Raw genomic sequence first — 144,179 nt, 5'->3', positions numbered from 1 at the left:
TTGTTTATGGCTGGGGTCCACCAGACTGGACGCTTGCCTTTGGTACTAAGAGTCTTTGTTTTGTTTGGGATTGCCTTATCCATGCAGTCCTGCAGGTGCTGGTAGAAGGTGTTTGTAAGTGATTCAGCAGCTTGAGTACTGTTTTCCGCCGGCTCGGGGCCTTAAAGGAGACCACACTAGTCTTTAGAAGTGTGAAGTCGGCTTTTGAGAAGTTCTTTACTGTGGTCTTTTTTATTTCAGGTGGGGTGGGATGAGGACCTCCAGCGAGATTAGTTTGTGATCTGATCTCACCAGTGAGGGGTATACTTCCGGTGTTGAACATTGTGCTCCCATGTTCGTGATGATGAGATCAAGTATGTTATCTCCTCTTGTGGGGATGGTGACTAGTTGTTCCATGGCATTTGAGTTTATGAATTCCAGGAACTTTTGGGCTAGGGTGTTTGGGCTTGAGTAGTGTTCCCAGTCTATATTAGGGTAATTGAAGTCACCTAGTATGATGGTGTTTGGTGATACATTTATCCCTCTAGTGTTTTCAGGAAGGCCATGTGAGGTTCCTGAGTTTGTGAGGGTGGCCTGTAACATGCTACAATTTGCAGAGCAGTCTTGCCTATGGTTAATTGCACCTGGATGGTCTCCGATGCATCGTGCGTTGCCACCAGTCTTGAGGTGTGGGTGTCCTTGATGAATATGGATACCCCCCCTCCTTTCTTGGTATTGTCCGGATTTTGGGGCCGGAACGCATGATATGAGGTAAAACCTGATAGCGCTGGGGTGCTCTCAGGAGCCTTGAACCAGGTTTCTGTCACAGCACAGACATCGATGTTCTCCATACTGAGAAGGGCCTCGAGTGCGTGCATTTTGAGATTGAGACTTCTGGCATTGAGCAGCATTACCCTTAGTTTTTTTCCTATTTTTGTAAGTATTACAAGAGCAAAGAACGTGTAATGGGGTTTGCAACTTGGAGGACTACTTTATGTTTTACAATTTGCAGTTCCCATTAAAACAACAATCTTTTTTGCTGTTTGTGCACTTCCTTAACTACTTTATGTTGGCAAAAGTGACTACACAGAATTTCCTGGGCAATGCGCGCATGTGCGTGTGTGCGTGTATGTGTGTGTGTGTGTGTGTGTGTGTGTGTGTGTGTGTGTGTGTGTGTGTGTGTGTGTGTGTGTGTGTGTGTGTGCATGCACTTCTGCTTGTATGCTTGCTGTGTGTGTTCAAGCTTGTGCTTTGTGTGTGTGTGTGTGTGTGTGTGTGTGTGTGTGCATGTGTGTGTGTGTGTGTGTGTGTGTGTGTGTGTGTGTGTGTGTGTGTGTGTGTGTGTGTGTGTGTGTGTGTGTGTGTGTGTGTGTGTGTGTGTATGTGTGTGAGCATGTACACATGTGAGTATGCATGCGTGTGGATGTCCATGCAAACCCCCATGTGTGTATCTATAGCTTCAGGTAAAGGATCAGGCTACCTGATCCATGCCACGCTGAGTAGTATAAGTAGAGTATCAAGAATTAATGAAATAGATGGTCACAGTATTTTGGTTCATTTTTTGGTAGCTGGAATTAGTGAAATTATACAATAACAATACATATAGTGAGGACAATACATATAGTGAGGTGTTGATATATAATGCCATTTCTGAAGGCAAATGTTTTGTCAGTCCTGGTGACACAGAAGAAAAAACTGCTGACTATAACCCTGCTGACCCAAATTCATTAAACAGCTCAGATGTTTGATGGATCTTACAGAGGAGGATGAGCATGCTAATCTGGGGACAGATGGTGAGGGATACATGACATATGAATTTGAAGACATGACAGATGCATGGCTTGGGGGTGGCTTTTGACTCATCAAGCTGCTTTTCAGTGACAGCATTCTTTCCAAGTGCAGAGAAGTGTGCACCCACATGGGGAAAGCAGTGTCACCCCTTTATCCAGAGGTAAGGTTGGGTCCAAAATAAACACCCTCATAGCAAGAATGCCAGTGAGGACACAAAACCCTCATGGCTGATGACCCCACTAGGCAGTCATCAGACATATTCTTCAGTCAGACTCCCATTACATGGGAACAAATGTGCTATAGTCCAGTAGTGAGAAACTTGATGATTGTCTGGCATGAAGGCAAAATGCATGCAGAAAAAAATTATGGAGGCTAAATGAATGATGGTCCTGTGTCAGTATACTACATGTGTAACAGATGAAATAGTTGTAACTCATGGCAAAACAATAACTGAAGTGCAGATTACTTTTTATATTGCTTTATTAAACTTTTAACAAAGCATGCATGGCAGTGTTTACAATAAAACTTGTAATTTTAATAAAACAGAGATTATATTATGGAACAATAAGTACTGGATACAGTATAGCTTCAGGGGCAAAATGGTATAATGAAATAATACCTGAATATTACATTGTACATGGAGAAAATGTATTGCCATCTGATCAGGTCTTAAAAACTAAATGATGAAATTAATTAGCATTAAAGGAAACAGTGGAATGGCATGACATATAACATTTATGGTTTGAAATCATTCCAGTAAAGGCTTTAATGAGGCATAAAATATTTAAATAGATATTGTGTTAATCTAAGCATGTTATTCTGAGGAAACAGTACAGAGCATCTGTTTTTAAGAATTCATAGTTTAACAACTTATGGTAAAATACTGCACATTAATTTATTTTACTGAATCCTTCCCAGTTTCTGTGAATATACATGAAAGTCAAAATACATTTTGTTGTCATTTGAGACTACACAAGTGCAGCCTAAATGAAATTCTGAGTCAACTCACCAGAGAGTAGAAAGGAAGCAAGGATAACAGGAACAACAGTATAAGATTTCGATTTAAAAAAGATATTGAATACAAGACCCACAGAAGGATAAATAAATCAATAATAATAGCAAAAACACACAAGCCCCCCCCCGACAGTCTTAAGAGGAATACTGTACATAGTCGCATGACAGAGTTGGTTTGCACATGTTAAAATTGTCCTCCTTTGTTCATCTGCATCAGATAAACAGCAGGCAATTGCACATGAATAAGAAAATATATTGCTACATCAAAGAATAAAAAAAGATATATTGCACACTTTTCAGCTGAGCTACATATTATGAATGATTACTGAATAAATAATTGGTGGCTGGTATCAGAGTTTATAAGTCTCAACACTGTTGGGTAGAAGCTGTTTAAGTATCTGGTGGTCCTGCAGCGGATATTTCAATATCTCGTGCCCGAGGATAGTTGTGTAAACTAGCTGTGTCCAGGGTGAGAGGGGTCATGAATTATTTTGGATGCACATGTAATGCTTCTTGCTGCAAAGAAATCCTGGATTGATGTTAAGTTGGTACCCATAATTATTTCAGCAACTCACACCACTCTCTGTAGCTTCTTTCTTTCTGCTATTGTATTGTCCCCAAACCAAACTGTGAAGCTACTAGTGAGAATGCTCTCAACTGCTCCTCTGTAGAATGTAGGTGGGAGCAGGGGTGTAGCTAGGATTTTCAAATTTGAACTCACAGCTCTCTAACTGTTACCCCCTTCCCCAGCCAAGCTACGGCCATTCTCGTAATTCATGATTCTCTCTTTTAGTGTCGATGGAAGAGGCATTCGCTGTAATGCCTCTTCAGTATTATAATATAAATTCACTCAAACTCAGTTCCTTGAATTGAAAATTAACCTGAAGTGTCAGTTCTTTGAAAAATGCAGCATGGTAGTTGGGGTAGAGAATTTATGCTTTTGTTTTCTGTAACTAAGGTACAGGTTTTGAGCTTGAGTAAATTACTAACCACCTGCTACCCCTAACTAGGATGTTTCATTCACACACACACACCCCTACCTACCTCTTAGTGCAAGACATATGGACAAAGCCTAAAATAAACAGGGACAGATATTAAATAATGCTCGTGTGAACTTAGAAAGTTGCTAGAATAACAGGATTTGTGCTAGTATGAATTTTTCTAAAGGACATGAAGTCTGAAACTCAAATGTCTGTCATTATTTAGCAACTTCAGCCTTCAATGATTTTCTAGAAAAATCACAAAATTTATGAGGAACAGACAAAAAATATGGGGCAAAAATCTGGACATTCTGCAACATTTGGACAGTTGAGAGGTATGCTATCTACCACACACACACACACACCTCTCAACCTCTTAGAGCAACAAACTCATAAATAAAACTGAGGCAAAGGCCCAAAAATAAGGACATTTTTTTAAATATTGCTCTTATAAACTTAGAAAGATAATAGAATAGTAGTAGGTCTTGCATTAGTACAAATTTTCTGAAAGGTATAAAATCTGAAACTCAAATGTCTGCTATTATTTTCTAACTTCAGTCTTTAACAATTTGCCAATAATTTGCCAGAAAACCGCAATTTTATGAAAAACAGACCAAATATGTGATGCAAAAATATAAAATTGCCAGACAATACAGCTGGGAACCTGTCAAAGAAGGGACACCATTTTAATATGAGCACAGTTAACTTAGAGCAGCTGACAAAATTAGAGAATTTACATGCATTTCTGAAGTTTGGATATTCCTAATTCTATAAAGCGATTTATTTGCACATACTTCTCAACCTCTTAATGCAGGAAATCTGGATAAGGCCAAATATATTGGGGGAACATACAAACAGTACTAAAAACTGATCTTGTATAAACTTAAGACAGTTGCTAGAATATCAGTTCTTGCTTTAGCATGCATTTTTCTGAAGATTATGACGTCTGAAACTTAACATCGGTCATTATTTAGTGACTTCATTCCTAAATGATTTGCCAGAAAAAGTTTTAATTTTGCATTTTACAGCACGAACACCAATAAATATCTGCTAAACAAAGAAATGCAGTCTCACAATGAAACTAGACTTAGCATTAAAACTTCTCTGCCCTTGAAACTCACATTCATTGAAACAGCATTGAAACCCACATTCAAAGAAAATACATTTTGCCAGTGGCAGATAAAGATTAACTTTGGGCTGTTTTGAAATCATAGGCCCCTGGCACATGAAACATACACGTGCTCTTTGATACACCTTCCATCATAAAAGTCTGCTCAAACTTCTACAGTCCACCAGTATCAGTAAATATGCACACTCTCTGAACTAGTAAAAGCCATCTACATAATTCCACATTAGAGAAATCTGTAACTAATGAAGAGGCTGCTGCTAGCAACCAACTTTATATTTCATGCTTTCATCTAGAAATAATGTGCCTGTTGCCCTTGAGGAATAAATTACCTATGTTGCATTAAAAACAATGATACGCTAGTAATATTGCAATGGGGAATGGATGGCAAACTGATAACAGGTTCATAGTTACTACTAGATATCTGCGCCAAAACAGACTACAGCATCCACCCCCCTTTACAACACAGTACAGTATCAGCAATGCATCTACTTACTGTGGGAGAAGAACCCACAGCCTTCTGCATCAAAAGCAAGTACACTACCTGTTGTGCTATTAACAGTCGAGCAGACTTTGCCTAAGCACTAAACTTAAGTTCCCCTGCAGCTCTCAGCTCCTTGTAAAATGTTGACACTCAGCTGTATCTCTGAACTTTGCAGCACAAGAAATCTGGAAAAAGCCAACATTTATTGGAGGGGGGGGGGCAAAAGCCCAAAAAACAGGGACACATTTTAAACATTGCTTGTATAATTTTGAAAAGTTGCTAGAATAAAATGTTGTGTTATCACCATGCATGTCTTGAACCCAGAACCATATGCACTATAGTCAGTGCAACATACCACTATGCTAAATCAGCAGTTTGAAAAAATAGGAAGACAAACTTAATGGCTATCATTTACACATCTCTCAACCTCTTAGCACAAAAAACCTGGACAAACAAAGCCAATAATGAGGAAATACAAATTCAGTTCTCACTTCACACCTTAGCACAAAAAACCTGGACAAACATCAAAAACAATAATGGGAGAATGCAACTTCAGTTCTCACCATAGCTCACAACCATTAGAAAAGCAAATCTGAACAAAGTTCAGAAATGGTGGTGGTTAGGGACTTTAGGCTGTTTTTACCCTGAAGCAATGGTACAGGGTTTGAGCCTGAACACTTATAGCCAGCAGGTGTAGTATGTGGGGGCATTTACACATGCACACTGCATGTCTCTTTAAATTTTAACTTGGGTTTTAATTTATTTTATTAATTTCAATTAATGTTAATTGTAAAGAATTTTAATGACTGAAAACCTGTGGTATAAAATGTGCCTTAAGGTAGTTACCGACATTTTGAGTAAATCCCCCGAGTGAGATAAAAGTGCTTAATCTTGGTTTTGTGGAGTTTTATTTATTAATAAAATATATATATTTTGGAACTCTTGTTCTTCCATGCCATTTGGTTGTTATTGACTTCCTTCACCATAAACATCATCTCCTCATCTCCGACCTTTCTTCTTTATCCTCAAATTTTTACCAACCACCTCCTCCACACTGCACACATTTTCCATCTTCCTTCCTACTTCTCTGAGCCACCACTATGCTCGTACCAGAAGCAGGATGTCTAACAACAAGGATAGTCCCTGCTTGCTAATGAGTAGGGGAAGTTCCCCAATGTTTTGGCCAAATTTCCCCTGGTAATAGAAATACTGCCTCAGGTATGCCCTGAAAAGAGGCTACTAACCTCGTGGAACTAACCTTGTCAACCCAGGTTAAATAAATAAAAATGTTTTTTCCCTCCCTCTGTGAATATTAAAGAAAATAGGTAGGAAGGGCTTGCAACCAGTCACAAATATTTTATTTTTGCTTTGTTTGTCATGTGAGTTGATGTGTTTAGATGTTTTATATCATCAAGCTGAAATTTTTGTGAAGTTGAGTTGCGGCTAAAAAAAGTGAAGTCAAGCTGACTAGCTCTGGGTTTTAAGATCTAACATGTATTTATACACACACACACACTTACTTCAAAAACGTTGTCTTCCCTGCCCTTGTCTTCCGATAACATTCCGAATGCCCTTGCATCCACTTGCCTTCCGATAATCCTTGCCTTCTAGTTTCCCGCTCACGAATCCATTGCTTGCCTTCCAAGTTCCAACTCAGATTGTTTCCCGCCAGCCGAACATGATGTGAGCTCACTTCCGACTGGCTGGTATGCTCCTTAAAGGAGCCAACACCCTTTAACGTTTTTTTTTTTTTTCAAAAAAGCTACCCCCTTCTACAAAAGTTGTACTGAATTCAGTACAGTGCGTATGCCTCCCGACGTCCCTGGGTGGGAGCTTTGTTTTTTTGAGCCTTCCGAGAAAGTAGAGATGTTAGTGTGCTTTCTTGACTAACTGTTCAGTGTTCACAGTCCAAGAGAGATCCTATGGAAAGTGTACCTCTAAAAACTTTGTAGATTTGACCCTTTCCACTTCTTCACCATTTACCCTGAGTGGTGAGTTTGTTGTTGACCTTTTCCTGAAGTCTTTATTGATTTCTTTTGTTTTATTGACATTCAGGTCAAGGTTGTTCTTATCACACTAGTCAGTCAACGAGTAGACCTCATCTCTGTAAGCTCTTTTGTCCTCGCCTTTGATGAGGCCCACAACCATAGTATCATCTGAAAACTGAATGATGTGTTTGGTGTTGTATTTTGCAGAACAGTCATGGGTAAGGATGGTGAACAACAGAGGACTTAGCACACAACCCTGAGGAACACTGGTGTTGAGTATTATGCATCCTGAGGTGTTATTGCCTGCACATGTTTTCTGCGGTCTGTTCTACAAGAAGTCGAGATCCAGTTGCACATGAGCTTGCTAACTCCAAGATGTTAAAAAGCAAACACAATCCTGGCTATTGGAATAAAAAAAGAGTCGTATATAATGTTAAGCACTTTTCATTTACTACATTAGTAAACTTCATCAACTCCAAGATGTACAAGCTTGTCAATAAGATGCATTATTGTACTGAATGTGAAGCTGAAGTCAATAAATAACAGCCTCCAGATGATCGAGTGTGAGGTGGACTGCTATTGAAATAGCATCTGCAGTGAATCTGTTAGCCTGATAAGTGAACTGTAGAGGGGTCAAAGGTAGATGGACGATTTACCAACAAATGCCTTTTAACTAGCCTCTCAAAGCATTTCATGACATTTGAAATTATAGTAACTGCTCTGTAATCATTCACGCAGACTGGATTACCTTTTTTGGGGAGAGGGATAATATTCATCACCTTGAAGCAAGAGGGAACTTTACCAAATATAAGGGCGGTGTTGAAAATATCAGTTAGAACTGAGCATAGTTGGTCTGCACAGCCTTTAAGCCCAGAATTTTATCAGGACCAACAGCCTTCCTGGGGTTCACCTTCTTAAGCTGAGATCTTACTTCATTTGAGCTAAAGCTGAGCACTATACAATTATTGAAAATCTTGTAATAGAAAAATGTCTTTGCTTTAGGAAAATTGTTACTTTACCATTTTCAATGATATGGAGAGAGATGTTAGGAAGTAAATTCACATTTTAAGTCTATGGACTCAGACATGGGAAGTAGTATATGACAAAATCTAGAGTCTCTTACATTAAAAATCAGATTAAGCACCAGGTGAAAATGTAGTATAAACTGAGCTTAATAATTTTATCGGGTTTTGGCTTCTCTCCTTCAAATTGCTTTGTAAAACATTGTATATTGTCATTATTTCTGCATGTCATGATTATAGTTTTTTTTATTTTATTCATTTATCAATCAGATAAAACCATTAGGCAGAAATCTATTTTCAGGAATGATCTGAATGCATTTAATGTTATGTACATTGCTCAGAGTCCCACAGTAGAAAAACAGAGACTGGTGGATCAAATCCTGGACTAGAGGATAAAGTCTGAGCTTATATTTTTAATTCGAAATTTAATAAAATCACAATACTCTTTTTGATAAGTGTCATGGGATCTTTAATATTCATCTAAACTACCACATACTCAGTCAGAGGGGATCACAGGTTAACCTCTCACTCAAAGGACAGCATCTCAGTAGTGCACTACCAAACTGTCAATATTAGTACCTGAATCTAAGGATGGAAACCATAACCTTGTGAGCTCTTCAGTATGAAATGCAAGTGTACTTTTAAAGAGTATGTGCAAATAAGTTCCTAACTATGATGACTACATCAGACATTTGAGTTGCATCTAACTTAATATGATTCATAACATACAGTGGAAATGGAGTCCATTATTTAGGATAGATGCATGACTGTAGATATGTGTAGTAGTGAAGTTTGTAATCCAGTGTACAGAACACCATTAATTATATATCATATGTAAGAGGCAGGTATTAGAAGTTCACAAACAGCATCTTACCTAATATTCATTAATTACAAGTATGTATACTATTTGGGTGGGACATTCTAGTTTGAATGAGGACAGCAGGTGTCATCAGGAGTTTTTGAGGGCTGAGTGGTTGACCAGCCGGGGTCGCGGTTGCCAGCCCACCACCAGCACCTGGTGTGCCCCCTCCACGGGCTCTGGCCCCTCCTCTCCACCCACCCGCTGAGGTGCTCCTATCTGGTTGATCCTGCCAGTAGCATATGCTTGTCTCAAAGATTAAGCCATGCAAGTCTCAGTGCACACAGATGAGTGCTATCACATTATAAACCTCTTGTCACGTGAACAGCCTCATTAAAAGTGCAGGCAAATTGAGGGCACATTTGTTGAGAGTATTCATAGACATGAACAATCACTAAAGGCTGGATTTTGGAGTATTTCAGCATCCCAAGCTGTTCTTGAGACAGATTAAGTGTGATTTCATTGTTGATCATAGGCACTGCTTAGATAAGTAATGAGAATGCATTCAGACTCACACACATGAAAGTCCAGGGACCACTTGACTTCCAGATATTTCTCTGCACATGTTCTACACAGCCAGTCACATACACAAACAACTTGTAACCAGGGCAACCACCCCATTCACACCCTAGATACAGTTTTGTGCCAGGTTTTGAATGGTGTGTCTATGTTTGATAGGCAAAGTGTGGATGTGTGTCCTAGCATGAGTGTGGAGTGAGTGTATAGGGTAGGTGTCAATGAGTGTGTTTTTATTTCTCAATTAGGTGGTCTGTGACTCTGTGTTAATACCAGTATATTAGATAAGTGACATGCGTGTGTGCATGTTTGTGTGTGTACGTGTTTGTGTGTGTGTGTGTGTGTGTGTGTGTGTGTGTGTGTGTGTGTGTGTGTGTGTGTGTGTGTGTGTGTTTGTGTGAGATGGTGTAAAAATTGACTCCAGGTGATTCAGTCATGTATACCAATATTGCCAAAAATGGGCATGAGTATTTGATGGTGATAAGTGGGTCAAGGGCCCAGCATGCTCTGACCTACGCTAATGGTTGAGGAGATGTATGTGCCCTACTGGCAAGGGTGTGTTCATCATAAAGTTCAGCAGTCCTAAGTCAAAAGCAACTATCCAGTGGTGTCCAGTTGTCCAAATTGGGTTTCCCAGTTCAGCTCTTTTGAGTGAAAGCTGGAGGTAAAACCAACCTGCCAAACATGAAATAAGGATTGCTACACTCAATATAGGTTCACTGACAGGATGGAGCTTGGTAGTGGATAACATGAAGGTAAGGAGAAGGCTAGATATCCTCTGTATCCAGGATACAAGATGGAAGGGCAGTGCAACAAAGCCACATGACTTGGGATGGAGAGTCTGCTACTCGGGGGGGGGGGGGGCAGACTAGAAAAGGTGTAGGAATTGCAGTGAGGGAGTTACTTCATAAAACAGTGAGGAATGTCATCAGAGTTAGTGATAGATTTATGGCAATTAGACTCCGGTATAAAGACAGGACACTATTCATAATTTCAGCCTATGCCCCACAAGAGGTTTGTGATAGTATGTAGAAGAGTGCATTCAGACAGCGTTTGCATGACCTGTTAGATAAAGCAGGACATCATGATATTGGGTGACCTGAATGCACATTTTGGGACAGAAAGTACAGGATATGAGGACTGAATGGGTCCACATGGGTTGGGCAACAGGAATAAAGGACAGGCCATTTTAGACTTCTGTCTGGCAAATGGCTTCATGGTGGCCAACACATGGTTCAGCAAGAAAAACAATCATAAGATCATACACATACAAGACTGGCCAATATGCAATTCAGGTAGACTTCCTGTTAGTAAGGAAAGGTCATTGTAAAGCCATCCCCAGTAAAACAGTCAGCCTACAACATAAACCACTAGTTGCCACAATTATCTCCAAGCAGTTGTCAGAGAAGGCTCTAAAGTCAACAGAGAGTAGGCTGAAGATCTGGAAGTTGACTGGAAAGAACACTGAAACATGGTTCTGCTTGACTAATATCTTCTAGAGTATATTGCTGCCTCCAAACTTTTCTGCAGTTACTTCCTACCGGCACTTCAAGGCATCAACTATTTATTGTTCATAATTATATGAAATATTTTAAAACCATACTACATGGAAGGCATTAGAATATTTCATCTTAAAGCTTACATGATTACTGACACAATTGTATTGATATTTGACCTCTATCTAGTGTAGCTAAACAGATATTGAATATCATCCACATATTACTATAAAGTTGCATTGCAATATTTTTTATATTTCTCTAAATATAAACAGTTCATCATACATATTATGCAAGGAATGACTCTGTTTTGTGTTTCAGTTCTGGGGAAAATTGTTTCTATCTTAGAACTGGTAAGTTATGGAATGACTTAGCCACTGCTATTAGAAAGGCACTCATCCTTAATAGTTTCAAAACAAGTTTGGATAAATGGCATGGTGACAGGGTTTATGAGGCTAGTTTATTGGTAGTAAACTCTTATAAGGTCACACTGGGGCCATTCATTTAAGTTATCCTGAACACTGAAATATCTCAGCAATCAAGTAACACAAACTGAACTGCTTAGCCTCCTACACAAGTCTGCAGTTGTATAAAGAAAATGGTGGTGGCAGTATATGTGTTGCTTGAATGGTGTTTGAGACATCATAAGCTGTTTATACAAAACTGCAGAAATTATTTATTGTATTTATTGTGGCTTATAAACCCCAGTTTAAGATCTCTAATTAAATTAATCCAACCACTGAAAGATTACTTTGTGGCAAGTAGTTTGCCATTTATAGTTTTCTAGTAGCATTTATGGTTCAAGACATGACCATTTGTTTGAACTGTGAGGCAATATGTTTTTTAAAGGTTTATGCCACACTAATTGGAAATTAGGATACAAACTCAAAAGAGCTCCACATGAGGGAGAACATTGCATTTTTCCAGCAAAAGCTCAATTACTGCTTCTCTGAGAAAAGAGAGAAAAGAGAAAGCATTTTGTTTCATTCTTATCACAATGAGCCCCTACTCTCCATTTTAATGTGACCATTGAAATTCCGAATGCCACTGCAATTCTCTAAGAATCGATAATTTCACTGAGTAGATGAATATATAGTAGTACTGACAAGACTGAGGTATCTTGGAGTATCCCATGTACTCAGTGATACAGCAATCTCAGAGTTGATGTATGAAAGTTGCAGGTAGGGGGAGGCACAACCCCAGTGTTAGCATGCACTCCCCTGGAGAAATGTTTTAAATGTATAACAACATGTTTCAGGAATTTTATGTTTTTTTGTCAGAACTGGAACTTAAATTTTGAAGTGTCAGGACCCACAATATTAGTTTGCACATTTTAGATAGGGAACGCAATCACTTCAGACTTTTTTGTTGAGATGGTACATATAACTTCTGGAAGGGGAATAATACTTCAGTACTATATCATAACACCAAAAGGATCATGTAAATTTACCTTCTGAAATTAAGTGAATGGCCACTGTATTTCTCTTTTTTTAATTTCTAGAGCTCTACAGATTTTTTTATGTTAGATCTTGTTAACCTAATAACACACTTGAGTAATTTAACTGTGTGGCACTTGAGAGCAGTCATCTTCCAGTCCATGTTGGAGGTTGTAGAGATGAGTAGGAAAACATTACATTATTTAACAGATTCAGATCAACATTTATTTCATCTAACAAAATTAGTATTTGAACATAGAGAGTTTTGGTCTGTAATGCACTTATATTATTCCTATTTTTGGACAGCTTGCATCTAAACTGAAAAACACCACTTATTGAAGATAGCTAATCATTAGTATTGACTGAAAGGAGCATATCTTGATAAATTCCCTGCTTTCCGTCCTTAATTTCTGACTTAAAGCAATTATTAAATCACTTATGGACTATCATAGTATTATTATTCCAGTAATATTACTGTTTATCAAAACGAGCAGTGCATATCGGTCCAAGAAAGGTGAAACAGTAACTGATTCTTGAACGCTGTGACATGAAAATGCAATAGCACTTAAATGAAATCACTTATACCCCCTATCATATTATACATACAAACTGGCTCCCCTTAGCTCTAACTGTTGCATCTGCAACTCACTGATGTAGCTGCTCTGGTCCATTGTGTGTCATCTTACAGTAGCAATTCGCAATGCTGTCATTACTATCTGGCATGTCTCATGCAAGTCACATTTTTTAATCTATATTCAAAGTAAGTCATATTTCCACTATTACATTTTAATCTTTAGTTACCCTGCACCTTTTATTCTATTATTACACCTATGTGATTCCTTTATCTTATCAGCGGACTTTAGCTCTCTTTAATTGAAACACTTAAAGATTATTTCAAATATGCTGTGTAAATTAGAAAAGAAACATTTAATCATCTCTATGCTTATGACAGGGTCCAGAAGAAGTGCTAAACAGCTCAGTAATAGTTTCTTCAAGTTACCCAGGCTGCTCTCAGTCCTAGGCTTCAGAGTTACCATAAGTAATTAAGCAAAGAGCTCAGTATGCATTTTCCTGTGTTCACTGCAGCTAAGTGTTCTGCAACCTCTAACAACCTAAGATTGTTATTTTGTCAAAATGGAGGTACAGCCACAATAAAAGCTCATCATATGACTTTATTAACTTTTATTTCTAAATAAAGGAAACACTGAAAACAACTTATTTAATTTCACTGAATAACTATTTAAAGTTATACAGCATCATCCCCACTTCATTCTTTGGGTACTTGGTACACAAATGTTATGCCTTTTAGACAGGGCCAGATCCAGCATATGGCAACCAAGACAATTAACTAGGACCCAGTGGTAGCAGGGAAATCTACCCACACCAAGGGCCAAATTAATGTGAGTGCAGCTGGAGTTACAGAGTCATATCCTGAAATAAGACCCCTTCTTCAACTTTTTTTTTCAGGTTAAAACAAAAATAAGGTAGGTTCAGGTATAACAGAACTGCAAAAACACAAATAAAACTATGGAACCATTTAGTGAAAATGTATTAAAATTTATTATATGGAAATCCACATCCCTGTCACTCCCCACAAAGGTAACCACCATGAAAAACTTCTCCAAAGCTCACTTTGAACTACTAAAAACAGAGGTGGCTAACTTCACAGCATCCATGCAAATGGAGAATAGTTGCATGACCACCGAATCATACACCAATGCACTGTACGAACAAGTGCACAAATGCATTGATCTCGCCATACCCAATAGAGCCAAGACGCTCTCTTCAAAAAAAGGTAAGCAATCTGGTGGTCCCCTGCCATAAACAAACTGTACAACAGAAGGAGAAAACTGATGCAGAATAAGGTGACATCCTATGACTGGAAAAACTCCCATATCAGCCTCAACAAGAGGTTGACATCCCTCAACAAATCCTCTAAAGCTAGCTATGAAAACAGAATTGCAGCAGATAGTAAAGACAACCACAAGGTCTTCTATAGTTATGTTAACAATCTCCACGGCAATACCCAGATTTGCTCTGAGCTACTGAACAATGGTACCTCCTATATCAGGCCAGCAGATATTGCCAATATACTGGCTGACAGATTCAGTGCTAACTTTACCCCTTTCCACCCTGAAAGGACCAATCACAATACCAGTAGATTGCCAGGCATCCAGTATTACTGTTGCACAGGTTAAAACAGCACTGTCCAAGAATACAGCTTCTATGGGATCTGACAATATCCCTAGTTGTGTTCTACATGAACTACATAGTGAATTGGCACCTCACCTGTGCGCTCTGTTCAATCACAGCCTCACCTCAGGCTTTGTCCCTACCGAATGGCACACTGCTACAGTCATCCCTCTGCACAAAGAAGGAGTGACTACAGACCTCGGGAACTATCACCCATTTTCTAGTTTCAGTACTCAAATCTGTTTCTTTGAGCTCAGCACTTGTTCAGAACTCATTGTAAGCACTAAATAAGCTACAAATTACTACAACACTCAACTTTCCTCACTTGTCTAGAGGAAAACAGTTTTTAGTACTTAACAAATAAGCACCTATGCAGGCATGTTTAAGGTTCAGCTCCCGGTGTTTTCTCCAGTTTACCTGATGAATCTGGGCATCTTGGGGCAATGCAGCAATTGCCTCATGTACACAGACAACCCTCTCTCCTACCACCCAGCACTACAACCTTTGAGAGATGCACTTATATAACCAAACTGGAAGCAAAGCTCTCTTCACCCAAGGCTGGACTAGACAATCAAGAGGAGAAGGTAAACACTTGCACCACACCACACTCATCACATAGTCCCTCAAAACCTACACCACCAAAACACACACATAGAAACACAAAACACACACCTACATTTGTGGAGGCTCTCAAAAAAAATCTACCCAAGCAACAGAGACCTCCAAAGCAGAAACGCAAGCAACCTCCACCCCCCAACACAACCCAAATGACACATAGCCCACAAACTCAGTGTGCCACTCAACCACAGCCCATAAGGCATAACAACGTACCCAACACTCTAGTCATAGGTGACTCTATAGTCAGGCACACTGATGTTCCACTCACCAGACTAAACAAGGAGAAAGTTACTGTCAGGTGCCAGGATCTACCACATAATGCATGCACTCAGGTCACTCCACAGCAAGTACAAATATGATTCTGTCATTGTCCATGTTGGTGTGAATGACCTGAGACATACCTCCCTGGACTACATGAAAAGAGGCATGGAGGAGCTTTCTGATCATGTAGCCCAGGCAGGTATGACCCTAGCCCTAAGAAGCATCCTGCCATCACCCAGAATGATACCACAGTTTGTTTGTGTCTTTTGGCTTTTCCCGGTTAGGGGTTGCCACAGCAGAACTCCGGTCCGCTAATGATTGTCAGTAGATTTTTACGTGCTGACTTACCAGGCCTAACTCACAACCTTCAATGAAGGAACGCACATTCACGCATGTCGCCACACAGAAGACGCTCTAACTGAGAATCGAACGGGCAACATCTAACTGTGAGGCGACAACGCTACCGCAGCACCACCACCGCAAGGACAAATTGATTGACTTCAACAATTTACTAAGCTTCTGATGTCATTCTAAGGGGATCCAGTATCTGTCTGCCTGGGATGACATGATCGACAAACCACGATGCTTTGCCAGAGATGACCTGCACCTGTCGCCCTTGGGATTCCCGATACTGGCTAAGGCTCTTGCCACCCCTATAGTGCCTTTTTTAGGCAAGATTCAAATGACAAATTTACCACTTTAACAGGTACAAGCAAGCAAAATCTGAGGGTAATGCTACTTAATGCTAGAAGTCTAAACCTCAAAATGCACTCACTCGAGGCACTCCTTAAAATGGAAAACATCGACATCTGTGCAGTGACAGTGACCTGGTTCAAGGCTCCAGAGAGCACCCCTGCATTACCAGGCTATAGTTCATACCACACCTTTCTGCCACCTAACCTGGACCGAAGCACTAAAGGGGGAGATGTGTCCATATTCATTAAGGATATCCACACCTCCAGGCTAGTTGCTCAGCATAATGCATCTGAGATTATCCAAGTGCAACTAACTCTGGGCAAGACCGCAATGCAAATTGTAGCTTGCTGCAGATCCCCCGCCATGCCCCAGGATTCCCATTCCTCATTTCTTGATACACTGGAAAATATTAGGGCACAAGCTAACACCCTAATCATGAGCGATTTCAACTACTCCACCATTAACTGGGAAAACTACTCATGTACCATCTCTTGTGCTCAACGTTTTCTGGAATTCATAAATTCCAATGCCTTGGATCAACTTATCCACACCCCCACCAGGGGCAGCAATATCCTAGATCTGGTCATTACCATCATAGGCAACTGGTGTTCCACACCAGAGGTCAATTCCTCGTTGGTCAGATCCGACCACAAGCAAATCACCCTGGACATCCACATCCAACCCCCTATTAGGGAAACCATCGTAAAAAATTTCTCCAAAGCCAACTTTACACTTCTTAAGACAGAAGTGGCAAACTTCACAACACCCATGCTGACGGACAATAGAGATACAACTGCTGAATCCTATACAATTGCACTTTATAAGCACTTACACAAGTGCATGGATCGTGCAATCCCTAACAGAACCAAGATGCTATCCTCCAAAAAAAGGAAGCCAATCTGGTGGTCCCCTGCTATAAACAAACTCTACAACAGAAGAAATAAACTGTTGCAAAAAGAGTAAAATCCCATGATTGGAGGAACTCCATGGTCAGCCTCAGTAAGAAGCTGAGATCTGTCATAAAATCTTCCAAAGCTAGTTACAAAAACAAAATCGCCACTGATTCTAAAGACAACCACAAAGCATTCTATAGCTATGTCAAGAATCTCAATGGCAACACTCAGATCTGTTCTGGATTACAGCACAATGGCACTAAATATACAGAAACAACTGATATTGCCAACATCCTGGCAGATAGGTTCAGTGCTAACTTTACCCCTCTCTCATCCCCTAAAGGGCCCATCTCTATACTGGAAGAATGCAAAGTACCTGTAATCACAGTTGCACAGGTAAAAAACACACTCTCCAAAGCCAAGAACACAGCATCCATGGGACCTGACAACCTCCCAGGCTGCGTTCTACATGAACTACAGAAAGAACTGACACCCCACCTAAGTACCATGTTCAATCATAGCCTCACCTCAGGCTTTGTGCCCACTGAATGGCACACAGCAACAGTTATCCCACTCCACAATGGGGGAGCCACCATGGACCCCGGGAACTACCACCCCATTAGCCTGATGAGCCGGGTCTGCAAGGGTATGGAGCGTATCATTATGGAACTTATAAACAATGACATTGGTAATCTCCAAACTCTGGACCCTACCCAGTTCGGGTTTGTAAAAGGCAGATCATGTCTCCTAAACCTGATAGATGTCTTTGAAGAAGTCACCAAAGCCGTAGATGAGGGTAAGGTGGTTCACACAGCCTATTTAGAATTCGCCAAGGCTTTCAACACCAACCCCCCACTCTGGAATTATAGACAAACTCACTAAACTAGGTATAAATCCCTATGTCACAAGATGGGTTGCCAACTGGCTCACTGACGGAACCCACACTATGAAAGTAGCAGACTCTAAATCCAACTTCAGACCAGTGGCAAGTGGAGTACCAGAGGGTTCAGTCCTAGGTCCTCTCCTGTTTGGTATCTACTTCTCTGAAGTACAGGATAACACAGAATGTCTTTGGCTAAAAAAGTTTGCAGATGTCTGTAAACTAGGAGCCATAATCAAAACTCCTAACGATGTGGACATCTTACAAAAGGGCCTCACTGAGACAGATGCCTGATGTCAAAGCCATGGCTTCAAGCTCAATGTCAAAAAGTGCATTGTCATCCCTTTTGGTAAAGACTCTGTACCCATGAACTACTACATAGGCGGTAGTCTACTTAACACCAAAAGTGTGATAAGAGACCTTGGGACACAGGTGGACAGTAGTCTCTCCTTTGATAATCACATCACCACAGTAGTCAGGAAATCCTTCTACATGGCACACCTCATCACAAAAGGTTTCTCATCCAGGAAAAAAGAGGTAATTGTTCCCCTCTACTCATCACTCATTAAACCCATTATAGAGTACAATGCCCCTTTTGGTATGTACCTCACAAGACATCTACAAAAACTGGAAAGGCCACAGAAATACCTTACAAAGAGGATTACCAGCCTCAAACAGATGCCCTACGTAGACCATCTAAAAAAACTCCAGCTTTACTCTGTCGCATATCGCCTACTCAGAGGTGATCTCTGCCTAACATGCAAAGCTATGTCAAACCCAGAGCTGCTGGACATGCTCCACGTAAAGAAATCCCAATCCCTCCAAGCTACACACTCTAGGGACCTAAACCTTGTCACCACAATGAATAGAACATGCTGGAGGGATAGATTCCTGTCCCAGAGACTTCCCATACTCTGGAACAAACTACCTATCTATATCAAACAAAGCTCCTCATTAGCACTCTTCAAGAAAAATCTTGATGATTGGATGGGAGATAGGAAATTCACTCCGGGGATCACTTCTGTGGCTCTGCTTGACAGGGGCACAGGGAAATAATTTTCTTGGTTGGCAAAAGCCAGGGTACTATTTGGCTAGGCTTATATAGGCCCTAAGGCCAATAGCTTAGTACCTACCTATGAACCTATGAACCTATTAGCCTGATGAGTCTGATATGCAAAGCTATGGAATGCATCATCATGGACCTAATAAACAAGTATATAGAGAATCTCCAAACTCTGGATCCTACACAGTTTGGTTTTGTGAAGGGTAGATCATGCCTGTTCAACTTGGTTGGCTTCTTCGAGTCAGTCACCAGAGCTGTGGATGAAGGCAAGATGGTTCATACAGCCTACCTTGATCTGGCCAAGGCCTTTGGTACCATTCCCCACTCAGAAATCATAAGAAAACTCACTAAGCTAGGCATCAACACCTATATCACTAAGTGGGTTACAAACTGGTTCACAGATAAAACCCACAGTATGAAAGTAGCTGACTCTATGTCAGACTGCTGACCAGTCACAAGTGGAGTCCCACAGGGTTTGGTTCTGGTCCTCTCCTGTTTGTTATCTACTTCTCTGAAGTCCAGGCCAACATGATGGGACTCTGGCTGACAAAGTTCGCAGATGATTACAAATTGGGAGCTATTATTAACTTCCCAAGTGATGTTGACATCCTACAGAAAGGCCTTAATGACACCAACGACTAGTGTCAGAACCATGGCCTTAAGCTCAATGCCAAAAATGTGTTGTCATCCCCCTTGGGAAAAACCCAGTTCCCTTGAATTACCACATTGATGGTTGTCTACTGAACACAGAAGGCATTATAAGAGATCTGGGAACACAGGTTGACAGCAACCTCTCTTTTGACCACCACATTGCCACTGTGGTCAGAAAGTACTTCTATGTAGCACATCTCATTACTAAGAGTTTTGCATCCAGGAAGAAAGAGGTCATTGTCTCCCTCTACTCTACCTCATTAGGCCATTCATCGAGAACAATGCCCCATTTAATATGTACCTCACTAGACACATGCAACAACTGGAGAGGCTGCAAAAAGTACCTCACAAAGAGGATCCTAGGCCTTAAGCACTTATCCTATATGGACAGACTCAAAAAACTCCAACTATTCTCTGTCTCATATCGCCTACTTAGAGACTTACAAAGCCATGTCTGACCCAGCTCTGTTAGAAATGCTACAGCTAAAGAAATCCCAATCCCTGCACACCACATGCTTCAGAGACCTCAACCTCATTACAACAATCAACAGAACATGCTGGAGGGACAGGTTTATAACCCAGAGACTGCCCATGCTATGGAATAGACTTCCCATGTCAAGCAGAGCACCTCACTGGCCCCCTTCAAGAGAAATCTTGATGAGTGGATGGGAAATAGAAAATTCACCCCAAGAAGCACTCCAATGGCTCTACTTGACAGAGGCACTAGGAGCTAAAGTCAGGTGGCATGATGCCAGGGTAAACTATGGGCTAGGCTTGTAAAGGCTCCAGGGCCATTAGCCTAGTACACACCTATGAACCTGTATTAAGGTTCCATTAAATGGGTCCGAGATATAATTTCTGATTTTTTTTTTCAATTACTTCCTGCCAATCTAACAGAATATTCTAGTGATTGTTCTACTTCTTGCCTCTTAGTTTCTGGATAACTACACTGATGTCTGATGTCACAGAGCTGTAACCAGTCAGTAGCAAGCATTTGTGTTATTGCTTGTGGGTTTAATTTCACTTACATGAGTGCATGCATGCATGCACAGATGTGGGGATTTTGAGTGAAAGAATAATTCAATACTGGATTTCTTTATGCTGTATCAGACAGGAAGTTATTGTATTTCTTGGTCGATCATAACTAATGCAGTCTGGTAGACTGGACATGTTAACTGAGTTTGTTTTAGAAAAAGAACAGGGCTGTTATACCCATCTGATGTCCATTATCATTACCTTCCCACTCATTGCTTTAGTTTGTTATTTGGGATATTTTTGAGTGACCCTAATGATAATGGACGTCAGCTGGGTATAACAGCCCTGTGTTTCTAATGCTTAGTCAAACACTCTGCTTGTGCTGTGCTGATGAGGTCATAAGAAGGCCGAAATATGCATATCCACAGCTAGTGGGGTTTGGTTTTATTGGCCTGAAATTGTTTGTTAAAATGACGAAACAAGTCATAGGCATTCAGAATCACCAATTAGCTGAAACACCTAATGTTTATAAGGATCATTTGCATATATATCCTGTGTGCCTCTGATATAAGAGGTTTGGGAGGTCACTCAGTGGAAGTTCTAGCTTTGCTGGAGTTTTTATTTTGTTTTTACTTATTTATTTTTCAGTGACCTTCCCACTCATTGTTTTACTTTGCTGTTTGGGATATTTTTGCAGTGAACCTAATGATAATGGACATCAGATGGGTATAACAGCCCTGTGCTTCTAATGCTTAGTCAAACACTCTGCTTGTGCTATGCTGATGAGGTCATAACAAGGCAGAACTATGCATATCCACAGCTAGTGGGGTTTGGCTTTATTGGCCTGAAATTGTCCATTAAAATGACAAAATAAGTCATGGACATTCAGAATTGCCAATTAGCTGAAACACCTGATGTTTATAAAAAGAAGTTATATCTTACCATAATGTTCCATCTGTGTTGTAGATCTTTGTTCATTCACTACAAATGGGACCTTGGTTCTGTCCTCGGAACGCATATGTCTATTTCTAAGCTCACGCCAGCCAAAAACTCTCAGCTAAGACCTACCCATAATGCCCCTCTCCTAGTTACTTCAGATAGAGTTTGCCCAACCTTAGATAATAGATGTAGTAGTAGAAAAATTAGTAGGAGGCTCTGTCTGAGCAAATACCCTAACCAGGAGTTCCTAAAGTCCACTAGGAGTCCAGGCAGGGGGAAGGAGGGTGGGATGTAATGAATGAACAAAGATCTACAACACAGATGGAACGTTATTATAAGACATAACTTCTTTATCTGATGTTGTAAATCTTTGTTCATTCATTACAAATAGGACCGAGTCCCCAGATACTTGAGTCCTGGGTGGCCCTAAGGAAGGATATTCCTGAGCACCATAGAACCAAAATGTGCTCGTCCCCTGGAGGCCAAATCCAATTTGTAATGAGATATAAAAGTATGAGGTTTTGCCCAAGTGGCTGCTGCGCAGATATCATCCATACAGGCTCTGGAATGAAATGCTATAGAAGTAGCCATAGATCTGGTAGAATTAGTCTTTATTCTGGAAGGTAAGGATAGCTTATTCTGTTGGTAGATAAAGATAATGACGTTTCTAAGCCAGGAGGATAAAGTCACTTTGGAAACAAGTTTACCCAATCTGGGTCCTGCAAAGGCCACAAACAATTGATCTGTTTCCTGAAAGATTTAGTCCTGTCCAAATAACAACGAAGCTGCCGATGCACATCAAGGGTGTGCAAAAGGTACTCCCCTCTGTTAGAATGCTGAGGGAAGAAAACCGGCAGGTCAATAGATTGGTTAATGGAAAAGCCAGAAATGACTTGGGCAAGAAAGAAGGGTCAGTACGAAGGGACACCCTATCTGTGTGGAAGATCAGGTAAGGACTCTTGACACTCAAAGCCTGCAGCTCAGATACTCTTCCCGCTGAGGTAAGTGCTACTAGAAGTAAGGTTTTCCATGACAAAAATTGCAAATCACGTGAATCAAAAGGCTCAAAAGGAGAACCTGCGAGAGACTGAAGTACCAAAGTCAAGTCCCAGGGTTCTAAGGAAGGCTTGACAGGAGGTTTAACATGTTATACTCCTTTCAAAAAGGTCTTGCATAGGCGGTGTGACATAAATGAAGAATTATCAAGATCATTATGAAAATTGGCGATAGCTGCTAAATGTACAGTGATCGTCAAAGCTGAGGCTCCTACATGCAAAACAGTAGTCAGGTATTGTAGGATCGTTTGAATAGGCAGAGAGAAAGAGTCTAAGTTCTGATCTTTCACCCAAATAGAGAACCTAGTCCATTTACTAGAATAAACTTTCCTAGTGGAAGGTTTGTGTGAAGCCAGAAGAATTTCACGAACAGGAGATGGAATGTCAGGCAGCCTGGCAATCATTGGAAGTGAAGGACCCAAGCTGTGAGCTTGAGACTGTGCAGGTTTGGATGAATCAGTCCATGAGGATGAAATAACAGGTCTAGGGAAGGATCCAGGATCCACAGACTGTGAATCAGATGAGGCCATAGAGAAGACCCAGTAGCCAATCGTGCATTAGAGCATCTCTCTGTGGTTCCCCCTTGGGGGGATCAGAGCAAAGTAGCTTCTGCATTTGTAGTTTAGGGGGGGAAGCAAACAGGTCACAGCAAGGCTTGCCCCAGTGTTGGAAGATCCGATCAACTGTTACAGGGCTGAGGGACCACTCATGAGGCATCAGGATGTTCCTGCTCAGATTGTCCACAATAAGGTTGGAACTTCCGGGAATGTGTGTTGCTATAAAGAAGTGGTTGAAAGCTATTGCCCAGTGACATAATAAGGCAAGAAGGCTATGCTATAGAAAAAAAACAAAATAAGGGAGAGAATACCAGAGATGGTATTTAAAAAATACCACAAGTGGTAAGGAAGGGCCTGCCAAAGGCAGAAGAGAGGGACCGTACCAAAAATGGTAAAATTTAAATTACCAAGGAAAAGAGTAGGGAATAGAACTAGGTTATAGGCAACAGTGAGAAAGGGCTAATTTGACTAAAAAGTAAACAATTTTGAAGAAAAACTGTCTTAAAAATAGCAATTTTCTACTTTGCGTTGAGAGAGATGGCTAGTATGTCTGACTAGCTATGTGGCAAATGAGATCTGAAGTAACTAGGAGAGGGGCATTATGGGTAGGTCTTAGCTGAGAGTTTTTGGCTTGCACGAGCTTGGAAATGGCCATATCGGTTCCGTGGATGGAACCGAGGTCCTATTTGTAATGAATGAACAAAGATTTACATCAGATAGATCATCTGCATATATCCCATGTGCCTCTGATATAAGAGGTTTGGGAGGTTACTCAGTTGGAAGTTCTACCTTTGCTGGTATTTTCATTTTGTTTTTACTGATTGTTTTTTTCAGTGACCTTCCCACTCATTGTTTTAGTTTACAGTTTATAACAAGGAATTTTTTTTAACTAAAAGATGAGCATTGTAGTACTCTGTACAGGTAGGGTATAAACTGCAGCAACTGTTTGCTACATTTGTAATGAACAGTTTGCTACAGAGTATAAAATATTTTTTTTAACTAAAACCTGAGTACTGTAGAGCTTCATGCAAACTGAGTACAAACTGTAGCATCTGTCTGATACATTTGAAGCAAACAGTTTTCTAAAGTTTATAAGAATTATTATTTTTTAACTAACAGATGAGCACCATATTGCTCAATGCAACAAGGCAAACACTGTAGCAAACATTTACTCTAGTTTGTACCCTGTGTGCCTAAACCACAATAGCACTCAGGTGTAAGAAAAAAAAAGTTACAGCATTCAGATTTGAATGCAATGGAGGAGGGCTGGGGTAGGGCATAGAAATGAGACCTCAATGGTTAGCCAGGAGGGAGGGGGTGTGTTGTGCATATGACAACCTGGCTAGAAGGAAGATCCTTTTTTTGTGTGTCATGATACTATCACAGGGCATCGGATAAGCAAACTATGCTTCTGCTTATCAAAAAGGAGTAGTATCCCAAGCATTCTTGTCATATACACCTTCTGTAATCAGGCAGGTGAAGTTAAGATACATCAACTTAAAAGAATGTTCTAGTCCACGCACACTAAACTTTTTGCTTGTACTTAGGAAAACAGTGCTTGATTAATGTCAGTTTAAACTGCATTCTTCTCACTTTTCTTGACACTGTTCATTGAGTTCAAATTGAAATATGTGTCAGTCGCCCTGCTAGACAGGGGTCCAGGGAATTAAATAGTGTGGAAAGAAATAGCCAGGGAATTGTTATGGCTAGGCTTGTATAGGCCCTTGGGCCGATAGCCTAGTACCAACCTATGAACCTATGAACCTATGCCTGATATCACATAATTATTTTGTATCATTTTTGACCATTAAGATTAGTTAGAAAAGCCTGCATTAAAAAAAAAAAACACTCGTGAACAGGGTATGTTCATGTCCAACACTTCTGAATTGCTCCTCATGGCTGCCTGTATGTCATAATCTCAAGGCAAATAGGCTGACCTGAATCACAAGCTGCCTAGACTTCTTCCAATATTAGTTATATCTCTGCTGATATTATGCCTTGCACTGAAGCACAATTAATAATAAACATAGATTTTCTGAAGTGCACTATGCAGATAGCATGTACTTCACAATATTGTTAGTACTTATATAGTTAATGTTAAAACTCATTTCTGATATTTAACACATTTCACATTGTTTTTACAATTTGTACTTTATGTGGTTTTGTTTTAGACTGCAAGGACTGCAGTGGGACTAAACAAGTGTGTGTTCATGTGGTTAATGAAACTTTTAATGGACCAGAATGCTCATGTGAACCTGGTTACAAGAAAGGTGACAAAAGCTGTAAACAGTTAAGTACAGATATTCTTTGCATTTTATGGCAATGCTTTACATATTTTTCATTAAAATAAATAATGGCAAAATCATGCACTGTTAAAGCAGAAAGTTATATGTCTAAAATGTGAAATTCACTCTGGACAAGTAAAAAATTAAACAAAAACCTTCACAATTTGCTGAAATGTTATTCCTGCTTCTTAAAAATAAGATCTGCATGCACAGTGTGCATGTGCACATCTATGTGTGTGTGTGTGTGTGTGTGTGTGTGTGTGTGTGTGTGTGTGTGTGTGTGTGTGTGTGTGTGTGTGTATGTGTGTCTCTCTCTGTGTGTCTGTGTGTGTTTAACTATGTGTACTTATACTTTGCACATGTGGCATTATATTTAAGCATTTTGTTTGCCACCAGGTCCTCTAGGTTTTTGAACTTGACACTGTGGTACTGTGGTTCTCTATCCCCAACCCCCCCATCGTCCCACTCCAAAGGCTATTATTTTGTAGCTTTACTCAGGTACTTAACCCCTCCAGGCCAGGGACACCCCACCTCCTTTGTTTGGTGATCATGGCATCTTGTTTGAGGAAAAGCAGCTTGAGAGTTGTTCACCAGGGAAGCTTAATACATAACCAGGGGTATGTATACAATGTACCCATTGTGAGAACCATCCCCACATCCTCAGTGATGTAATTATAAGCCATTTTCATTTCCAAAACAGATCCTCCAGTCATTCTTTCATTTCCAACAGTGAATCTAACCCCAGGAGCAAACCAATCATGCATTCCCTCATTCTACTACTCCCTTGAAAAGAAGGGGAGAAAAGACTGCTACTCAACATTACTTGATTCCTTCATGCCAGTTCTAATAGGCGCCTGAGCTACTAATTGAACTTTTTGGGCCACACAGCAGTAGAGAAGGTCTGTGCTTTACTCCACTGTGCAGTTAGAACAGTGACGTACTTCCACATATTGTGAATGTTTTAGCTTAATTTAATTTCTCATATTAACTAACCAACAGTCATATTACAGATTTTTAACTGTGTCTTGACTGTACATTTTTTTGCAGTTATTCATTTACATATTTCAAAGGCGCATATATTTAAGCCAACATAAAGAAAGATGAAAAGGAAGAAAGAGAGATTAACACACACACACACACACACACACACACACACACACACACACACACACACACACACACGGTGGATATACAGTAAGGCACTTGTCATTGCTATCTTATCCTCATTGGGCTGTTCAGATTATGCCAGGAAAGAAACAGCTATGAATGAAATAGGTTCATAAGTTGAAGGAAAGTGCTCTGTCCTAATGGTCTTCAAGCAACACTGTAAATACTCATTTATCAAACCATTTATCAAGAAGTGATTTAAAGTTGTCCCTATAGGTGGCACCTCTGATAGTTTCAGGTATTATATTCCATAACTGAGCAATGCTATGAGTTATATAACCATTTCTGACATTTATATGACATAATTCCAAATGATACTTTAAGTTGTGATGAATATGAGTCTTTATATTGTGCATCTCAAGACAAAGAGATGACCGAAGAATTCAGTCACTGGATACTTTATAAGTGAGTATGAGCTTGCCACTGACATATCTATAATACAAAGTAAAAACAAAACCTAGCTGTTCACATCTATCTTTGTAGGACACATCCTTTATAGCAGGTTTGGTAAATATTCTTTGTATAGGCTCTATACATTTCCAAGGATTCCTGATACTGCAGGAGTTCTGCTTTTTGTTGTAAATCATTTGTTTCTGCACTTGAGCATAAAATCAGTTCATTTTATGGTAAGAGGGTTTTATTCTGCACTCTGGTGGGAGCAGAGGGCTGATTCAATCCATCCAAGTTCAGAACTGCTGAAGGGAGGCTTATTGTGTGTTTATCTGATTGGTCTGATGGCTTAACTGTTTAAAAGTCTTTTATCCTGCTGGTATAAAAGCCGTACATTTTTGTAAGACTGTACTCATTTATTCAGAGCTTCCCTGTGCCTGACTTGAACACCTGTGACTACAAGACCTTGAAATACGTTTAAAACTATCTGTGGACCTACAAAGCCGATATAAGTATTCTTTGTACTTGTTCTATCTCAGTGCTATTTAACAGTTTTATGCTGCATTTACTGATTTGGTTGAAATTATCACTGTTTTAAGACTTCACTTGTTAAAGAAACAACATCTGTTTGTTTTCATACTGCTCTTGGGTCATTTTAACCATATTTTGATATTTCATAACCTCTTCTGATGCTGCTAAAGCTGTTCTTAGTTTTCTTTAGTTCTCCTGAGTTTGCTAAAATACTTCCATGTTTTGCAAATTTTTCTGTGTAAGTTCTTCTATGTTTACACACATTAGTCTGTATTTCGGAACATTTCTCAGGATATGTGAACTTATTTCCAAGTTGGGAACTGCTAATGGAAGACTTATTGTGTGCTTACCTGACTGGCCTTAGAGCCTAAATTCTAAAAGTGTTTTGTCCCACTGGTATAAAAACCTAGTATTTGTGCATCTTGCAAACATGGTTCCCAATGCCTTGTATAAAAGCAAACCTCTCCAGTTTAATATCCTCTACAGGAAGCAATCTCCATAGTCTCCCACTATTCATAGCCGTTCAAAGAGCTGCCAGTTTGCACAGAAGGCAGCACCACTGCTGGTCATAGTATACTACTAAACACTTAGAGCTTTAAGTGACTCTCCCCTACTCTTCCCCATCTACTAAGGATCTGGTATAATACATAGACGCTTCATTATCATCTCTCTCTCTGGCCTGTGGATATGGACATATCGAGGCAGTGTAGTAACTGCCTTATGTTCACTGACAAACATTTCATTTTAGAACAGACAGACACAGTGTGTGAGAGATGTAGATGCACAATGTCATTGGAGGCAATTCTCTCACATACACACACGAAAAATGCAAAGCAAGTTGTCAGCATTACACCCAAAACACTCACTACAAAGACTAAGGAACAAACACATAGACTCACATATGTGGAGGTACTCACTTGTAATCTACCCAAACCTTCAAGACCTCCTAAAAGTATCAATCAGTGGCCTTGCGTGCACTCAGAAAAGATAGCACCTCACACAACACTATGAAAATCTTAGAAGCCCCATTTCCAAGCCTGTAAGGCAACAGAACACACAGCCAAAAATGCTGGTTAATGAGAATTCCATTATAAGACATACTGATGTCCTCTTACTAGGTTAAATAAGGAGAAGATCACAATGAGTTGTCTGTCTGTAGTCAGGATCCCCCCAGATCATGTTTGCACTTAGACCTTTAAACCACAAGTACCATTATGATATAGTCATAGTCCATATGGATATAAATGACCTAACATTTATATCACTATATGAAGAGAGACATGATAGAGGTCTCTGAATATGTGTCCCAAGTGGGTATGACTATAGCCTTGAGTAGCAACCTACCTTCACCAGTGATGATGTCATAGTACCACAAAAGATGATTGTTTTCAACAATTGGCTTAGTTTCCGGTGTCACAACAAGAGGATCCAATATCTGTCAATGTGGAGAGACATGATCAAGAAACCACAATGCTTTGCCAGAGATAGTTTGCACATGTCAACACTTGGCTTCTGGATACTGGCAAAAATTTTATCTGTCCCCATAGTGCCTTTTCTTAGGCCATTCCAAGTTGTTAAACCCTCCAACATAACAAAAATCTCTCATACTGATGGCAGTATGCCTACCTAAAGAGACTGCTGCTTAATGCTATGAGTTTAAATATAAAACTGTATTTCCTGGAAGCACTCCTCACCCTGGAGAATGCAGACATATATGCAGTCACAGAAACGTGTCAGAACCATGGAAAGCGCCCCAGCTATCAAAGGCTACAATGAAATTCATACATTTTAATCCCCCTCAGTTCAGGATAAAACAAAGGGAGGAGGCATTTCAGTGTTCATAAAGGACAAGTACACTGATAGACTGGTCCAACAAGATGACTCACTTGAGTTGCTCCATGCACAACTAACCAAAGGTTACTATTATAACCTTGCTAGTTGCAGATCCCTTAACATGATATAAAACATCTACTGGAATCTCTTAACATTCAGCATTACACTATACTTATGATGATTCCAAGTACCCCTTCATAAACTGAGAAACTTATATGACTCATAATTCACTTTCTCAGAGACGTTTGGATTTCATCAGTGCAAATATCCTGGAGCAACTAGTTAGATCCCTAACTAGAGGTACAAATATCCTAGATCTAGTAGTCACAATCATGGAGGGATGCTGTTCCATCCCACACATTAGCTCCTTATTGGTAAGATCTGATCACAAAATAATCTCCTTTATTATTAATCTAGAACTCCCATCAAACTCTAAACCTAAGAACTTTTCTTAGGCCAGTTACCTGAAACTAATTAAGAGCTTATTAAACTTCCAACCTCCTCCAAACCCAGATGACACTGAGGCCTACTCTAAGCTGTACACCAAAGCACTGCCCAACTGCATTCACAGTTGCATAGAGATGCAGTATGTGTCTGAGTCAAACCTGATTAATGGCAAAAAAACCCCACTCTGGTGGAACCCTAGCTTAAATAGGCTATTCAGTAAAAGGAAAAAAATCCTCTCCAAAGCCAAGAAAGAACAGACAAAGCAGTGCAAAAAGACACTAACCCATCTAAACAAACAAATTCAAGAGCTGGTCAAATCTGCCAAAGCAAACTATGAGGCAAAGATAGCCTTCAAGGTGAAAGATAACCATAAGTTTTTTTTTATTCTGTTCATAACCTCAGCATGAAACTACAGCAAACCTACTGGCCAACAAGTTCAATTCAAACATCTCTCACCAATCACCTCCTACCACACCAAAGAAATACATGTAACCATTCTCCTACCAGTCATTATGAGGGAACAGGTCCTTACTGCACTTGCTAAAGCCAAAAACACAGCCTCAGTGGGTCCTGACAACATTCCAGGATGCGTCTTAAATAGCATAAAACATAATCTATCAGGGCCACTAGAAACTGTTTTTAACCACAGCCTACAGACAGGCTTTGTCCCGGAGGAATGAAGGACTGCAACAGCTGTCCCTCTGCACAAGGGGGGCCCATCAACTGGCTCAGGGAACTACAGACCCATAAGCTTGACCAGGCTTATCTGCAAGGCCATGGAGAGAATTATCATAGAGCTGATCAATAACAACATAGAAGCTCTCCAAACACTGGACCAGACACAATTTGGCTTTGTCAAAAGGAGGTTTTGCATGCTTAATCTGATGGACTTCTTCAAGAAAGTCACAAGTGCCATAGATGAGAATATAATGGGTAAAAAGGTACACACCACTTATTTAGACATGGCCAAAGTTTTCAAAACAATCCCCCACTTGGGGATCATAGATAAACTTACTGAGTTAGGCGTAAACCCCTGCATCATCAGATGGATAGCCAACTGTCTAACTGTAAGGATACATGTTGCCCGGATAGGTGAACCCACTCCTGATAATAAACCTGTTATTAGTAGTGTCCCACAGGGCTCAGTGTTATAACCCCTCCTGGTTGGTATATACTTCTATGAAATAAAGGCTAATGCTGGAATGTTGAGGGCCTCTGCTCATCAAATTTGCCAATGACTGGAAGTTGGAAGCAATTATTGAATCACCAAATTATGTTGATATCCTACAAACAGGTTTAAAAATAACAACCAGCTGGTGCCAAAACCATAGTCTGAGATTAAATGCTAAAAAACATGTAATCATACCCTTTGATAAATCATACATCCTGCAAATTACAATAATGCCACCATGGTATGTGTATTGATTATATTACGTGTGCTATACATGTAACTACTATGGCACTGAAGAATGGCAAAGCAATAAGTTCCTCCATGCCTAAAAGCCATGTGCAGAAGTGATTTACACATATTTTCTTTCATGAACAGCACTACACACAACATGAAAACAAAAAAAGCACAAATAAACATATTTTGTGAGGGAGGTCTTCACCCACCACATATATCCTTATGTGGGGGGGGGGGTCTGTCATCCCGCAAGTTATAATTGTGTAGGGAATGTCAAAAATGGTGTGTATTCTAATAAATACTAGCTTTACAGTTAAACAATTGTGAACATATGCTAGATGTCATTCAAAATGACAAAGTCACAGTTACACAACTCAACAGAGCTTGCACTCAATCAAAAGTACAAAGCAATAGCCTATGACAGCAAAAATATTTGTCAGCAAAATGTGAATTCAACAAACTGCTAAGAAAGCATATATATATATATATATATATATATATATATACACACACACACACACACATATATATATGTGTGTGTGTATATATGTATATAAATATAGTATATAAATAAATAAATAAAGATATATATATATATATATATATATATATATATATATATGTGTGTGTGTGTGTGTCTGTCTGTGTTTATAAATGGTTTACTATCAAAATCCTGATAGTTAACTTATCGTCAGTTAGATGGTTGAGGGTAAACGTGACAAAAGTCAAAATCCCAAATCAAAATCACATCTGCTCCGGAATGTCGAGATGGAGCTTGCATCCGTGGCTTTGAGCATCGCTGTTTACAAGTGGATCGCACTGCAGAGGGGATTGGGAACATTATCCTTTTCCTCACTGTAGTGCAATCTCAGAGTTAGCACATATATAATTACCAGGGGGTGTAGGGGGTGCAGTCCCCCCACATGGGGGTGTTGCAGGGGAGCTTCCCCCCTGCAAAACTTGTGTAGGATATCTACAGAGTTAAGGAAAATACCAGAAGGTATTTACCACAGTATGGACTGTTTTGAACAAGTTAGATGTCAAATCTTAGTTACTGACCATTCGACATGTTAAACAGTGTTACGGTTTCCAATGTTATTTTTAATTCAATACAGTGAACGAAAAATAGTAATTCATAATTTTGATGTTAAACCTTATATATATATATATATATATATATATATATATATATGTGTGTGTGTGTGTGTGTGGGTGCATGTGTGTGGGTGTGTCTGTGAACAAATGTCATCCTCAAAGCAGTATATTGCCTTGCTTTAATTGCTTTGTTGTAAATCTCTTCACATTTTTTAGCAAAACAAAAGTATTTCTACTGTGTTTATGTCTTTGCCAGTTTCCAGAAACACGCACAAAAATATCTAGATAAATTTGCTTTCATAGATATTTATTTTATGGGAAACATACAGTTTATAAAATGTTACTGCAGTGAAATATTTCCAAGGAATTCAGAATAAAACACCAATGCAGGTAAGAGCTATGGCCAAAAGGAAACATTTCTGTTTTGCAAGAAATTGTGATGTAGAAGCATGTTGCTGGAATGAGGAAAGACCTCATTGCTAGCTAATTTGCATGTCTCTGAATCAAGCTTAACTACTGTCAGTGCAAATTGACCCATTCCTGTGGCATTCAACACTGGCTGCCTATGCATCCCATTGGCAAAGGACCCTCCCATTCACTCTCCCACATATATGCACACATTTAAACATATACACACACACGCACACACACACCCACCCCACACATACACATCCCTCTTACCTGTCTCTGAATTGACAGAATGTCCCTAATGTTTCCTCATACTTTTTTTTTCCTGCCATCTTAAATAACAGATCCTTACAGTCAATAATGATAGATATTAGAATTTCATAGCTTCATATTTATTTTTGCTGAATTAGCTAATAAGAGCAGACTCCTTGATACCATAGATATATTTCCTATTCCCCATATACTCATCCAGGTTAACTTTAATGGTATCCATATTTTATTTCCTGATCCCAAGAGTTAATTTAGTCTATATCTGGGCAAAGTTTGTGTTAAAGATTAGTGTTTGTATAGTGTGAGGTGATGCTAGTCATGCTGTTGTAATAACTTTTTAAGTGAGGTCAAGTAATACTTAAAACATTTTCTATTGCGTTATCTAATTTTGCACCTAGCTTTGTTGCAAACCTCCCCCACACAAACATTCCGTTACCCTTCTCAACTGTGTGTCCCTGCTATTGCCTGTTATAGGTGCTCTCTCCCTCCTAACTCACAGACTATCACATTATTTGAATAATGCCAGGTATTAGAATTTCAAGAGTGCAGGTTTTGAAATCTCCCACCCCTTTTACTTGACATATTTTTTTTAATTTTAAAAACATAGAAAATGTTTATCAAGTACCCCTGGTATCTAGTAGTGGCACACGGAGCTAACATGCATTGTGGGAGTGCTGATGAAAAATGTTTTGAATCTTTAAGAGCATCTAAGTCACAATAGAAAGAGTAATTCCTTCCACTGCATCACATCTTTCATGCTGCAAAACTTTTGTATATTATTTTTTTAAGTGCCTTTAGGCATGCTATAAAGAGTTATCCCTGGTGTATAGTGTCCCCCAACCATATTGCAATATTCGGTTATTTCACACACACACACACACTCACACACACACACACACACACACACACACACACACACACACACACACACACACACACACACACACACCAACTCTACCTTTTCAGTAAACTCCCTAGCACTTATCACTAACACAAGGAGGTGAACATGAGCTTTTGGCCAGTGTAACTTACATAGCTGAGCAATGCATAAATTCTTTAAATCAGGTATTTCTGGGGGGTGGGGGAAATTTCATGGCTTCTTAATATGTGCCATCTCTGGAATATATTATTAGCATTTGCAGTAGGTCATTGAAACAGCCTACTTTGGTACTGCACCTCTTCTTGATGTAGTATCATGATAGGGCTGTCTCTGAACTGGAAATGTTTGCCATAAGGTGTCAATAGAGGTAAATGTTGCAGTAACCCTTCTGAATATAGCTCCTTGTTTACAAAGCAGTTATACCACAGTAACTCTCTTAAACTGAGACCAGAATTCACAGAAATGTGATACATACCAGAAACAGGATTGCATAGTCTAGCATAATGGCTAAGGTGTTTATTTCCATACTTGTCAGCTGTTCAGATTTCCACAGAATGTCCAGATTTTTGTTCTGTTTCTCATAAAATCTACAGTTTTCTGAGAAGTCACTGAGGATTGATGTCACTAAATAATGATATATATTTGAGTATGAGACTTCAAATATTCCAGAAAAAGTGTGATAATATAAAACCTGTTATTCTACCAACTTTTTTAAAAATCTGTCCCTATTTTGGGGCCTTTGTCCCCCTCTTCTGTTTGACTTACATAAAGAGGTTGAGAGGTATATTTACCTCACAAACACAATATACAGAGTTTGATTTCCCCCTTGAGGGAAACTGATAGGCTTAAAATGGCCCACAAGGACATCTAGCCTAATGCTTACCTATAAACATATGAACCTAAGAACCTATATCAGAAATGTCTGTTTCTATCCTGTCTCATTTATCCAACACAGAAATAATGTGTATCTATCCTGTGGGGCAGCTGAGATGGGCTTACACAAATGCATCTCTGAGACTGTGAATAGGTAACCCACTGTCACTTGTGACTCCCTAAGTAACCCAGTCCATGTTGTCTGTGAAGGCCAACCTCTCAAGTACACACCTGTGGTCATTATGACAGCTACCCCAGCTGTAGATGTTAACTATCTGACCCTACCACTACTCTGAGGTATCAGTAGACTATCCCCCTGGTCCAGTTGTATTTCTGTATATCCATGGCAATCCACTGTGTGCATTTGGTCATATACTGTCCCCAGCAGTCAACAACCTACAGCTTTGTCCCTTCTTTTCATAACTATCTTCATGTCCTTCAAAGCCAATGGAATGCAGAGTTTCGATAATGGAAAGCTGAGAATGACCTCCTCATACAGAGATTGAATAACCATGGGTGCCACCTGTTAGGGAGTGAAGTTGTACAACAGCCTCCTCTGTGGGACCACATGTCAGAGGCAAAATATTTCACAATATCAAGTGCTGTGGGTGATGAGAATTGTACAACAAATTAATGTTTATATATATATATATATATATATCGGTGTACTTTTGAAGAATGAAAGTTCACTACTTCGAACTTCAAAAGTACACCCACACTAATGAGAAAGTGCACTCTCGCGAACCCACTAGACCGACAGGCTAGCAGTCACAGACTTTAGAGTTAGGGCAAGAGTTAGGGTAAGAGGATAGTTAGTAAGGCTATCCCCTTACCTTGACTCGTGCCCTAACCCTAAGGTCAGTGACTATCGCACCACAGTGGAAGACATTCCAAATCTGGCTATGTCCTCCACTGTGGTGTGATAGTCACGGACCTTAGCGTTAGGGCACGGGTTAGGGTACGGGGATAGTTGGTAGGGCTATCCCCTTACATTGACCTGTGCCCTAACCCTAAGGTCCATGACTATCACACCACAGTGGAAGACATTCCAAATCAGGCTATGTCCTCCACTTTGGTGCGATAGTCATGGTACCTTAGGGTTAGGGTAAGGGGATAGTTAGTAGGGCTATCCCCTTACCTTGGCCCATGCCCTAACCCTAAGGACCATGACTATTGCACCACAGTGGAGGACATAGCCCATTTTTCAATGTCCTCCATTGTGGTGCGGTAGGTTCAGTCTAGTGAGCTTATGTGAAACTGTACTTTATTTAAAGTGCACTTTTGCTTAAGTGGGTATGTATTTTCCCATTTCGAAAAAGTGAATTTTCGTTGTAGGAAAGTATAGATATGTATATATATATATATATATATATATATATATATATATATATATATATATATGTTATAAGTTGTTACTAGACTTGCAGTCCAGTGGAACACTGAGGAGCTTTGACCAAATTTCCAGTTGCCCCAAAACACTTTCTGGTTTAGTGACTTCCTCAAGTTTGAACAGTAGACAAATGAGGAATTCAAGATCTGTACCACTGGAACTACAGCTCAAAGCCTTAACCCTGTGTTCTAACTGCCCCACCATTGGAGATATTTCAGAAATATGACATGAACATGACAAGGTGGGCATGCAAGAATAAATGCTGAGTAGCAGTGGAGCAGAAAGGTCAGCCACTAGACGGAAACTATATAACACTGGAAGCCTAAGAGCTGTTGAATAATTCTTAGTGTTTTTCCAAGGAGACTAAGGCATGGATGTCACACATGGGCAGTTGACATGGGTGTTGGCTTTTTCTAACCATATGATATTAGCGGGAGATGGGATGGGTTATTAACAAAGAATGTGTGCACAGCAACTGTGCCCATACAGAGTGTTGGCAAGGCACAAAGAGCAATGGGTTCAAGATAGACTAAACAAAAGAGGTGGAGGTGTAGCTGTTATGTTTAATGACTCTCTAAAACTGGAAAAACTAAACTGTACTTCATCAGACATCCACAAAGTAGAAATTCTAATCACATGCCTGCAAATTAATCCTTACAAAGTCATTATTATCATAGCTGCCTACCTGCCCCCTGGCAACAATCTTCCCAGCATAGAATTCCTCCTCTCTTAGTCTTGCACCTCTTTCAGCCAAGAAACTATCATCTTAGGTGACTTTAATCTTGACTGGCTCTCCTACTCCTCTAACTGATCTTCAAACTTTATCAGTCTATACAATTTCACCCAAACTATAAGCTATCCCACTTGCACTGACAAACATTATAAAAAAAGAGTCATTACAAGCCAAACCTGGGTTACCAACCAGGCTGCCTACTTGTCAACCTTAGTGACCATGCCCCTACATTTTTAGTTAAAAGAAAAATTCAAACCCAATCTTACATTCCCTTCAAATACACCCACAGTAAGAACAATTTCTCTTCGATATATGTAATCTATTAAAAAAAGTTGCGAACAGTCTCCATTAAAAAACCTACAACTTGGCCTTGCGGTAGAATTCTTTAACAACAAATCTCTTGACATCCTACATAATCTGCCACCAGAAAAATATGCTCGAAATTCAAACAATTAGCACTGCTTTCTAATGACACTAAATATCTAATTAAACAAAGGGATAACACCAGGGCTCTATACCATTACACCAAAAGTGAAAATAATCTCACCTCATATCAGCAATTAAGAAACCAAACTAAGAAAAAAATCAACAATGATAAAAAAAAAAAACTACTTCCAAACCTGTCAACAAAAGTACCTACACAACCCACAAAAGTTCTGGTAAAATATTAACTACCTCCTCAACCATGGAAAAACCTCCACCCTCACTCCTTCCACATCTAATACCTCTGAATCTTTAGCCTCCCAGTTCAAATCTCACTTTATTAACTCTATCACCTCCCTCCTAGATAGCCACCAAAATCTACCACTCACAGTCCCCTCCCTTACCACTATGACCAAAAACTCTTTCTTCTTTAAACCCATTCAAACTTCTTACATAAATAAGCTCCTAAGCAAACTAAAACCCTATTGCCTTGTTGCCGACCAAGTACCCAACAAATTCCACAAAGTAGCTGCTTCATCCATCACCTATCCTTCATCTATACTAATCAATCATTCTATCTCCAAATAGTATGTGCCTCACCTCTGGAAAATTTCTCACATCATTCCCCTTCACAAAGGCAGCCCTTAGAGATATCTCAAACTACCTCCCCATTGTCATTCTTTCATCCATAGCCAAAATCTTAGAGAAATGTATTCACCAACAACTCCTTAATCACCTCATCACTAATAACCTACTATCAAACACTCAGCATGGCTTTAGACTTAAGCATAGTACAAGCACAACATTAATATTCTTTACTGACATTATTCATCACCTGAAGAACAATGGACAGCTAGTCTAAGCAATTTTCCTGGATATGTCTAAGTTTTTGATACCATTTCCCACCAACCACTACTCAACAAACTGGGTCTACTTCACAATGTCGAAAGCCGACGATATTGAAGCTGATATTGTCAAGACCACAACATCGAAAGCGCAGAACATTGTGCAGGTAAACAGAAATCTCCGTAGGGGGAGATTTCCATTTACCTCAATGTAGTGCGATCTCAGAGTTGGAATATTTAAGTGGGGGGGGTGGGGGGTGCAGGGGGGCTTGCCCCTCTGCCTACACTAGTTAGTTTTTATTTATTTATTTATTTATTTTAAACATTATTCGATGTTTTACTACATCGATCATTAGAGGTTGACCTTTAGTGATTCGATTTAGTAAGATTTTGATAACGTGATATAGACGCAACAAACTTGCTGCTTACAATCTCAGTTCATCATCCCTAACATGGTTTCACACCTACCATCAACAGGCTAGAAAATGGAAGAACAATCTCTCACCACTACTACCAGTATCCACTGGAGTACCCCAAGGATCCATGCTTGGCCCCCTTCTCTTTGTCATATTTATCAACAACCTAAATTTAGCAATCCAACTTGCCACAATCAAGCAAGATGCAGATGATTCATCTCTTATCTGCTGAGTCCCTTCCCCCCAAGAATTTCAAGACAAAATGCAAAAATCATTTCAGGAAATTGAAACCTACCTATCTAACCACCAACTCATCCTAAACCCAAATAAGACTAAGGTATTGATTTTCACAAACAAATCTTTCAAGCCCTGCTCACTACCTCTCTTTATTCAATCCTCCACTGGAACCAAAATTGAGCCTACAAATCAGACCAAACTCCTAGAGGTTACAATAGATGATAGGCTAAAATTTGATATACATATTTCTTTAACTATCAAAAAAAGTCCATGCCAAACTTGGAGATGACTACAGGGTCAAATCTTACCTAACACACCAAGACAGACTAGCAATGGCTATATCTCACTATCTACCATTTTCTACTGCTTACACAGTTTCACCCACCAGTGTAAGGCTGACTTTAATAACCTAGAATCCTGCTACAACAAAATAGCAACATTTGCCGCCAATCATCTCTATAAAGCTCATCACTGTTCCACTCTACAGCAACTTAACTAGCTTGAACTTCCCAACCTGTTAACATTAAACTAACTCACCTTCACCCACAAAATCATTCACAACCTCAGTAACTGCCCTGTACTTTCGAGCCTGGTCCAACCACATGTCAACAGCAGGTCCCTTAGGTCTTCCAACAGGCTATTTCTAAAAGTAACCCAGTCTCACAACTGCCATGGTGACTCGTGACTCCCTCTATTCAAATAAAATAGCTAGGACCTGGAATGTTCTTCCTGAGCACATCCAAAACATTCACAGATATTCTCCTTTTAAAATAAAATTAAAAGAATATCTCAAATACAACTGGCTCTACCCCTGTAATTTTCCTGGATAATTCCTCTCTTCTAGTACTTCACAGCTCTCTTCAACACCTTTAAACAGTGCTTATCTCCAAAGTTTTGAATTGATTAGTTTGTCTCTGATAGATTTTTTATGGTATGCTCTATGTCTGCTGTCTAAATAATTTTGTTAATTACTTTTTATTAACATATATTTTTATGTCTAATTTTTAGCTTAGTTGTTACTAATTGTTTTCTATCACTGGAGCTTTTCTCCCCAGGTCTCCACTGAAAATGGGCTACCGACCCAGTTGGAGACTACCCAGTTAGCAAATGTAAATAAAATAAAATATGTAAATAAATAAATAAATGTGTCTCATAAACACATCAGGTATTTAGGCATATGACAATGTTAGCGTAGTTATGTGGTCATTATACATTATATTTCTCAGGCTGTGAAAATGGTCCACTTGGATAATTTTTCTACTTCAGTTAGATAAAAATAGATCAACAGACAAGTAGATAGATAGATAGATAGATAGATAGATAGATAGAGAGATAAACGGATAGAAATGCACACAGTTTCATGTACATCATGTGCATGCAGAGAACAGGACTTCACAGGTACTAACTGTTTACTCTCTTTTCTCTTGCATTGCATATACCCATACTGGACCACTTCTACAGTGACCTCTGTACAGGTTGGAGCAGGAAAACATACAGGATCTAAGGCTATTGCTGAAACACAAAGCAAGTACCAGTCACATGACATACTATCAGTGTTTACCTCACTTGGAGGCTGTCTTTCACCCAGCAAACAGTGTAGTTTCACCCAACATCCGTGGTAGAGGATTTACAGCATGAGTATTCATTACCTCCCTATGACTGAGAGCACCAGTCTTAGTCCCCCTGTGGCTGCCGATGCAGAGTAGCACACTGCATTGGATGTGTGTGCACCCAGTAAACAACAGCCTACCAGAGATTCTTTCCTCCATCACATGTCACAGACAGTCCTTGTTATGCAAGCAGCACTAAGGATCAATCAGCAGATGTGCAGGGCTATCCTTCAGACAGTATGAAGCTCACCATTTCTATATGAAGATGTAGTATGGCATCCATGGGGATGCACCACAGCACTGCTGCTGCTTCTGAGAGGCCATACAGTCCAGACACACCAGCATGCCAGATCTTATGAGCACCATGCTGGCATACATCACTGCATATCCACCTCATTGTGGAGGTCAGCTAGTGCCACTATCACTTTCCTGTCCAGAGGTGCTTTTTTATTGTCATGATCAGTACAAACATACACAGGGTAGTCATGTTGGGAAGCCAATGCAATGAGCACAGTCTGCACCTAGAAGTCTAAACATAACACACTCTACCATGCCATATCATGGACAGACATGCCTGCCAGCCTCCAGGGACAGCACAGCTGACCAGCAGACTCCATACAAACCAGATTTTCACAGCAGCACACATCTGTGTCATGAGGGGCCCCAAGCTCTGCCACTCCAGGTCAGCATATAGACCCTAGACTAGTACCACATAGTAGCACATACCCTCTCAGTCATGGTCTCTTAGTGGTCTTAGAGGCCTTCCATCTCACTGGAAGATATTTTTGACATAGTATGCCCCTTGTGAAAGACTCTACATATACCTTCTGTGACACTGCCACTTACTAAGGTTGTGATGATAAATGCAAGCAATTATGTTCCTTGACACTGAAGCCTCCCTTCTATGTGTTGTATGTGAAGAAGTCCAGTACATAGTGTGCCATTCACAGCCCAACAAAAGTTTTATTTAACATTTCATTAACACTGCATGCAGAACTGTGGCAGTTATGCTGGCACCTCGTGTGATCTACCAATCTGGTACTCCCTGGGCATAAAGTATTTGAGCAAAAAATGTCCTATTCTTTCATTTTAAACTGTAGCAACTGCTTACAACATTGGTTGCAAGCATTTACTACAGTTTATGCCACATACATAGTGCTTACGTTCATCAGCTCTTAAAAATAGAGCTACTCTTGCCTTTTCAGTTTTAGTAACTGATTGCTACAAGTTATTATAGTTTATGCCACAAACATACAAAGCACTAAACAGCTTCTATTGTAAAAAAAAGAAAAAATATATATCTTATTTCCTTTTAAACTGTAGCAACTGATTGCTACATTTACATAGCCATGATTTGCAGTTATACAGCTGGCATCTGTGAATTCTTCATAGAAGTTTTGTAAATTGTTCTACCACTACTTATGGTATAGTATGGTGTGTATAGGGTGAAAAAGAAATCAAGTTATGGAATGTTGATAAAGTGATTTGTAATGAACCTAAGTAAGCAAAAGTATGAATGTGAAAGGGTTCAACATGTAAAAGACTCAACACAAACCTTGTGCTTGACTTTACTGCATGACAGGGAACTGTACTTTTTGCTGAGGTGTAGTGACCGTGAAAGAGATTATATTTACACAGAAAGCCCAGAGCTCCCCAGCTGCATGAAGGAAGTGGGAGCCAGTTTGCCTGTTTTTTTTTTTTTTTTTTTTTTTTTTTTTTTTTTTTTTTTTAACTGGAAGGCATATGGTTCAATTTTCAGCATTTCTTTTTTCAACTTTGTAGATGTTCTTGCAGAATAATGCTGCATATCTTGTAAGCCTGGAATGCCAGTATCCCACGTACCACTACAGCTAGTTTAGTCTCATTCTTTTGACCTAGTTCCACACGCAGGGCTGGTGTTAGCATTTTGGGGCCCCCAGCAAATGTCAGGTCGGGGGTCCCCTAGGCACTTCCAGTATAAGTATCATTCTGTCAGTGCCACCCCTCCTAAGAAACCTTTTAGTTGTGCAAACTTTTAGAAGTAGTGCTCATAGACAGACCTGTAGCTACAAGCTCTTACATCCTTTACAACAGGCCTATACACCACACTATGCTGACCTGTCTAAAAAGGGGCACTTACAGTTACTGGCATTTAGTTGCAACAATGATACATTGCAATAACTCTAGGTACAGGTCTTGACTTAAATGAATTGATGACTACGCCTACTGTTTCAACACTCCCGGCACAACCCCCAGTCCTCTTCTCTGATCCCCACCCCCCTTTTTGGGCTCCTCATACCATGCACATTACTTTTTTCTTCCTTTTCCTCACATTTTGCCTTACTCTTAGCTTTTTCAAGAAGTAATAATTTTCTTTATGTTCTGAAGTGCATTTAATTTTTTTTTTCTTTTTACACAACCTTTTTATCCAATAATGGCTTGAACAGAAATTATGATTAAGGAAAGAAATTCACTGTTGCTGTTCAACTTTAGTTTTCCTTGCATCCTTTTCAACACTCCTTTCCTGAACAAAACAGCACAGAATAATCATTTAGGAAATAACTCAAATAATCAAGGGCCCAAGAAGCCATAGGGTTACAGATGGTCTGGGATGCATTTAAAAGCATCTTCTCAGCATATTCTCAGCATTTTACTCCAATGGTGGCCTAATGAAAAATCATGAAAAAGAAAAGAATTTTAGTCTTATTTTTTCTTTAACTTGCCTTAGTCATATATTTCAAGTGACTGCTGATATACATATACATAGCATGCTTCCTCACCCCTAACCCTCAAAGTCAGCCCTATGCATATGTGCCTAATGTGTGATTGTGAGAATGATTTCAGTAATATATTCTAATTTGTGGGTCCTAGAGAGTACACCACCCCTACACAAGCTATAGTAACCTTCTTTTTACACCTCTGAGACGTGTGAGAAAAGTAAATAAACAATGACCTCACTGTCTTCAGCTCAAACACAAGCTGTAATGACTTCATGTGCACACCTCTAAAGTTTGACTGTGATGAAAATTAAAGTTGTAATAACCACACAATCCCCAGCCCCCCATAACCTACAGCAGCTTTCTGTCACACACATTTGAGCAGGGCTGGTTTTAGAATGGGTGTGGTTGAAACCAAAGGCTAGTATCAGGTTTATCCTAAAATGGTCATATTTCAGCACTGTTCAGGTTAAGCAGCTCAATCAGAAAACTGATACATTTTTTCTCCTCATTTTTCTTCAACCAGCAACAGCTTTTGTGGGGGCCCCCACAGAGTCAAAGATGATTAAGGAAGCCCCCAGTATCCATTTATACAGTCTGGTGAGGGAGGGCACCATACTCCAAGAATATCTAATTGTCTGAATGTTCTGTGATATATTTTATGTCTTACTTTTGAAATATAATTACTTGTTAGGTACATTTTTTACTGATACCCAGAAGAATAATGTCTGTGTCCTGACATTATTGGGTGCGTGCACATATAAAAATCAGTGATATTTTTTACACACACACACACACACACACACACACACACACACACACACACACACACACACACACACGCATAAGCCATAGTGGTACTAGTTTAGTACTTATTTCAACAAATAGCAATATATTATGCAGCACTGGTACTGCCACACCAGATCAGTGACTGCTGTTTAGCAGTTGTCAAACAGCAGCAGGGGTAAGTCACTTATTTCCCTCATTGAGGAGTAATGCATACCTGTCACTGTCCCTGATTTCACAGATCTTCTCTGATTTTGTTCATATGTTTGCTTTCACCTTTGTTAAAGTTTGATTTGCTGGTAAATCACTCAGGATTACAAACAGTCAATCAATCCAGATATCTGAGTTTTATAATTATTGTCCAATAATACGTGTTGATGCAAAAGGTGTTATCGTATTAACTTTTTAAGCAAATTAGAGTAATATTTAAAATGTAGTCCTGATACTGAGCCTTTATTCTATTATTTTTGGGATTGCATTGAATTCTTAAGCAAAGAAATTGAGAGTTATAGTATCTGGTGTTCTGTTTGTATTTATAAAACTCCCTGAAAGAGAAAACCATCCCTGATGATCGGAAGTATCAGCTCTTCTTAAAATCCAAAACTTGCACTGAGATAAGTCACTCTAGGCTGCTGATCTCTCTTGTGCTTAATTTGCTCATGTTCATTATCAACTTCATCCTAACAGGGTCATATAACAGCCCTGTTCAGGTTAAAGAGCTTAATTAGGAAATTAATACATTTCCTCTTCCTCATTTTCCCCAGCCAGCAGCGGCTTTTGTGGGGCCCCCACACAGTCAAGGATGATTAAGGGAGCCCCTGCAGCCATGAGTATAGCAGGAACTAAAGCTGGCTATGTAGTTAGCTTTAGTGGAGAAAATGTCCAACAGCAGGGGTTAACTAACCCAGGGGCATTATGTCAGTGGTAAAATATTTAATGGAATTCTGATGCCTGTTAGTTGACAAAACACTGTTAATACAACCAGAAATATCTTTGAATTTTAAAGGGGGATATAAATAAGAGTTATTACCCATGTGATTTATTAAGTATACAAGAATGCTGTACTAGCTTTTGCTGGTTTGACAGACATGTTACAAAACATCAGGGTAAGATAACTTACCATGGTTGGGGGCCCCTAGGGAACAGGGGGCCCCCAGGGACCGCAGGGTTCGCTGGTGCCTAAAGCCGGCTATGTCCACACACACATTGTGTATTTGAATATTACTATGTTTTGTTGTTCAGAGCTAGCAGACACAAGCTCATGCTGTTTGGTGATATATTCTATTCATGGCTTTCATGAAATATGCAGCACTATACACTAGGCTCAAATCACTTACAGCTGGCTCAAGCCATTCCAAGCTATCCTGCTGAGTTTTGGTAATAATGATAATGGCATAAAACTGGATGAAAAATATATTCTTAAACCTCTACACTTGGTTAAATATTACATAATGGTGAGTTATGGTTATTTTCCTTTGCTTTATTTGTAAGCATATCTATCTGCAATAAATGTATGAATCAGTGTGTTTTGTATTTCATTATTCTGTATTTTTTGATCTAGATGTCCCTTTGGCTATGGTGGAACAAACTGCGAAGATGGTAAGTTGTCTGGATTACTGCAGTATCTGCTGTAGTCTCTATATAGTTTAAAGTCTATGACTTCCTCTTTCTTAGTATCTTGCCTTCCTCTAAATTACATAAACACTGTATCAAGAAAAGCATCACACACACACACACGCACACAGATACAGATACATATATATATATATGTGTGTATATATATATATATATATATATATATATATATATATATATATATATGTATATATATATATATATATATTTATAATGTGTGTTTGCGTGTGTGTGTGTTTCATAGAAATAGCTGTTTTATTGCATTTCAACCTGAAGACAATACAAACTGAATACTTTTCTGCATGTATTAAATATCTGTGTGAATTAAGCTAATACCTCTGTGGACTATTTGTCATTTACTATGTTTTTGCAAGTATGATAGCACTTCTCCCTTATCAGAATTTATTTTCTAATTTAGAATTACCAGGAAAATAATATACCATTATAGGATGTTTAAAATGAATGGCAAAAGACTCATGGTACATGGCAAAAGAGATAATTTGTGCTGATGGAGCAGAATGAATTATTTAAACTTTTCTTTGTTGATTGTTATCACTCGCTGTGATCAGTGGTACAGACCTATCTGATTCTAAGTTTGGCCAATGAGCATTTGGAAGGATCAGCCTAACTAAATAGCTTATTTAGTCACATAATTTAACATATAGACCTAGGAGACTCTGATCTAAGTTTGCAGCAGGGCAGACGCATCAGTTATTATGTTGTATCTTTAATGATAAATTATACTGTCAAACATTTATCACTCTGACTCAGAAACAAACAGTGTATTAGAATGTATTTGCTGATCTGAATGACCAACTAAAGTGAAAATGGATCTGGACCTCATCATGTCAGTTAACCTAAAAGTAAACATGCAATTGGGCAGAACAACATGAGGGACTATGTATTGTCTCTTCCATCCCTTCTAGAGAAAGCTACAAGTCTCTGTCTTAAATACTGTGTTCTGGAGAATTCTGTCCCACAAGTGCTTAGTAAGAATGCAACCAGCTTAGATAACTGTAACAGGAATGACATAAGAGAGATTCCAAAAGCTTACAAATACCAAGTAACAGAACTCAGCAGACTTACTTTTGAGAAAAGTAGGGATGAAAGACATTAGAGAAATGTTTATGTGCCTCATCATAATCAACAAAGTTCTAAACATACAACAGGAATAAAGTAATATATAAAATATTGGTTGATAAACACTATACAGCCTATCAAAGCTGTCATTTCCCTAAATGAAGGAAGAGCTGTAAATTTTTGGTAAGAAATGTCCTACTTATGAATAGACAATACAGTGTTGAACTCTATTGTTTCGGATTCAATAACATCCTTATCAGCTAATAGTAATAAGTGCCCATTTTGCCCATTCTGGAATGTATTTTTATCTATACAAATTGATTGTATTTTTATCTATACAAATTGATGTTACAGTACCATATAAGAAAAGCAAAAGTTAGCATTGTTTTCCTTTTTAACAGTGTCAGTGGTCCAACAAGTTGCACACTTGCCTTGGGTGCAGAAGGCTGTAGGTTATATTCCCACACCAGCTAGAATGACTGCTGACACTACAGCACTGGGTAGAGGTGGGGGTGAACTCCTGAGTGTGCCATCATTTGGATGAGATGTTAAACAGCCATTCTACAGCATAAACCATTGGTCGCCACAATCACCTACAAGGAGTGGTCAGAGAAGGATGTAAGGTTAGTAACAGAGACTAGGCTGAAGACCTGGACGTTGACTGGAGATAAAGCACAAGAGTTCATGGAATTAATCAGGGCTCTGGCATCTCAGGAAGAAGATGAAATAGGTGGAGCTGAAGAAGAATGGCAGTGGCTCAAAACAGCATTTGTGAAAACAATAAAACAGATATGTGACCAAGTCAGGTATGGAAGCAAGGTACACAAGGAAAGCTGGTGGTGGAATATAAAAGCCCAGAAAGTCATCAAAAGAAAGCAGGAGTGAAAAAAAGTAGACTAAGAAGGAATGTTGGTTGGCTAGTAAAGACAGCAATTGCAACAGCAAAGAACAAGGCATCACAGGCACTCCACCAGCTTTTGGAAAGTGACTAATTAGATGGCACAAAAAAGCTGTATCAGGTTGCAAAGCAAAGACAGAAAGATAAAGAAGATAGTAAGACACCCTTCATAAGGGAGCACAACAACAATCTGCTCACCAAGCCACAGGAAATCAAATGCATATGGAAGGAGTACTTCCAGCAGCTTCTGAATGAAGAAAAGCCCAGAGAAGCTGTACTTTCCTAGACACAGCCAATGATGAAAGAAGAGGAGGAGCCCATACTAGAACTAGTAAGAACAGCACTAAGGTTAAAGAAGTCAGGGAATGTAGCAGGGTCAGATGAGGTGACAGCAGATATGAACAAGATATCATAGGATCATAGGACGTTACTAGGCTAATGGCCCTGGGGCCCTTGCAAGCCTAGCCAAGAGCTTATCCCCAAAAAGAAACCTCAGTCAGCACTTTGTCACCCCTGTCAATGAGGAAGACAGGTGGAACCCGTGGGACAAATTTGTGGTTTCCCATCCACTCATCAAGGTTGCACTTGAAGAGAGTAAGCAAGATACTGTATTTGACCTGCATGAGAAGTCTATTCCAGAGATGGGGCAGCCTTGGAAGACAAATCTGTCTTTCCAGCAGGTTTTGTTGATGTTGCATATTAGATTCAGGCCTTTTGAGTGGGTAATGTGTGAAGAGTTAGACTTATGGATATGGAGCAACTCTAGTAGGGCAGAGTCTTAGATTGCCTTGTAGGTGAGACACAGTTCACCTCTGAGCAATTTGTACGATACCAAGTTGAGTAATAGTGATTTGTGCCTGTCCACATAGGACAGGTGTTGGAGGCCATGGATTCTCTTTGTGAGGTATTTATGTGGCCTTTCCAGTTGGTGCAGATGTTTGGAGAGGTACATACCAAATGGGGCATTATACTCAATTATTGGTCTAATAAGGGAGGAGTATAGAAAGGTAATAACCTCATTTTTTCTGGATGCAATCTCTTTACTTATGAGATGAATCAAGTAAAAGTCTTTTCTGACCACTGCCACTACACGATGGTTGAATGTGAGATTGTTAGCAACCTGAGTACTCAGGTCTCTCACCACAGGTTGTGCATTTAGGGGGGTTGCCGTTGATGTGGTAAGCAGTAGAGGCTGTGTTTCCGCCAAATGTATGATGATACATTTTTTTTTGTGTGTTTCGCTTGAAGCCATGACGTTGGCATCCATCATTAGTTGTTGAGCGACCACCTTGCAATATGTTAACATCATTTGGGGAGTCAATGACAGCACCCAACTTACAGTCATCTGCAAATCTGGTCAGCCACAGGCCTTTTGTCTTTGCCTGGACCTCTGAGAAGTAGATGCTAAACAGTAGGGGGGGGGTCACAGGACAGATCTCTGGAGAACTCCACTAGTGACAGGTCTGCTATTGGAGGTGGAGGTGCCTATTTTGACCTTGAGGATCCTGTTGCTGTGCCAGTTGGCCACCCACCTGATGAGACAGGGATTTACACCAAGTTGTGTTAGCTTTTCAGTGATGCCCAAATTGAAGATTGTATCAAAGGCCTTGGCCAAGTCAAGGTAAGCTGTGTGTATTGACTTTCCCTCATCCAGGAATTGATGACAGTCTCAATGAAGTCAACCAGTTTCAACAGGCAAGATCTGCCCTTGACAAATCTGAACTGGATGGGGTCAAGTGCTCAGAGATTGCCTTTGTCCTTGTTTATGAGATCCATAATAATATGCTCCATGGCTTTGCAGATCAGACTTGTCAAGCTAATGGGATGATAGTCTCCAGGGTCAGTAGTGACACCACCTTTTGTGCAAGGGGATAACAATGGCAGTTCTCCACTCTGCTGGAATGAAGCCTGAAGGGTGCTCAATGGCGAAGCCAGTACTTGCTGGAGATGGTGCAGAAAACAGCATGGGATACTATCAGGTCCCATGTAAGCTGTGTTCTTTTGCCTTGAATAGGCCTTTAGCACTTGATCTATGGAGATGTGAGGTGCAGAAAAAGTATTGGAGATGTTGAAAGGGGCTTTGGGAGGGGACAGGGGGTGATGTTTGTGCTGATCCTATCTGCTAGCAGGTTGGCTAAGTCAACAGGATCACTGTAAGTGATACTGTTAAGTACGAATTCAGAAAAAACCTGGGCTTTGCCATGGAGGGTCTCATACCTCTCAACCTGGAAACATCAAAAATCTGGACAAGGCCCATGAAAAATAGGTACTAATCTGTATGCTGATTAACATAAAATGTGCATACATAATTACATAACCCCACCCACTCCAATGGAATTTTGGGATACCAACTTTCAAATGCAAACTGAAGAACAGGTAACCAAAATATGGCAACAGAGTCCCCCTGCAGCCATTCCAGTGTCCCATTACCTGGCTATTTCACTCCATTTACCATAAACACTAATGTGTGCATACTGCTTTACTTCTACAATGATTATTTGGATTTTATTTTTACATTTTATAGCACAATGCACAAATGCACAAACACTAATAGACATCTGCCAAACAAAGCAATACTGTCTCACAATGAAAATAGACTTGGCTTTAAAACTATTCTGCCCTTGAAACTCACATTCATTGAAACAGCACTGAAACCCACACCACATCCAAAGAAAATGCATCTGGCTAGTGGTAGATAAAGATTATCTTTGGGCTGATTTCAAATCATAGGCCCCTTGCACAGAAAACAAGAAACATACATGTGTTCTTTGATACACCTTCCTGACTTTATTAAATTATATTCCTTGTGAAATACAGCATACTTGTTAGACTTAGAGTGCATTTTAAATTTATTGTTTGAACATTTTTCCAGTAGGCAATGAAACAAAGTGCATGAACCAATAATGACAAAACTGTCCAATTCAGAACATTTCCATCATAAAAGTCTACTCACACACACACACACACACACACTATATATATATATATATATATATATATATATATATATATATATATATATATATATATATATATATATATATATATATATATATATATATATATATATATAAAATAGAATGACAGCAGTGTAAGCCATAGGCATCTTGAGGTCCATAATACGCTATCGAGTGGACTAAATAGTGAATGCTATTTAGTCGATCCTATACTGTCAAAATGGCAAAATAGCAAAGTCACAGAACACTGAATTTTTTCCCCAGGGAAAAAATTCAATGGACCGTCTTCGGGACTTTGCCAATTCCTCCACTATGGTGCGATCTCTGAGTTGGTATATTTAAGTAGGGGGAATGTGAGGTGCACAGCCCCCCACATGGGGAAGGGTGTGGGGGGTGAAGCCCCCCACTTAAATTTGTGTTTAAGTTTATTCATTTTTTTTTTTTACGGGGAAGCAAATTTTTTCCCCCTTGGAAAAAATTTGCTGTTCCATTTGTTCAATATTTTGTTGTTTCAGTATTATCGGTACGATGAAATAGCATTCACCATTTACATCATATGATAATATGATATTGACGAGCTATCTTGCACAGCTTCTCACTTATTTTCAATTTCAGTTTTTTTGGGGATATATATATATATATATATATATATATATATATATATATATATATATATATATATATATTTTATGCACACATATACTATGGAAACATTCCGTATAATCCAGTGTTCATAATAATGGATGTTTTGTTTGAAATTCACTTGATCGCTTCTGCCAGCTTTAAATTTGTACAAGATCATGCACAATGGGGACTGGGGAATTTATCCTAGTCCCACTGTAGAGAAGTCTTAGATGTTTTATAAATGCAATTGGCAGGGATTGTAGAAGTGCAGGAGCAGTTACCCCCCTTCTCAAAATACATGATGTCTGTGGGGGGTTCATATCTGTCTATCTATGGACAGATATGTAATAGAAATTTGGAACTTAAAATATATGAAAATAAAACAATAACATTCAAATGCAGCTACAGACTTGTTCTATATATGTAGTTTTATAGACAGTTGTACACAATGATAATTCCTTTCAAACATCTGTTCCCCTGGAAAGTATATATATGTGTATATGGGGCAGCAAGAAATCATGAACTGATGTTGAAAACGTTACTTGTTTCAACTGATGCAGACTGTGTGACATAGAGAAATCACATGGAAACCATCAAGAAATAACAAAAGCTTGCAGTGATTAAAGTAAAATGATAACCAGGCTTGCCTATTTTCAGTTATAGCATTTTAGAGTAAGCAATTTTCACAGATTAGGAAATCTTACTAAATCTCTCAACAGTGTTTGTTTACATTTCCTCAGTAATAATGTTTTTATAATGAAATCACACCGCAATTTATTGAGATCTGGTCTCAGTTTAAAAAAAAGTATTTTGTTTACAAAAATCTTAAGCCAAGCTGAGATCATGCATAAAAAAAAGGTATCAAGAAACATTTGCAGCTTAGTGGTTCAGTGTTATATATAGAGGTACTTATTGAATGACACTGTGTGATTCTGATTTGGACCAGCATAGTGCTAGCATTCTGAGAAAAGCATTGCAAAGTAAAACAAAGAGCCATGTTACAGGCAGCAGTAGTGCTAGCCATGCGATAAGCACACTGGTGTAGTAGGGTTGAAAGCAATGACATGTCCATTACTGCTGCTGCTGCTGTTATAGGACAGGGTAAGAATGGTCACAGCATGACAGCAGAAAGCTATGAGGCCATCAAACTGAGGCAAATGGGCAACAAGCTGACATGTGGGTCAACCAAGGGCAGTCATGCAAATACACACAAACACACACACACACACACAGACACACACACACACACACATGGATCACTGTTATTTTTCCAAAAAGCCATTTTGCCGAAAATGCCTGACATAGGATCCAAATCGCCGAAAATCCATTTCACCAAAAATAGTATTGACAGTGTATATGCCCTTTTCCCCCACTGTAGTGCGATCTCAGAGTGAGAATATTAAAGTAGGGGGGTGTGGGTGGCATAGCCCCCCCCCACCCAGTACAGTTTAATATTGTCTAGTATTGTTTTATATTGTGCAGTCCCTATGAAAGGGTAAATAGTTTATAATCTGAGTAGTTGGGGGTCTATGCCCCACACCCCCCCTACTTTAATATTCTCAATCTGAGATCGCACTGCAGTGGGGGAATAGGGCATATACACTGTCAGTACAATTTTCTGTGATTTGGACCCTATGTCAGGCATTTTTGGCTAAATGGATTTTCGACGAAATGACATAGACCTACACCCGCACACATGCACACACACACACACACACACACACACACACACACACACACACACACACACACACACACACACACAGACACACACACACACACACACACACACACACACACACACACACACACACGTTTGTTCAAAGAATATCAAGCAGTGTCCAAAAAGAAAATATACTCGCATTCAGGTCAGTCCGTTCACAAATACCAAGCTCTGCAACTCGCATTCAAGCAGTCAGTCCATTCACAAATACCAAGCTCCACAACTCATACTTCAAAAGCTCTGCAGTATCCATGCTTCAAGCAGCACGCTTGCTCAAGCTCTGCAGTACCTGTCCATTTCCACAGCATAAGCAGTCTTCCCGCTCGCATCATGTTACATTCAAAAAGCAATCCTTTCCACCATAGTATTCAAATAGTAGTCCTTCCCACTCGCATCATGTTTCCTTTCCACAGCATTCAAAAAGTAGTCATTCTTCCACCATTCAAACATCCTTTCCAGGGAAATACGTGAGCCCCTGAGCTCAATTCTGACAGGCTGACAGAGCTGACGTCATCTAGCATATGATGACGTCAGCTCAAAAAGCGAAAAAAAAAATGTAAAAAAAAAAGCTGGGAAAAATTCGGAAATGAAGGGGTTCCACTCGGGAATCTTGACACCCCATTATTTGGACCCCAAAACTTGGTAAAAACCAAGTAACTATGTGCAGCTGTGAGATATGGAGGTTCCTGACATAACTGAAGAAGGCTTTGTGGTTTCCCTTTGTTTTGGAGGCTAGTTTTGATTCATAATTGGCTTTGGGGTTTTTCCCTAGTGATCTAATTTGCTTGTTGAGGCTAAGGAGGGAGTTTTTCCAGTTTGCAATTTGTTCCTTTTTACCATTGGACAACAGTTTCTTCCTTTTGTTATAAAGCATGTTGATAGAGGATGTCCACCAAATAGGTTTGAGTTTCCTTGAGGAGCAGGATTTAGTTCTATTGGGTACGGCTGACTCCATGCAGTTATACAGGTGCATGTATACTGCATTGATGTACTGTTCAGAATAGTTGTCTGCATGCTCTGAGGGAGGTGGTTGTGCGAAGCTACAGATACCCTCCCTTAGTAGGTTGTAGTCTGCTTTTGAGAAGCTTTTTAGCTTGTTTATGGCTGGGGGGTGGGATGTGTGGGATAGAAACTTTGAACGAGACAGTCCAATTATCTGATCTCACCAGGGAAGAACATACTATGGGAGTGATAGGAGTAAGATAGGGGAGAAATGGCTCCTGAGGGTACTCATAGCTTTCTGGAGATAAACCCATATCCCAGATGACTGCAGAATAAGCAAACTTGTGCCATTATACAAGAACAAAGGGGACATCTGCAACTCGGCGCTAGCCGATTTAAAGCATTTACTGTTTGTTACTGTATCTATTTTTATCTGTTTGTGAAAAAAACAAAAAAAAAAAAATCCTTGTTTTCCCGCCTTTACTGAACTAGAATAGTCCAGTCTTCAGATTTTGCTTATCTCTGGGCTGTGTCATAGTTCCTGTGTTGTCCATAACCTTATTTGGATAGGAGGAAGCTTCTTTGCTCACCATTGGGAGTGGGGAGCACTGAGCAGCCTATTTGTCCCTAAAGGAGTGGTTCCAGCCCAGCAACTTGTAGTTTATTGGCCGTTTTTGGCCATTTCCTAGCTCTTTCAACCCCCCTGCTATAAAGCCCGCTTTAGCACACTTTTGCGCGATTTTGGGTGAAGTTGCGCATAGCGCAGCATCGGGCAGCGCTGGTTAATCAAGTTTAAACTATTTCTGGCTCCGCTAAGCCTGCTCTTCAGTTTTTCCCTTAGAACTGCTCTACTTTCAATCTAAGCAGTCTATTCTCTATCTGAAAAGCCCAGCACTTGCTCCTAAAGCATTTTTACATAGGTAAAGCACTCTTAAACAAAAAGAAAGCACTACATCCACCTACATTCCCCTTGTGTACCCATTTCCCTATAGGTCCTTTCTGACTCAGTTACACAGCAATCCCTTACACTATTCTAGCATGTCGAAGGGTCAATTACTGGCGGCCTCTCCAGTTCAGCTGGTGAATCTGGGAATCTTGAGGCAATGTTACAACTGCCTCATGTACACAGACAACCCTCTCCTCCTCCCAACAAATACAAATATATGTGAGAGATGCAACTATATAGCCAAACTGGAGGCTGAGCTCCCTCGACTCAGTCCTGGCAAAACCAGTCAGGAGGAGAAGGTAACCACATACACCACAAACCCAGTCTCACATAGACCTATCACAACTACAAACCAAACACATAAACACACAAAAACATACTTGGAGGCTCTAATTAAAAATCTACCAAAACAACAGAGGCCTCCAAAGCAGACTTCCAAGCAACCACTACTTCACAACATAGCACATGCAGCACATAGTTCACAAAGTCAGTGTGCCAAACAGTCACAGCCCATAAGGCCAAACAACATGCCTGATACACTTGTAATAGGTGACTCCATAGTCAGACACACTGATGTCCCGCTCACCAGACTGAACAAGGAAAATGTTACAGTAAGCTGCCTGTTGGGCGCTAGAATCCACCACATAACACAAGCACTCAGGTCACTCCAAAGCAAGTACAAATATGACTCAGTCATTGTCCATGCCAGTGTGAATGACCTGAGATGTACCTCCCTGGACTACATGAAAAGAGACATAGAGGAGCTCTCTGATTATGTAGCCCAGGCCGGTATGACCCTGACCCTGAGCAGCATCTTACCCTCACCAAGAATGATGCCACAGTACAAAGACAAAATGATCAGCTTTAACAATTGGCTCATTTACTGGTGTCATTCTAAGGAGATCCAATGTCTGTCTGCTTGGGATGACATGCTTGACAAGCCATGCTGCTTCGCAAGGGACAGCTTGCACCTGTCACCCCTGGGCTTCCGGATATTGGCCAAGGCTCTTGCCACCCCCATAGTGCCTTTTTTAGGCAAGGCTCAAAAGACAAACCCACCTCCCTAGAAAACACAAGTGGAAAAAAACTAAGGATAATGCTGCTCAACGCCAGAAGTCTAAACCTCAAGATGCATGCTCTCGAAGCCCTCCTCAGTATGGAGAACATCGATGTCTGTGCAGTGACTGAAACCTGGTTCAAGGCTCCTGAGAGCACTCCAGCACTACCAGGTTATACGTCATATCATGCTTTTCAGCCTCAAAACTTGGACCGAACCACAAAAGGAGGGGGAGTATCCATATTCATCAAAGATACCCACACCTCCAGGTTAGTGGCAACGCACGAAGCATCGGAGACCATCCTGGTGCAAATATCCATAGGCAAAACTGCCCTACAGTTTGTAGCATGCTACAGACCACCCTCTCAAACTCAGGAACCCGACTCAGCCTTCCTGAAGACACTGAAGAGTATGAATGTCTCTCCAAATACCATCATATTAGGAGACTTCAACTACTCAAACATAGACTGGGAGCATTACTCAAGCCCCAACACCCTAGCCCAAAGGTTCCTAGAATTCATAAACTCAAATGCGATGGAGCAACTAGTCACCACTCCCACAAGAGGAGATAATATACTAGACCTGATCATCACAAACATGGGGACACAATGCTCCACACCGGAAGTATACCCCTCATTGGTGAGATCAGACTATAAATTAATCTCACTGGAAATCCACATCCCGCCCCCACCCCCAGCACAAAAGACCACAGTGAAGAATTTCTCAAAAGCTAACTTCACACTTCTTAAGACTGAAGTGGTATCCTTCAAGGCCCCTGGGCCAGTGGAAACCACAACCCACACTGCTGAATCCTTTATAAACGCTTTCTATGGACACCTTCAAGAATGCATGGATCACGCAATCCCAAATAAAACCAAGACCCATTCCCCCAAAGGCAGGCGTCCTGTCTGGTGGACCCCAGCCATTAACAAGCTTTACAACAGGAGGAGGAAGCTACTACATGACAGAGCAAAATCCCCAAAAGGGAAGGCATCTCTGATCAATGCTAGCAAAAAACTATGATCACTCATAAAATCATATAAGGCCAGCTTTGAGAGAAAAATCGCAAAAGACACTAAAGACAATCACAAGGCCTTCTTTAGTTATGTTAGAAACCTGGGTGAAAACTCCCAGATATGCTCAGAGTTAGTCCAAAATGACAAAAAATACACTGAACCCACAGACATTGCCAGCATACAGGCAGACAGGTTCAGTGCAAATTCCACCCCCCTCCCCACCAAAAGGAGAAATATCTATCCCAGCAGAGTGTAACCTCCCTGACATCTCAGATGCCCAGATGAGAGCCGCCCTCTCCAAAGCTAAAAACACAGCATCAATGGGACCAGACAGTGTCCCGGGTTGCATGCTACATGAATTCCAAGAGGAACTAAACCCGCACATAAGGCTGCTGTTTACTCTTAGCCTTACTACAGGATACGTACCCAAAGAATGGCGTACAGCAACAGTGGTCCCACTCCACAAAGGAGGTGCTTCTACGGACCCTGGAAATTACCGCCCCATAAGCTTGACGAGCCTGGTCTGCAAAGCTATGCAGAGGATCATTATGGAACTCATAAACAAAGACATTGGGGACCTACAGACACTGGATCCTACCCAATTCAGCTTTGTCAAGGGCAGATCCTGCCTTTTGAACCTGGTCGACTTTTGTGAAACAGTCACTAAGGCCATTGATGAGGGTAAGGCAGTTCACACAGCCTACTTTGATCTCGCAAAAGCCTTCAACAAAATACCTCACTCGGGCATCATAGACAAGCTCACCAGCTTAAATGTAAACCCATATGTCATAAGATGGGTTCCAAACTGGCTCAAGGACAGAACCCACAAGGTCAGAATTGCTGGAGCCATGTCAGACTCTAAGCCAATCACAAGTGGTGTCCTACAGGGCTCGGTCCTGGGACCCCTCTTGTTCGGCATTTATTTTTCCGAGGTGCAAGCAAATATAGGAGGATTGTGGCTGACAAAGTTCGCAGATGACTGCAAACTGGGCACCATAATTGATATTCCAGCAGACACAAGCATCCTTCAGAAAGACCTCATAGAAATGGATAACTGGTGCCAGAGCCATGGCCTTAAACTGAACGCCAAAAAATGTATAGTCATACCCTTTGGGAAAAACAAAGTACACACAAATTACCACATAGGTGGTAATCCATTAAGTACAGAAGAAGTAATCAGGGACCTAGGGACCCAAGTTGACAGTAACCTCTCATTTGACATTCACATTGCCAAGGTGGTTAGGAAGACCTTCTATATTACCCACCTTATCATGAAAGGATTCACATTTAGATCAAGAGAGGTCATTGTGCCCCTATACTCTTCCCTTATCAGGCCCATAATTGAGTACAATGCCCCATTTGGGATGTACCTTACCCGACACCTGCAGCAGCTAGAAAGACCCCAAAAGTACCTCACCAAGAGGATCAAGGGTCTCAAACATATGTCATATGCTGCCCGGCTGAAGAAACTCCAGCTCTATTCAGTCGCATACCACCTACTCAGAGGCGATCTATGCCTGATGTACAAGGCAATGTCCGATCCAGAATTAATGGATATGCTCCACCTCAGAAAATCCAAATCCACCAGAGCCAAGAGAGTGAGAGATTTGAACCTCAACACAGAAATAAATAGGACGTGCTGGAGGGACAGATTCATAACCCAGAGGCTCCCTACACTCTGGAACAGAATCCCAGTCCATGTTAGGCAGAGCCCCTCACTGACTCTCTTCAAGAGAAATCTTGACGAGTGGATGGGAGATCGTAGGTTTACCCCGGGGGGTCATCTCTGTGTCACTACTAGACAGAGGCACAGTAAACTAAACCCTAAATGGGCATAGTATTCTCATTCCAAGGGGTGGTGAAAGCCACACACAGTCTGGCTAGGCTTATAAATGCCCTAGGGCAGATAGCCTAGTATGAACCTATGAACCTATGAATCAGACTCCAGTCACACTGCATGTAAGTTTTGGAGTGGATGACTGATAAACAAATATGCAGAGTAGTAGAAGGTAAGATGCAAGATGAGCATTTCAGATTTAAGATGCAGTACAACTGACTGATGATTGCATTGACAGATAGTTAATAGAAGCAAGATATTAGGAAGGAGTCCTCTGGCCATTCTTAGACTTAGAGAAATCATATGACAAGGTCCTAAGATGATGATATGGGCAGTCCTGAAGTGGTTCTAAGTCCAAGAAACATTGGAAGAATTAGTGCAAGCTATTTACAAGGACCCAATGAGTCAAGCGCAAACAATGTTCAGACAGACAGTGGGGTTTCTAGTGGGAGTGGGTGTGCAGTGATCAACTTTGAGCCCACTGCTGTTCATTCTAGTGATGGATTACAAATGCAAATGGATAGGATGGGACAGATCAACATAGTTTGTGTATACAGATGATGTGACATTACAAGTAGAATCTGAGCAAGAACTTCAGCAAGGGATAGGAGAATGGAATGCAAAACTGAAGGCGCGTGGGCTAAAACGGGTCTATATCAGCATTTCAAAAATGTAATGGATCGAATAACTAAATGTCGAACTGAAATGATAATTTTAAAATGCCGATAACCCCCCCCCCAAAAAAAAAAATAAAATACTAAAGGGTGTAGGATGAAGTCAAAGTGTGAATTATATTCATTGTAAACAAAAGTCCTTCAATTATACCACCACTCAACTCTGGAAATACAGGATTGCTTTCCAGGATGATTTGTTTTTACTATTTCAGAATCATGGACGTTTACATTCTTGTTATGGTCATAGTTACTCACTTAGTTGAAAGTTCCTATGACCAGAACATAGTTAGCCAGAATATTGGTAATTGCATAATATGTGGATCAGAGGACAGGATGCAAAAGAGGCATGATTATAAATGCCATGGACATACGGCAAATATTTAATTCACAATTATTGTGGCATAGTTAAGTAACTGTAAGAGTCTTATGAGTAACAGAATATGATTAAGCATTACTCATGGGAAATACTTAACATAGCTGAGCATTAGACTTTCGGCTCATTTTTAATATAGCTATTTTTAAGTTTGATTTCTTTGCTTTTTCAGAGTCTGTACTTATTGCTGTCATATGTGGTGCAGTAGCTGCTATTTTTGTAATAGGAATGGCAGGAGGAATGATTGGAGTCACATTAAGGTAAATGAAATTCACTTTTTAATTCCATATTTTTTCAGTAGTTAATATCAAGCTAAAACGTTTGTCTTTGCCAGGAAACATATGCAGAAAAATTGGAAAGCAGCAGAAAAAATGCCAGAAGTATTACCTTGAATCCAAATGTATTCTGAAATCAATAACAAAATGCATATTTTGTCCATCTGTTGTATCATACAACTGCAGACAGGGAAATGGATATGGTAATCATTGTGTAATTCAACAAGATAAAGTAAATGGAAGATACTCATATGAACTTCTCATGCAACCGACTTTGGTATATTCGTATGAAATGATTATGAAATAAATAAGTAGAGGCCATAAAAATGGAAGGGAATGCTGAGATATATAATCTAAATTTTATTTATTTATTTATTTATTTAACATTTGTTGACCAGGAATGTCCAACTGAGCCAGAGTTCTTTTTCAGCGGAGGCCTGGGGAAAAAAGCTCCACAATTATAAATTAGTTTACATCAGAAGCACACAGTGAAAAGATTACAGAGAAAGATATTGCGATTTTTTACCTGAGTACAGACTGTGTAAATATACACAATTTTAGTCTAGGGTATAAACTTTATGTAAATGTACAAGAACGAGACACTAAGTAAGAGCATCATCCAAAGTTAAATCATTTGCTAGCTAGCATTTGCTAAATAAACTAACACACAAAATAATCAGAAAATAACAAATGCAATATAGCAAATGAATAGAATTATTACACAAGGTCACAAATTTTGTGCATTTAGCTAGGCAGTAGTAGAGTTATCAATCATACAACAGAAAGTCATGTAGGGTAAATAATAGATGTTTAGTGCAAAGACTAGTCTCAATGCAAGGAGAGGCGGTGAGGAGAACAGACAGGGAGAGGATGATTCTGGAATAAAAGGGGGAGCAATACGCAATGAAGTTGATTGGAGGAGTTGGGGGGTTTGAGTGGTAGGGATGGAAGGGTGTTGTTAAGGGTGATTTGAGCAGTGACAAGTACAAGTAGAAGATAGGTGTTTTTGGAGACTTTATTATTCATGAGCATGAGATGATTGACAGATGGAGATGGGTAGGTGGAGATTGGATAGTTGTTGTTTAAGGGGGATTTACCCAGGGATATGTCCAGTTAGAGAGTAGGTGCTCTTTGAGAACATTTTTGAATTTAGGTGGATGAGTTAATTGTCTGATGTGCAGGGGTAGCTTGTTCCAGGACAGGGCCAGGGTATAGTTATAGAGGTTTTGACCCACAGATTATTTTGGTGTTTTATATTACAAGTTGTTCTAGGTTGGCACTCCTGAGGGTTCTGTTGGGGGGGGGGTAAATAGAGATGCGAGTTGAGATGTCTTGGCAGTTGAAATGCTTGTAAAGTACTGAGTGAATGATGAGGAGTTGGGAAAGTAGAAGTTGATGGGGGAACTCCAGCCAGTTTAATGCTTTGAGTAAAACACAGTGATGTGACAAAGAGATCTGCTTAGCAACAAACTGAGTTACCTTATTGTAGGTGGTTTTGCATTTAATTGAAAAGGAAGGCTGCAGGTTAGTTAAAATTTGAGAGCTGTAGAGGAGGCTGGGTAGGAGATAGGCATAGGCTAGAGAAATTCAAGAGACTTTGGTTAGGAACTTTTTGTTTCTGTATAGTAACCATCATTTTTGGTGTTTTTTAATGCAGTGGTGGACATGGAGGTCAAATGTGAACTGGTAATCAATAATGGCCCCAAGAAGCTTAGTGTGGGTTTCCACTTTTGTGACAGTATTGTTAAGTGAGGTAATGGGGAAGGTTGGTTTGGTATGGGAGAGGGATTCTGGGAGGAATAGAAGAAGTTTGGTCTTTTTAGGATTTAGTATAATTTGGTTATTAGTCAGACAGATTTCAACTGAGTTGAATGAGTTTTGGGTGAGGGTATGTAGGTGAGAGAGAGTATTGGAGATTATTGTTGTCAGCATATTGTATGAGGGAGGAGTGAGGACAGGAAGTGAAGAAGAGGTTAGTGAAATGTTAAACAACAAGGGACCCAGAATTGACCCTTGAGGAATTCCCATTTTGATTGAGAGGATGGTAGAAGTTTTTAGAGGCCATTTAACAGCTTGCATTATGTTGGATAGGTAACCAGCAACCCAGGAGATGATAGAACTGGAAAGATTAAGGTTACAGAGTTTGGAGAGCAGAAGGGGGTGAGAGACTGTATAGAAAGCTTTCGAGAGGAAACAAGTTTGTTGTTGTGTCTAGCTAAGAAGATTTTGTGAGTGAAGGATAAGAGAGCAGCAGTAGTACTGTGGTTAGGGTGGAAGCCGTGTTTGGTGGAGTTGAGTAGGTTTTGTTGTAGAAGGTAATATAATATCTGTTTGTGCATATATTTTTTGAATATTTTGCAGAGGGGGGACAGGATTGTGATGGGCCAGAAATTAGGTAGCTTGATGGAGTTTCCTCCTTTGTGGACGGGAATTGTATAGAATTGCTTCCAGAGTGAGAGCACTGTGGATTCTCATAGTCACTGATTAATCAGGATGGAAATGGGTAAGACAATAGAGTTAGCTGCTAGCTTGAGGAAGAGTGATGGTAGTTTGTCAACAGAAGGAGAACAAGGTTTGAGCTTAAAGTGGAGTTTTTTTTTTTTTTTAATAGCTAGTGGGAACTAGTTTCAGTAAGAAGTAGTTATTTTGGCTGGGAGGAGGTAGGGTTCGTGTATTGAGTGGAGCTAGGTGCAGGTACAGAATTGCTAATGGTGTCTATAAAGAAAGTGTTAAAAATGGTGTCTGTTTCTTCTGTAGTGTTATTTGGCGGGGGTTAGTTGTTGTAGGATTACCAGGGTGAAGGGTTTGGTTGATGGAGTTCGAGAATTTATGGGGGTTACTGGGATCGGTAGTCTGAGGTTTTAAGTAAAATTTGTTCTTGTCAATATTTACTTGTTTTTTAGCAAGGTTACAAAGTTGCTTATAGGTTTGGAGGTGGGTAGAAGATTTGGTACTAATGCAAAGTTTCCAGGCTTTGTTTCTATTGTGCATGAGGGAGCAGGTGTACTGGGTTAGCCAGGTGGGGGTTGAGAACAGAGATTTAACTCTAATTGATCGTAGGGGGTAAAGAGAGTTGACTATGTTTAGGAATATGGAATTGAATTTTTGAACTGTTTCATCTAGGGATAAGAGAGGAAAATAACTTTAATGGAGGACAGCATGTCATTTAAAAAGTCAAAGTAGAAGTTAGTGAGGCTATGACAGTTTTTCAGTTTATGGGGCCGATGAGGGTGGAGGGAGAATCTTTGTACACTTATTGAAGAGTGATCATTAATGGAGTCAGGTAGAGTTTTGGGATGGTGATAAAGATCAGGATAGGAAATCAATATCCAGTCAATGATAGAGCTGGAGTTGGTAGGTTTGTTAAAGTGCATGGGACTAGATATTAGTTGTGTGAAGCCATGTAAGTTTATAAAAGAGCTAGGGGAGGCGGAAGTTAGAGATATCTAATTGATATTGACATCTCCTAGGACAGTGGTTTCATTGGAAATATTGTGAGTAAGCCATGAGAGGGTTTGTTATAAATGGAGGAAAGAAGTACAGATGCCAATATACTTGTACTGGAGGCATGGAACCTGACAACATAATGAATGATTTGTGAAATAGTGTGCTGTTAGCCAGTGAGAGGGTCCAGAATATATTGACATACTGAGACCAGTTTAACTTATTACCATATTGTCCATGATACTGGCATTTGAAACCAATTAGCTGAGATAATGAACAGTTACTTGAAGAATTCAAGGAAGGCAAAGCAGTCAAAATCTAGATGGCTATCAAGGAGTTTAAGCTTGTGGAATGTCAGGAGTAGGACAGCAGGTACTTGGCAGGATACGCAAGGTCAGCCCAGGTGTCCACATTACAGCAACAAGCATGAAAAAAATGGAACAAACATTTCATCCCTCCATTTTGATTACAAACCTCAGTTTGTTTCTGTTTTCCTTTTCTTGTGGTAGAGGGGAACAATAAGACATCTAGTTAGATCAGCGTGGTTTAACAGTATATTGACACTAGTGCCATTTTCTCTTCAGGATGAAAATAAACAGACTTACTACACATAATAGGTTAGAGCATTTGATACAAGCTGTTTTGATGGGGTAAGAAATGATATATTAATCAAACTTTGTTGCAAAGGAATATTCAGAGCAGAGAGAGATATAGCTATAGATATGAAAAATATTCTATTAGGTTAAGAAAAAGGTCATTTGCTTTTCCATTATTCTGCTTGTATAACAGACAAAATGTGTAGATCCATGTCCTTCCAATTCATTATTTCATACTCTTGTCCATACTTGGGCCTCAGAGCTACTGCTTCCATGCTCAGTTGGTCCTTTAATGAGGAGTAAGAGTACAATTATCTGTGTTCTCAAACAGCCAAATAAAAGCACCTCCCTTACATTTCTTACATACGTTTAAGGTATACTCTACATGTATTACTTAAGAAACTTGTTTTATGCCTTGTGTCACTATATGAAGGGTGAAGTGTCTGCAAGATTTAAGACTGTTAGCTCTGCAAGATACTGGACTGCTAATTTGTTAGCAGTCCTAACTCTGATTCTGCATTTCTTTTCATCTCTTGTCTATTACCCAAGTGACTTAATTGCAGTTTTTTAATAAACATTTAAGCATTTGTTTTGAAGTTACTTATTATCACATCTGTGGTCATAACAGCAACCCATTAAAAAAAAAAACAAGAAAAACAATCTCCCACCTTGTTCAGTCACAAACCAGTGACATACTGATGTTTATTATAAGTTATTCATGAATGGATTTGAGTCCAAGGTTATGACAAACGTGATTTGATGTTTACTATGGCATCATAATGTATGCATACCATAGATTTTATTGGACATTCATAGAATCTGCATTCACCTACTACAACAATATTCTTCAAAAGCTTAGAAATAAAATCCATGGATAGGATTCATCATGGCTTTCCACAAAGGAAAGCCTTAAAACAGCCATTTTTACCTCCATGGTAAGCTTTTCTATTTCTTAAACCACTACACTTTAGCAGTTTCACACTAGAGGAGTACTCAGTCTGGAGGGCAGTCTCACTGATAGAAGTGCATTGTAATGTGTCAGTTTGGTGGAGGGGCTAATTAGGCATGTGTTCCACCCTCAAGAAATGCCAGCAGCACCCTTTTTTTTGCTGCTGAGCAATTCGAAAACTAACTCAGCAGAAAAAAATGTTGCTATTAGAAGAAAAAGTGAGCATCTTCAAAAAGCAGAGGTCAGCCATTCAACTCTATGGAAGTAGTTACCAAATTCAAAAAATACACGGGGGATGGGAGGATGTTAATGTGTGTATGTGTGTGGAAGTGTGTGTGTGCATGTCTGTAGGGGTATGAATGAAGCTGCATAAGTGTGTGTGTGTGTGTGTGTGTGTGTGTGTGTGTGTGTGTGTGTGTGTGTGTACATTGAAGGTTGAATTAGGTGGCTTAGGTAAGAATTTGAGAGTCTGGGTGTTTGTGTGTATGTTGGAGCATGTATGTGGGGAAATTATCAAGTGCTTCCAAGACTGTGATCAGTGGGGAAGCTTGTTTGTTGATGGGTTTATGTCTGTGTGAACATCTAGGAGAGTGTGTGTGTGTGTGTGTGTGTGTGTGTGTGTGTGTGTGTGTGTGTGTGTGTGTGTGTGTGTGTGTGTGTGTCTGAATGTGAGTGTGTATGCACATGCACATGTACGTGTCTGTGTGTGCATGTGTGAGTGCTTTAGTGTATGGGGTTCCTTTGGCAATGCAATGCATGTGCTGCAAGTGTGGACACTACCACCATCAAATCTGATGGCACTACTGTTAGCTAGAGTGCAATTTTGAGGGATGCTAAAGAGGTGCTACTAAGGGCTTCCTTACTGCAGGCATAGCACTTTCTGAATTGCATTTTCTCACCACTTGAAACTGACCTACCTCCGGTAGGTACTTTCCATGAATGAGGGTCACTTTCCTGAATTTGAGTAAATGTTTATATATTTAACAGTTAATGTGATTGCTAGGAATATGAATATCACTTACCCAACAAATTAGATTTTTTTGTTGCCATAATAGTAAGAAAAATAGCTTTACTAAACACAATAACTCATTGATAAGGAACAAAAATAACATACCCAGGAATGACAAATAAAGCTCACTACATTATGAAGACCTTATTTAAATTATAATTAATGCAACATGATGACCTTTGTCATTGTAATATAAAATACTCATTCTATCACAGATAACCCTTTAAATATCCAAAACCTTTGTTTGTGAGAACCCCATTATTACTATCTCTGAACAGGTTTCTTTTCTGAAGCACTACATTATCTACCTGTCCCTTTTTCTTGATTTTTTTGTTTTATTTTGTTCTATTGCTCTTTTATTACTAATATCACATCCATCAAACAATTAATATCTTTTTTTCTATCTCTAACAACACTGCATCACAAGCAAATGTCTCTCATTATTTCTTTATTATTTCTGTTCAGTGCAACAACTGAATAGTTGTATTTCTTTTTTGGGGGGTTGAATTCCTTGAAAGTTCTTTTTTTTTCTTTTCCTACAGCTAGGGTTAGCTGGCTATTGTTACCTCTTCATTTTCTTGTATTTAATTTTAATCCTTGTTTTGTTGCACTCCAAATTCTGTATCTTGATCAACATTAGCAAAGTTCATTTGATAGTTATCATCTTCTCCATGTTCCTCAGTTTCATAATATCTCTCTAGCCTTCCTCCTGACTTTAATTTGATAACCATTTGAAATGCTGGGGCCCAGTAAACCTAGCTCCAAAATATAGAGACTGAATGCCTAAAAGATTGGACTTACATATACGTGCCAATTCCAAGATGCCATTTCTCACAATATTCCTATTTCTGCAAAGTATGGTGATTTTGGAGTTGGTATATATGTTTGGGGATGGGGGCTTGCCCCCTTTGCAAAAAGAAGTTTAAAAAAGAAAAGCATTTTCAAGTTTCACTCTTCTCTGGGTATTTTGTGTTTTTTTTATTAAGGTTGTTGGCGTGTGGCACTTTGCCAACATTTGAACAGACTTACTACACATAATAGGTTAGAGCATTTGATACAAGCTGTTTTGATGGGGTAAGAAATTATATATTAATCAAACTTTGTTGCAAAGGAATATTCAGAGCAGAGAGAGATATAGCTATAGATATGAAAAATATTCTATTAGGTTAAGAAAAAGGTCATTTGCTTTTCCATTATTCTGCTTGTATAACAGACAAAATGTGTAGATCCATGTCCTTCCAATTCATTATTTCATACTCTTGTCCATACTTGGGCCTCAGAGCTACTGCTTCCATGCTCAGTTGGTCCTTTAATGAGGAGTAAGAGTACAATTATCTGTGTTCTCAAACAGCCAAATAAAAGCACCTCCCTTACATTTCTTGCATACGTTTAAGGTATACTCTACATGCTTGTTTTATGCCTTGTGTCACTATATGAAGGGTGAAGTGTCTGCAAGATTTAAGACTGTTAGCTCTGCAAGATACTGGACTGCTAATTTGTTAGCAGTCCTAACTCTGATTCTGCATTTCTTTTCATCTCTTGTCTATTACCCAAGTGACTTAATTGCAGTTTTTTAATAAACATTTAAGCATTTGTTTTGAAGTTACTTATTATCACATCTGTGGTCATAACAGCAACCCATTAAAAAAAAAACAAGAAAAACAATCTCCCACCTTGTTCAGTCACAAACCAGTGACATACTGATGTTTACTATAAGTTATTCATGAATGGATTTGAGTCCAAGGTTATGACAAACGTGATTTGATGTTTACTATGGCATCATACTGTATGCATACCATAGATTTTATTGGACATTCATAGAATCTGCATTCACCTACTACAACAATATTCTTCAAAAGCTTAGAAATAAAATCCATGGATAGGATTCATCATGGCTTTCCACAAAGGAAAGCCTTAAAACAGCCATTTTTACCTCCATGGTAAGCTTTTCTATTTCTTAAACCACTACACTTTAGCAGTTTCACACTAGAGGAGTACTCAGTCTGGAGGGCAGTTTCACTGATAGAAGTGCATTGTAATGTGTCAGTTTGGTGGAGGGGCTAATTAGGCATGTGTTCCACCCTCAAGAAATGCCAGCAGCTCCCTTTTTTTTGCTGCTGAACAATTCAAAAACTAACTCAGCAGAAAAAAATGTTGCTATTAGAAGAAAAAGTGAGCATCTTCAAAAAGCAGAGGTCAGCCATTCAACTCTATGGAAGTAGTTACCAAATTCAAAAAATACAAGGGGGATGGGAGGATGTTAATGTGTGTATGTGTGTGGAAGTGTGTGTGTGTGCATGTCTGTAGAGGTATGAATGAAGCTGCATAAGTGTGTGTGTGTGTGTGTGTGTGTGTGTGTGTGTGTGTGTGTGTGTGTGTGTGTGTGTGTGTGTGTGTGTGTGTGTGTGTGTGTGTGTGTCTGAATGTGAGTGTGTATGCACATGCACATGTACGTGTCTGTGTGTGCATGTGTGAGTGCTTTAGTGTATGGGGTTCCTTTGCCAATGCAATGCATGTGCTGCTAGTGTGGACACTACCACCATCAAATCTGATGGCACTACTGTTAGCTAGAGTGCAATTTTGAGGGATGCTAAAGAGGTGCTACTAAGGGCTTCCTTATTGCAGGCATAGTTCTTTCTGAATTGCATTTTCTCACCACTTTTGAAACTGACCTACCTCCGGTGGGTACTTTCCATGAATGAGGGTCACTTTCCTGAATTTGAGTAAATGTTTATATATTTAACAGTTAATGTGATTGCTAGGAATATGAATATCACTTACCCAACAAATTAGATTTTTTTGTTGCCATAATAGTAAGAAAAATACCTTTACTAAACACAATAACTCATTGATAAGGAACAAAAATAACATACCCAGGAATGACAAATAAAGCTCACTACATTATGAAGACCTTATTTAAATTATAATTAATGCAACATGATGACCTTTGTCATTGTAATATAAAATACTCATTCTATCACAGATAACCCTTTAAATATCCAAAACCTTTGTTTGTGAGAACCCCATTATTACTATCTCTGAACAGGTTTCTTTTCTGAAGCACTACATTATCTACCTGTCCCTTTTTCTTGATTTTTTTGTTTTATTTTGTTCTATTGCTCTTTTATTACTAATATCACATCCATCAAACAATTAATATCTTTTTTTCTATCTCTAACACCACTGCATCAAAAGCAAATGTCTCTCATTATTTCTTTATTATTTCTGTTCAGTGCAACAACTGAATAGTTGTATTTCTTTTTTGGGGGGTTGAATTCCTTATAAGTACTCAGTACTAAGTAATCAGTACTCCAGTAATATCTGTATCTCCTCTCTCTCCTTTGTCTCTACATCCTCTTATGGTGGTTCAAATGCCTTGACTATTTGTACAGTAAATGCCTTACATATTTTGTAATTACTTTTGTTATCATGTAGTAGATAGCAGAGTTTTTCTGTATTTGTACAGTAAATGCCTTATGTATTTTGTAGTTACTTTTGTTATCATGTAGTAGATAGCTGAGCTTTTCTCCTCGGGCCTCCACTGAAAATTGACATGTATCCAGTTGGACTAGCCCGGTTAACAAATGTAAAATAAAAATAAAATAAAATAAATAAATAAGTTCTTTTTTTTTCTTTTCCTACAGCTAGGGTTAGCTGGCTATTGTTACCTCTTCATTTTCTTGTATTTCATTTTAATCCTTGTTTTGTTGCATTCCAAATTCTGTATCTTGATCAACATTAGCAAAGTTCATTTGATAGTTATCATCTTCTCCATGTTCCTCAGTTTCATAATATCTCTCTAGCCTTCCTCCTGACTTTAATTTGATAACCATTTGAAATGCTGGGGCCCAGTAAACCTAGCTCCAAAATATAGAGACTGAATGGATAAAAGATTAGACTTACATATACGTCCAATTCCAAGATGCCATTTCTCACAATATTCCTATTTCTGCAAAGTATGGTGATTTTGGAGTTGGTATATATGTTTGGGGGTGGGGGCTTGCCCCCTTTGCAAAAAGAAGTTTAAAAAAGAAAAGCATTTTTCAAGTTTCACTCTTCTCTGGGTATTTTGTGCTTTTTTATTAAGGTTGTTGGCATGTGGCACTTTGACTGCCGACATTTGAACAGGGATCCAGTTTATTTCCCTGTTCTACTTCAATTTATTATTATTATTAATCATTTACTCATTATTACTTTCCATGTGTTCCTCTTTATATACTTTTTCTTGTCTTTACATTCTGACTAGAAGTGTCTTTTTTTTTTCTTTTTTTTTAAACAACTGTAGCATGTAATTTCACAGTTTTAGCTTCATGCCCACTCATTAAGCAGATATGTATCCTTACCGCAATAATAACACTTCATGGGCTGACCAGTATATTTCAAGTTTTCCCTCTCCTCAACTACTCAATATCAGTAATGCAAGGAAAGTCTTCAGCATCATTTTTATTATTACACAAGTACCCCATAATTCAAATGTCTCATTTCATAGTTTCCTGTGATATACTTTCAATAATCAAGGTTTTTTTCACATTTCTTGCTCATTTCTGTACAATATCACAGGTTTCTATTTTAAGAATATTCAAAGCCCAATAAGTACATATTGATTTCATGGATAATGTTCTTTTATGCCTCAGCTTTAGCTAAAACTGTTTGCATCAAGTCAAAAGTTTCAGATGTAGCCTCAGGAAATACTCATTCCCAAAATGTATCAGAAATGAAGATTAGATGCAGAAACACCCAAGTCTCTATTAAAGTCTCTTGTACTTTTTGATTAAATCTGGATATTGGACACTTTTTTCTGAAGTTATCCCTCATAGCAGTCACCCCTGCAAAACAACTCCATTTGTCTTTCTGTGCAGATGCAACCATATGAAATAGCATGCTCCTGTGTACTTTGTCCATGACCTTCCAATTCTAATCAGTTCTCTTCCATCATATTTTTAAGTTCCTCCCTCCTATCTCATCCCTACACCTCTCATGTGCCTCAGGCCAAGACAGAGTGTTTTTTTTTTTTTACTTGGTTTTACTTTATCCGTACTGCAAGAACAGGTATAACCAATCCATCTGGTGGCCTAATGGTTAAGGTGTTTGCCTTACAAACACAAGGTGCAGGGTTTGAGTCTCATAAGGGATAATTGGCTAAGCTTAAAATGGCTCGCAAGGGCAGTTAGCTTAGTACTAATCTATGAACCTATGAACCTATCTCTGCAGAGTTAGTGTCACAAATATTTTCATGTACAGCATTTTCCACATGTACGTCTCCATGTACAAGTGCTTCTCTACACTCTTGCTCTGGTAGCAGCACACCATCCCACTCCTTCTCTCAGTGAAAAAGCTTGACACCTACCCATAGCTAAAGAGTAGGGGACGTTATTAACAATGGAATACAGCACACTGAAAACCTATGTGCATAAACAAAAATAACATTTGCTATATCACATATAATAAAAAGTATCCTGGATTGAACTACATCATCAGCTCAGCTACTCATAACTACTTCTGACACACACCTTTGTACATATATAAACCTAACAGGTGTCCCACCCTAAAAAGTATCCTCCAGTTTATCCCATTTACCATTCTTTCCTTTTCCCTATGTTCTCCCACATTTAATTTCTGTCATTTTATTTTATTCACACCAAATCCTCCCATATTAAATTACCTTTTTCTAAGCATGCTTCCCTTACTGTTCCTAACACACCCAACCCCCATCTCCCTCCTACTACTCCTAATAACTTTATACCAAGCCAGCTCCTATACCTCCAATCAGCTTCCACTTTCTACTCCATATTATAGTACCACACAAAACCATCTCCTCCCTCACACAAATAATAATTTCTTTTCCATTTCCTCCTCCCTGTTTCAGCTCAGCCCTCTGCACCTTTTTTAATCCTAAAATTATGTCCACTATTGCTAAGACACTTACTCTTAAACAAATACTAGACTATCCAGAATACCCTAAATCCAAACCAAAACACACTAAAATAACTTCCTTCAATAAACTCATCTTAGCTGGAGACATTCATCAAACCCTGGACCTAACCCACCCACAAATAACAATTATATTCCCCCTTCTTCTAATCTTTCATTCCCCTACAATACTCTTAAATTTTTCACACTCAGTGCCCAGAGTCTCAACAACAAAGCACACCAGTTTCAAGCATGGCTAAGTCATAACCAACCTAACATTGTAGCCATCTCTGAAACTTAGCTCAAACCCCACATCTCTGACTCTGAAATCCTACCCTCTGGATTTCACACTTAGATGTGACTGCCCAAAGGAAAAAAGGCAGAGGCGTTGCATTAATCTATTCAAATCTACTTACCCATATGAACCTATATGAGTGGATGGGAGATCGTAGGTTTACCCCGGGTATCACTTCTGTGTCACTGTTAGACAGAGGCACAGTATACTAACCTTGAAAAAGGGCATAGCAAAATAAATTTAAAATGGGTGGCGAAAGCCAAACACATTCTGGCTAGGCTTATAAATGCCCTAGGGCAGATAGCTTAGTATGAACCTATGAACCTATGAACCTTAATTCCCCTACCAAACCCCATTCCTAAATTCACCAACGCAGAGCTAACAGTCGGTCTATTAAAAATTAATAATCACAAAAGCATCTGTATCATCACCCTTTATATCCCACCTGGAAATAATGTCTCAACCCTTGAAAACATACTCTAATATTTCTCAGCTGAAATTAACCTTGAAACTTACATACTAGGTGATGTAAACACTGACTGGAATAAAAATCAACAGTCCCATATCTTCCCTGTACATTAATCTCTTTAACTCTACTCAAGTGACCCACTCCATCACCAGAGCCAATAAAACAAATCCCCCAGGATACACCCTTGACTGGATCTTAGTCACCCATCCAAATAAAATTACCAACTCTGGCACCATCCCTGACTCTATTAGTGATGACCTCCCAGCTTTCATTTACCATACAACCACCTCCCATCCACACCAACATCAATATATTCAGACCCACAACCTTAGTAAATCTGATCCAAAAACTTTCTCTAACTATCTCAAACAAATGAATTGGACCATTATAAAAACCCTTCCACTCGGTAAAGCCATAGACCACTTTAATTCTACTTTCCTAGACACTCTAAATTCCCTCAATCCACCAAGGAAAAAAAGAATAAAAACTATAACTATAAAAACTATAAGGGTGGCACAGTGGTGCAGTGGTTAACATTGTCACCTCACAGCAAGAGGTTCTCCGGTTCGATTCTCAGCTGGGGTGCCTTCTGTGTGGAGTTTGCATGTTCTCCCTGTGTTCGCGTGGGTTTCCTCCGGGTACTCCGGTTTCCTCCCACATTCCAAAGACATGCATCTGGAGCATTTCTCCCCGGGCCTCTGCTGAAAACAGGCTCTGTGGAACCTAGTCAGACTTTCCCAGTCAACAAATGATAAATAAAAAAATAAATAAATAACTGTCCCGTGGCTCCCCAGCTCCACCAAGGGAAAAATGAATAAAAACTATAATTGCCCCTTGGCTCCCTAGCTCCACCAAGGAAAAAAAAGAATAAAAACTATAACTGCCCCTTGGCGAAACAAAGCAAATTATGCATCAGAGACAAATCCTGGAAGCTTTACCAAAAGAATAAACTTCCCGAAACCCTTCTCCAATATACATGGCTCTGTAACTTTGCAAAAAAACAAATCTTCAAAGATAAAAAATCCTACTACACTAAGCTCCAGTCCAACCATTCCCAAAACCCTAGGCTTTTTTGGAACTCCAAAAACTCACTCCTCAACCCAGTCTCCAGAATTAACCCCTGTCCAGACCCAAGTAAATCTGACCTTGAATTAGCCTCACTATTCAACTGTTTCTATATAGAGTCAATATTTGACCTAACAAAAACTTTTCCCAATAACACCCCATCTCTCCTACATTCCACCTCATCTAAGTCCCCAAATAATTTCCCTCCATATGTTTGAGCTTAAACCTGTCTCCACTAACTACATAACAAGACTTATATCCAAACTTAAACCCTGCTTCAATGCCACCTGACAACATCCCCTCTTCCTTTCTCAAGTCTGCTGCCAATGGTATAGCTCTCCCAATTAGTATCCTAATTAATAGATTGGTAAAGGAATCCTATGTCTCTAAACTCTGGTGTTTCACCTTTATTCTTCCTCTCTACAAGGGAGGCAAAAACACTAACATTTCAAACTTCTGCCCTATAGCTCTTCTCTCTCCAATCTCCAAAATCCTAGAAAAATGCATCCACCTCCAACTTATGCCTTTTCTGAATAACAACCAACTTCTTACCCCTACCTGACATGGCTTCTGACCAGAACATAGCACTATAGCAGCTTTACTCTCATTTTTAGAAACTGTTGATCAAGCCCGAGATTCTGGGAACTTAGTATCAACAGTGTTCCTAGATCTCTCTAAAGCATTCAATATTGTTTCCCATAAGCACCTTCTAAGTCACCTCTCAAACCTGAAGTTCTCCCAAAACACTCTTTCCTGGTTCTCAAGCTATCTGTCAGATAGAGCTCAGGCTGTGAAATGGAAAAAAGGCACCTCACCTTTCTTACCCATGCCTACCAGAGTACCACATGGGTCCATCCTTGGACCAATACTGTTTAATATATTTATCAATAACTTTCACTCTGCTATTCCTAATGCCAAAGTCATCCAATATGCAGATGACTCTACATTTGTCTGCTCTGCCTCTAACCTCCCTGATCTCCTATCTAAAACTCTTAATGCCTTCTCAACTACTAGATTTGTATGCGCCAAAATCACTTTTCTCTCAATGCTAACACATCTAAAATACTACTATTCACACCCTGAAAATCTTTATCTTTTGATAAAAATTCCTTCCAAGTCCTTAGCCAAAGCAATTCTCTGATCAAAGTTGTTCCCTTTGCCAAACTACTTGGCGTAACTATAGACAAACACTTCAAGTTCGACATCCATATTCAGCAAAATATAAAGAAAACCACCAAAAACTAGATATGCTATACAGGAACAACCACTTCCTTTCTACTTCTACCAGGCATACTCTGGCCTCCTCTTACATCCTTCCCTCCCTTCTATATGGTGCCCCACTACTTACTAACCTATCCTCTTCCATCACTTCCAAACTTGAAAGCTGTTATAACAAAATTTCTAAATTTGCCACCAAAGCCAAACATTCCACTCATCACTGTGTTACCCTCCAATCCCTCAACTGGTTAGAATTCATAAATTACCTGGACTTCCTCCAGCTTACTACAGCACATAGACTAATATTTAATCAAACCAAATACCAAATAAATTTGCCACCAAAGCCAAACATTCCACTCATCACTGTGTTACCCTCCAATCCCTCAACTGGTTAGAATTCACAAATTACCTGGACTTCCTCCAGCTTACTACAGCACATAGACTAATATTTAATCAAACCAAATACCCCGCTCTAACATCCTTCCCCCATACACCCCAAGTAGAACTCTCAGATCTGAATACCAAAACTTAATTACTGTCCTCAAACCTAAATGTCCTGCTGGACATCTTCTCCTCTCCTCTCCTTCTCCTTAGGTAAGAAATGGAACTCTCTCCCTTCCACCCTAAGGACAAAGTCAAACACAAACAACTTCAAAACTCAGCTTTGCACCTACCTCTCCTCCAAATGTAAATGTAAATACATTCTCCCTACATAGAACTCTTTAACAAAAGCACCTGGGAGGGTATCACCTTGAGTTCCATAGCACCTTATAGCTGGCTATAACCTTCTATAACTAATTCCCATATGATCTCTCATACTCTGTAAATATTGTAAATAGCTTTTGACTTATGACTTTAACTGTGTGATTTTGTTAAAATGTATCTGCACAATATTTTTCCACTATGGGCAATATTGCTCACACTTTGTATTATATGATATGTATTTGTACTTGTACTTTTAGTTTTATTGGACTGCTATCTTTATTGTAATTTGTTTCATGGAGCTTTTCTCCCTGGGCCTCCACTGAAAATGGGCTCTCTGGGCCCAGTGGACTTCCCCTATAATCAAACTGGAAATAAATAAAATAAATAAATAAATTTAGCTCAGCCCTTCCCATTTTTTCTTCTCTTTCATCATACTTTAATATATCCCTCTATATTTGCACTACAACAAGTCTTTAACCAAATTTTTCTCTTTCTTACCTAACTTCTTTCAAATCCAGTTCAAATTTGGAGATGCAAAATTCATCACTGGGTAATTAATACCAGTCCTTCTTCTCTACTATAGTATAGTACTCCTCTTTTCATGGAGTTAAGTCCTGAACCTCAAATATATTAAAACTTTAATTCTAAAATTACTTTTTTCTTTGAGAAATGAAAACATACCCCCAAATATCCAAGTTTGCCTCACCCTACCAATTATAATAAATACATTTTTTTATTTTAAAACATCTTAAAAGCTTTCCAAGTACACTCAGTTCTCTGAATCTCCTCTATTAATGCATTCCATTGTTTCTGAATCATGTTCTGCTTTCCACACTGAATTCGTAAAACATTTGCCTGCTGTAATGACAAAATTCACAATAAGAACTTCATATCTCTTAATTTTTTGCTTACTGAAATGGAGCCCAACCTACTTCAGCACATACTCCAAAACATTAATCACATCTTTCAATCAGGACCTAATTTTTGCTGGATTTGCCAAATCATCAGCATATGTAAGAAACAATGGCAACATAATTACCTTTAACACAGCCTTTAACACAGCCTATTCCATTATCCATACTTATAGCACATTCTTCAAAAACTGCATTTATAGCCAGACCAAACAATATATCATTCAAAGAATAGCCTTCTTCTGTACCTTTCTTCAGATTTAGCTTATTTCCATTCATCCATTAACCAACATTAAGTTCCATGTTACCTTATATCCACCTTTGATTACATTCCTATTTCTATGACTTATGCCACAACTCTCTAAAACCTCCAACATCCATTCATGTGATCCTTAACCAAAAGCCTTTTTCACAATGTTAATTACCAACTTACCTCCAGCTGTAAAATTCTCAAATCTCCAAATAATCTACTTTTCCCATAAACATCATAACTGTTTCTTTTTGTTGTTTACATTGCAACTCTTCTTTCTGTTATTTATTTATATACCTAATATCCAGCAAACGTGGCAGCTAAATACATTGACTTACAGAAATGATACATTGTAGGCGTTTGTATTTAATTCATTAGACTATTGACGTTAATTGCACCTAAAAGAGCATTATCTCTTCTTTCTTTGGAGCTTTAAACTCCTTCCTTCATTTTGCATTTTCTGAATCTTTCTCCAATTGTTCTTTCTGTATATTTACCTTCTTCATAATCTTCATTACATTTGTGACGATGTGAGGTATTGCCAGCTGTACCAGGAGAAGTATGGCAGTAGATGCGTAACATATGCCAGCACAGCTCGAATTATATGTCATTTGTATATCAAACTGATTTTTACACATGCCTGTGTTGCAAAATATATTTGTAAAGCTACTTGTGTTAAAATGCATCAACAGTGAGACCTGCTAAACAGAAAAAAAGAAATATACACATATTATTATAACTGTTAAAAGGTATATGTTTTAACAGAGAATACTAGAAAGAAGAAGTTAATCTCAATCCAACTAACTTTGGAAATAGTTTTAAAATTAAATTACCTGGCTTAGGCCATAAAGATTGTATCTTACAGTTCTCAATGTAGCCAGAGACAAAAAGTCTGTGCTAGGAAACTCTATGTATTCTCTTCGGGGTGAACTGATTGCTACTCTGGAAGGGTGAAGGTTTAAAATTGTTTTATGACTTCCAGAAGCTGCAACAGATCTGAGCAAAACTCTATGTGTGTGTATTATTGACACATATGTGCTAAATCCTGTCAGTTTCTAGCAATGGCAGTAGCATGGGGAGCAGGATTCAGATGACTAGATGTCGGTGATGTCATTATGTAATCTAGATAACAAAATAATGTTTAATACTAGATAAGACTGAAGTCTCATTGTAGTCTGCTTTTGGAACCTGACGGAGGAGGACTCCTCACCTACTCATCTTGCCTTGCTCTAGTAAGTTAACCAGAGAATATTAATTCTTTAGATCAGTCAGAAAAATATAGTGAAAATAGTTCAGTACTGTTTTTCTGTATCTGTGAATCTATTCATCTGTGTTACTTTAATATTTCTTGTGACTGAAACTCTGGTGCTTACTATACATAGATATTTAGTATTTTCACATTCCTTTCTTATTTATTATTAAATATGTTTAAAATTTTCATTGTAACTGGTTTTTTTGAGAATATTTTAATCTCTAAGAGTACTTATATATATATATATATTTGGTGACAGCTTTGGCCACTCCTCAAAGCCATGCTTTTGGTCAAACTACCATTTTTGTATTAATATTAATTTCACTCAATATAATTGGATACCCTTGCAAGTGCCTTAGAGTAGCTGACTTTAGAGTGTCTCATGGTAGTCTAACTACCTTATAGTCTGGGCAGAAGGGGCATAGATAAACTAGTTTTGATTATCATGATTCACATTTTTTTATTATTATTATTATTATTATTATCTAATTTTACGGCAACTAACATGGTTGCAAAACATAAATATTTAGATACTTTAATAAGTTGTTGCAACTATGTCACTATGAATAATTTTAACAAACATTTATTTGATTTTAACAAGTCAAACATTTATAGGTATTATTACTTTAAAATTTGATTAATCTATCATGTGACCTTGTGGAGGTTATTTAAATGTAGTTGGATTTTTTAAATGTTTTTTTGTTATTCTGAGGAAGTCCAATGATACTGTTGGATGAAAAGCGCTTAAATAAATTTGCTTAGTATAAAAAGAGACTTGGCAGTTTAGCGGCTTTTTAGAATAGTTAGTTATTTAAATTTAAATTTTTGTGGTTTGTGATTTCCTCCACTATGGTGTGATCTTGGAGTCGGTATATTTAAATAGGGGGGGGGGTGAAGCCCCTCACTTAAATTTGTGTTTAAGGTTTTTTTTTTTTTTTTACAGAGCAGCGAATTTTTACCCAGGGAAAAAAATTCACTGTTCCATTTGTTCGATATTTTGTTGTTTCAATATTATTGGTGCTATGAAATAGCATTCACTATTTACATTGTATGATAATATGATATAGATGCTGTATGTCAGCCGTTTGGAGCGGGGATATGAAGCACTGGTTTCACAGAGAGGGTGCTGGAGAACTTGGCTTGGACAGTTTGCAGAGGTCTCAACTCTATAGCTGTGCCAGTGGGAAGTCTTACTGGGGAACTGGAGGGAGACAGATAGAGAAATTCATGCCCCAGACTGAGTGTGTGGCCTATGTGCTCTTAAGGGAAATTGTGCTTGATATAGAGAGCTGCATCTGGAAATACTGGATGTATCCATTTTTGTTCCAACTGAACATCCCATTCTAGCACCAGTTATAAGGATTCAGGCCCCTTGATTACTGGCCCAGAGAGGGTATGTCACACCATAGCTTATCATGCATGCTTGTAACTTCAAGAATATATTTAATTCTGTCTTCCACTTCAACAATTTCCTTGGTTAACATATCTTCTTCACTAATAGCATCTTCTTCTTCAGTGCCTGAGGCTATTTCATGTTGTACATCTACTAAATTACTTGACTCTATTTTATCTAATATAATTAGTTTCATAGTTATAGTTTCATAGTATAGTACTAGGCTATCTGCCCTGGGGCATTTGTAAGCCTAGCCATAGTGATGTGGCTTTTGCCACCCCATGAAATGGTACAAAAATGTAGAGAATAAATCTAGAATACTGTGCCTCTGTCTAGTAGTGACACAGTGAAGGTCCCCTTATATAATAGAATTAGTTTACTGTGCCCCTGTCTAGCAGTGACACAGATGTGACCCCTGGGGTAAACTTATGATCTCCCATCCACTCATCAAGATTTCTCTTGAAGAGAGTCAGTGAGGGGCTCTGCCTAATATGAACTGGGATCCTGTTCCAAAACATGGGAAGCCTCTGGGTTATGAATCTATCCCTCCAGCATGTCCTATTCATACTTGTGCCGAGGTTTAAGTCTTTAGCTCTCGTGGTCCTGATGGATTTGGATTTTTTGTGGTGGAGCATGTCCATCAGATCCTGATTGGACATAGCCTTGTATGTCAGGCAGAGATCACCTCTGAGCAGGTGGTATGCTACTGAATAGAGCTGAAGTTTCTTTAGTCTGGCAGAATAAGACATATGTTGGAGACCCTTGATCCTTTTGGTGAGGTACTTTTGCGGTCTCTCCAGCTGTTGCAAGTGCCGGGTGAGGTACATACCAAATGAGGCATTGTACTCAATCATGGGTCTGATGAGGGAGGAATATAGGGGTGCAATGACATCCTTGGATCTGGATGTGAAACCCTTCATGATGAGGTGTGCAAGGTAGAATGTTTTTCTAACCACTTTGGCAACATGGGTGTCAAATGAGAGGTCGCTGTCTACTTGGGTCCCTAGGTCTCTGATTACTTTTTCTGTACTCACTGGGTTGCTGTCTATGTGAAAATTTGTGGGTACTTTGTTTTTTCCAAAAGGGATGACTATACATTTTTTGGCATTTAGTTTAAGGCCGTGACTAAGGCACCAGTTGTCCGTTTCAGTGAGGCCTTTTTGTAGGATGTGTGTATCTGCTGGTGTATCGACTATGGCATCTAGTTTGCAGTCATCTGCGAACTTTGTCAGCCACAGCACTCCCATGTTTGCTTTAACATCTGAGAAATAAATGCCGAACAAGAGGGGTCCCAGGACAGATCCCTGTGGGACACCACTTGTGACTGGCTTTGAGTCTGACATTGCTCCAGCGATTTTAACTTTATGGGTTCTGTCCTTTAGCCAGTTTGCAACCCATCTAGTGACATAAGGGTTTACTTTTAAGCTGCTTAGCTTATCTATGATGCCTGAGTGGGGTATTGTGTCGAAGGCCTTAGCCAAGTCCAGGTATGCTGTATGGACTGCTTTGCCCTCATCAATGGCTCTAGTGACTGTTTCAAAAAAGTCAACCAGGTTTAAAAGGCAGGATCTGCCCTTTACAAAGCCGAACTGGGTGGAGTCAAGCGTCTGTAGGTCCCCTATGTTCCGTCTATGAGTTTCATAATGATTCTTTCCATAGCTTTGCAGACCAGGCTAGTCAAGCTTATGGGGCAGTAGTTTCCAGGGTCTGTAGAGGCACCCCCCTTGTGGAGTGGGACCACTGTTGCTGTACGCCAGTGTTCAGGTACATATCCCGAAGTAAGGCTAAGGTTAAATAGCACTTTTATGTGTGGATTTAGCTCCTCTTGGAGTTCACGTAACACGCACCCCGGGATACCGTCAGGTCCCATTGATGCTGTGTTTTTTGCTTTGTTTAGGGCGGTTCTCACTTGGACATCTGAGATGACAGGGAGATTACATTCAGCTGGGATAAGTATTTCTTCTTTTGGGGGTCAAGGAGGCGAGAAATTTGCACTGAACCTGTCAGCCAGAATGTTAGCAATATCTGTGGGTTCAGTGTATTTTTGTTGTTGTGAACCAACTCTGAGCATATCTGAGGGTTTCCCCAGGTATCTAACATAGCTGAAGAAGGCTTTGTGGTTATCTTTAGTGTCCTTAGCGATTTTTCTGTCAAAGTTTGCCTTGGATGTTTTTATGAGAGAACGTAGTTTTCTGCTAATGTTGATCAGAGATGTCTTCCCTTCATGGGATTTCGCTCTGACGTGCAGTAGCTTCCTTCTTTTGTTATACAATTTGTTTATGGCTGAGGTCCACCAGACAGGATGCTTACATTTGGTGGAGAGGGACTTGGATTTGTTTGAATTGCATGATCCATGCATTCTTGGAGATGTCCATAGAAAGCATTTGTGAAGGATTCGCATTGTGGGATGTGGTATCCACTGGCACAGTGGGCTTAAAGGATACCATCTCAGTCTTAAGAAGAGTGAAGTCTGCTTTTGAGAAGTTTTTCACTGTGGTCTTTTGTGCTGGGGTGGAGGTGGGATATGTATATCCAGGGTGATTAGTTTGTGGTCAGATCTCACTAGTGAGGGGTATACTTGCGGTGTGGATCATTTTGTGCGCTTGTTTGTGATGATCAGGTCTAGTATATTATCTCTCCTAGTGGGAGAGGTGACTAATTGTTCCAGTGCATTTGAATTTATGAATTCCAGGAACCTTTGGGCTAGGGTATTAGGGCTAGAATAATGTACCCAATCTATGTTTGGGTAGTTGAAGTCTCCCAGTATGATGGTATTTTGTGATACATTCATATCTTCCAATGTCTTCAGGAAGGCTGAGTGGAGTTCTTGAGATTGGGAGGGTGGTCTGTAACATGCTACCAGTTGTATAGCAGTTTTGCCTATGGTTAGTTGCACCTGTATGGTCTCTGATGCTTCATGTGTTGCTACTAACCTGGAGGTGTGGGTGTCCTTTATGAATATGGACACTCCCTCCCTTTGTGGTTCGGCCTGGGTTTGGGGGCCGAAAAGCATGATACGAGGTATAGCCTGGTAGTGCTGGGGTGCTCTCAGGAGCCTTGAACCAGGTTTCAGTTACTGCACAGACGTCAATGTTCTCCATGCTGAGGAGTGCATCAAGTGCCTGCATCTTGAGATTTAGACTTCTGGCATTGAGCAGCATTACCCTTAGTTTTTTCCATTTTTGTTTTCTAAGGAGGTGGGTTTGTCTTTTGAGCCTTGCCTAATAAAGGCACTATGGGGGTGGCAAGAGCCTTAGCCAATATCCGGAAGCCCAGTGGTGACAGGTGTAAGCCATCCCTCAAGCAGCATGGCTTGTCCAACATGTCATCCCAGGCAGACAGACATTGGATCCCCATAGAATGACACCAGTACTTGAGCCAATTGTTAAAGCTGATCATCTTGTCTTTGTATTGTGGTATCATTCTTGGTGAGGGCAAGATGCTGCTCAGGGTCAGGGTCATACCAGCCTGGGCTACATAATCGGAGAGCTCCTCTATGTCTCTTTTCATGTAGTCCAGGGAGGTACGTCTCAGGTCATTCACACCAGCATGGACAAAGACGGAGTCATATTTGTACTTGCTTTGGAGTGACTTAAGTGCGTGTGTTATGTGGCGGATCCTAGCTCCCGATAGACAGCTCACAGTCACCTTCTCCTTGTTCAGCCTGGTCAGCGGGATATCAGTGTGTCTGACTATAGAGTCACATATTACTAGTGTATCAGGCAAGGTGTTTGGCCTTAAGGGCTGTGATTGCTTGACACACTGATTTATTGAAGTATGTGTTGCATGTGTTTTGTTTTGAGGTGGTGGATTTGTGGGTGTCTGCTTTGGGAGCCTCTGTTGTTTTGGTAAGTTTTTTATTAGAGCCTCCGAGTATGTCTTTGTGTTTTTATGTGTTTGGTTTGCAGTTCTGGTAGGTCTATGTGGGACTGTAATTGTTGTGTGTGTGGTTGCCATTTCCTCCTGTCTGGTCATGCCAGCCCTTTCACTAAAGATTTCTGTACAATTCCACCACTTGCAGCCACTCTCGCATTTGGTTTTCAGGTATTTTGTATTAGACAAATGCTAAAAGGATTCATTGCATTCTCCATAGCACCATATCTTCTCCTTCCTCTTGTTCATCCTGATCACGTGACATTATCAGTAATCACTGAAATCATTTCAACAGCAACCAAGGAATGAGGCAAAGCAGTGTCCACTTTCTAAATGCCCGAAACACAACATGCTACTGTCTCATTTCATGAAGCAGATTTTCCTTCAGCAGGTTTATCTTCATCTAACATTTTAACAGTTCAATATTATTCATTCAAAATACTTTCAGCCAAATTCCAGTAATAAACTCCTCAGAACTGTGCAAATCATAACACAATCCTTGTGTTTTTTTGGGTTCCTATTAGATCATCGAACAGTCTAAATATCAAATGGCTAAGTAATCGAAAATGCCATTCTTCGGAATCGCTATTGTGAGATTGTGGTACAGTGAAGATCAGAAAATTTACCCTTTTCTCACTGTAGTTCAAATTCGGAGTTGGTATATATAATTAGCAGGGGGTGCAGCCCCTCACAATACCTATTTTGAAGAACAGCATTTTCGATTACTTAGCTGTTCGATATTTAGACTTTTAGTACCCATTTGCTATTAAATTTAATTTCATTCCAAGTTGTCCATGAAACATAAAATATTATTGTGTCCATTTGTTTAACATCTTCTTGCTTGTTCATGCCATAATAACCAAATTCTATCATGCGCATAGTTATTTGTGTAGCTTTTATAGCATTCCTCAATATATTATTTTTACAAAATTCATTACACAACATCTTTACTCTTAAACATTTCAAAAACACACATTCTGTAGTTTCATATTCCTTACAATTATTACATATCTTATTTTCTTTGCTTCTATAGGGCCTTAACTGGCAATCTGCCTATTGATAATCTTTACAGAAAGTCCTTACACTCATGTATCCTTTTATACCATAGCTCATTATTATGGCTTTCTTTTTATTTCTTTCTAAATTGCTCCATGGATCAATAAAAAAAAGTGTGCCCACATAATATTCAAATACCACTCTTTTCTGTTTTTCTCAGTCATATCCATTCTCCACTTCCATAATATAATCTTATTTTGAAATTCTTTTATTTCCTCATTAATTACATCTTTTGATCTGTTTCCTATTTTCATTTTTTCCCCAAAATATTTTATATTTGCATATAAGAATAATACCAATTAAACTTGATTTTTCTTTTGTAATATATTGTAACATTTTATTCAGGTCGAAAGATGCCACATATAAAGTTGGGTTTATTCATCCTGATCCACCTTGTTCCTCTTTCATATATAATATCCCTCTCTTGACTGGGTTCAATGTAGAATCCCATATAAAGGAAAACAATATCGCCATCCATTCTTTCTCATAATTAGTAGGAATCATGTATACATTAGCTATGTATGCAGTTTCTCCCAATATGATAGTACTAATCAAATGTGCTGTTTTTCTATATGAAAATCTAAAAGTTTTCCAAAAAGTAGTACTCTCCTTTATTTCTCTAAATACTTTTTTTCCATTGATCATTTTTTATATTCAATCTGTCCAAATATTACACCTAAAATATCTATGTATTGCTCGCTGAATTCTGTATCTCCTATATTTCCCTGATAGCCAAATCATTTACTTTTTTCTTTGTTAATATTTAATCTCAATTTAATGACTTTGTCAATTCATTATTGATTTCTTCCATACATTTTTTTATTTTTAGTTATTAACACTTTATCATCTGCATATGCATATATTACATGTATTCTTAATTCCACTACTATGTTATATCCTGCATCTTTTGTCATTGTATTAACTTTATATTATTCTTTACTTTTTTCTTTGTCAATAATTAATTCACTTTTATTTTATGACCTCATCAATTCATTATTGCTTTCTTCCATCCATTTTTTTATGTTTAGTTTTTAACACTGTATCATCTGTGTATGTGTACATTATAGGTATTCTTAATTTCTCTATTATGTAATATCATACATCTTTTGTCATTATATTAACTTTATTTGCAACTATATTCATAACTAAAGAAAATAATGCGACTAGCTGGACATCTCTGTCTTATACCACATTGTATCCATAATTCTTCACTTATGCATCCATTCACATTATCTTAAAATAATTTCTTTCATACACTAATTTTATTACTTGCATTGTTATTTTACCAATATTAGAAGTTCCTTAAATGTTCCATAATGACTCGTACTGAATTTTGTCATAAGCCGTACTCAAGTCTCCTATCATGATTTTTGCATCCACTTTTTTATTTATTATATCATCTGTTACTTCCCTTATAATCCATAATACATTCTGACTACCTTTTCCTTTTGTGCTAAATATAGCTAGATCCTATTACTTATCAGTCTTATATATCAGTCTTTTGGTCATAATTCTCATAAATATTTTATAATCCATGTCATTTAATGTTGTTGGCCTCCAGTTTTTAATATCATCCTTCTCATCTGTCTTCCATATACATTTTATGACACCTATGCATATTTCTTTATATTGTATCCCTGTCTCCAACTTTTCATTCAATACCTTAAGAAATAATAGTTTTTGCCAAGTTTCCATATTATTATACCTATTATATTCTATACCATCTAATACTGATACAGGGTTCAAATTTATATTTTTCAATACTTCATTCAACTCTGCTATATTTATTTTCTTTTCCAAATATTCATTATAGTCTTTACTTAACTTAACCTCATATTTTTGATTTTTATTAATGTCTTTCTTGATAAACTGTTGTTTTACACAATCCCTAATTATTCTACATGCCCCTTCTTGTGTCTCCAATAGTTTTTCATCTTTATTTTTCAATTCTCTTATTATTTTCTTTTCTTCTTTTATTAATTTACTTTAAGTTTAGTGCAACCTCTTCTTTTTTCCCTTGTAAGCTAGATCTTTGTTTATATAATAAATTATTAATTCTATACTGATTTATCTTATCAATTTCTTTTTCTTTCTCATGATAATCTCTTTCATTTCTAATTATTTCTCTAAATATTTCTTGACTTAATCTAGTATATATTGCCATTTTCTTTTTTCCTTTTCTCTTGTATGCATTCAAAAAAACATTTTTTTTGTATTTTTCTTTAAATCTAACCCACCAAGTAGTCCAATTCTCATAAAACTCTGTCATATCAATATGATCTTTCCATAATTTATAAATTCATATGCTGTTATTTGGTTTTAGTTCTTTTTCATTAAACATTTTAATTCCTTTACATATTTTAATATATTCTTCTTTCTCATTTATATTTAACCGTATAGCTAATCAAAAAATGTTGTTTTACTCCTTTTTGTATAACTCTTAAACCTTCTGATATTAAAAAGTAGTCGATTTCTGTTTTTTAATTAATTCCTCCTGTAAGTCAAATGATTATTCTCCCATATTTGTAACTTACCACATCAATTATCTCATTCACCACTTTAATGTCACTTCCATTCTTCTTGTTTTGTCTTAGGTTGCAATTAAAATCACCTACTAATACAGTATTCATATTTACACCCACATAATTCAAAATTTTTTTAAACATAATTTCTCTGCCTTTTCTTGTAACATACGGACATATAGCTATGATTCTGTAAACATTATGCCTCCATTTAATATCCCGTATAGTTATATGTCTTATTTCAACAATGTTCACATCTAATATTTTAATATCATCTTGACATAATCTACATATTCCAGAACATGTTTCTTTTCCTGTATTCCAACTGATAGTTCCATTCCAAAATGTTTCTGGTTGAATCCTATAATTTTCTATTAAAAGTCTAATATCCTCTAATATTATTATATTCATATTCAACTTTGTATACATGCCAATATGCCAATGTGCCTATCCTTATTTTAATGTTTATCATACTATTAACATTCAATGCTAACATCTTCATTTTCTTACAATGAAGCTGTTATATCTTTTTCATCCATAGCCTGCTTTCTTTTATGAATATACGTTTAATTTCCCTTTTTCTTTCTTTCAGCCTTTTTCCTATATAGTTTTTCCTCCTTTTAACTATTTGCCAATTTACCTCTTCTTTCTCACTTGTTTCACTATTACCCTTACTTTTATTTTCTTGTGCTACATTGTTTTCTACCTTGTCATTTAAATCATGTTGTATTGTTTTCCTTGTATTATAATTTCTTGTTCTTTTTTAGCTATTTTAGCATCATTTTCACATCCTAACCATGCACATTTTTACACTTTAAATCACATTTCTTTGCTTCATGTCCTGTCTTACCACATATAAAACATTAACATCTGATGTTGTTAATCTTTGTTCAGTCCTTACTGGTCTGTTAATGGTTCCGTCCTCGGAAACAAGCCAGCCAATATCAAGCTTGTGTTAGCCAAAAATCTCTCAAGCCAAGGCCCTACCTATAATGCTCTGCTCCCTGTTATCTCAGATCTCGTTTGCCGAGTTGCTGAACAGTCATGTCAAGCCACTTTCTCAGCTAAGTGTCTAATGTTTTGACAAATTTATATTGTTATTACTCTAAAATTTTCTTAAAAAGTTTATTCTAATATTTCCTACCCTATCGTTTACTTTAGACTTTCTCCCTCTAGTCTTTTATCTCTATTTCCATCTTTTCTTACCTTGTGGTAATTCTTCATTACCATTGTTGGCAATTCTTCCTTTTCCCCCTTTTTTCTTGGGTATCAATTATTCTTCCTTTTGTCACTGTGCTTCTTCTCCACAGATATGTCAGATAAGAAAGGTTCTGTTGGTTTCAAACAGTGCAAGGATTGCGGCCGTAAGTTACCACTTTGTGATGGCCATGATTTATGTGTCTACTGTCTTAATGTCCCTAACTTGATTGTAGATCCACAGTGTGGGATTTGAAAAACTTTTCTACCAGGACTCTCAATGAGAGGAAGAATAAATTAATATTGAAAGGTCTCCTCAAGTCTCCTTTCTCTGAGGCTATTTTTGGGTTGGAGGGCTAAACACCCCCTCCCGTTAAACCCCACAAGAGGCATTCTTCCTCCTCTTCCTCAAAGTTGATCCCTTCTTCTCCCTCTGGAGATCATAGTGAGTCAACTCACATGAAGGTGAAATTGACTACTACTCCGGTGCTGCCACCTGTGATACTGTGGGGTCCAGACCCGGCACTGCCTCAAATGATCCTGACACCAATGTCTCCTTTATCAATATCGGCAATGGGTTTCCCGGTGCAGACAACTTTGGTTCCGACAATCCTGTCACAACCCCTTATGGCACTGTCATTACAGGTTCAGTCCTCATTGGAAGCCATTGGTACAGTCGCCTTTGGCTCCAAACATGACTTTTCTTTACTCCATGATGCAGACTTTCTCGGCACTGATCTGTACTTCGATGCAGTCCTTATCAGCACCGTCCTTTTTACCAGTGCAAACACTGTCCACAATGGCACCGTACCCTTTGGAGCAGTCTATGAATTCTACAGTGCAGACACCTTCAATTACTATGGTGATGACGCCTTCGGTGCAGACCTTTTCCACACCATCTTCTTTGGTGCAGACTTCCTCGGCTCCAAGCTATGCACCAATAGAATTAGCAAGGACCAAATATTCCCGTTCTCTGGATCCTTTTGCTAGCAGTCAGTATAGTCCTTTCCTAGAAAGGGCAGAATCACCATCAGCCTTCTCCATGAGGTCAACTAAGAGTCTTTCTGAACAGGATGTGTTGCGGCTTGTAGACCAGTTGCTTGTGACCAGAGGTCTCTCTCAGCCATCTAAGTCCATGTTCCCTCATTCAGGTGAGCGTATTTTGCCTCAAACCCCAACGTATACTCCTCCTTTGACTTCTATTCAAGTCTCGAAGTCTATTACCCAGACAACAGCTTCCCTTCCTCCGACTCCAATAGTGGACCTCAGTTTGGAACCAGAGTCACCTTTGTGGCCTTCGGCGCACTGGGCCCTTCTCAGGTCAGTGGCTGTGCTACTGGTAAGGGTATTCCTGGCTCCATGCTGATGTTTTTCTATGGCACCGTCCAGGGATTCCCTCTCTCTTGTGGTTTACAGCCCTCTTGAGACTCCTAGTCTGGGAGCAGGCTCTTCAGGGCAGGGCGTGACCCTGGTTCTGAGGTTGTCATGCTCAGTTCTGGGCTCCCATCCCTCTTTGGGTGGGCCAGCTTACCAGGCCATGCAGAGGGCGGTTGCCTCCACTGGCAAATTTCATTTGTTGGAGCCCTCACCCCCCTCTGCACCACAACTACCACAAGCTTCAACCCCTGGACACTGGACACAACAGCCACAGGTTTCTCCTCCTCAGGAGATCCCCTCTTTGCATTCTTCCCAGAACATCCCACTGAGGAAGCACCCGGGAACCAACATGCAAGAGGAAGCACATGGACTCCACTGAGGAGTCATTGACTGAAGATACAGATTTTGATGATGGGGAAGGGTCCCCACGGTCACCATCTGATGAGGTGCCCTTTGGCAACATCCTCGAGATCCTTAGAGAGGTGACTGGAAACCCTCTAATCCTTCCTCTGAGGAATCTGTATTCCTGCAGGCTTTTCGTGCCTGGCCCCTTACCTCCTGGGTCACCCCGCCTGCCGAAGAGCTCATCCAGCTCATTGTGCAGCATGCATGGAAGGCTCCTGACACCATGGAAGCTATACCTAAGAGGCCTGATAAAATATTATCACCCCCAGACGAGCACCCCCACTGGTCATGTGGTCTTCCCGTAAATGCTATGGTGGTGGCAGCTGCTACTAATAAGGATTTGGAAGAAGAGAGCCAAACTGCCCATTCACCCAACAAGGAGTCCCGGATGATTTGCAGAATAGGGAAGTGTGTGTTTGCTTCATCGACCTTCACTGTAAGGTCTTTGAATTATTTGGCACATTTCAACAGGCTTCAGTGAGATCTTATAAACCAGTTCTCTGAAACATTGGCAGGAGCAGTTTCTGATGAAGTCAGTGATAATGTGGCTTCTCAGACAGCCACCCTAGAGTTCATCTCCAACTCTTCCATTCGTCTTATTTCACATGCAACGGAAGGGGTGGCTAGAGCGGCAGGCTCAGGTATAGTCGCTAGATGACATGCCTGGATGTGCCTTTGCGACTTTGCGGACTCCTTTAAGGCTTCCTTCATGAATGCCCCCATAGAGGCTGCTTCTTTGTTTGGCCCCAAAGTCAAGGATACGCTGGCATGATGTGAACAAGATGGCAAGACCTTGTCTGCCGTTGATGTCAGACACTCCACTCCTCAGTGATTCTACTCCAGAAATCAAAGGAGTGGAAAGATCTGGCACAGGAAATCTCAGGTTTCTTTCCAGGATGCACTTGCTGACTTTTCCCTTAGAGGCAGAGGGAGAAACTCCAATGGAAGACACCAATTTCAGGGCAGAGAAGGTCTGCAAAACTGGTGTTCCAGAGATTCTTTCTCTGGCCAACCCTATAAGAAGTCCTGAAGCGTTGCCCGACTGCTCACCTCTGGAAGCGGTTGGGGGTCATTTCTCCTTGTACCCCACTGCCTGGCAAAAGATAACTGATTCTTGGGTACAAAGGATTATATCAAGAGGCTATCACATCCCCTTCCATCTTTACCCAGTCTCATCAAGAGTGTTACCTGACATCCCACCCAGTCAAAGGGAAACAGCAGCTCATGAAATCCAAAAGCTGCTACAAAAAAGAGTCATCCAGACAGTCCCCCCAGACCAGATAGGATCCGGATTTTACTCAAGGTTCTTTTTAGTGCCAAAAAAGACAGGGTACTGAGGACCAATTCTAGATCTTAGTGCATTAATCAAATTTGAGAAACAGAGAACTTTCGGATATTCACTGTTCGGTCTATCCTTCCTCTCCTGGAAGAAAATGATTGGAAGTTTTCTGTAGATCTTCAAGACGTACATTACCACATAAAAATGGACAAATTCTCAAGAAGATACCTCCACTTCCATATAGGAGCCAGCCACTAGCAATTTCGAGCCCTGACCTTCAGTCTCTCTACAGCCTCTAGAGTGTTGACAAAATGCATGGCAGTGGTTATCACTCACTTGTGACATCAAGGATTCCAGGCATTTCCATACCTAGATGACTGGCTCCTCACCATCCCCATCAAGCATCCACTGGAAGAAGCCCTGCAGTATACTCTCCTAACAGTTTGAAGTCTGGGAATCACTGTAAACTTGGAGAAATCCAAAATAACCCCAGCTCAGTCTTTGGAATTCATTAGGGTGCTGTTGGACATGGGAAATTGCACAACATCCCTCCCAAAACACAGAATCCAGAGAATAAGACAACAAGTTCAACCACTGCTCTGTCACCACAAATTCCCAGCTCGATCTGTACTTCAACTGTTGGGGTCAATGGCAGTTTCAATTACAATTGTTCCTCTATCCAGATTCCACATGAGAGTCCTTCAATGGCTACTTCTCACTCAGTGGTACCCTCTACAACATCCTATGTCTTTTCAAATAAGTGTGACTCAGAGATGCAGGCAGGATTTTCTCTGGTGGACATCTTGAAATCCCCAACAATGGCTTTTCTCTTTCAACTCCCATCAACCGACAGCCACGGTGACCACAAATGCCTTCCTGATGGAGTAGGGGGTTATGTCAGGGAAACTCCGTCCAAGGCACCTGGTCAGAGACAGAGGCCCTTTTGCATATCAGTGTCCTGGAACTGAGGGCTTTGCTTCTAGCATTGCAGGCATTTCACTCCATGCTTTCGTCAGGGACTATTGCGATCCAATCAGACAACATGTCAGTGGTCTGGTACATTAACAAACAAGGGGCACCAGATCTTACCCATTATGCTGAGAGGCCCTGAGCGTATGGCAATGGGTGATAGCTCACAACTGCTTTCTGATTGCAATGCACATTCCTGGGAGCTCCAATGTAATAGCAGACAAATTGATCAGGTGTATTCTCCAGCCTCACAAGTAGTCCCTCAATCCTGTGATAGCAGCACAAATCTTCAACCACTGGGGCCAGCCTTGCTGTGATCTATTTGCCTCCCCAACCAACTACAAGTGCAGCAACTACTGTGCCCTGATCCCCCCTCAGGGACAGTCACCAAGGGACGGTCTAGTCCACACTTGGTCTTCGGGTCTTTTTACACCTATCCTCCTCTTCCCTCATCTCCCAATTTCTAAAGAAAGCTCGACAGAATCCTCATTGCTCCATATTGGCCTCGACAAGTCTGGTTTCCCTTCCTCTGGCCTCACCTACTAGATCAACCGTGGATTCTCAATCCATCCCCAGCATTGATCTCCCATCCACAGGGTCTGATTCACCCCAGTCTAACAACCCTGAAACTGACAACTTGGTTTCTCCACTTCCAGTGATTGCCAGGCATGAAAATCTTTCATCCCCGGTATGAAATATTCTTATAGCATCTCATAAATCATCCACCAGACTAGTCTATCTTAACAAATGAAAGAGGTTCTCTCTATGGGCAGCAAATAAACAAATAGATCCCTTTTCAGCCCTGGTCTCAGTGGTATTGGATTTCTTATCAGATCTTTTCCACTCTGGGGTGTCTGCCTCTACTATCCATGTGCATTTAGCTGCCATCTCAAATTTTCATATTGGTTGTCAAGACTCTTCACTTATGTCACACAGACTACGTAAAACTTTCTTGAAAGGGGTTATTCACCTAAACCCCCCCTTTAGAGAACCTGTCCAAACTTGGAATTTGTCTTTGGTTTTGCAAGCTCTAACAGCTCCACCCTTTGAACCTGCATCTTCTTGTGATGTAAAATACCTCTCTTGGAAAACTTTATTTCTGATTGCAATCACATTGGCCAGGCGATTGTCCGAAATTCAAGCCTTATGCATCATACCTCCCTATCTTATCTTCCATAAGGATAAGGTATCACTGAGAACCAATTCTTTCTTTTTACCAAAAGTGGTGTCAGAGCAATCTATCAACCAGTCTATTGACCTTCCAGTGTTCTTTCCTAACCATTCTAACAAGGGAGAGTATTGCCTGCACTTCTTGGATGTTCATAGGCAAATACATTTTTACCTACACAGAACAAAATCTACCCGTAAATCGGACCAACTGTTTCTAGCCTTCTCTGGACTTAGACAGGGTCATCCTGTATCAAAAGTTACATTGGCTTTATGGTTGAGAAATTGTATCACCTTTATCTACAACAAAAATAATCTCAGCTTGCCTCATAGAGTCAAAGCACATTCTACAAGATTGATGGCTACTTCAGCAGTTTTCCATGCTAAGGCTTCCCTCAATGACATTTGCTCAGCTGCAACTTGGGCCAAACCTCATACCTTTATTCTTCATTACAAACTGGACTTGGCCTCCAGAAGTCAAGCTTCCTTTGGCTCCATGGTGCTCAGGAATGTCCTTCTATGAGTGCCACCCAGGAATACATGCAGCTGCGGACTCTGTCCCATCAGTAAGGACTGAACAAAGATTAACATCAGATAAAGAAGTTATGTCTTACCATAACGTTCCATCTGTGTTGTTGATCTTTGTTCAGTCATTACTTCCCACCCTCCATCCCCCTTCCGGAGGTTCTTGGTTGATTTCATGTAAGCCTTTCCTGTAGGTCTGTTATGACCAGAGGTAGCCTCTGCTTTGTCTATCAACTTGCAAACTTGATCTGAGGTAGCAGGGAGCAGAGCATTATGGGTAGGACCTTGGCTCGAGAGATTTTTGGCCAACGTGAGCTTGATATTGGCTGGCTTGGTTCCAAGGATGGAACCAATAACCCATCAGTAATGACTAAACAAATATCAACAACACAGATGGAAAGTTATGGCAAGACATAACTTCTTTTTTATAACAATCACTTATTAAATAATCATCTTTACCACAGCAGAAACATGTTCTTGGTTGACCCTTATACTTTACATAACCCCTGTTACCATTCACATTTATTACTACATTGTCGTTAATCCTTTTTAAAATGGCACCACATTCCCAAACCCAGTCCATAGTCCTCTTTCATCATAAACCTTTGTTGTATCAACATCTTTACAGTTAATAAATAAACATTTTTCTTGTTTCTTTTACATGTTCTTTCCTTTCTTTTCCTTACCTTGCGTTTTGTAAATACATTGTCTTTTCTGACTTCTTTTGCTTTTCTCCTTCAGACTCTCCCTTAATCTTCTCCATTATCTGACTCCAAGAAACCATTGTTTCATTTTTCGTTCACTTTGATTAATCATGTTGACTAAATAATCATCCCACAACCCTGTGGACACATCCATCCTGCTGCTCCATTTCACCCCCAAATAACTTGCTTTGAAACAAAAACCTGAATTTAGCCCCACCATCTCTGGTGCATCAACATTCTCCTTTCTCTCCTTTTCCTCTGATTTGGACTCACTCTGCCTTTGCAATGTTAATAGTTCCTTTTGGCAGTGATTCTGCCAACTCCATAATCTTTTTAGCAGCAACTTCAACATTAGCACTATCAGCACACTGGGTCACATCCTCCATGGCTCTGCTGCCTCTCCTGCCTGCTTTTGCACCTGGAACAGAGACAGGAACCAGATGTGCCACCTTCAATTTTGTCCAACTATGCCAAAAAGTAGTTTTTTTATTATTAAACAAGACTTGTATATACAACAGTATCATGTACATATTTACAATATTTACAATTACATATACACTTTATATAGTTCTGTTTTCATTCATATCAGTTGACATTCCTCCCCAACCCTATTTCCACAACCAAAAGCATATTTTCTTTAGAATCTCTGCCAAAACTCATTTACCATTGAACTTAATTTCATTATGTCTTTCAGTCCATAATGTCCATGAAATGTAAAATATAATTCTATCAATTGTCTTCATTTCTTGTTTTTTTTTACATCATAAATACCATATTCAATCATGTCCATATTAATCTGCTCCCTTTTTGTAAAACCTTCCAACATTTTAGAATTACATACTTCTTTCCACAATTTTATATCTCTTTCACAATTCAAAAATACATGCTTTCTAGTTTCAAATTCACCACCAAAATTACACATACTGTCCTGTTTTCTTTTGTAAGGCATATTTGTCTTAACAGGACCCTTACTGTTTTACATAAAAAATCTTAACATTCATGTATATTGTTGTAATATTTATATCCTGTTAATATTGCTTTCTTTATCTTATTTATAAATGCTTCCAACGATCTATATAATATTATTGATTCATAATAATTATATACTATTCCTTTCTATTTTTTCACTCATATTCAATTTCAGTTTCCATAATAAGATTTTATTTTGATATTCCTTTATTTCTTCATTCATAATTCCCTTAAATCTTTTTCATGTTTACATTTTTCCCAAAAACGTTCATATTTTAATATAATATGGATTCTATCAGACTTTTACATTGTTTCATATAACCTGCTGAGATTCTATATAAATTTAATGATGCAGCATGTATGATACGGTTTATCAGCCTCAATCCTCCCTGTTCTTCTCCCATGTACAAAACATCTTTTTACTTGTTATGATAGAATTTATTAAATACACTTTATTTCTATATGCTAATCTATATGTCTTTCAAAAATTACACACATCTTCTATTTCTTGCAATAATTTCTCACATTGCTTCCTTTTGACAACACTTGAACCAAAAGGTCATCATCATCATCATCTTTCGGCTGTTCCTGTTAGGGGTCGCCACAGCGGATCACCTGTTTCCATTTCTTCCTGTCCTCTGCATCTTGCTCTGACACACCAACCACCTGCATGTCCTCTCTCACTACATCCATAAACCTTATCTTATGCCTTCCTCTTTTCCTGTTACCTGGTAGCTTCATCCTTAGCATCTTTTTCCCAATATACTCCGCATCCCTTCTCAGCACATGTCCAAACCAACGTAATCTTGCCTCTCTGGCTTTGTCTCCAAACCTTCCAACCTGGGCTGACCCTCTAATATACTTATTCCTAATCCTGTCCACCCTCGTCACACCCAGTGCAAATCTTAACATCTTTAACTCTGCCACATCCAGCTCAAACTCCTGCCTTTTTGTCAATGCCACTGTCTCCAACCCATATAACATAGCTGGTCTCACTACCCTCTTGTAGACCTTCCCTTTCACTCTTACAGGTACTCATCTGTCACAAATCACTCCTGACACTCTTCTCCACCCACGCCATCCTGCCTGTACTCTCTTCTTCACCTCTCTTCCACACTCACCGTTACTCTGAACTATTGACCCCAAGTATTTAAACTCATCCACCTTCGCCACCTCTACTCCTTGCATCCTCACCATTCCTCTATCCTCCCTCTCATTCACACACATATATTCTGTCTTAGTCCTGCTGACCTTCATTCCTCTTCTCTCGAGAGCATATCTCCATCTCTCCAGGGTCTCCTCCACTTGTTCTCTACTCTCACTACAGATCACAATGTCATCTGCAAACATCATAGTCCATGGGGACTCCTGTCTGATCTCGTCTGTCAACCTGTCCATCACCATTGCAAATAAGAAAGGGCTCAGAGCTGATCCTTGATGTAATCCCACCTCCACCTTAAATGCATCCATCACTCCCTCTGCAGACCTCACCGCTGTCACACTACCCTCATACATATCCTGTACCACACTTACATACTTCTCTGACACTCCTGACTTCCTCATACAATACCACAACTGCTCTCTAGGCACCCTGTCATATGCTTTCTCCAAGTCTACAAAAACACAATGCAACTCCTTCTGACATTCTCTGTACTTCTCCATCAACACTCTCAGAGCAAACATTGCATCTGTAGTGCTCTTTCCTGGCATGAAACCATACTGCTGTTCACTAATCATCACATCCCTTCTTAACCTAGCTTCCACTACTGTTTCACAAAACTTCATGCTGTGACTTATCAATTTAATCCCTTTGTAGTTACTACAGCTCTGCACATCACCCTTATTCTTAAAAATTGGTACCAAAACACTTTTTCTCCATTCCTCATCTCACTTTCCAAGATTTCATTAAACAATCTGGTTAAAAACTCCACTGCCATTTCACCTAAACACCTCCATGCTTCCACAGGTATGTCATCTGGGCCAACAGCCTTTCCATTCTTCATTCTCTTCATAGCTATCCTTACTTCCTCCTTGCTAATCCATTGTACTTCATGATTCACTATCCCTACATCATCCAACCTTCTCTCCCTCTCATTCTCTTCATTTATCAACCCCTCAAAGTACTCTTTCCATCTCCTCAACACACTCTCCTCACTTGTGAGTATGTTTCCCTCATTATCCTTTATCACTTTTACCGGCTGCACATGTTTTCTAGCTCGGTCCCTCTGTCTAGCCAATTGGTACAGGTCCTTTTCTCCCTCCTTAGTGTCCAACCTTTCATACAACTCTTCATATGCCTTATCCTTAGCCTTAGCCACCTCTCTCTTTGCCATGCACCTCATCTCCTTATACTCCTGTCTACTTTCTTCATCTCTCTGACAATCCCACTTCTTCTTTGCCAACCTCTTTGCCTGTATACTCTTCTGTACTTCCTCATTCCACCACCATGTCTCCTTGTCGTCCTTCTTCTGTCCCGATGTGATACCAAGCACTTTACTAGCCGTCTCCTTTACTAGCTCTGCTGTAGTTACCCAGCTATTTGGTAACTCTTCACTGCCACCCAGTGCCTGTCTTAACTCATCCCTGAACTCCACCTCACAATTACCCTTTTTCAATTTCCACCATTTGATCCTTGGTGCTGCTCTCACACTCCTCCTCCTCTTCTTGATCACCATCGTCATCCTACAAACCACCATCCTATGCTGCCTAACTACACTTTCTCCGGCCACCACTTTACAGTCTCCAATCTCCTTCAAACTGGCCCTCCTACATAAGATATAATCCACCTGTGTGCATCTTCCTCCACTCTTGTATGTCACCCTATGCTCCTCCCTCTTGTTAAAATATGTATTCACCACAGCCATATCCATCCTTTTCGCAAAATCCACTACCATCTGACCTTCTGCATTCCTTTGTTTAACACCATACCTACCCATCACTTCCTCATCCCCACTGTTCCCTTCACCAACATGCCCATTTAAATCTGCTCCAATCACCACTCTCTCACCCTTGGGTACAGTCATCACCACTTCATCCAATTCACTCCAACATTTTTCTCTCTCATCCATTGCACACCCAACTTGTGGAGCATATTCACTAACAACCTTAATCATTACACCATCAATTTCCAGCTTCATAAACATCACTCTATCTGACACCCTGTTCACCTCCAAAACACTCTTCACATACTGTTCCTTCAGAATAACTCCTACTCCATTTCTCCTGCCATCCACACCATGATAAAACAATTTAAACCCACCTCCGATACACCTCGCCTTACTCCCCTTCCATGTGGTCTCTTGCACACACAATATACCAACCTTCCTTCTGTCCATCATATCAGCTAGCTCTCTCCCTATACCAGTCATACTGCCAACATTCAAAGTTCTGACCCTCACTACCACAGTCCTAGCCTTTCTCCACTCTTCCTGCCTTCGGCCATGCCTTCCACCTCTTCTCCTCCTTCAGCCAACAGTAGCCCAATTTCCACCAGCACCCTGTTGGCTAACAGTACTGGTGGCGGTCGTTGTTAACCCGGGCCTCGACCGATCCGGTATGGAAATATTAACTGGTGTTCACATGAAACTATTTGGCGAAGTTTTATGCCGGATGCCCTTCCTGACGCAACCCTCCTCATTTATCCGGGCTTGGGACCGGCACAAAAAAATGCACTGGTTTGTGCATCCCCAGTGGCTGGGTTAACACTTGAACCAAAAGGTATTCCTAACAAATCTATAGATTCTTCATAAAATTTTAAATTTCCTATATTTCCTTTAAAATCCAAAACCCTTACTTTTCTCATTATTTACACTGAAAACAATTTTCTTTAATATTTTATTTATTTTTTTACTTATTTCTTCCAACCCTTCTTTGTTTCTTGTTATTAACACAATGTCATCTGCATATGTATACATTATAGGTAATTGTATTTCATTTACTATCTTATATCCTGTGTTATATGTCATTTGATTGATCTTTTTCACTACTTTGTTCATAACTGGAGCAAAAATGATGCTGCTAAATGGACATCTCTGTCTTACTCCACATTCTATTTTTATTTCTTCACTTATCCATCCATTCACATTTAATTTAACATTATTTTTTTCATACACTGACTTGATTACTTGTATTATTTTTTGCTTATATTATATGCCTCTAAAATATCCCATAGTGATTCATATTGTATTTTATCAAATGTCTTTCTTAAGTATCCTAGCATAATTTTTGCTTCTGCTCTCTTATTTATAATATCGTCTGTCACCTCCTTCATCAGCCATAATGTCTTGACTGCCTTTTCCCTTTCTTCCAAATGCTGTCTGATCAAGTAGCTTCTCTATTTTATTTGTTAATCTCTTTGTTATAATTTTCATGAATATTTGTAGCCCATACTGTTTAGCACTATTGGTCTACAGTTCTTTATATCATATTTTTCTCCCTTTTCCATATAAATATTATTGTACCTGTACATAGTTCCTTATCTATCATTCATAAATCTACCCATTCATTTAAAACTTTTACAAATAAATGTTTCTGCCAATTCTCCATATTCTTATATATATGATATTCAATACCATCTAATCTTGTTGCAGTATTCCCACTAATTTATTTTAGTATTTTCATCTAACTCTTTTAAAGTTATACTTTGTTCCAACATTTCATTGTCTGTTTCATTTGATTTATTAAGGTAATACTTATGATTTTGTTTTATATTTCTTAACAAAAGATTACATTATGTATCCTTTAATTATTTCACATATTCCTTCTTATGTCATTACTCTGTTTCATTTTTTCATTTCTCAATTCTCTTATTACTTTTTTATTTTCTTTTATTAATTTATTTAGATAAGGTTCTACTATTTCTTTTTTCCCTTGTAGACAATATATTAGTTTGTATAACAGATTATTAATCTTTTTTCTTGATTTGTTTTATGTAATTACATACAGCTTTACCCATGTTCCAGATAACTGGTCCACCTTATAATTTTTCTGTTTGCAACTTTTCTTTTTCTGTTAATGATCTTATATCTTCTAATATAATAATAGGAGCATCTAATACAGTTCCTACTTCCAATTTTTCCAATAGTTCCAATTTCTACAATTCCTATGCTTCTTTTCACATTTTTCACATTTTTCATACTGTTAACATTTCAAAGCTTAGATTTTCAACTTATAAATTAAATAATTTTAAACATTTTTCATCACTTTTTTATTTATTTTATTACACTTTTAACCTTTCTTTTCCTTTCTTTCACTCTCTTTCCTATATAATTCTTTTTTCCTCTTACTATCTGCCACTTTGTATATTCTTCTTCACTTGTATCATTTGACTCTGTTTCCTTTTCTTTCTCCCCTTTTTTATATTTATTACAAAGTCTTTGTTTCATTGTGTATCATTTTTTTGTTTATTGTTAATGTCTCTATCTTATCTATCTCATGTAATTCTTCTTTATCTATAATCTGCATATTTTCCTCACACTCTAGCCAAACATGTCCTGTGTTACCACATTTTTTGCACTTCAATTCACATTTCTTTGCTTTGTGACCTGGTTTACCACATCTAAAACATTATATCATGTTCACTTATTAAATTATCATCTTTGCCACAGAAAAAAATAAGTTTTGGGTTGTCCACAAAACCTCTATTACCACATACTTTAATTATACAAGGAATGTGTATAACATTGTCATTTACTATATTTAATATAACCCCACATTCTCATCCCCAAGTCCACAAGCCTTTTCATCATACATTTTCATAGTAACCAAAGCATCTTTACACACAGTATGTAAATGTTCCTTTAAATCTGTTACTTTAGTTTCAGTTCTAAACTGCACAAGTATTCTTTTTTTGTTTCTCTGTGAAATGATTGTATCACATATTCTGACTATGGATTAGTGTCCTTCTTTTCTCATAATTTACCATAAAGTTTTTCCATAGCTGGTCCAATTTCAAAAAGTAAATCACAAAGTTGTTCTATTAATAAGAATAAATGTTCTTACCTCTGTAGATGAGACCCCCAGAGGTACAATCACAGAATCCCATACTTTATACCTTTCCAGTCCTTTTTTGCTGCTTATTCTCACAATGTATTTTTCTTTGGCTTCTTCTAATCCTCAGTTTTCTTCTGCCCTTATTTTACCTTCTGTACATATCATTTTCTTCCTATTGCTTCCTCCACTGTCTCCTATTCTTGTATTTTCTCCATCAGTTCTCCCCAGGACACTGCTACCTCACTCTCTGGTTCACTTTGATTGATGAGATCCTTTATAGAATCATCCCGCAACTCTCCAGACTGGAAGGTTGTAATAATACAAACCTGCTGGCTCTCATTATCTCCTTCAAATAACTTCTTTTGAAAAATAGCTTCTGAATCCATTTCCTCCTCTCTCGCACTTTCCATACCATTAAGTTGCTTTACTTCAACCTTCTTCTATGGTCTGAATGAGTACTCCACCTCCAGAATATCCATTAGTATTTCTGACATTTCTAAATTAAAAACACTGTTCTCCTTTCTATCCCCATGCTGTCTACTTGTCATCATGTTCTCCCCTGTTTTTCCAGGCCACCTACATGCTTGGAATGGAAACAGGAAGATAGACCCACCACACCCAAATGCATCCCCCTATGCCAAAGTGTAGGGAAGTACCTGAGGCATGGCCAACTTTCTGTTAGTATGAGGCCAGTGGCCTAGTGGGACTAACCCAGTCAACAAAATGTAAATAAGTAAGGAAATAAATAAATGTGAACTGTACAGAGTATAAAATTGCTAGTCCCACTACAGGAACCCAAGATTTAGATAGTTTCAATAAGTAAACAGCGACTTGCATCCAAGGAGATGTTTCATAGCAGGGATAGTTAGCTGAGCAGTAGTATGTTGCGCTGAGGTTGTCCCATGCTGTGCTGAGATACCCACCAAAACCCAGACCCTAGGAGTTAGGCAAATGAACTACAAATTTTTTCTATAGTACTATAAGAAAGGAGGTCACTGTATGATGTCAGAGCATCATAATGGCATGAAAGGATCTGCAAAAATGTGCAAAGACCACGGGGGTGTGCCAGGAATTACAGGATCCAAGTACTAAACCATACAAAGCCAAAAGATTAAACCCATGTTGATGTTGGATAACTACCACTTCCATAGGAAGAGGAAGACTAATATGCATTTTTATTGGAGACGTGCAATTAAACTAACCTTCCATGGTATAACACTGGAGACAGCAGAGGGGGAAGAGATGGTATGCTCCTCAGCTCATCACCATCCACTACTGCTATAGGAGGTTGCAGTGCTAAACAACCAAATGCCATCAATGAGGAGGCCATAAAATTCATGGATATTCCAGCTCAAATAATAGAGTGATATGCAAGGCAGTTTGATGAGGAGGTTTTCCAGCACATGGCTCATGAAGAGTACTCTACAACAACTGATGATGTTGATGAAGAGGAAGAATATCCCAGTAGTTAACAGGGAATCAATAGCATTGCTGACTTCACAATAGAGGATATCTGAACACAGCATACTGACTTCCTGGTAAGGTACATTAAGGAAGAGCAATTAGACATATTTTTTCTGTTAACAACACAGGATTATCTAAGAAAGCTGGCACACAGTCCTGTATGGATTATAGGTGGGGTGGTTGCTACCAAGACAGCTATGTAAAGGCAGTTGCATAGTATTCATGGTGTCAGGTACAGGGAACAGACTGAGCTATAGCCTTTAGTGCACTGCTTTTGTCCCTCAACTGTTAACTGGCATATGCTTGCCTGTTTAATGATTTGGGTTGCCCTGACATCACAGTACATGTTGATGGACTTCAAATGGGTGGCTCATAATAACATCCAGTCTGGCTTCCCCAATGTCCATCCACACTGGTGCTTCTTCAGTTTTGACCAAATACTGTGACACTGCATACAGCAGCAGGGCCTCCAGCTGTGGTTTGCTAGAGATCAATCATTCCAAATAGAGTTGTGCTGCTTGCCCTAGATGTGTACTTTTTGTGTGCTTTGTTTTATGGGCAGCATTTGGATCTGTGCTTTTTGCCTACTTGGGCCTTCCTAGGTTATGGTTTGTGCCCCAATTCATTTTCTTTTCACTGCCTATGAATTCCCTCATGGACCTATCATGCCTTTATTATTTTTTTTTCAAGATAAATGTGGAGAAGTCTTGGACTTGTGCTTGTGTGGACATCTGGCTCATTTCCTTTTTTTGGTTTGCACTTTCTGATATGTTTAAATAAAATGCACGGATTGTTTTTTTTTTAGTGTTTTATTGCCTTCCAGTCATCACCTTAGAGAATTTTTTTTCCATCACTCCATTGACAATGTTTGTTTCTCTTGTTTTATGTTAGTACATCACTTTTTCCTCATTCCATACTTGTGCATTACCCAATATATTTTCAAAATTCAAGATTTGTAATAATATTCTATTTTCCTGTTTTGCTGACTAAAAAAAATAGACTGACTGAAAAATTTTTAGCCATCGGCAGTGACAGGATGTGATAAGTTGTGAATTCCTCTATATGACATCTTTTAAAACCCATTTATTTTGCATTTCATTGTGCAAGAGCAGAGATATCTGTTTATTTAATTTACAAACTTCAGTTCTTAATTTTATTTGTTTCAAGTATACAATTTCATGAATTTAATTTCAAAAGTGTGTGGCTAGTGATTTATTTGTTAGCATAAGGGTATATGTGTAGACCTTCATATCTCAGTTGGTGGTGTCCACCTTTAGAAGTGAGACTACTTAAAGCTATTGTTACCATACAAATGTTTAACTGTTTCCTTATTTTCTAGGAAAACAGCAATTGAGTTTTTAATGTGCTAGATTAGTCTGACTGACAACAGCATATAATTGGGAAGTCAGAGAAAGGGGTATCAGTACTGTGCAGACATCATTAACCTCTCCTGGAAAGCACTGCTGCTGGGATTCATAGACAGAAACATATCAGTACAATACACACTCAGATTAGCAAAGTAGTGCTGCTTTATTATTGGGAGATTCAGAATCATGTGCATTTAAAATGGCAATTTCTCTAATTAATAAACAATTTGCATGCCAATGAAACACTCAGCTGAGAAATTGCTTCAGCTTTCAGCTGAGTACTCTACCATCCTGTGCTATTAAGAAGCACCAAGCAGAGCTCAGATACAGAAACAACCAAGGGAAAAATACTTGCACACATGGTAAGACTCAAAGCTATGAACGACGACAGACATTCATGCATACATCCAGTACCACCATAGTCTCCATCCACAATTTCTCAGTACACATTAGTCATAGTGCACATCAGGCAGTGACCATCTGTCATAGATTCACTTCAGCAAACCTTTGTCCATTGACGCCAAACTAGTGAATGTTCAGTTCCATGAACATTCACATAGATTCATAGGTTTATAAGTTCATAGATTAGTACATCCACAAAAGATTTAAGTAAGGAAAGGAAGCAGTTGGCCAACAGCACAAATTTGCCCTTTTCCCCACTGTAGTGTGATACTGGAGTTGGCATATATAGTCGGGGTGTGTGTAGGGGGTACAGCCTCCCACTTCGGTGGGTTTGACATACTGCAGCATGTGTTCCGGTGTCATGTTGGCCAAGTGCTCGCTAGTTTGTGGTCAATGAAGAAAGGTTTGTGGAAGTGAACCTTTGACATAGACCCGTGTGTGTGTGTGTGTGTGTGTGTGTGTGTGTGTGTGTGTGTGTGTGTGTGTGTGTGTGTGTGTGTGTGTGTGTATCTGCACAAAATAGGTTTGGTCAAGTTTTAGTTATTGTTTGTAATATATAACTGGAAGTCATTGGGTGGAAGTCATTTGGCTGAAACATGATAGGTAAGATATTTTGCTCTGCAGCTAAGTCATTATAAAACTTAGTTTGGTGAGGCAGATGTTGGACATTACTCAATACAGAAGTACACATTTGCTCTACCTTCATATGGCCAACCAGCATGCATATAATTTGGTAGATTAGTGTGAATTTTGAGATTGTAACCTCTGTCTTTTCCATATAAACTGGTAGCAAAGCAGTAGGATTATAAACTCCTGTTGTCACAGATATAGTAAACCAGAAAGATTGGTTAGTGATTGTTTCCCCTATATTGTCATTTTTTAAATGGAAGCAAATAGGTTTTCAGAAAACTTTGGCATGAATTCACCTTAAGCAAGCAAGATTGTAAGAACACACATATAGTTTTATACTGTCTGACAACCTGCAGAGTAGTTAGCCATTGTTATCTGCAGGATTAGAAGCAAGATTGCTAGGTCTTCATGTACCACTTGTATCAGAAAAATATAAGCTGGCTATTTGATATCAGCCAGGGAACATCTAAGGAGGATTTCCTGAACTTTGTAATAAAAAGACACTACTTTAATATTTAACTATAAGATTTAACTAATATGCACGCATATATGCTCAATGACCAGTTCACTTAAGTGTTCTAATAGGTCCACATACTTTTGGGCCAGTGCAGTAAAAAACTTACTTACACCATGAGAGTTTATTTTGCCTGTTTTAAAACACCTTATGACCGTGGTAGTGCAGCGGTTAGGCTGGCCACAGTGGTGCAGCGGTTAGCATTGTTGCTTCACAGCAAGAGGTTCTTCGGTTTTATTCTTGGCCAGAGTTCCTTCTGTACAGAGTCTGCATGTCCTCCCTGTGGCTGCATAAATGATTAAAGACATGCAGGTAGGTGCATGTGTGAATGGGTGTGCCTTCCGTGAAGGTTGGGCATCGGGCTGGCAACTAAGCATCGTAAATATTCACTTCCAATCATTAGTGGACCGGAGTTCTGCTGTGGCGACCCCTAACCGGGAAAAGCCAGAAAGAGAAAGAAGAAGATACTCTATACTGTAGCAAAACAGAACTGTTTCTTAACTGCAGCAGCATAATTGTCATTGTCTGAATCCTGGGCGAAAAAAATCCTTCTCAAAGAACACAAAAATAGCTCAAACTAATTCAACCAGGCTGACTTTTAATATCCTTGTGTTTTCTTTTAACAATGTAAGCATAAAACTCATCCTATCAAAATGGAAATTGTGTGATATTTTAACCACAGCAATTTCAAGTGCTGCCTTTGATATGTCCTGTCAACTCATTAACCTGATTATAAAATGCAAGGTTTTTGGCTGCCTTATTCTGAGTAGAATTGATTAATAACTGTTTGATCCATACATTTGCAACTTGAAAGTGATTGATAATAGTAATGTTAATAATAATAATAATTGTCTTCAATATAGCTATAGCAAAGAAGATCTATTTAGTTCCTATAAACTATAAATTCCTTACCATATTTAGAATGTAGCTTCTGTTTCTGTTTTTGACCATTTCCAATCACACAAATAATGCTGTTGATGCAGAGACCAGCCTGGTAGAAATGGGCATTCTAAGAAAATTTAGCAAGTGTCTCATGTTCCATTTAATTCTTACAAGCAAACAAGCATACAAGCATAGTATGTGCGATTTTCACATATACAATTTCACTGGACGAGAAAATACAAACAAGGTTGTCAAGAACACACACTACATCTACCATGCACATAGACTGACATGCTGAGGTACTAAAAAAAATCTTCCCAAATCTCATAGAACTCTTAAGCCTATAAACAGAAATGTCTATATTCGGCAATCTCTAAAGCCCTAACCAAAAGCAAGACCAAACGCAACACATACCCCTATACCCAGTGGAGCCCCAAGAGCAAAGCCCATAAGGCAAGCAAACACACTAGGTTCATAGGAGATTGCTAGGCTAATGGCCCTAGGGCCTTTACAAGCCTAGCAATTCAATACCCTTGTTCCCTAATTGACCATAGCTGTATAAATCTATGATCAGCACCAAATGCCCCTGTCCTTGAGGGATATAAGTGCATGGGGTGAATTTACCGTCTCCTATCTAATTGTCAAGGCTGTGTTTAAATAGGGTCATTGAGAAGCTCTGCTTCACATGAAGTGGGAGCTTGTTCCAGAGGAGTGGCAATCTCTTGGAGACATATCTATCACTCCAACATGTATGTTCTGTTCACAGGCTAGGATGAGCAACTCATGTTCTAATTGATTTGCAGACGTGCATCAATTCCATTAGGGCAGGGTCAGAGATCACTCTGTAGACAGGAACAGGTTGCTACTCAGCAGACTGTAAGATACAGAATAGATAGACAGGGCCTTCAGTCTTTCCATGTAGGTCATGTTTTGGAGGCCCTGAATTTTCTTGGTTAGAAACCTCTGTTGTTTCTCCAATTGCTGCAAGTATCTGGTGAGGTACATGCAAAAGGGAGCATTGTACTCAATCAGTGGTCTGATGAGATGCGAGTATAGAGGAGTTATAACATCCATAGTCTTGGATGCAATTCCCTTATTATGAGTTTTGCAATATAGAAGGCCTTTTTACCACTGTGGACACATGGTGATTGAAGTTTAGATTGCTATCAACCTGGGATCCCAAATCTCTCACCACTATGTTTGAGCTTAGGGGGTGCTGTCTACAGTGTAATTTGCAAGGGGTACTTCTTTGTCAAAGGGGATAATGATGCACTTTTTTGCATTTAGTTTTAGTCCTTGGTTCTGACATGAATCATTTATCTGTGTTAGCCCCTTATCTGTGTTAGCCCTTTTGTAATATGTTAACATCATCGGTGGACTCAATGATTATACTTAGTTTGCAGTCATCGCCAAACTTGGCAAACCACAGTCCATCTATTTTCATCCGGACTTCCAAGAAGTAAATTACAAATAGTAGAGGGCCCAGCACAGATTCCTGTGATACACCACTGGTAGCTTGTCTACTGGTGGAGGTGGAATCTCCAGCTTTGACAGTATGCATTCTGTTGGTGAGCCAGTTTGCTACCCATCTAGTAATGTATGGGTTAATTTCCAGCTGGGAGAGTTTCTTAATACCTGAATGGGGGATTATGTAAAAAGCCTTGGCTAAGTCAAGGTAGGTGGCATGTACTGCTTTACCCTCATCCAGGGCTTTGGTGACATTCTCAAAGAAGTCTACCAAGTTTAATAAGCAATATCTGCCCTTAAGGAAGCTAAACTGGGTCAGGTCAAGAGTTTGGAGGTTGCCTATGTCCTTGTTGATAAGGTCCATGATGATTCTTTCCACATCCTTACAGATAAGGATGGTTAGAATTATGGACCTATAGTTCTCAGGGTCAGTTGATGGACCTCCTTTGTGAAAGAGGATTACTTTTGCTGTTCTCCACTCATTTGATACAAAGCCAGTGCAAAGGATATGGTTGAAGAGAGTGCCAAGCAGTTCCGATAAGTCTTGTTTTAGATAGTTTAGCATGCAGCCTGGGAAATGATCTGGTCCCACTGAAGCCGTGTTTTTGTCCTTGGAGAGGGCAGATATGACCTTCTCTTTGGAGATGCTAGGTGGAAGACTGGTGACAAGGATGCTTTGGAATATGTCTGTAAATTCAGTGCACAGCTGAGCATTTCTTTTAAGATTTCAGATATAGGTAAAGAAAGCCTTATGACTGTTTTTAGCTAGAGATGCTAGTTTAGCCTTGTAATTGTAATTGACTTTAGAGGATTTTACAAGATATCTGATTTGCTTTTTCAAGCTATGGACATATTCTTCCTCAGCTGAGTAAGTTCCCTGTCGTTCTTGGATAACAGTTTCTTCCTTTTGTTATATAACCTTTTTATACTTGTGGTCTACTAGGGTGGCCTGTTTCTTTGGGTGGACCTGGTTTTGATCCTGTCAGGTACAGTGGAGTCTATACAGTTGTTTAAATTTTTGTACAGGGCATTTGTGTACTCCTCTGCATAGGAGTCATTGTCGGCTGTGTTAGCAAGGGGTTTGAAACTTTGTACACCTTAGCTTAGTAGGCTAAAGTTTGCTTTGGAGAAACTTTTCAGATTTTTTTGCTCTTGTGGGTGTGTCAGGTCTGATCTTTACTTCAAATGAGATAGACTTATTGACTGACCTTACCAGGGAAGGAAACACAAAGAGGGCAAGTGCAGTGATCATCCCCCCATGTTGGTGAGTGCTAAGTCCAGGACATTTGAGCTCCTTGTAGGGGTGCTGACTAACTCTTCCAGCACATTTGAATTAACAAAGTCCGGGAACCTCAGGATGATTACATCTGTGCTGATGTATGTTGCCCAGTCATGGAAGGATACTTGAAGTCTCCCATGACCAAAGTGTGTGGCTGTACAGGGAGTGATTCTAGCAAGGCCAGGTGGGCAGTATACTTCTCCTGGTTCACAGTGGTGGACATGTAGCTAGATGTGATGTGGTAGGGTGTTTTTACCTATAGTTATATGGCCCTGGAGTAGCTACAGAAAGTCGTACTGTTTAACCAGTCTCAAGGTGTATTTGGATTTAATGAAGATGGATATACCTCTACCATTGGCTCTTTCATGCTAATTTTGAGGTCTGAATGCGTGGAAGGCATTGAAGCCTTGTACAGTTCTGGTGCTCTCTGTGGCCTTGAGCCAGTTCTCAGTGACTGCATAGACATCAGCATCTTCCAAGGTTAGGAGTGCTTCAAGGCAGTTCAGTTTTCTGTTTAGGCTGCTAGCATTAAACAGTATAACCTTAAGTTTGTCTCAAGTGGATTTTTTTATGTCTGGAATGTTGTTGTTTTGACATTGCCTGAAAGTCACTATGTGAGAGGTAAACATCTTTGCCAGTATCCAAAAGCCTTGAGGAGACAGATGAAGGCCATTCTGGCAAAGCAGCATGGTTTATCTACCATGTCTTCCTAGGCTGACAGATACTGGATCCCCCTGGATTGACACCAGAAGCTAAGCCAATTGTTGAAGTCAATCATTTTCTATCTGTATTGTGGCACAACCCTGGGTGAAGGTAAAATGCTACTTAGTGCTAGGGACATACCTGCCTGGGACACATAATCTGAGAGTTCAGTCATATCTTTCTTCATATAGTCCAGGGTGGTACATCTCAAGTCATTCACCCCAACATGCACTATGACAGAGTCATAACAGTAACAAAAAACAAACTAAGACAATTAATAAAACTAATAAATGTCGAAATCTGTAAGGACAATCTGAGGCACGTAAACGATATACAGAAAACTTTTATTGAAACTTTTGAGTGCTTTCATCTCAAAAAGTGAGACTTCATCAGAAACAGAGAAACTCAATTAGTAACATTTAAATACTTATTTAAAATCATGACATCACTAATCAACTATAAATTTAAAGGTATATACACTCAACCAAAGCAAGGCACATGATTATACAAATAGAAGTGAACTAAAATAAAAGAAAGAAGAGAAAAAATAGATATTCTTATGAATTACCAGCAACCTTTCAAGTCCAAACTTAATAAATACATTGTTAATTAAACCATATATGAACTACGAACTCAATTTCAACATTTTAAAACAACAAATGCATAAATAAAAAATATATATGTATATATGTATAATGTCATGTATAATTTACCTAACCAATCCTTATAAAATAATACCAAATTTTGTGATAGATGTCATATATAATAATTAGACTGATGAAAAAAATGAAATAATGAAATACTTCATATTCTATTGGCTCTTTTTAATAACATAGGTGCCAAAGAGACATGATCGTTTAAATCTGGTATAAACATTGCAGCCAGTCTAAATTGCCACTGGCTTTCTTTCTTTTTTAATGTGTTATTCCAGTCACCCCCTTTCTGCAATGCTTATTTACATGTCGAGAGTGATCATCCTTTAGGACAGAAGATCAGTATTGTCAAAGGACAGGCTATTAGGGTAGCACGAATGACATCAAATAAGGATGACTTGACCAGTGAGTTTCGGGTTATTTCCAATATGTTTCTTGAGAGAGGCTATCCATCACATATGTTGGATAGGATTCTCCAAGAAGTATATAACGAGTGGTGGAATAAATATAAACCTCTACTTAGTACCTCTCCAGAAACAGCAATTGAAAGCATTATTAAATGTGATAATGATACGTCTAAGGATTTTAGAAAAGCTTGTGTTCTACAGTATAATACCAAAACAAGTATGATTAGGCAGGCTTTTGAAAGAAAATGGAATATATTCAGAACAAATGAAGAGATTTTCAACAAAGTGGGAGATAAACCCAGGTTCATCAATAAAGTGGGATACAATGTCAAACAGTTGCTAGAATACAGGTTGAACAATGCCGCCTTAGCTGTACAAGGGACTAAGCAGTGTGGTATGTGTGCCTATTGTCCATATATTAGTAAAGAATCCAGTTTGGTTTTGGATAATAATATTAGAAGTAAAATATACTTCAAGAAAGGTAATTGTAATACCAGAGGAGTGGTGTATTTGGCCAGGTGCCACACTAGTGGACACTTCTACGTAGGCAAGACAGAACGTATGTTAAAAAATAGAATATATGAACACTTAAATGACATAAAAAATCAAAAATCCACAAATGCTTTATATAGACATGCAGCTGTTTGTGAAAATTTTAATAAATTTGTTTTTGGTATTTTGGATACTGTACAGGTAAACCCGAGAGGGGGTGATTGGAAAAACACCTTAAAAAGGGAAGAAAGCCAGTGGCAATTTAGACTGGCTGCAATGTTTACACCAGGTTTAAACAATCATGACTCTTTGGCACCTATGTTATTAGAAAGAGCCAATAGAATATGAGGTATTTCATTATTTCATCAATGTAATTATTATATATGACATCTATCACAAAATTTGGTATATTTTTTTAAGGATTGGTTAGGTAAATTATACATGACAAATATACATATATATTTTTATTTATGCATTTGTTTTAAAATGTTGAAATTGAGTTCGTAGTTCATATATGGTTTAATTAACAATGTATTTATTAAGTTTGGACTTGAAGGGTTGCTGGTAATTCATAAGAATATGTATTTTTTCTCTTCTTTCTTTTATTTTAGTTCACTTCTATTTGTATAATCATGTGCCTTGCTTTGGTTGAGTGTATATACCTTTAAATTTATAGTTGATTAGTGATGTCATGATTTTAAATAAGTATTTAAATGTTACTAATTGAGTTTCTCTGTTTCTGATGAAGTCTCACTTTTTCAGATGAAAGCGCTCAAAAGGTTCAATAAAAGTGTTCTGTATATCGTTTACGTGCCTCAGATTGTCTTTACAGATTTCGGCATTTATTAGAATCATAACAGTACTTGTTCTTGAGTGGCTTGATTGCATGCATGATCTGATAGATCCTGGCACCTGATAGACAGCTTACCCTGACTTTCTTCTTGTCCAGCCTGGTGAGGGGGGCATCTGTGTGGCTCATTATGGAATCGCCTATGACTTAGACTTTAGGTTTTGAGGTGTTTTGCCTTAGGACTGTATTTGTTGAGACATTTGCATGTGTGTTGCTATGTGTAGTGGGATCTGTTTGTGTTCCAGTATGTGTGATTTCTTTGTGCTTGGGAGGTCTCTGTTTTTTTGGTAAACTTTCAATGAGTAGCTCTACATATGCGGGTTTATGTGACTTGACCTTATCTTGTGTGAGTGGAGAGGTGTATGTGTGTGATGGGAAAGGTGCGTGCGCTGACAACCTGTTTGATGTTTTGTTTATTGTTATAGAGCAAGTGGTTGTCAGTATACATGAGGCAATTACTATATTTGTCGCAGCATGCACATGTCAATCAGGCTGGCTGGAGAAATGTTGGGAAACTGACTGTCCATTGCAGCAGGTTCAACCATACGTACTAGTCTGGGAGTGGACATGTTGGATCAGCCTTTTCTCTAGGATTAACTTGACTAACTAACCAGGGGACATATTCTGTTGAGTATTAGGGATGAGGAAATATCGTGATTCTGCTCACTGCTCAGCTGAGTTGCGTGAAGTGTAGCAGTGCTCAAGTGAGTTGCGCACAGTACAGCAGGGAAGCTTGGGAGGGTGCTACTGTCAGATGTCTAGGGAAAATTATAGTTTCTAGGTGTTTGCACCTATACACGGCAGCCCTAAACCCGATGACTACATGCAAATGTGAGGCATAAATACAAGAGAAGTTAAACAGTTTTAACACAAACTAACCAATAGGAACTCCTAAATTGTAGCCTTTTTCTAGCAATCCCCACTCAGATGAGTCCTGGGCTAGACACTTCTGCCACAAGGGTGCAGGGATGCCCTCTTAATGTAAGATTGCTGGTTTCTTGTACAGAGATTCCAAACAGTCTAGATTCAGCAAGTCTGAATCTAACCTATGCTATTTAAGGCAGTAGTATTGCAGATATAAAGTGCAGAATAAAATGCAGTCACAGGCACAAACAGCAAAAAAATGAAGTGGCAGATTAAATAAATACACTTCACAAAGTACAATGCAAGCTTTGAACATACTTATTTTTTAGTTGATTTCAGTTCAGATATACTCCAGACCTCTAGATAAAGTCACCAAACTCTGAGCAGCTCCAGTTAACTGAGGGCAAACCTACACAAATGTGAGACTTAAATACAAGCAAAGTTAAACGGTTTTAACACAAACTAACCAATAGGAAACCCAAAACTGAGCCTTTTTCCGGCAATCCCCAACTCAGATAGGTCCTGGGCTACACACTTCTGCCACAAGGTTGCAGGAGTCTTTTCACAGGGGACTCTATTACATGACACACAAATGCCGCACAGACCAGACTGAACATGGAAAAGATAATGGTTAGTTGCTTATCTGGAGCCATGATCTGCAAAGTTATGCAAGCACTGAAGTCATTATTGTACAGGTACCAGTATGATTCTATCATGGTTCATATGGGAATTAATGACCTGAGATGAATATGTGTCTCAGGCAGGTACATGCCATGCATTGAGCAACATCCTACCTTCACTAAGTATGATGTCAAAGCAAGAACAAACATTACTGAGTTGAATAATTGGCATAATTTATGGTGTGTTTCTAGGAAGATTTCATATTTGCCAGCATGGGAGGACATGGTTAGCAAACCACATTGATTTGCAGAGGATGGTCTGGACTTGTCTCCCTTAGGCTTCCAAATATTGGTTAAAACATTATCCACCATCTTAGAGCCTTTTGCCAAATCGACAAATCTACCAACACAGCAAATAAACCCCAAAGAAACCTAACGGTGTTACTACTCAATACTAGGAGCTTAAACAAGAAGTTCCTCCCCCTACAAGCTCTCCTCAATCTAGATAATAGAGGCATTTGTGCCATTACAAAGGAATAGTTTAAGTCTGCAGAAAGTACTCCAGTGGTGTAAAGTTTCAGTGTCTTCCACACCTTTAGACCATCAGTTGCACAGACAGGGACAAAAGGTAGAGGAAACTCATTCTACATTAGGAACAAGCATAGCTCTAAGTTGGTTAAACAGGATGATGCCCTGAAATTTACTGATATGTAAATTACCATTGACAAAGTCCTAGATCTACTAGAGACATTCACCATTAAACCAAATACCATATTCATGGGAGACTTTAACTAACCCTTTATAGCCTTGGAAACATACAGTGTCCCATACTCACAGGCACAATGATTCCTGGAATTTATTAACACAAATACACTTGACCAGATAATGCACACACCAACCAGAGGTTCAAGTGCACTAGACCTCGTATTCACCAATCTGGGAGACAGGTGCACCCCCCACTGTTGTCAAGTCCTAACTGGTGAGGTTGGACCAGAAAGCTGTCTTCTTTAAAATAAAAGTCAACTTGGTAACCCCATCAAACCTTGTAACAGTTAAGAACTATTCCAAAGCAAATTACATCCTGTTAAGTGATAGTTTGTCAAAATTCAGTGCCCCTCCCAAACCCAGGTTCACAGCATCCTGTGCGGAATTGTTCATAGAGACCTTCCACAACCATATACATGGACTGTATAGAGGCTGCTCTGTCTACTAGAAGTAAGCCCCAAAACTCTAAAAATAATCCACACCGGTGTAATCCTAACCTTAATAGGGTATATAACAAAAGGAAAAAATCAGGTCTAAAATCAGGAAGAACAACTCCCATAATAATAGGAGCTCTCTAATTAAACTAAACCAAAAACTAAGAGGAATTATTAAGTCCAGCAAGGCCAATTATGAGGTCAAGATAGCCTCACAGACTAAAGACAACCACAAGGCCTTCTACAGCTATGTCCAAAACCTCAAAGTCAGCACACATCAATGTCTGAACTGGTGGTCAGTGGTGCCACCTTCACTGAGCAGAGTAACATAGCAAATTTGCTGGCTGACAAATTCACCTCAAACTACTGATCATATTAAAGCTCTGTCTCTATACTCATCTTCCTAAAAGTTATTGTTGAGTGATCTCTGCCTGGCACACAAGGCATTCTTGGATCCAGCTCTGGTGGACCTTTTGTACATCTTCAAAGCAAATAACATCAAAACCAGTACATCCAATGATTTAAATTTTACTTGTGACATAAATAAGACATGTTGGTGAGACACATATGTGTCTTAGAGGATCCCCATACTCTGGATCAGGCTCCCCCCACGTGAAGTAGAGTCAATCCCTAACCCTATTTATTTTTAATCTTGACCAATGGATGGTAGATCAAAAATTCACCTCAAGTCTGGTCCCCATGTCTCTGAAAGGCAGAGGCAGACGGTAATGCCCAAACTAATATAACCCTCCCACATAACCATTCCTAATAAATGCTCTTGATACATAGGGGCACAACTGGTTTGGGTTGCATGGCTAGGCTTATAAAGGCCTGGTATATATCTATGAATGTAAGGCCCTCAGGAAAGCCATTTGTGACTGTAATAGTTTAGGTGTCACTGACACTCATCTTGACATATTACACAGACAGCTATTATGGACCTGTCCATATACTATATTGTATCCAATTCACAAGTCAGTCGAGAAGGATAGAGATGGGAAGGATTATGTTTCTGCTGTAAAGAATGGGTCAAAGCTCCAGTGATTTCTAGGAAAAAAACAAGGTACCAACAGTCATAAAAACCCATACCACCTACCAAATGTTCTTGCTCCTGGATATGTTAAAATTCCACATTAATCAATATTCTACCTCCCAGTGCTATTAAGATGATTTTACCCATGAAAAGGTTGAGAATACAGAGTGTAATGTTTAAAGCAGTGTCTGAAATTACAGACATATGGAACAGGCAAAAATCAGCTTTATCAGATTGCGAAAAGAAGTGTGGTCTTTACATCTTTGCTGCCACCCCATTAACTGACTTCCTGCAGTATGACATCAGTCACACCCATTTTCCCTTAAGAGAGGGTTTCTCACACATAGTGTAAGAATATAGTTGGAATGATTTGTGCTAAACTCTGCCCATACAGTAACTTCACAGTGCACATCATTTAATAACATCAGCGTTGGTTCACATATTTGCTTCCAAATGCATGGCATGAAGGATACATTTCATTTACCTATCAACATACCCACCCAATCCTCCACAAAACAGGTTACACAGCAAGAAAAAGCATATCCATAAAGTAGATGACAACACCTTATTGCCTGCTCAGTTCTCTCCCAAGTTGTCTAGTTCTTCAGAACCAAAATCACTACTTGAACCCAAGTCAACATTGACATTCTTGTATGCTTTCATTCCAGCAAAAAAAAAGCTGATATCAATTCTGCCTGTTAAGCCATGCAGCACCACTTTACTGCTCTACAAATTAATTCCCCTATGGACAAGAGGCATGCAATTCATTTGTTCTCCTATGGGTAATTGATGAGTGTGCCAGGAGCAGTGCATCATACATGTGAGGGGGTCAGGATTTTTTCCTTATGCCCTAACATTTGTCCATGCAGATGGCCAGTAGTACTTCTGGGGCTGAGCATACAGTGGGCATTGTGTATGGTTGTTAGTCACTTCCACAAATGGTGCTTTCAGACTCTATTTTTAATGAAACAGATTTGTTGGCCCTCCTGTCATCAGCAAAGAACTCAGTGGAATGCGGATTCACAGGCATATATCCCCCCCTACACACACACACACACACACACACACACACACACACACACTGAGGGAAGCAAGTGGGCTCAGATCCTCATTCTCCACTCCAATCAGCTCTTCCAACACTGAAACTTCTAATAAATTTAGGATTAGCTGAGTTGCAGTCAGGACTTTTTCCTTTTTCTGCTAGTTTGTAAACGTTGCCCCCTATTAAAGAAGACATCTTCTGCCTGTTTATTTTCTACATTCAGCCTTTACTCCCCTCACCCAATAGATTGTGCTTTGCTGTATATAGACAAGACCATAAAAGGGAGCAATGTTTCAGTTTTGCTTTAAGACTTTATAATGATTCCTGCTGTTCAAACTCTAATTCTGAATGGTCTTTCTCCAGCTACTGCTGAAACATGCTGTCATCCAAAAATGTAAACGTAAAGTCATCATAAATTTGATGTGGCTGTATACATTTTTCTCCTTTTTAGCAATGCTAAATCCAGATATTTATAAACCACAGTACAAACATGTATAGCTGTTAAGCTTACTTCTTTTTGGATCAACATACCTGTACATAATTTCTGTAAAACAAATACATTAGATTTAAAACATTTTTCAGTCTGATATGGATGCCACTAGAATACAGAAAACATAAAATGTTTTATTTAAAATTAATTATATTGTTATGCAAACCACCCATTGGCCATTTTGTATTTGCAAATTATTGTAAAATTATTTTACAAATGACATGGCATGGGTTTTAAGCTTTTTAAATCAAATCTATGTATTTAGTGTTGCTGATTGGATAGTTTAAATATTAATTGATATAAATATGTGGAGTTTGGTATGAGTCTGCATCTGATTAAGTCTGTTTTAACTAGATGAAAATGTTGAGTTTGTGAGGGGGGTTTATGTGCCTTTATGTGCTTTGATTTTAAACCTTGAAAGCTGCGTGTATGAATTAAACTTGGATTTGACTGCTGTATTTTCCTGTCAAGGGTACTTGTTTGGAGTTTATAGTTCTTTTTTTGTACCTTTGCTGGCTTTTACCTTTTTATGGAGTATTATCATACTATGATTTCTAGAGATAGGGTCTCAAAAATATTGGTCAACTTATACTCTCAAACCACTTAAGGTAATTAAATCATTTTTGAAGTGATTTCAATTTAAAAAACATGGAAACATTTTTATTATCTGTGGCTAGGACATAGCCAGCACTACCACTGGAAAGTTGAAATGCTATTACCCAAACTGCAATTTATTTAGTTTACACCATATATTGTGCTTCTACTGAAATACTATTGACTCCATTTTGGTATGTCTGTGAGTATGGTAATCTGTTCATAACAAAATATTTAAACATTGATTACATAGAGAATTATGATCAATTTGCCGATCCTAGCCATGTGAGGTGAATCTTGGTATCCAAGTTGAGAACACATGATTGTAAGATAGGATTAGAGACTTGCTCATAATTCTTTGTAGTTCATGGAACTTTATGGCTTAAATCAAGAAAGATGACTTGAGGGGGACTGCGGAGGTAGAGGCTAGTGTTTGCATTATTTACTTCTTCAGTTCAGGACTACGGTGGGAACAATCTTGAAGAAATGCTGGTTTATGTTGTGAGAGTACACTGAATGGGTAACTTAGCTTGAATTGGTCAAATTTACAGCTGTTTTTTAATTGCCCTTTATTTTTTACTGTCTGCTTTATATTGAGATTGAGAATGCCAGCTGTTGTTTAACAAAAGCTAATTAGGAGAGCTGTGCTTGTCTGCTTCTGCTTCAGAAATTGTAAAAGCTACTTTGAACTTTTGACACACTATAATGAATGCCATGAAATCAAACATTGCTTAACTGGATTATCATTTTAAATAATATCAAAAAAGTAATGTGCTGTTATATACTATAATTTCAGTAAGCTATCAGTAATAGATTAATATATGTAACATTGTATAACTAATTCTATCAGTGTGTTCTCTTGTAATAGAACAGCAAAGGTTAAAGTTAAAATGCATTACAGTTTAATAAAAGATAGATACAACATCTCAACAACATATTTCATTCTGGTTATTAGTTTCTTGATTTACTTGTCATAGGTCCAGGAAAAATAGCTCTGATGCCAAGGAAGACAGTCAACTGATTCCTAAGACAGGCAAAGAAAGTGATCCTGCTCCAAGTGGTTTCTCAAATCCAGTTTTGTTTCCTAAAATATCATTTCCAAGACCACAAAATGTCTATGCAAATTCCAGTAATACCATGAGCCCAGGAGGAGCACCATCTTCCTATGACAAATATGATGTAGGTATTTAATAGTGGTTAACAATAAAATATATATGCTGTTGTTTACAGTTTAATAATGTTATCTTTTTGTGCACTTATGAGCAGAAGTAGGAGTTTGAAAATGGTTATTCTCTATACCACTCTATCTTCTCCCCCATACTGACCCTCCCCGGTATTCTTTTTACTTTTTGTTTTCTGCAACTGAAACAGTAACATTGTGACCTTCTTGCCCTTCTGAAAATTCAATATGCTGTTATTTTGTGTAAAAAAATGCATGCTGCATTTCATAGTTCATGGGCCAGATTCAGGAAGCCTCCGTGTAAGAGTTATAACTCTTACACGATGGCTGCAGTTAAACAGTGTGATGTCAGCATGTCATGCATATGCATGAGGTGCATGAGGCATGCTGAATCACACTGTAACTCTTACACGGTCCATGTAAGAGAGTAAAGGGCATGTCCGTAGGCTAAGCCCTGCATGCAGACACACCCCCGTAAGTGTAGAATGGCTGAAAGTAAACAGCCACGAGAGAGGCCATGGAAATGTAAATAAACACACTACACAACACATTCCCCCACAGACCATCAGTGTACAAAGTGAACAGAGGCTATAAAATGAAAATAAAAACTGTTTGATTTTTTTTTAACCCCCGTAAATGTGTGCTACTGTGTGCGCTCGTGTGCGCGGGTGTGCTACTAGCGCAACTGCAGTTAGCAATCAGTGGAAAACGATATGAGAACTAAATATGCAAAGTAAGCCAAGAAGAAATAGCTTAGCGGTAGAGTTGCTGGCTTAAGAGTAGGCAGGCAGGGTTCGAGCCCACACAACAACCTTTTTTTTTTGTAAATAAGCACTAAAAAAGCCTGTGACAGTATTGTACAAATGTAAAAGTATACCCTTTTGTAAAATGGAATGAAATGGAGCAGATATATTGAAGTAACACAATAATAAAAATAATTAGAAATGTACTGATAGCTAAGCTGCTGTGAGACACAGTGCCCGTAGCTGCGTAGTGTTTAAAAAGCTGCAAACTGTATGCCCGTTACTAAGCACCGGTTTAACAGGCTGAAACTGTTTGCAACTAGCTGTGCTTAGCTTAGCATGTGTGTCACTAGCCAATTAAGGTTTATCCCAGCGCACACCATTTGCGCGCAGCTCCCACAACCTAACTGCCAGTGCGCATGCGTTGGCTCCACGCAAACGAGCGCAGACCTGCTTTTAAGTGCTTAAAAGTGCTTATGGCATGTTTGATTGACAGGTCCTCAACTCATTTCTGTCAGGAAAATTAAAAATCAGTGGTCAGATTCGAACCCAGGATACCATGCACTAGAGTCAAGGTACTAAACCACTAAGCCATGACAGCAATATCTAGAAATGCAGAAATAGCATATATATGGGATAAAATCCAGAATGGAGCATGATAAAGCATTTTCAGTGAAGTAGATACAATTCCAAAATGGCCAATCAGACAAATGTGCGGGAAAAGCGGCATATATAAGCCCCATAGGCGGGAATACACACCAGAACCGATTGTAGAACAGACCTGCAGTCAGAATGAGTGGAGTAGGTGAGGGACGTTGCTTTCGAGCACAGCGTTGGGGCGTTGAGGAGTCCAGATACATGGTCTGGCTCCTTGTCCATCATCACGAGGCCCAACTCATGCAGGGCCAGGTCTCATGGGGAGTGTACAGGGTGGAGGCATGGGACCAGTTGGCTCGTGATCTGACCAGTGCTACTGGCATTCCACGCACTGGTGAGCAGGTCCGTCACCACCATGCGGACCTGAAGTGGCGTAAGCAAGTCCAGTTGACCCAATGGATCCAGAAGGCCCGGGATATGCCCAACGCCCCACTACTGAGTAAGTTACATTTTACTCATGTATGTAAGGATTTCAACTAGCTGATACCATGGAGATGTGTAGTCCAATATTACTTCCTTTGTATTACAGCTGCAGGTGTCCGCTCTGCGAACCATGAGACGCATGACCGTGGCTGTGCCACCATGCAGGTTAGTAACCCCATCTAGTACTTGTAAATAAATATTATAGTGTAGCATGTATCAGAACACTGCAGTGTATTGATTAAAAGTAATCTAATGTGCAAGCAAGAATTGAAAGTTTGCAGGTATGGCTGCAACAAGTTCATCAGTATGCAAGTGTGACTGGAAAAATAATTTATAGAAATAAATAGTGCTGTAATACAGATGTCCCACCATTAATTAAATGTAGTATAACCTGCAGTAGTCTCCAGAGTACAGCTTCAGAATCTGAGGTAGTCACATGTGTGATTTATCCCCTGTTGAAATGCTGAATCATGACAGAAATGAGGCTGTTGGAAAGTGTTTGAATCACCACAGGTCTAATATGTGAACAAAGCCTAGAAGTACCAACCTGAACTGTGAAGTTGCAGGATGTGTGAGAGTGACAGAAAGGGTCATGTATGAATAAATAAAGTAGTAATAACCCCTGAATATATTAGCCCCAGTGTGTTTCCACAGAACTAAATGCATGTGGGAAGTACAAATCAACATCCCAAACTGATTTCAGTGTGTTTGAATCTGGAATGTCTAGGCCAAAATCTGTATATGGTGATAACAGTAAACAATTTGCAGATAGAATGAATGATTATCTGACAGACTAAACAGCCATAGTTGTCCCCTGTCCTGTCATCAAAGTGTAGCAGGATGATGTATCTGATCAAATTAAAAATAAGTAGGATAGTGATGTATTTGTAACAGGTGTAGCATGACAGTCAAATAAAAATCATTGTGAAACATCAGCCTCAACTTAATTGTGTACCTATTACAAATGTATATCAATGTGTAACTTATGAATGTGTCATCACTTTCTATCTCCACCCAACCCTATAATTACATATAACAACACCCAATAAATATTGGTATGTGAACATTTCATTAACCATGGACATTTGTCCGTTTCAAAATATATGCATGTCTGTTCATGCATGTGCCCTGTTCATACCTGCAAATCTGATGGCCTGTTGCCATTAATCAACCCTGCATGTTGTTTGATTGTGTATTTCCATTCAAATAATGCATGTGATATTGATATGCCCGTTGTTCAATGGTGTTAATATCTGGGTGTTTGTTTAATGGGAATACCAATGCATGCTGTTACAACTAATCTGAATGGAATAATATGCCACTAACCCAAACTAACATAACTACTCACAAACCTAGAACGCTTGGGAAGGCAGGTCCCAGCGGACCCACCTCTCCCACCTCAGCTAGCGACTGCACCTGGCACTAGTGCCCAGGCCGGACCCTCCTCCGGTGGCCCTGTGCCACTTTCGGGTGGAAGCGCTGCAGGGGATGGGGCCCGTCCCCTCTGCAAGTGTGGCGGGAGGAGTTCGTCCACTCACCCTCCAAGGTGTCCGGTCTGTGGTGCGAAGGGAGATCCAAGACTCCGTTCTTGGGCCCCTACGCCAGCTCGAGGCTCTTGTGGCACAGCTAACGGCCCTGGCCATTGCCCCGCCTACACAGCCCCCAGCACAGCCCCGTCCTGGGCTGTGAAGGAACAGTGGCAACTGCCTATGGGTGGGGATATCAGTTCCACTGTTGCCATCTGTGGGCTCATGCGTCTTGGATATCCCAACCTCCGTGCCGGTCAATTGTGTAACCGCCCCACGTGTGTCATACACCGCCCTGTATGCGTCTTGTCTGTCTTGTCTGTTAACCTACCCAACCTATCTCCCCAGCTATACCGACTTCCTTCACCTGACATACCACTCTCACCTGAAAAAAAAAAAAAGGGCACTCTGTACCCACAAAAAAATTACGCCCCATACATAGCTGTCCATGTCGCACACATGTCAGCTTGACATTGAAACTGTTAATTACAATTGGCTCTACAACAAACATTAATGTTGTCCTGACACCTCTCTCAGGGGTGGAAGGTTTCAAATGTCTCACCAAAATACATGGAAATGCATAGCTGTTGCTGCTAAAGACATGGGCATCTATGGGCCTTACCTACATCCCTCCTGCAAATCCCACGCTTGTTTCCCTACTGTCTTACCCTCTTTGTGACCCCTTTTTCACCACTTTCCTGTCACCCCTTTTTCTTTTCTTTCAAAGAAAATAGCGCGGGTGTGCGCTTGTGTGCGCAGAGCTAAACGCCAGTGCGCATGTGTTGGCTCTGCGCAAACAAGCGCAGACCTGGTTTTAAGTGCTTAAAAGTGCCTTTATGGCACTTTGATTGACAGGTCCTGAACTCATTTTGAAAGTCTGGAAAGAAAAATAAATTCCCACTGCCAGTCTCGAACCCAGGACCTTGGTAACATTAGTCTGTATGACCTACCACTAAGCCATGACTGCCATACAAGAACATAGTGCTAAAATAAATATAACATGTAATAGTAGGAATCAATATAAAGGCAATATAGGAAGTGTACTACCCAATACATTTCAGGTAGAGTTTTAATGGCCGAATTACTGGATTCCCACACTAGTTCAGTGTTAACAGAAACAGCCCTATTAATTGTTCACTTGTACATAATAATGTAAGGTAATGTACACATAAGAAGATATGTAAATGTACACATACATATATATAAATATATAGTAATACATATGAAATATAGTCGTAGGTGTCAGTATCCATACACACTCACTACAGGAGACAGTGAAGATAAATGCAGCAGCCAGAATCTGCAACACAGCCTGACCCCTCTGAGACCCACTAACCCTTTTAACTGCTTAAAGGTGGCTTCAGCACTTTGATTGACAGGTCCTGTACTCATTTTGAAGGTTTGGAAAGAAAAATAAATTCCCACTGCCAGTCTCAAACCCAGGACCTTGGTAACATTAGTCTGTATGACCTACCACTAAGCCATGACTACCACATGAGATCATCATGCTAAAATAAATATAACATGTAATAGTAGGAATCAATATAAAGGCAATATAGGAGGTGTACTACCCAATGCATTTCAGGTAGAGTTTTAATGGCCGAATTACAGGAGACAGTGAAGATAAATGCAGCAGCCAGAATCTGCAACACAGCCTAACTCCTGTGAGACCTAGTAACCCCTTAACTGCTGGAAGGTGCCTCCAGCACTTTGATTGATAGACCCTGTACTCAATTTGAAAGCAAAATACAAGCATACTAGTAGGCCCTACCACAAGACCATTGTAACACTAGTCTGTATGACCTACCAGCAAGACATGACTCTCATACAGGGATATAGTGCTAAATAAGTGGAACATGTAATAGTATGAATGAAGATAAAGGCAATATAGTATGTGTACTACCCTAAACAAACTTTCACTGTCCCAGTTACCGGATTCCCATACTAGTGTGTGTTAACAGAAACAGCCCTGAAAATTGTTAGCTTGTACCCAATATTGTCAGCTAATGTACATATATGACAGTATGTATATGTACACATATGTATATATAGCAATACATAATAAATATAATTGTGGGTGTCAGTATGCATACACACTCACTACAGGGAACAGGTGGGAGAAATGCAGCAACCTGAATTCACAACACAGCATGAAGCATGAGAGATGTACTAACCTTCACACTCACAGAACATTTTCCAACAGCATACCAGCATGGTCCACGCCCTTACAATCTGAAAGGGCAACGCCTATCTCACATACCTTTACATAGCACTGTCCTGAAATCACAGTGAGACATGCAATCAGTACACAACTGGCTGTATGCAATTAGCCAATGCTGCCTTACAATTGGTGCAGAGGCCATCACATGGGCCTATGCAGATACCTACAAAAGCATTCAGTACCCACACTCCACACATGCAATACAATCATTGCACAAACCTGAGAAAGAGAGAGAGAGAGAGAAACAGAAATACGAAAATAAACAGACTGACAGCAGCAAAACCAGCAGCAGCAGCAGAAAACTGCAAGCAGCAAGCAGCACCACTGACACAGCAACAGCTGCCACAAACACAGGTAATGCAAAGTAGCAGGTTAATACTGTGTTTACTGTGACACCTCCAAATGTATCATAGTTCACTATCTATAGGTATGTCCATGAGATAGGTTGTGTGTACATAGTCCTGAAATATATACATATGTAATATTGCTGTACATGTTGCCCATACTTAAAACTTCCATAGCTTAGAACACAAGGCCAGTTGTGCATATGATGCAGTAGTTACCAGGGTCAGTAGAGGTTACTCCTCATTGGTGTGGGACCACTGTGTATGTATGGCACTGTTCAGGTACATATCCCGTAGTATGGCCAGGGATTAATATCAGTCTGTCATGTGGTGCTATGTCCTCCAGGGGTGAATGTAGCACACATCCAGGGATACCATTTCGTAACAGTGATGCTATGTGTTCTGCAATGATGAGGGTGGCTCTCACCTGGACATGTGAGAGGATAGGGAGGTTACAGTCATCTGGGATAACTAATACCACATGTGTAGGAGAATGGGAGGGGTGTACCTGCACCTAAACTGTCTGCAACAATGTTGCCAATATCTGTGCATTTGGTGAATGTGAAGCATCTTAACACTGCTGACCACAGATGCCTTGCCTTCATGTGAATCTGCCCTGTGCTGCAGTAGCCTCCTACTATTGTTATACAATATGCCTGTATCTGTAGTCCACTGGACAGGATTAATAAGTGGTGTGCAGTTGTTCTGGGTTAGATATGTGTGTGCACAGTACATGCAGTATATGGGATGTCTGTGGTAAGCATATGCAAAGGGGCCGGCGGTGTGTGTTGTGGCTTCCACTGGCCCAATGGGCTGCATGGATAGCATCACTGTCATAACTAGTGAATAACTGTGTAATTACATGCATACATAGCAAGGTAGTGTACTGTGCTTGTGGTGTTGTTTGGATATGTATATCCAGGCTGAGTAATGTGTGTCCACATCACAGGGTTGGATGGCAACACACATCCAGTATGTAGGGATGAACACCCAGAGTGTGTCAGACGTGTCGCCTGTGCAGAAATATCTGGCCATTACCTGTGCATCCCCACAACACACACACATGCAACATATGGCAGAAGTACTATAGCAGTACACACATGTTCATAGGTTCATACTAGGCTAGTTGCCCTAGGGCATTGATAAGCCTAGTAGAATGTGTTTGTCTTTCGCCACCCAATTACAAGTTATGCTGCTATGCCCTTGTCCGACGTTAGTATACTGTGCCTCTGTCTAACAGTGACATAGAAGTGATACCTGGGGTACAACTATGATCTCCATCCACTCATCCAGATTCCTATGGAAGAGAGTCAATGAGGGACTCTGCCTAACCTGTAGTGTGAGCTCATTACAGAGTGAAGGGAGCCTCTTGGTTAGGAATATGCCCCTCCAGCATGTCCATGTATGTCAGTGCTGAGGTCCAGGTCTCCTGAGCATGTGGCTGTATGGGACTCTGATTGCCTGAGGTGCAGCATGTTCATTACTGCTGGGTAGGACATGGCTGTATATGGCATGCACAGATTGCCTCTGAACAGGCAGTATGCCACTGAGTCCAGCTGGATTTCCTTTACCTGGGCAGCATATGACATCTGTTTGAGCCATTGCATCCTCTTGATGAGGTACTATCGTCCTGTACCAGTTGCTGTAGGTGTCTGGTTAGGTACATCCCAAAAGGTGCATTGTACGCAATTATAGGCCTGATGATGGATGAGTAAAGAGGCACAATGACCTCCCCTGCCATACATGTGAATCCCTCATGATTAGCTGGGCTATATAACATGTCTTTCAATCCACGTTGGCCATGTGGTTGACAAATGACAGACCGCTACCATGCTTCTTCCCCAGGTCCCCAACTACATCTTCTGTACTCAATGGCCTAACACCTATGTTGTACTTTGCCACCAATGTGGAGGCGTGGGAATCTGCATTGAATACTGATAATCCCCCTCCCTTGTTCAAGTGTAGGGGCCGACAAGAATGGTAACAGCTATAACTTGGTAGTACTGGTGTGCTCCTGTGAAACCTGAAACAGGTTTATGTTACTGCACAGATATCGATGTCCAGAATGCTAAGTAGGGTTTTGAGTGCGTGCATCCTGAGGTCTAGACTTCCGGTGTTGAGTAGCATCACTCTTACTTCCTCATCCTTTGTGATACAAATGGATGTGGGTTTGCCTTATGAGCCTTGCCTAATACAGGCACTATGGGTGTAGCAAGAGGCTCCACCAAATTCCAATAGGACAGGGGTGACAGGTGCAAGCTGTCCCTAGCAAAGCATACCACCCCAAGATGGCAGGCATTGGCACACCTGTGAATGACACCAGTATGTCAGTCAATTGATGGAAGGGATCATCGTGCCTTGATATTGTGGCATCGTTCTTGGTGAGGGTAGGATGCTACTCAAGGTCAGGGTCAAACTGTCTTGGGCTACGTGCTCAGAGAGCTCTGTACTGTCTCATGTCATGTAGTCCAGGGAGGTATGTGTCAGGTCATTCACACCAGCATGGACATTGACTGAGTCATACCTGTACTTGCCTTGGGGTTACCTGAGTGTTTGTGTTATGCGGCAGGTCATAGTGCCAGACAGGCTGCACACCGTTACCCTCACCTCGTTAAGCCTGGTGAACGTGATGTTAGTGTGCCTGATGATAGAGGCACCTAGTACAGGTGTATGAGGTGTGTTGTTTACTGTTAATGGCTGTGAGTGTTCAGCACATTGGCTTTGTGTGATATGTGTTGCACGTGTTCGTTTCCGTGGTAGTGGTTGCCTGAGTGTCTGCTTAGGAGGTCTCTGCTGCATAGGCAGACCTGTAGTCCGAGCCTACAAGTATGTTCATGTGTGATCATGTGTTAGTTCTGCTGTCGTGGTAGGTCTATGTGAGACTGGAAGTGCAGTGAGTGTGGTTTCCTTCGCCACCTGACTGGTTATGGCGGTATTGAGTAGACAGAGCCTAGCCTCCAGTTTGGTATATGGTTGCATCACTCACATGAGTTTGAATTTGTTGTTAGGTGGAGGGTTGTCTGTGTACATGCAGCTGTTCTAAAATTGTCTCTGGAGTACCACACTCACCAGCTGGACTGGGGAGGGAACTGACAACTGACCTCTGGACATGCTAGAATACTATTGTGAATTCCATAATAATTGAAAACAAGGTCCAGTGGGGAGTGAGGGTGTACTGATATTACCTACAACTGCTGACTGATATAAAAGCGTCAGTGAGCAAGTGCCAGGTAACCTAAGTGCAATGTGTCACAATTAAGTAAATGCAACAATGACAAGCAGTCACTTGCTGTCATGTGTAACATGGAAATACGTACAGTAAGCAATGCAGATATCAGTAGTGAGTCACAGACGTGTTGAGAAGCTGTGTATTATGTGGAAGTAGCATACCAGTGAAATAACAAACTAACAAATAACAAGCATATAAACAAAGGTAGATCCAGGAGGCCTGGATGTAGTGTTTGCTACAGCAAACAAGGTGTAGCAATGTCAGTAAGATACAGCTCAGATATGCAGGCACTATAAACCTGAAACCAGATGTCCCCAGCTATGAATGGCAGAGTACAGCCTATTGTCACACACGAGTGCAGACCACAAACCTTGTTAATGTTAAATAACTGTCCTGAAGGCCAACTGCCTATACCAGAACTAATACACTTGTACACTGGGCCCTCAATCAGCAGTTCCCAACTTCAATGGATGAAAGATATGTGTCCTGCCACCACAGTGCTTGCCACAAACCTCCCTAATGTAAAACAACTGGTCTGAAGGCCAAGTGCTTAGTCCAAATGACTTAGAATGATAGCTGCACTGTAATCAAGTTACAACCAAGCAGTAATAAGTACAATTTAATACTCCCTGTATAGAATGTGTACCATGTATTGCTGAGATACTATGCTGATAACCTGTTTCTGTAACTTTCCAGATTAACATGGCTCCAAAAAGGAACCCAGCATATTCTGCTGCAGAGGATGACGTGATTCACCAGAGTGACTATGCCATCCTGTTCTCACGCACCACCCAGAATCAGTAGGAGAGGTCTGCACTGTGGCAAAACCTAGTTAGCAGGATAAATGATGTTGGCATGCATGATAGGACATATGAGCAGGTGAGACATCACTGCAGTGATTTGATTAGAAATGTCCGCCAGCGTGCTGCAGATATCCGCAGGCAACAGGTTGCCGCAGGTGGGGGGGTGGCCACACATCCCCCCCTCACCAGACAGGAGGGGCTACTGCTAAGTGTTGTGGATCCAGCCCCAGAACAACAACAGCAACAGTCATGCATCATGATGGAGGTTGGATCCACACAGCAGCAAGACACCGGCGTGCAGGTAAGATGCCATATTTATTTATTGTTATTACTTTTACATTTGTTGACCAAGATAGTCTAGCTGGATATATGTCCATTTTCAGTAGAGGCCTGGGAGAAAAGCTCCACACATAACATAATAAAGGCAGACAGACAAGTTGTTAATACAGACAGCCAACATAATAGAAATATACACCAGCCTGTTAATTAAATCAACATACATTTAAGGAACTCAAACAGTTTAGAGTCATGCACAATGTACTGTCGGTTTCAAAGCAATTCTACCTAAAGCATAACGGTTATGCAATAAGGCAAAAGCCATATAGATAATACTTAGGGCTCAGAAGGGTAGAGAAGTAGAAGGAGTATGAAAGATAAAATAATAGGGAAGAGGCAGGAGTCAAGAAGGGAAGTGAGGAAAAGAAGGAAGACAGTCAAGAGGAGGTGGGAGGGATAGGAGAAGTAGGTCAGAGCATAGAAGGACATCAAGGTGAAAGAAACAGGGTAGAAGCTAGTTTTTATGCACAATGAGGGGTTAAAGGTAAAGAGAGGGTGGGGAGAGGGACGTTAGCCTGGAGTCCAACAAGAACAAAGCCAGTGGTTTTGGAAGTACAGTTTGAGTTGTCATTTGAAGAGAGGTAAGGGTGAGATTAGAGTTAACTCCTGGTATGTACATATGACTGTTCTGTACACTGTTACTTCATGCACGCATAAGGTGTGCATGTGGTATGTATCTGTCATCATGATATGTAATTGTGCATGTGTGATACAGACATTATGAGCAGCTGATGTGTATAAGGGAACTAGTGTACTACTGTACTGTATCATGTGCAAAACAAATGGCACACTTGTGCCCACTGACATTACTCTCTTCACACTTCCAGGTCCCTCCCATCTAGCAATGTGGCAGGCCATACATGCTGAAAAACAATTTATAATACTAGTAAGAGTAGTGTAACTCTGTAGTAGACATGCTGGTGAGTGTGTTAATAATACCTGTAATACCCAGTTGTACTAAATTAAGAGTAGTGTAACACGGTACTGATGTGTGTGTTTACTGTGGGGTGTGCATGTGTGCGAGTGTGCCTGTGCCCATGTGTGCATGTGTGTTAGTGTCCATGAGTGCATGTGTCCATTTCTGAAAGTGTGCATTAGTATTGAAGTGCATCTCTGTCAAATATGTGTTGAGACTGTAATCTGTGTTCCCTGTTTTCCTCCCGTAGGTTCTAGTGCTGCTCTGGTGACCTGCAGCAGGGAACCTGAATCTTGTGCCCCAGGTACTGATGATGATGAAATGTCTGTAATGGTGCAGGAAGGTGTGTCTGGGTCCACCATTGGTCAGCCAATTGACAGTACACAGCTGTCAACCCCGTCAATGCGCACAGTCATCCTGCCGTTACATCCTTTGTCACCATTGTCCCTAGGTGATGGACAGTCTGCAGTGGGCATAGATCAGGGTAATGTGGTACCTGTGGTACATGCATCCCCACAAGGCAGCCATGAGCAGGGTCCTCCAATGGTACCACGCAGACAGTCGCCCATGGGTTCTCGTGGGGGCAGCCGTGGCCGTACTGCCTTTGGCCGACGTGCCCAAGGAGGTATGTCAACCTCCACTATGTTTCGAACTGTCATGCAGGCACAGGCACATTTGGAAAGGTACACCAGACAGGGTCTGAGGGGGCTGAGAGCATGTCGCACAGCCATGACAGACGGCATGCGTGATGTTGCGAATGCTATCTGTAACTTCACAGATGTCATTGACAGACGTTGTGGGGGCATAGAACAGCTGCTCCACAACCAGATGTCCATGGGCCAGGGTGATGGTGTGCGTTTGCGACGTCGACGTGGCTGTATGCCAGCAACAGCACCAGCTGGCAGTGGCCGCGGATGACAACAGGCCCACTCACGCACCTCAAGTGCCAGCACCAGCCCCAGCAATGCTGGGTCTGTGCTGTCATCAAGACGCCCCAGGAGACCACGTGCACGTGGCTCTGGACAGTCCCAACAGGGAACTGTGTCCAGTCCAGTCCTGTTTCTGACGACAGTACCCAGTCTGGGTTAGTACCGGATACGGCCCGTAGCACCCCTGCCAGGCACAGGTACTGTGTCCGTGCCCACAGACACTGATCTGGATGACCTGACAGGTGCAGTCTGTGGCTGTCCACAAAACCCTGTACATGGCAGCCATTATGTGGGACTGTGTGCATGCTTACACACATGCAGAAACCTAACACCTAGGGCAAACACATACACACACACACTGCACCAACACTGGTCCACTCTGTACTGCTGCTCCTCACAAACACACATACACACATATGTCAATTGGTGTTACCAGTGGCTGGCTTGGGCATACCTAACCCACACCCTGTGCATATGATGACACTGTGCCACCTCCTGCATACTACAACATTGGTGCAGGAAAAGGTAAACACGTTGCTGATGCACAGGGTGACTACATAGATGTGTATAAGTAGTAACATGTTGGTAACTGTTCACTGTTCCAGTATGATTGTGTGTATATCCCAGCAGTCCTGCTGCAGTAACTGTATGAATGTCCTCAATTGTTATCTGCACCCATACTACTTACCAAAGTGTACCAGCTGCACACCATCACATGCTAACATTGACCATGGGAATGCGCATCATGTGCTGTTATGTAGATTCAGCTATATGTATGTGTTCTGTCACACATGCATTTATACACACCCTGCTACCCACACACATGCACACGCTCACCTGCCATTCCCATTATTTATTACCTTAAATGAGTAGCTGTCGATACATGACAGGTACACATTTGAGAAGTGCACTATGTTGTTTACTACTGACTTCCTCTTCTCTACCTGTACTTACAGGGTGCAGGCAACCTCATCAGTTCAAAGATGTAATGTGCATCAGGTACTGTGGTACCCTGATTGCCACATCAAACATGTTTCCCATACAGAAATGCACACACAGACACATCCCACATCCACACACTTGCCACATTCAGGCTTCAAAACACTATCTAGGTATATTCTGGTACATGTGCATGTTACAGTAGCATGTAACACTATACTGAGTACTGGCAGTTGTCTGTTGTCATGTTGTTTGTATAGAATAAAAGAATTGATTGATTATCCTACTTCGTTTTGCGGACATTACTTGAAGAAGTGTTACCTTACATGTGTTATTGGTACCACCACCTTCTCTTTTGTAGTTTTGTTTGTATAGGGTGCTGTCAACATCACTGCTTGTTAAGGGTAATGAGCACCCTGCAGTGTATAGCCCCATGTGGCAAAGCCACATCCCACCCCATCATTGTGCACACACACTAACCCCACCCACAGTAAAACACATACTTTCCATTTGCAAGATTCAAACCCATACCTAACTGTGTTATGACAGGAGAAACCGACACATTAGCAGAGTGTGCTATTTGCAGTAGGTGAGGAAATTCTTTCTAATGCTGTACTTAGAGGGTGCTGACATCATCTGTGTGTTGGAGGAGGGATGTGCACCCTGTAGTGTGTTCTCCCAGTTGGCAAAAAGCACTTATCCCTCCCAGCATAGTGCACACACATAAACCCCACTCATACTAACACACATACATTCCCTTTGCAGGATTCAAACCCCTATCTAACTATGTTATGACACTGGAGAAAGACACATTAGCAGAGCGCGCTATGCGAATTACTGGAGGACTTTAATACAGGTAATATAGTTATAGAGTCCTGACATCATCAGTGTTTCAAAAGGGGAATCTGCATCCTGTACTGTACTGTCACAGTTGCTAATAGGGGCATTTCCCACACACACTTCGATGTGTTCGAGGTTTGCATATGTGGGGGATCCAGTGTGATTAGTATATGGTTTGATTGCAACAATGAGGGATATACTCCCAGTGGTGAGCATTTTGTACTCATGTTTGTGATGATCAGGTCTAGTATATCTGCCCCTCTTGTGGGAAGGTTGGTTACCTGTTCCATAGCTAAAGAATGTCTGATCTATGGGAACCCTAGAGATTGGGTATTGTGGCTTGTGTAATGTTCACAGTCTATGTTTGGGTAGCTGATGTCACCCAGTATGATGGTGTTTGCAGAGAAATCTATACTCTCCTGTGTCAGCATGAAGGCTGTGTGGGAGTCCTGAGTTTGAGAGGGTGCTGTAAGAGCTCCTCTGTGTCTCTTTCCATGTGGTCCACGGAGGTACATCTCAGGTTGTTTGCACCAGCATGGATAATGACTGCCTCATAGTTGTACTTGCTGTGGAGTGACCTGTGTGCCTGTGTTATGTGGCACATTCTATCACCCGACAGGTAGCTAAATGTGACCCTCACCTTGCTCTGTCTGGGGGGCGGCACGTCTGTCAACAGCTCATGTCAAGCAAGTTCACACCCCTCATAAATGATGTGGAAACCTTCAAAGGCCCCAGGCCTGTTGAAAATATGGACCAGACTGCAGATACCTGTATAAAGGCATTCTATGGACACATTCAGGAATGCATGGATCATGACACCACATATGAAAGCATGACCCAATTCTCCAAAGGCAGATGTCCTGGGTGCCGGACACCAGCCATAAACACACTATACAATAGAAGGATGACGCCACTACATGATACAACAACCTCCCAAAATGTGAAGGCACCACTGATGAGTATTGGAAGACAACTACAGGCACCCATACGATTGTCTAAGGCCATCTTTGAGAGAAGATTCCACAAGCCACTGAGGATAATCACAAGGCTGTCTGTAGTTATGTTAGGAACCTGGGTGGTACTACCCAGATATGCTCAGAGGTAATCCAAGATGTCACACAAAATACAAAACACACAGACATTGCCATCATCCTAGTGGACAGGTTCACTGCTGCCTCCCCACCACACGAAAGGGCAAATATCTCTCGGCAGAGTGCTGCCCCCCCTGACATCACAGATGCTCAGGTAAGAGATGCCCTTCCCAAAGCAATAAACACTGCATCAATGGGACCAGACAGTGTCCCAGGCTGTGTCCTACATGAACCACAAGAAGAGCTACACCCAGACATAACACCACTGTTCAATCCCAGACTTACTACACGATATGTGGCCAGAGAGTGGCATACAGCAACAGTGGTCCCTCTACATTCAGGTGGTGCCTTCACAGATCCTGGACACTATTCGCCCCATATGTCTGACTAGCTTTGTCTGTAAAGCTATGGCAAGGATCATCATGAACCTCACATATCTAGATATTGTGTACCTACAGACATGTCACCATACATAGTTTGGCTTTGTTAATGGCAGATCCTGCCTCTCAAACCTGTTTGATTTCTTTGAAACAGTCACCAAGGCCACTGTCAAGGGGAAGGAGGTCTACACAGCCTACCTGGACCTTGCATAAGCCTTTGATACAATACCCCACTTGTGCATTCTAGGGAAGCTCACCAGTGTACATATTAACCCCTATGTCACTATGGTTATTGCACAGTGGCTCAAGGGCAGAACACACATGGCTAGACTTGCTGGAGCCATGTCAGCCTCCAACCTGGTACAAGTGGTGTCCCACAAGGCTCAGCCCTGGGAGCTGTCATGTTCATTATATATTTATCATAGGTACAGGCCAACATGGAAGTACTGTGGCTGAGCAAGTCGCAGGTGACTGCAAACCGGACGCCATAATCAACTCTCCAGCTAACACACGCATCCCCCAAAAGGGCCTCTTGCAAACACATGACTTGTGCCACAGCCATGGCCTCAAGGTGAATGACAGAAAGCGTATAGTCATCCCCTTTGTCAAACACAAAGTGACCACAAAATACCACATATGTGTTATTCCATTAAGTGCAGACGAAGGAATTATGGACCTTGGGGTACACAGGTTGATAGCATTCTACCATTTGACAACAACATGAACAAAGTGGTTAGGTAAGCATGTTATATGGGCCACATCATCATGATGGGATCCACATGTAGATCAGGGGAGGACATTGTGCCCCTTTACTCATCCCTCATCATGCCCATAATTGACTATGATGAACCTGTCGGCATGCACCTTACCAGACACCTGCAGCAACTGCAGATACCACATACATACCTTGACAAGAGGATCAAAGGGCTCAAACAGATGCCACATACTGACTGGTTAAAGAAACAGCAGCTCTACTCAGTGGCATACTGCCTCTTCATAGGCAATCTGGGACTGACATATAAAGCCATGTCAAACCCTCACTTAATGGCCATGCTGCACCTCAGAATATCCAGATCCCATCAGGATACACACTGGAAAGACTTGAACCTCAGGAGTGATATACATAGGACATGCTGGAGGGGCACATTCACAACTCAGAGGCTCCCTTCATTCTTGAATATTATCCCAATAGAGGTTAGGCAGAGTGACTCAGTGACTATCTTCAAGAGTGATATTAATGACTGGATGTGACATTGTGGGGTTACCCTGGGTATCACTTATGTGTCACTGTGAGACAGAGGCACAATATACTAACCTTGGAAAAGGGCATAGCAAGACAGATTTACAATGCATGTTGAAAGCCACACACATTCTGGCTAGGCGGATACATGCCCTGGGCAGACATCCCTGTATGAACCTATGGACCTATGTATCTTGTTCACCATTGGCCCTATGTGCTGTTAATCACTAATGCAATCTCAATACTATGGTAGCATGTGCAAAGATCAGTTGTCAGTCACCTCTATGGTACAGTTGTGGAATATGTGTGTCATGTAGTAATGTCACAGCTGCCACATGTACACAGTCAACCCTATCCCCTACCCATGGATGTACAACACATGTATGAGATGGAAACACATGGCCAAACTGTGGACTAAGCACACTGAACCCAGTACTGGCATAACCTGTCTGGTGGCATGAAATACTACAGTGACAGCAATACCAATCTGATGTGGACCTACACGGACAGCAATACAAGCATGGAAACACACCGGGTCAGTTGTGGAGCCTAAGGATAGCATCCTGCATGACTGGCAGACATCTCTGCAGCTGGCACACAGGCATACATTAGGCCTGCACACAGCACGCATAACACATAGCACACAAATCCTGTGTGTCAAACAAGCACAGTCTGTACAGCTATACAACACTACTGCCGCAGTTGTGTTGGGTACTTTTATTGTCCAGTACAGTGAGAACATGCTCACCAGGCTGGACAAGGTGTAGGTCACAGTGATATGCTCATGGGGCACTGTGGTCCACCACATAACACAAACATACAGGTCAGTCAGATGCATGGACACATATGACTCAGTCATTGTCCATGCCACCACAGCTGATGTGGGATGTCCCTCACTGGGATACATGATAGGGAACATGGACAGGATCACTGAGCAAGTGACACAGGCTGGTAGTCCCCTGACCTTGGTTGGCATCAGACCCTCACCAGGGATTCTGACATATTACTGAATGCTAATGAATTAGTGTAGCTACAACACCCTAGCTGAACGGTTCTTAGCATGCAGTCACTGCATTGCTATGGAATAACGTCTTACCACTCCCACAACAGGTGAAAACATGCAGCACCTGTACATCAACAACATGTAGACTATATGCCCCAGACCAGGTGTGTATCCCTCACTACTAGGCTGATAGCATCTACATCTCACACTGTATATACACATCCCACATGCAGCACCTGCACAGAAGACCACAGTCATAATGTTACCCTGTGCAAATACCATGTATTCACATGTGGCAGGCATCACACATGGTAACTATTGAAGGTCACAGGTACATATGTGTATTTGGCACACACATACATCATGTGTGCATTGCCATAACTGGTTTAATCAATGTCATGCATTATTGTGAGGGACAACCCGCACACATGGGCATTCTGTGTGGGCAAAACACACGTGGCATGTCTGTAATCAAAAGCCATACATAATTGTGATATCGTTTAGAAAGGGGTATGTGCATCCTGTAGTGTGTTTTCCCAGTTGGCAAAAGGGATATTTCAGTCATACATACTTACCTCCCCCCCTTTACACACACTTGCTGGATTCAAACCCCTACCTAACTATGTTATGACACTAGAGACAGACACATTAGCACAGCGTGCTATTCGCATTACTGGGAGATTTCCTTTCCCCTGATATACTTATAGGGTGCTGACATCATCAGAGTTTAGAAAGTGGAATGAGCATCCTGTGGTGTGTTTTCCCAGTTGCCAAAAGGGATGTTCTTTTCATATACACACACTTGCCCCTTTGTGGATTCAAACCCCTACCTAACTATGTTATGACACTAAAGACAGACGCATTAGCGCAGCGCGCTATTCGCATTACTGGGAGATTTTCTTTCCCCTGATATACTTATAGGTTGCTGACATCATCAGAGTTTAGAAAGTGGAATGAGCATCCTGTGGTGTGTTTTTCCAGTTGCCAAAAGGGATGTTCTTTTCATACACTTATCCCTCTTCATACACACTTGCCACTTGCTGGATTCAAACCCCTACCTAACTATGTTATGACACTAGAGACGGACACATTAGCAGAGCACGCTATTCAGATTACTAAGAGATTCCTTTTCTCCTGATATACTTATAGGGTGCTTACATGATCAGTGTCTAGAAAGGGGAATAAGCATCCTCTGGTGTGTTTTCACAGTTGCTAGGAGTAACATTTGGACCAAGTGTGTGAGCATGCCCAGTTCAGCCTTCCCATGGCATGTTGTGTGAAAGATGTCTCATTTATCTAAGTGTGTGAGCATGCCCAGTGTGGGCTTTTCATATGTTGAACTCTGCAGCCCATCACATTTGTGGATGAGTGTGACCTTCAACAAATACCTCCAGTTTATGGTTGTGTGTTCTGTGCCATGTTGTGTAGTTACTGTCCAAATGCTTTTTGTGTGAACACAACAGGGAGTATACTGTGCCTGCAGGTTTTGCATGGGATACTTTGCACACAATTGTCAACATCCGTTCATACTGACCTAACACTGTAGTACTGTATAGTGTAGTGGTTCAGTACTTTCACTGTGGTGGTCAGTATCCTGGGCTTTAGTCCTATCACTGCTTTACATTTCCATAGTGTGCACAACAGCCTGGTTAGGGTCCAGTTGTGCACATCTGCACAAAGCCGGTGCCTCTACAGACCCTGGTAATTACTGCCCCATAAGCTTAACAAGTCTAGTCTGCAAAGCTATGGAGAGGATCATAATTGAGCTCATAAACAAAGATATAGGGGACATGCAGACATTGTACCCATCCCATTTTGGCTTGGTCAAGGGCAGATCTTGCCTTTTGTACTCGGTTGACATCTTCAAAACGGTCACTTAGGCCATTGTTGGGGAAAGGCAGTCCATACAGCCTACCTTGGCCTTGCAAACACTTTCAACACAATACCCCACTCAGGTATTGTGGAAAACCCTAACAACTGAAATGTAAACCCATATGTCACAAGATGGGTTGCAAACTGGCTTAAGGACGGACCCACAGGGTTAGAGTTGCTGGCACTATGTTAGACTCCAGGCTGGTCACAGGTGGTGTCACACAGGGCTCAGTCCTTGGCCCCCTATTGTTTGTCATGTACTTCCCAGAAGTACAGGCCAACATGGGAGGACTTTGGCTGACAATGTTTGCAGATGACTGCACACTGGGCGCCATAGTGGACAGTGCATCAGACACGGATATCCTTCAGAAGGGACTCACGGTAACTGATAGCTGGTACCAGAGCCATGGCCTGAAGTCAAAGTGCACAACATGTATAGACATACCCTTCAGGAAAGGCAAGGTAACCCCAAGCTACCATATAGGTGGCAATCCTCTAAGCACAGAGGAGGTTATCATGGACCTGGGGACCCAGGTTGACAGTCGCCGTTCTTCTGACACTCACGTTGCTAAAGTGGCTAGAAAGACCTTCTACATTGCCCACCTGATCAGGATGGGATTCACATCCAGATCTAGTGGGTCATTGTTCCACTGTACTCTTCACTTATCAGACCGGTGATCAAGTAGAATGCCCTATTCTGGATGTATCTCACCCAACATCTGCAGCAATTGGAGACACCCTGAATGTCCCCCACCTAAAGGATCAAGGAACCCCAACAGCTGTCATATGCTGCCAGATTGAAGACACTCCCACTCTATTCACTCACATACCGTCTGCTTAGAGGTGACATGTGCCTGACATGCAAGGCCATGTCCAAACAGGGATTAATGGACATGCTCCACCTCAGAATCGGCAGATCCACCTGAACCACTAGTGCAAGTGACTTACACCTTAGCAGGGATGTACATTGGATATGTTGGAGGGATGGAGTTATCACCCGGAGACTCCCTATGCTGTGGAATACAATCCCGGTCCATGTGAGGCAGAGCACCTTGCTGGCTGTGTTCAAGAGGTATCTTGACCTGTGGATGGAAGGTCATACATTTAACCCGGGGATCTTCACTGTGTCACTGCTGGAGAGAGGCATGACAAAATAATGGGCACAGTACTGTTTCCATATAAGGGGTGGTGTACGCCAACAAACTCTGGGCTAGGCTTATACCTGCCTTAGGGAAGATAGCCTAGTATAAACCTATGTACCTATGAACCTATCTGACCATGTTGCATTATGTTCAGATGTGAACTACTTACAACAGCCTCATCCAACATCAGTAGTGTATTCCACAACATGGGTGTACATTGGCAAACACTACCGATGTGCCCTAGGCCATTTCTAATGCTAGTCGGAGAGTGTGTTTGTCCGTCAACACATTGTAAGTGTAGTTTGCCATGACATATGTCTTGTTTAGTATACTGTGCCTCTGTCTACCTGTGACATAACATTGATACCCAGGGTAAACCTCCCATCTCCCATCCACTCATTAGGATTCCTGTTGAGGCTTAATCAACGAGTGTCTCTACGGACAACCTGTACTGGTAGTTTACTCATGCGTGGGGTGGCTTCTGTGTTATGGATAATGCAGTACAGCCTGTCCTATGTATGTCAGTGCTGGGGTTCAGGTCCCTCATGTGCATAGCTCCCTGCCATTCAGATTGTACAAGGTGCAGCATGTGCATTGATTCCAGCTTGGACATGGCTTTCTACATCAGGCACAGCTTGCATCTGGGTGGACAGCATGGCAGTGTGTGGAGCTGCACTCTGTTTAATCAGGCGACACATTACATGTGTTCCAGCTCTTTCATACTCCTGGTGAGGTACTGTTGTGGACTTTACAGGTGCTGGATGTGTCTGCATGAGGCACACCCCACAGGGGCTGTTGTGGTCATTTCTAATGCTGATGAAAGATAACTGCAGAACCACGATGACCTCCCCTTAGCTAGATGTCAGAAAGCATGGACCATGCAATCACAAATAAAAACAGGACCCTCTCCACAAAGGGAAAGTGGCCTGTCTGGTGGACCCCAGCCATAAACAAACTGTATGACAGATGAGGGTTACTAATGCAAGACAGAGCTACATCTCCAAAAGGGAAGACAGCTGTGATCAGCACTAGTAGAAAGCTACATTATCTCATAAAGACATGCAAGGTCAACTTGGGGACATAAATCACCAAAGACAATGAAGGTAACCACACTGCTTTCTTCAGTTATGTCAGACACCTGGTTGGGAACCCTCAGATATGCTCAGAGTTGGTACACAACAACATATATTCCAGTGACCTGACAGATATTGGCAACATTCCGACGGACAGCTTCAGTGCGATTTACCCCCTCCCTCACCCCCAAAAGAAGATAGTTATCACAGCTGTATGTAACCTCACTGTCATCTTGGATGTCCATGTGAGAGCCGCACTCAGCAAAGACAAGTACACAGCATCAATGGGACCTGCTGGTATCCCCAGTTGCATGCTATGTGAACTCCAGAAGGAGCTGGACCCGTATATACAACTGCTATTTAACCTTAGTCTTGCTACAGGATATGTACCTGAACAATGGCGTATGGCAACAGTGGTCCCACTCCACAAAGGAGATGCCTCCACAGACCATGGCAACTACCACCACACAAGCTTACCCAGCCTTGTCTGCAAAGCTATGGGAAGAATCATTATGGAGCTCTTACACAGACACATTGCTGACCTATGGACCCTTGTTCCCACCCAGTTCAGCTTTGTACAGGGCAGATCCTGCCTTTTGCACCTAGTTGACTACTATGAAACTGTCAGTAGGGCCATCGATGAGGGCTACGCAGTCCACACAGCCTACCTGCACTTGGCTAAGGCCTGTGACACAATACCCCACTCAGGCATCATAGCCAAGCTCAACAGCTGACATATAACAGCATATGTCACAGGATAGGTTGTAAAATGGATAAGAAACAGAACCCATAAAGTCAACATTGCAGGTGCCTTGTCAGATTCGAAGCCAGTCACAGGTGGTGTCCCACAAGGATGTGTCCTGGGACCCCTCTTAATTGGTATTTACTTTTCAGATGTGAAAGCAAACATAGGGGGGTTGTGGCTGACAAAGTTTGCAGATGACTGCAACCTAGGACCCATAGTGAATACATCAGCCGGCACACACATCCTACAGAATGACGTCACAAAGGTGGATAGCTGGTGCCAGACGCATGGCCTGAAACTGAATGCAACTGATGTGTATTCATCCCCTTTGGGAGGAACAAAGTACCCACAGATCAATACATAGACAGCAGCCCACTGAGCACAGAAAACAAATCAGACACCTGGGGACACATGTAGATAGTGACATCTCTTTTGACACCCCTGTTGCCAAAGTGGTTAGGAAGACTTTCTATCTTGCCCACCTTATCATGGAGGGTTTTCCATCCAGATCATAGGAGGTCATTGTTCCACTATCCTTCTCCCTTATCAGGCCCATGATTGAATACAAAACCCCATATGGTATGTACCTCACCCAGCACTTGCAACAGCTGGAGAGACCCCAAAAGTACCTACCATGAAGATCAGGGGTCTTCAACACATGTCATATGCTTCCAGAATAGAGGAAATCCAGCTTTATTCAGTGTCATACCGCATACTTACAGGTGACCTATGCCTGACATACAAGACCATGTCCAATCAGGATTTGGTGGACATGCTCCACTGCAAGCAATCCAAATCCACCACAGCCATGAGAGCTGAGGATTTGAACCTCAGCACATACATGTATAGGACATGCTGGAGGGACAGAGTCATAACTCAGAGGCATCTCACACTCTAGCAGAGTATCCCAGTTGACAGAGTCCCTCGCTGACTCTCTTCAGGAGACATCTGGACAACTGCATATGAGACAGAGGCACAGACTAGACAGAGGCACAGTCATGTTATTCAATTACGTAAGGGGGTCATAATGTGTCACTACTAAGTCAGAGGCACAATATTCGGAATCTATTCTGTACACTTATTACCACTATAAGGGGTGGCAATAGCCACATCACTATGGCTAGGCTTATACATGCACTAGGGCAGATAGCCTAGTAGTAAACTATGACACTATGAAACACTGGTGTATGTGTAGGTATTGTCAGTCAAGCACTATGATGTGGTTTGTGGGGCTTGATATCCCCTGTATTCCAACATTGTTTTGTCTATTCCTTCTAGCATGTCTAGGGATCAGTTGCTAGTGTCCTCTCCTGCTCAGCTGGTGAACCTGGGAATATTGAGGCAATGTTACACTTGCCTCATGTACACTGACAACCCTCTCCTTCTCCCATAAAACACACATACATGTGAGAGATGCAACTATATAGCCAAAGTGGAGGCTGAGCTCTCTCAACATAGGACTAGCAAGACCAGAGAGAAGGTGAAGGTAACCACACACATCACAAACCCAGTCTCACATGGCACTATCACAACTTAACATCATACACATAGACACACAAAGACATACTCAGAGGCTCTGATCAGAATTCTACCAAAACGGCAGTGGCCACCGCAGCAGACATTCACACAACTGCCTCCACAGGGCACAGCACATGCAACACATTGACCACAGAGTTGGTGTGCCAAACAGTCACAGCCCTTAAGGCCAAACACAATGCCAGACACACTTGTCATAGGCGACTCTATAGTCAGACATACTGACATCCCGCTCACCAGATCGAGTACGGAGGAGGTCACAGTAAGCTGCCTATCGGGCACTGGAATCCACCACATAATGCAAGCACTCAGGTCACTCAACTGCAAGTAC

Source organism: Protopterus annectens, chromosome 6.part0 (genome assembly GCF_019279795.1).
Source record: "Protopterus annectens isolate FY-2018-M chromosome 6.part0, PAN1.0, whole genome shotgun sequence".
In the NCBI taxonomy this organism is placed as follows: domain Eukaryota; kingdom Metazoa; phylum Chordata; order Ceratodontiformes; family Protopteridae; genus Protopterus; species Protopterus annectens.
The sequence above is the reverse complement of the archived record's forward strand: the minus strand, read 5'-3'. Positions refer to the sequence as shown.